The following is a 144,179-nucleotide window of genomic DNA, read 5'->3' as shown; positions in this document are numbered from 1 at the left end:
GTTAGTAGAACCTGCAAATGATCTTTCTCTCTTTCTCTCTCTCTTTTCCTTCCCTTTGTAACTCTGCCTTTCAAACAAATAAATCTTTTTTTAAAAAAAGAATTCCTCACAGGGCTTATAGTAGAGTCTTTCTTTAGCAAGATAAATCCATTAGAAATGAAGTTTTATTGTTAGAGGATTCCAAAAATTTATGTGTTTATTCAGGTTCTATCTAATTCTCAAAATGCATGTGGGTTTCAGAAATAAGATATACTTTAAGATTTGTGTTAATGGTGATGATGATACATGTTTATAATACTTGATTTGTAGTTAATCAAACTTAAAAGGGTTTAAAAACTCAAAAGTTTTAAAATAATTTATTCAGTGGCACAACTTGATTGAATCAATGTGAGATTATTTATAACATCCTTCATGTGAATATTCATATATTCTATTGCAGAAATACCAATATGTCAAATGTATGGGTTATTGAGGATATCATATAAAATATATGCAGATACATCCAACTTATTTCTGTTTTAAAATCTAGAAAATTTTGAATTCCAAATACATAGAATACCAGGGATTTCAAAGGATTTGAGAGCATATGATAAAATTACTATTTACTGAGTACTTAAAGTATTTCAGAAGGCATTCTAAGTACTTTGTATTTATTAAATTATTTTATGTAATTAGCATAATTATGGTATTATCAAAACTGGGGCAACTCCAAATGGATAGATTCCAAGAGTGCTTAAGTATTTAGTACAGTAAATGTTGGCCACTGGATGCTTTGATTCTCTCTCATGTTCCCTGACACAAGTAAGGTCTCAGGATGCAACTTCAGAAAAGATGTGCTTGGGATGGATCTGTCACATGTGGGAATGAGTTTAAAAATCTGTCATATTCCTTTGAGAAATGTTCTGTTCACATTGTAGAGCAGAAAGAAAAAAATTACCCGACATTGGGTCCTGCTGCTCCTGAATGCACCAGGTTATAAAAAATAATTATGAAATGAAATAAAGAAAGGATGAAAAATCCAACTTACATTTCCATTTATAGTGAAGGCAGTAGATAAATATATTCTGTAGTTCTGACTTGGTGTTTCTGGAACAACACACATCAACTAGGGTTATGAAAATCACTAAGGAAAATGAAAATTTTACCTCATGAGAATATATTATTTCACTATGTGCTGAATGAATATTTATTACTTTCTAGGGATGAATGATGAATACTATATTTATGCAATACTTTAATCTCTTTTTTATTTCTCCCTATGTTAATTACTTTTTAATTACCCCCTTTTTATGCATAGAACTAAATCAAGTCAATGGAAAATTTATTTTGATATGAAGCTTGAATAACAAAATAACACCACTTAACCTAACATACCACATTACTTACTGTGTTCCCATTATGTAGAAAAGGGAAGTAAAACAGGCCTCAATTAGTTGACATCATCCAATTACCTTGATTATAACCTTACATATACATACCACATCATCCCAATAATTTCAAGAGCTATGTTAGCAAAGGTAAATGAAAAGGCAACAAAAACCAATCTCTTCTCTTGCTCTATAACACAATTCAGAAGATAGAGCAATTTATTATTATTGAGGGAAGAGGTAGTACTGTCCTTCACCAAATGCTGTAGGACTAAGTTTGTGTTAGAATGCATCTCTGTCATCTGATATGTCACAGAGTTATACAAATGAAGCATATTTTTGCCTGGGGACTAATTTATTCACAAGGGTTATAATGAGAGATTTCTCCCTTAACATAAATCCAGATGCAGTCCAGATGCAATCACTAACTGCAGACTCTCTGACTTGCAAATGAATCACTAATTTAGCCTACTTATTATAAACTCATTTCCAATTTCATTAAGAGAACATAAAGAATCAATTATGACTCCTGCCTTACCTCCAAAAGCAAGGAGTGTTTATTCTAATGTGGAAGCTTTAACTGTTACTGAATTCCATTCTTGCAAAGCGGGAAGAATCTTTGGAAAGCAGTGATTGACCTGCAGCCGACACTGAGCTGAGCATTTGTGTGCCAAGAAGTGCTCCATAGGTAGGGGTAAGGAAGTGGGCAGCACAACAGAGAAGGGAGGCAGAAAGGCTGTGATTTCAGCCAGTTCCTTGGAAGGTAGCAGTAGCATGATTCCACAGGACACCTCTGGATTATAGGTTACAGCCTCAAAGCTATTCCCTAGGGCAAGGGAGCTTTACTTTCATCTCCTAGAGTACTCATTCATTAGCTTAGCCTCACATTTGAAGGTCATAAACCTCCAAGCTCTTCCAGTTCTCTTATGTGTCTGGTAGCCTGAGGATAGTCCTTTGAAGAAGAATTACAGGTCACAGGTTATTGGAAACAAAATCTCATTAAAGTTATGAGAGAAAGTACACTTGGGTGTAGCAGAAAAATAAGAAAATATGCACTGTAGAGGATAGAAGACAGTTTCACATTACCCCTGTTATTCCTCCCACAATCCTGGGCAACACTTGTAGCAATAGATACCTGCTGCTAGAGGGGAAGACAGTGAAGGGAACTCATGGCTTTCCTGTAGACTACGGCTGTTGACATACCACTGTGGTCCTGGGAATGACATAGTAACACAGTTCCCAACGTTTAGAGCAGGCCCCTATGATATAGCCTCTAGGTATGCCCAATGTCAGGTTGGCCACTGTGCACACAGGCTGAAGGCCAGCTCCCATGACCCCATCTGCTAGCATACCCATCCTTAAAACCCATTTCAGTACTGGACCAACCCATGTGATTCCAAACACCTGAGCAGCACATATACACTGGCTCTGTGTCAACTCCTATGGGAAAGAGCCTTATGCCCACACTCTGCCAAACTCACCACTACAGCCTCATCATCAGTTAGATATAGCATTCACGTTTTCCCTAGTGTAAGCAAGCTCCCCAATGCCCTACAACTGGTCTTCCTCTACAGAACCATCTTCTAGGACAGTCTCAGTGCCAGACAAGCACTTGTAGTTCAAGGCTTAAAATCAACACTAACCTCTATGCATATACCTCAGACAAAACTCCAGGCTGGATGAAACACATACATGCTCAGAGCCACTGTGAGTAGGACCAGGCATCAGACCAGTACCTGTGGAATCAGGCTCAAGACAGGACTCATGGATTCAGGTCTTAAGTCCTTCTCATAATCAGACTGATCCCAAACATTACGCCAGTCCCCATGACCAATGGCATAAGCAGACCAAAGACCTAGTCCACCCCCATATATTTTCTGGTGTAATGCAACTCACAGGAACCTAAATTTCAGGCTCTTGGAAGTTGATATGTGTTTCTATTGCATAAAACACTGTTCATGTTTAAATAAGCGTCTTTAGGCAGCTTCATGAAGGCTAGAATAATCAACTTATACAGGCATTATCATACTTAATTATCACAGCAATTTTATAGGAAAGCTCAAAGAACTTCTTGAAGATCTCTTTATTTGAGTGTCAGAGTTACAAAGAGAGAGAAAGAGACAAAGAGAGAAATCTTCTGTCTGCTGGTTCACTCCCAAAAAGGTCACAATAGCTGAGACTGGGGTTGAGAGAGGCTGAAGCCAGGAGTCTGGAGCTTCGTTTATATACCTCACATGAGTGGAGAGGCCCAAGCACTGGGGCCATCCTTCACTGCTTTACTTGACACATTACCAGGGAGCTGAATTGGAAGTAGAGAGCTGGGTTTTGAACCAGTGCCCTTATAGGATGCTGACATTGCAGGTAGTAGCTTTATCTTCTTTGCCACTATGCCAGTTCCAGATCTTTGTTTCAACATGGGAATTTACGCTCAGGGAACGAACTCTAACCTTTAGAAAATCCCATAGCAGCAATTGAACAGACTTTTCTTGTTTCTAAAGTCCTTTTTATTCTACTAAACTATTTGACCTGGAGCAAAATAGGTGGATTCCAAAAGAGCTGAAACAGAATTCCTTAGCCAGGAGTTTCCATGGAATTCCAAAATACAAATCACCAGAAGCTAAAAGGAAGGTCTGTTACTGTGTATTTAAGGAAGTCAAAAGGAACACCCACAGTTGTTTTGGTAGGTGAAAGGTAGTTAACTAGCTGGGTGATGCTGGCCAAAGTTCTTCACATTTCTGGTTCACAATTAAAACTTTAGTGAACTAATGCATATATTTGGCATAGTAACAGGAATGTTGGAAGTTTTACATGTGTCATAATTATTCTCATCATTTGTCGTTTCAAACTTCAATCAGTGTTCATTTATGTTTCAGAATGTGGGAGAGATCACACTGGACCCAAGTGTAGGATGTTAGGAAGAGTCATTATTTCCCAAGCTTGGTGACAGCAGCTCCCACTACACTCCAGGAGCAACTGCACCAAGCAGCGAAACTCAGGGGTTTTTAAGCTCTCATCCTCCAGATTGAGAGCCAGGCAGTATAAAGTTTCAGGCAGGAAGGGAGTCAAAACAGGCCAAAGTTTTCCTATAGTTAGCACAACAGGCAGCAGGAGAAGCCAGGTGCACAGAACCTCACCAGTGATTGTCCTACTGTCAGTTGTTGTGAATGGTGCTGAAAGCAGGAGGGGCAGGGTGTGCTTTTCATGCCTTCAGTGAACTTGAATGGTGCGAGAGGAGGTAGGAAGGATGGGGTGTGAAAACTTTGTTTCTGTGCCCTGTCCCCTGTCAGTTAACCTGACCAGCGATGTGTGCCATCAATGGCCGAGACCCATTATAGTTTACAGGTGTGCGTTTGCTATTGTATTCCTCTTCTTTGAGAAGGCTGATTCTCAGCTAAAAAAAAAAAGAAAAAACAAAAAGAGAAAGAAAGAAAATGAGTTGCCTGTAGGCAACATAAAACATAATATCAGAATAGTCTGCAACATAAATTATATTGGACAATCCCCACAGTCAACAGGTCTGCATTCTGTGGCCAGTGAGTAAGATTCAGGTCATTTTTTACAGAGTGCACTGGCGGCCAGTCTCCTGAGCCTCCAAGCAGTCCTACCTTATAGGGAGACTAGAAGCAAAACCAGTGAGTCATACAGGAAGGGGCCTCCCACTCTCTAGGAAAGCTGAAATCAGATCCTTCACTCAAATGTTACAAAGCATATTAATATGCCATGATTTTATTTTTGCATACTGTTTTCTCTACCTGAAACATTTTTCCTAAATTTTTAAGGCAAGTTTCCTAAAAGCAGCTAAGATATTTTTCCATTTCTGTGTCTAAACTGACAGCAATAACAACCTAACCATTCTTGGGATTCTGGGAATTGGTTCTCAAAACTTTAATACAGTTGTAGTTAATGGTTTATAGATTATTAGATAATCAGGTCAAAAATGTTCATTAACTCAAGCAATGAGAACCAACAGTAGGCAGAAGAACACAGCATGATTTTATCCATTAACCCTTGCATATTTTCCTCCAGATCTTCCTACTTTTTATTTTATTTCCTACTTTTTATTTATAGAAAAAGATGTTCCTTCTGTTGGGGATTGTGTATTCCCTGACTGGGTCAAAAGATTCAAATAAGTCTAGGCTAAACCACAAAAATGCTACCTATAAGAACTGACCATTTCCATTAGGCCCTAGGTTTCTATTCTAGACGTGGTCCCTAGCATATACTTCTGTGTACTCATAATCTATACACCTGCTCCCATTGTTGACTCAAGATGATATTGGCAAGTGATTATGGAAACACCTGGTAATAATATATTTTAACACAATTATTTGATATCTCTTAATTTCTAAATTCAAACCCATGATCAATAATTTTCAAAAATGTAAATCAAATCATAATATTCTCCTGTTTAAAATCCTTCAGATCATCTTACTTCGATTCCTCCTTCCTACCTTTCTTCCTTCTCTTCCTTGTACTATATAATACTCATTCTATAAAATGAGCTGCCTTTTTCGTTTCAAGAAAGATTCCCTGATTTCCATTTGTCCTGAGAGGTGGGTCATTTTCCTTTTTTAGCATCTACTACACTGAAATATTCACATACTTTTTCTCAATTTTCTCCCGCACTGACTCAGATAAATATTTGGATGATAAATCCATCTGGGTACAAAGTCTGCAACCATAGCAATTAGCACAGCATCTGGACAACTCAGTTGACAATAAATGCTTACAGAATTGAAATCAGTAAAGTGATGGTTTTCATTGGCCAGACAAGATCAACTAGGAAAAGTGTGCATGCCAAGAGGGAAGTTCTCTAAACTTAATGAATTAATTTCCTCAGCTGGGATAAAAGGATAACATATTGACTCATGGGAAACAATTTTTTTTTTTTACAAAAGTACCTGATTTAAGAAAAGAAAAAAAACCTGATTTATCAGACTAGCGAAGAAAAAAACTATGTGACTTGAGGCTATAAGAATGTCCTGTTTTCTCTAATACCAGGACACTATTAAATGTCTGTTTCCCTTCTGACTACAAAAAATGAAGAGGATTGTAAGATTCTACTTAGGACTTAAGGAGATAGTTTGAGAATGATAGAAAAACAAAGATGTAGAATAAAATAAAACTATCTTTTGAAAGCTTAATGTTTTTGTAAACTTAGGTGAAAATTAGATAATGGGATGACAAATGCATGCTTACAATCAAACTCTTTGAGATTTGTCTTCCCAGGAGCTTCCCATACCGAAGTAAATAAGTCTTCCCATCCTTATGATCTGTCCAAACTCCCACTTATCTAAAGAGTGATAGCCATTGAGAGGCATGAGGAAGAAATAAATTAGAGACCTCAGGCTTTGATATTTCATGGAGGTACTATAGGGGTCTTTAAATGAAGCAAACAGGGGAGTATCAAGAAGGAGAAGCTTTCTGGATGTCCGTTGGCATCCTTAGCCCATTTCATCACACAAACACCTCAGCCACATTAAGCACTGGGACTACATGAGGGCACTCAAATTATTACACCAAACAATCTGAAAATAGAAAAAGCAAGAAACTTCTGGGAAGATATCCAAAAAGAATATTTCACAAGATGATCCATTCACTCAAATCATAACCTTAGATATTTCATAAAAGGAAAATTAATGTAGGATGCATCCCTTTCAAACTACTTGAAAAGATTTTAGCCACACTATTATGGGTAATGTGGAAGGTTTGTCCCAATAGATGGTGGGAGAATGTTGATAATAACAGTGTCATTGTGAGGGAAATGTAGTCCAATACTAATGATAAAATAGTGGAATTGTTTTCCTTTCCTCTACATTCTCATTGACCTTAAATCTGTGCAGTTGTCACTGTACTAAGATACCTTCTGTTGACATTTTTGCCTTAATTCAGGGAGAGATAGAGAGCGAGCTAGAGAAAAGAAAAAAACCGAACCCGTCCTTACTTCTGTATTTGCTAATGCCTCTAAAGCCACTTTCACATTTATAGACTGAATAAATTGAGGATCATACAAACAAAAAAAACATTGAAAAGTAGGTATTAATATTTCCATTTAACTAATTAGAAAATTGACTTGTTATAATTTAAGCAATTCCTCAAGGTCATACAGCAAATCATAAAGCCAGGAATAGAAGGCAAATCTAATTTCCAAGCTGTGTTTTATAAGAGCATATGTCTTCCTTGATTCATTACTTAATTTTTCATTTTTTTGAAACCTGTTGTTTTGCACACCTACTCTATTCCAGGTGTTCTGATAGGGTCTCACAGTCTCATGAGGAAGAAGACATGTGTCACTGATAATTACCCACACCTATCATTGCAGGAGCAAAATGCCCTGCAAAGACATTTCCCCAGGAGGAGTGGGTGTAAACTTCAACAACTCCCATGGTTAAGTCTAATGAGGTCCTACCAATTTGAGAAATGCTAGTAATCATCTATAATGAAAAAAGATGCTATTCGATCTTCATTGATTCCACTTGCACAGCTACATTTTATAAATTTGAATTAGTTGTTGGCTAATTTCACCAGAAAATGTAAGTTTCAATATTTCTATGAAAGGTAACACTATTACATTCCCATATGATGGGCTGAAACTCAGTAGGAGTAGCGCAGTGTCAAATTATGTGGTCTCCTGTTTCCCAAGTGACTCACTTCTATTTCTTGCTTCCTTAACTTAACCTACTCTGTTTATTTATCCTGCCTGGCCATCAATCAAAATGTCCTCTACTCAAGCTCTGACCTTTGCAAATGAGTGCAACTGCATTAAGCCCTAAATATTTTTTAAAAGTCTGTGGAGTTCCAGGGCCCGGCAGCGTGGCCTAGCGGCTAAAGTCCTCGCCTTGAAAGCCCCGGGATCCCATATGGGATCCGGTTCTAATCCCGCCAGATCCACTTCCCATCCAGCTCCCTGCTTGTGGCCTGGGAAAGCAGCCGAGGACGGCCCAAAGGTTTGGGACCCTGCACCCGTGTGGGAGACCCGGAAGAGGTTGCTGGTTCCCGGCTTCAGATCGGCGCGCACCGGCCCGTTGCGGCTCACTTGGGGAGTGAAACTTCGGATGGAAGATCTTCCTCTCTGTCTCTCCTCCTCTCTGTATATCCGGCTTTCCAATAATAATAAATCTTTAAAAAAATAAAATCTGTGGAGTTCCATCAGAGAATTCTGCAGGATGATCCGACGCCAGGAACCAGGAATCTCTTCTGGGTCTCCCACGCGGCCGTACTCAACTGCTTTCCCAGGCCACAAGCAGGGAGCTGGATGGGAAGTGGAGCTGCTGGGATTAGAACCGGTGCCCATATGGGATCCTGGCGCGTTCAAGGTGAGGACTTTAGCCGCTAGGCCACACCGCTGGGCCCTACGGGTTTGTTCTTTATAGGGAAACTAGTGTCTGTGTGTAGGTATAGATGTGTGTTTTTTCCAGGGATTCATTCATTCTTTCTTTTTCTCTCCCTCTGTGTGTGTGTGTGTGTCTTGTTTCCTGGGAGTTCAGAGTCTACATGTGTTTTATACACAAGAAGAAAAAGAACCTATGTGGGAGCTTCCTTGCAATGTCAGGGTCTATGAAAATGTTGGGTCTTGGGAAGTCACTGTATGCGTGTTTTGTTTTCAGATGTCAGGGCTTTAGAGTGTTGTTTCGGGCCCGGCGGCGTGGTCTAGCGGCTAAAGTCCTCGCCTTGAAAGCCCCGGGATCCCATATGGGCGCCGGTTCTGGTCCCGGCAGCTCCACTTCCCATCCAGCTCCCTGCTTGTGGCCTGGGAAAGCAGTTGAGGACGGCCCAATGCATTGGGACACTGCACCCACGTGGGAGACCCGGAAGAGGTTCCAGGTTCCCGGCTTCGGACTGGCGCGCATCGGCCGGTTGTGGCTCACTTGGGGAGTGAATCATCGGACGGAAGATCTTCCTCTCTGTCTCTCCTCCTCTGTGTATATCTGGCTGTAATAAAATGAATAAATCTTTAAAAAAAAAAAATAGAGTGTTGTTTCTTGGGATGCCAGGATCTGCACATGTCTGGTCTCCTGGGAGTTCATGATCTGTGAGTGTTTTGATTACAAGGAGGCCTATGTCTGAGCATGTGTTGTTTCCTTGGCAGTCATCATCAGCATATTTGTTGTTGTTGTTGTTGTTTGCTTTTAGTGAGAATAAAGTCTGTGTATTTTGTTTCCTGGGCAGCTGGGGTGGGTTCTTTGGCTCAGTGTTACCTTCAAAGTGAAGTGTATGTGATTTTTATCCCTGGGAAGTCTGAACCAATGTATGTTGTTTCCTGGTATGCCATAGTGTGTGCATGTGTTGCTCCTTCCAGGGTCTTCCTCAGTTTTATTTCTTGGTAGGTTAGTGTCTTTGGTGTTGTCTCTTCACATGCTAGTGTCTGTGCACATGTTGTTTTCTGAGACTAGGTAATGTCCTACATACGGCCTATAAGTAACAATACTGAGTGCAAAATAATATTGCATGCAATATCAGGTATTAGGAGATTTTACGTGCTCTTACCATGAAAGGAAAAGTAACTGATGATGGGCATGTTAATTTGCTTGCCCATAGTGAGTATTTCGTAATACTTGTAAACATATCAAAACAATATGCTGTATGTCCTAAGTAAATACTATTTTTTAAAGGAGTCATAATGTCTAACATGTAGGGACTTTTTAATGTGAATAAATATAGATGGGGTGATGACTGTGACCTGGAACAGAAGTAGAAGCAAGTGCTATTTTTCTCAAATACTGAAATGATAACTGACTGTTACAGTCATTGCTTTCTTGTTAGGACAACATGCAGAAAGCATGGTCAGAAGCAAACTGGGCAATAATTAGGGTTCTTGTTACACCACAGCTATGGTTTACATGTATTCAGCAAAGTTGACATGTTAGGAACTTAGTTCCTAGTGCAACAGTGTGACAACAGCTGGGAGCATCAAGAGGTGATTAAGTCATGATACCCCTCTATTGCTGTCTCCTGCTCATGTGATACCCTTCAACATGTTGGGATGCAGCAAAAAATTACCTTCACCAGATGTGGTCCCTTGTTCTTGGACTTTCCAGCCTCCAAAATTATGAGCCAATGAATTTCTGTCCTTTATAAATTTGCCAGTATCTTATAATTTGTTTTAACAGCACAACATGGACTAAGCCAGAATTTAGATATCTGTATGACATTAAGACACATTTAGTGTTATTATTTCCTTTTTTAAAAAGATTTATTCATTTTTTTATTACAGCCAGATATACACAGAGGAGGAGAGACAGAGAGGAAGATCTTCCGTCTGATGATTCACTCCCCAAGTGACTGCAACGGGCCGATGCGCGTCGATCCGAAGCCGGGAACCAGGAACCTCTTCCGGGTCTCCCACGCAAGTGCAGTGTCCCAATGCATTGGGCCGTCCTTGACTGCTTTCCCAGGCCACAAGCAGGGAGCTGGATGGGAAGTGGATCTGGCGGGATTAGAACCGGCGCCCATATGGGATCCCGGGGCTTTCAAGGCGAGGACTTTAGCCGCTAGGCCACGCTGCCGGGCCCTAGTGTTATTATTTCCTAATTTGAAAACTGGATGAATTGATATCATTTTTAGGAATTGTTAGAGGTGATAAATGTGATTTTTAAAAAAAAAACCTAACCATAAGAATCTCAGATTATATATTCCAGTGCTTAGACAAGCTATTTTATTTCCAAAAATTGTGGTTTTTTTTCTTTAAGAAGCACTGTGATGCCAGTGGAGTGTTCATCAGTATTAGGTTCTATCTCCTTAGATATTTCTGAAAAGCCACCTGTTAAAGAACAAATGTCAGAAACGCCAATGACTGTTCAGGTATCCTCCTCAAATCTCTTCTCTACTGAATGTAACCGTGATAAACTTCTGGTATCACAGTTACCAGTGGAAAACTGCAGCAGTGAACAGTCTGCATTTCATGCCAAAATAAATACCAAACCAGTTAAAAATAGCTGCATGATTTCGTAAATGCTAAAACACAAATGTACAAAACTCAAAGTTCTTGGATAGATGATGATAAACATGATAAAAATAGCCCAGATCTTAAAATCAGTTATGAGCTTTCTCCAAATTCCCTCTGAGGCTGAGAGAGTAGAAAATGCTCCACCATATAAGGCCATTTAAGGTGCTTTTATTCACTTGGATGGGCCCTGCCAAGGCAACCTTATGGGACACAAAATTCAGTAAGTCTATAGCAGATAATATTTAATTTGATAATTTTGTATGGCCTGTAAATAGTATTATAAATATCCAAATGGCCTTTGGCAGAAAAATTTCCCTTCCCCTCTTCGGAGATGCAGTGTAGTCACTTATAATTGGGACAATAATTTCCACTCTGTCTACTGCATTGTTCTTGAAGTGAGCCAAACCTGAAAGTAGCAGGAATCTATACAGTAAATAGACATTTTTATCAGTGTTCACTCTGCTCCTATGGTTTGAAGCTAGGTCTAAAAAAAAAAAAGCTTGTAAGCAGGAATAAATTGAAATTGAAATAATGTTTTAATCTAAGGCTGCAACTAATTTAAAAATGTTGGTGGATTTTATCAGAAACAAGGCAAAAATAATTCAATACTAGTCTCTGAGCAACATAGTCTGTCTGCTAGAAATCCATGGTATGTGTTCAAAAATTAAGAGGTATTGCTGTGTCTGATGAAAAGTTCAAGCAACGATATCTGTATTTATTTATTCAAATAAAATACTGATTCCCTCAAAATAATCAAATGTCTTCAAGTTAGATACATTTATTTCAACTACCATGTCTTTCTTTCCCCTCCTCCAGTTCAAAATGCTTTCAGATTTGCTTCGCATTTTGTTTGTAAACCAAAAAGGTGTTATCCAGCATTGAAACCTAAATATTTTAGGTTTTTGACAATATACAAATCCATCTTGGAAGACATATTTTGCTAGGCTAGGGTATCATCCAAAGGAAAGGGCAATAAATCCTTAATCATGGGCAATCACGAAAGAGTTTTAAAATTATTTTATCAGTGGCAGCTTACATGGGATACTGTGCCTGTAAGAGGCTCTCTAAGCAATCCATCTTGATTCTGTGGTGAATAAGCCATCTGATGTTGACTCCTTAGGTATATGTGTGTCTCCATCTTTCTCCTTTGTGTGTGTGTAAATCAGGCCATGACATTTTTAATATGTTAAGATTGCTACTGCATTACCTGGGGTGGTAATAAAATCTGACCCTTGCTGACCAGAAAAAAAGTGATAAATGAGATACACCAGAAATATTTTAGGAAGAGTATGTACTCATTATGTGGTGAGTTTTAATCTCCTTGCCCTGTTTATATTCTCATCATGATACTAATTACTTATATTATAACCTGCTTTTTATGTGTGCTGTTTGGGTGCTGCGGCCACTTCTGGTACAGCTCACCTCACCTTGGCATTCCGTGATATGTACTGGTTTGTGTCGTGACCGAACCTGGCCTGACCCACCCACACTCTGTTCTGGTGCTCGAATTCGCCAGCAGGTGATGTGAACTGGTTCAGCCTGGTCTGCCCCCGACCTATGCCAAATATATGCTGGTGGGTATGTTTCCCTGGCCTGGTTTAGGTTGCTTCCTATTGTGGTTCTTGCACCCACCTACAGGGACTGTTTCCTGACAGAGGAGTTTCCCAAGCTTCTCCATCAGAACCTCTCCCTAAGTCAGATCTTGTGCATAGTGGTGGGTCCTTGGGCCAGCCCTACTTAGTCCACCTCCTGTCCTGGTAGGAACAGTGGCTTTCCTTGCTGGCCTTCAATCCATTCCGGTTCTTACTGTTGGATGTTTCAGCCCAGCCAAGGCTTGTCCATACCCAGACACTGTTTACACATGGCTCAGTAGGGGCAGAGACGTAGCCTAGTTTGTCCGGCTAAGTGTACCCAGGCCCAGTTCACACTTGTGCCAAAGGAGATTGCAGCCATATCCAGACCAGAACACAACCCCCACTCTGGCCCCTGTACGCTCCTGTGGGACCCCCAACCAAGCAAGCATATAGCTCATAGCTCCCCAGCAGAGCCTATTCCCACCCCTAGATTATGTGTGTGCTAGTGGTTGCTCTGACCCAGTTGGCTTAGCCCCTCACCTTCTCAGCCTTTGCCTTTGTCTTCGATGCTGTGGCCTAGTATCCCTGGCTAGACAAGTCGGTGTAAGAGCCTAGTTCGGCATGTGCTCCAACCTGATTTCTGTTCTTTCTTGTGCATTAGGAGGAGGCACGAGGGCTGATTTCCAGAAGAAACTGTTACGCCTCATCAAAAGAATGGGAAACAGGTATTAAATTACCAATCTGCTACCATCCAATATCATGCCCCATATAGGTCTCTTTGTTCTGTTATTCCTAGAGAAAAGAGAGCAACCAAAATCCTAATAAAGCAATTTCTTCATTAACAGGACCCTTGAAAAGTTGTCATGGTGGATTCAACTGATCACTTACACAAATCTTGATATTCTCTTTTCCCTTTCCTCTCATTGTCAATATCTGAATCCTGTTCTATAGCTACCTAGTGGCTCTCTGTAGACACCATGATCTAGTCTCATTGCGCACATATCTGCTATCATCCCCTCATTTATTGTGCTTCAGTTCTGCTATTCTGGGTCCACCTTTGTCTCACCTGTAGTAATTCCCTCCCAAGTTTGGGTATTCTAGGCTGTTTTTCAAGCCTACCCTTCACAAATTTCTCCAACCTATTTAATATAGTACAGAAGTTCCCCTTAAAAAGTGGAGGTAAAAGGGACTAGTGGCTAAGTATTACAGTGTTTTAATTTAGGTAAGTGATAAATATAATGTCTCCCATCAGTAACTATCTATAGGATGTAATTTCAAAAGGTGCTAAGAAATCTGGCGTGGAAGTCAAGTTATAGGGTCAGTTATAGATATTTGGATTAACTTGTAAAGGATAAATAGGAATTAATAAAGCATGCAATTGTTAGGTGAGTATGTATTTGGTCAAGAATGGGCACCAATAGACACGACCCTGATCCCGGAGGAAGAACTCAGAAGAAACCAGTGGGTTCAGAGCAAGGTTAGCATAGCATAGGTGAAATTGCAACACATGACTTTGACTGCTGGCCAAAGAGCAGACATCAACGGCCTAAACAGGAAAGTATATTCTGAAAGTCTTCCAGAGTTTCTTTTGAGTCTCAAGAGTAAAAAGGAAAATATTTTTAATACCGTTCATAAGCCTTAGCCTTGTGAGAAAGGACATAATTTGTGCAGAAATCACTTTTGAACACTATGGGCCTGGGTTATTACACTATTGCAATCTGAGTTATGTAAGTACTCTGTGAAAAAAAAGAAATGAAAAGTGCCTTCAGCACAATGTCTCTTGGCTGAACCTGTTAGACGTTTTTCTCTGATATGCTTTAATCAGAATGGAAATCACTGCCAAGACCGTTTTGCTTCTCCAATCATGATTAGATCAGATTTCTAATCTTTCACTGTACCAACTTTCTAAGAGAAATTTTATGCAGATAGGTGATCAAAGTTAATTTGTTTATTTACCTAGAGTATAGGTTAGGCATGTTTTGGCAAGGCAGGGTTTAAATCTACCATCTTGCTGTTTTTAATTTGATCCATCTGCTTTTTGTTCTTTTTCATACTTTTTGCCTTCTTTTGGACCATTTTTATGACTTGTTTTTACTTCCTTGAATAGCTTATTATTTGCTTTGTTTTTTTTTTTCTTTTGAGTGGCTACTATGGGTTTCTAGGCTATATCCTTAACCTATTATAATCTACCTAAAAATAATATTCCATTTCACATATGGTATAGAAATCTGGCAACATGGCCCGGCACGGTGGCCTAGTGGCTAAAGTCCTCACTTTGGGCTCGCCGGGATCCCATATGGGCGCCGGTTCTGATTCCAGCAGCTCCACTTCCCATCCAGCTCCCTGCTTGTGGCCTGGGAAAGCAGTCAAGGACAGCCCAAAGCCTTGGGACCCTGCACTTGAGTGGGAGGCCTGGAGGAAGTTCCTGGCTCCTGGCTTCGGGTCAGCACAGCACCAGCCATTGCAGTCACTTAGAGAGTGAATCATTGGCTGGAAAATCTTCCTCTCCGTCTCTGCTCCTCTCTGTGTATCTGACTCTGCAATAACATTAAAGAAACTCTCCCCAGGAACCTAGGAGTTCTAGGGATGGTTTCCTCTGTGGCGTTTGACCTCAGCTGGCTCCCTCATATTCATGCCCGGGGAAGTACTCCACTGACAACTTGAGGATACTCTGCAGGTATCTGGGTTTCTTTTCTCTGTAGCTTTTTCTTGTCTGGACCACTGCACTGAAAATTCTGGACTCCTTAATCTCCCTGAACTCCCAGTTCACCTTAAAGAGTTGTTGAGGCAGTACTTTCCCTGACTTCAACCTGGAAATTCTCCCCAGGCTGTAAGATTCATAGAGAACCCTTTATTGGCTGAGTATTTCGCAGGGATGACTTTCCTGTGTTTTTCAGGTCCAGTCTCTGCAAACCATATCTGCATCCATTTTGTCCAGTTTCTTAGTGTTATGTATGAGAGTAAACCTGGTCCCTGTTATCCATTCTGACCAGAAAGCAGAAACTTACCTTGCAGCCTCCATGAAAACCACAAAAAGTGATTCACCAACTGCTTGATGAGAGAGAAAACTTAGGATGAAATACTGTATGTGTCACTGCTGTCTGAAATAAGCTCAAGGGAAAGCTGGAAGCTTGGCCGGGTATTTCTGCAACGTCACAGGTGGTGAAGGCACTCATGAAGTATACAGCTTGTTTCTGGAGTCTAATGTGTTGTGATGTAAATAAGATTGTGTGGCCTTAGTAAATATTTCCAGCTGAGATAATTACCTCTCAAAGCAAAATATCTGAGAAATAAATTTACTTAAAATATGCAGAAAGTAATGGGGAAAGAAAGTGTTTGTGAACCTAAACTCCAGGTCTTACACTTCATGCTCTCCTTAGCAATTTTCTCACATAATTAACAAAATCTACTCAGAATCTACTGTGTCCCAAGGTGTATAATAATTATGATGTTTTTAAACATAAAGAACCCTGTGTTCTCCTTTCTCAGGTTGGCGTTTTCTCTTTAGTTATACCTGCCTAGGTGAACTGCTTGAGAACTGCTTGTGAACAGTTGTAGCCCAGCTGAATCATCTTCCACAGTTGTGTTTCTTCAGTGTCCTTCACTAAAATGCCCACTGCCTAAGGGCATGGACTTGGGTGAATTGAAGCAACATGTTTATGTACTTCTGGAAAGAGTGGCCAGAGAGTATCATCTCAGTGTCACACCTTTCAGTGTGTTTGCTTCTGCCTTGCATCTACCTGCCTTGCAGGTTGAAGAAGAACTAAGCTCCCATCGCTTCTCGGCCTTTTGGCTAAGATCAAGTGTAGAAGAACTAAGCTTATGCCTGGACCCACTACTTGTGTTAGCCTTCATTACTGTCCACTGTGGTGCCAGGCCCCCTCTGCCAGGGAAGGCTTACATTTGATTTGCAAATGTTTGATCCCTAGGAGCTAATGGGCTTTGAAGTCTTTAAGCAAAGGTCATTTTTGCTCTCTGGTATGGCAAATGATTCAGTCAGTCATAGAGTGTGAAGTTTGGATTAGACTGTATTTGAATCCTAGTTGGACCATTTCTCACTATGTGGATTTTAAAAAGGTATTCCATTTCCAAGCATTTCACTTTTCTCATCTGTAATATAGAAAGAAAAATGATAACCTTACAAGGCTGCGGTATGGTTCAGAAAATTATTCCTATATTGTTTGACCTGCCAGGAACATTCAACAAGTAATTGCTGTTTGACTGAAACATGTTATTGGGTTGCAGAAAAGCCAATGGTATATGTCCGTTCTTCCTAATTTATGATTCTATGGTCACCCAATGACCTAATTTATGATTCTATGATACAGAATCATAATGACCTGGAACAGTGGGTGTAGATAACTTTACAAGTTCACATAGACATATATTTTAACTCATACCTGGCCATTAACAGTAGAGTTTGAAGCACTTCAAATCTTATAATTAAAATGAACATAGGGAAAAATAAAAAAATCTTCTAATACATGACATTTATATTTAATAACTTGGAATGGGAATGAGTATATCTTTTTGGAACAATGTACATTAATAATATTTAAAGTAAAATCTAAACCAGTTCTCCCTGTAAATGTAAATATAGAATTTATACAAGTTATTTTTGAAAAATTTAATGTTTTTTCTATAACTCAGTGAATTTTTGACAAGGCAAGAGATGCAGAAGCATGAATGATTTTAATATTTTTAACAATGAAATTTCACTTTGCAAATGATTTTTAATTCCTGATGTAAGATTACACAAAAATGCTGAAGACTTATTACATGAATAATTAAGTGCTTATCAATTATAGCATAATGCAGTGTTTCTAAAATCCAGTTTATCCACCCTTGGTATATTTACCAAACAAGTAGTGTCTCACACACACACACACACACACAAAACTTTTATGGTATTTTCTGTGTAATTTTGCTCAATGATTTTTATATATATATGGAAATCTTGTTAACTGTATTTAAAATACAATGTACACCTAAATTGTAAGATTTAAATGCTAAGTTGTAGTGATTTTCTTTAGTCTTTTCCTAAATTGGGGACAACTACCAAAATCTTTTCAGAAATTCTATTTTAAATTCTAAGAATGTTTCTTGAAATTTGGTGGATGTGTGTACATTTATTTATAAGATCTTTAGCAAAATTCATATAAAGTTAGAAAATAAATATGCCCAGACTTCATTTTCCTAGACAAGTCTAGAGCAGGACTCACTAACCCTAAGTGAGTTGATAAAATATATTTTATTATGTCTTGTTGTAACATCCTCGGTTTCTCAAGTTATAATCATTTAGGGTGAAAAATAAGTTTCCTAGTGGTCATGGCTTGGAAAATTTATTTGCATTTTGTATCACAACAGAATTCAAAGACAACAGTTAGCAGTTGTGTGAAATTTCAGTAGTGTGGCCCTTTTTGGAAGACTGTTCTGTGCCTGTACATGTTATCTAGTAACAGTAAGAGGGAAGGTAGTGTTCGGTCTGGAAAACGGCAATTGGCTTGGCAAGTGGGAACTGCCTAATGGCCCCAGTAAGAGCTTGAGGTCGCTCAGGAATCCGTCAGCTTGCCAGGTCATTTCATGGCTTGAGAGTGTTGTAGAACGCCCCAGCTCACTCATGTGATTTTGCACTTTTGTTCGTTTTTCCACTTCTGTATGGCTGTTGACCAGGGGCCTCGGTTCCTCGCCATTTGTGCCCTCCATCTGCTGCTTGAGTGTGACTTGTGGCTAGCTTTCTCTATGAGAGAGACATCCACAGACAGAAAGTGAGGGACAGATGAGAAATGGGGAAGACTGAGGAGGGAGTCTCAATATCTTTTTATACTTAGTTTTAGAATCAGAAGTGTTCTTGTGTTCCCTAGAAAGAACTCACTGTACCCTGTCCATACTCAAGGGGAAGAATATAAATGGAATTTTACCTGTTGAAAGGATTACTTCCGTGAATTTGTGCATGTAATTTATTTTTTAATTTTTTCAAATTTAGTTTTCATTTTTATTTGCAGAAGAGAGAGAGGCAGAGGGAGACACACACACACACACACACACACACACACACACACACATCTTCCATTTAGTGGTTCACTTCACTCCACAAATGCCCCAAAATAGATGTGGCATGGTCAGGCTGATCCAGGAAATCAATCTGGGACTCTCACAATGGTGGCAGGCATTCAAATATTTCAGCCATCATCTGCTGTCTCCCAGGGAATGGTTTTGTAGGAAGTTGGAATCAAAACAGAGCCAGGACTCAAACACAGGCGCTACAATATGAATGAGAGTATCCAAGTAACATCTTACTTGCTTTACCAAATACCTACCCTGGACATCGCTTTAAATCCCACAATTTGCAAGAATTTTTAACTGCAAGTAACAGCAAATCCATCTCAGAATAGAAGTCCAATGGAAACTCATTCACTCCCATAATGAAAAGAATTTGCAGGCAGGTAAATGTGCTGAATCATGTATGTAGTTCAGGGTTCTCTGTACCCCACTATGTGTGGTATCAGCCACACACTGGCTTCCTACCAGTAAAAAAGAACCACGACTCTTGGCCTCATATGCATGCAGCACCTTCCAGAGAAAGAGCTGAGATTCATGCTAATTGAATGGACCAAGCATGGGCTCAAGCACCTTGACTGCTCTGGCTCCTCGTTCTGACTGAGAGCTATGGAATCACATTCCTGAACCACACAAAAACTGAAAATAAAACCAGTCCTCTGAAAAATAGATAACTGTCTGCTAGAAAAACAACCACAAATGCCTTTCGCAATATTTAGGGAAGCTTATGTCAGCTTTTTATTTAGTTGACAGGCAAAACAGAAATCTTCTATTTGCTGGGCATGCCCCAAATGTCCATAACATCCAGGCATGGACCGGGTCAAAGCCAGGAGTCAGGAACTCAATCCAGGTCTTGCATGTGAGTGTCAGGAACAATCCCTTGTTGGCTCACAGGGTGCACATTAGCAGGAAGGCAAATGTGAAGTAGAACTGGAGTCAAACTCATACACTCCATTGGCATGTAGAGGCATGCCAAGTGCCTTCTTAACCACTTCACCAAGCAGCCGATCTCATTTTTTAAAAATATGGAAAAGGCAGCATTTTTATCATCCAGAAGGAAAAGAAGCACTAAATATAAAAAAATTGAAAAGCAAGTAAGCATGACTCAGGGATGCCAAAGAAGCAAACCAAAACCCCAGGCTGAGTGATCACGTTGGTAATGAGTGGGAGAGATCAAGCACAGCAAGTATAAATGGGAGTGAAAATAGAACTATTTCAAAGCAACATGGAGGAAGACAGAGGAAGTGTTGGCTGGTAGCTGTGAGTGTGAGCAAATGAGAAGGCAGAGTAACCAATGGAAAGTAAGGTAGGAAAGTGAAATACAGAGCACTTTGGAGTTAAACAAAGAAGGATGGGTTAGGCTGTTATGGAAGTTAAAGTATGCATAGTGATTTTCATGGTAATGTAACTGGTAAAACACCCCATTAAAAAACCAAAAGCATAGCTAAAAAGTGAACTAGAATGTGTTAATGAGAAAAAGTAAAAGTGACATTGTAATAAAAGTAGTAGTAATGAAAATACTACCTACTAGTAAAAGAAGTCAGGGAATAATCCAGTTATCAGGAAGCAACTGATATTGATGCAAAATGCAACTATGATACATATCCTTGAATTTGTTGCATTTTGCATCAATATCAATTGAGTGTACCTTTCAGGATGTTAAGCACCAGAGTACATAACTTATTCCTTAGTCTATTAGAATTGCATCAGGAAGTATTAGAGTATGAGTAATTTTTAATTCCTACCACCACTGATACATGTTCATTAAGAAATAAGGCAGAAAAGCACCTAATTTTGGGGTTCTTGCCCAGATTAGTAGAGTAAGGCTTTACTTTCTCCCATTTAATACATACTAAAAAATTCCTCCCCAACATAGCCTCGCTGGCTTCCTGGAAGAATCCTTGCCCTAAAAGAAAATAAAGAGGTTTTATGTTTATATTCAACTCATCTAGTTCAGAGTTTTGTTAGAAACAAACAACAAAAAAAGAGGGGCATGAAACAAAAACATTTGAAAAATCTGAGCCTAGAACACTGGGTTATGGAAAAAGGCTGCTGTGGTCCAACATGTTGACTCTTAGCACGTTGACCCTTAGCATAGCTCAAAGTCCCCTTACAGAGGACTTTGATTCAGAATTGGTTGATGGGTTCCACAGAATGAAGGAGCTGCATGAAGGATAATGCACATTTCCAGTGAAATAGCTAATGGACACATTTAACCTTCGGTTTTGCTTATTACAGTGTTGAAGGTGTCAAACAGACAAGGACCATGTGAAATTAACAAGGGATTATTTATTCTTCATGAGGGAAAATTTCTCCCACTTTTCTTTTTCCAGCCTCACAAATGATTTTCGACTGAAAGCGCTTATGTTGGAAAACATTTAAGAACCTTTTGCTACCAAACCCTTTGAAACATAGCATAAAATAAATACTTACCAAAGTGCAATTTCTAATTCTTTTCAAAAAGCAGAAAAGTATATCAAGATATCCTTGCCGAATATAACCGTCATCCTGTGATTAAAGTATTTACCACGTGCCAGGTGCTGTGTTTGGCATTCCACCTACATCATCTGATTTAATCTCTCTCGCGCTCTCTTTTTTATAAACAGATGGAAGAGATCAAGTACTTAGCCCAAGCTCATTAAGCTAGTTAGCTGCCAGAGCCATATTTAAAACCATATCTGATTAAAAAGCTGTGCTTTAAAAAAAGATTAATTTATTTTCAATAAGAGTTACAGAGAGGAACACACCCCTTACACCTGCTGGTTTACTCTACAGTTGGTCATAATACCAGTGCTCCACCAGGCTGAAGCCAAGAATCAGTAACTTCATCTGGATCCCTCATGTGGGAGGCAGGGGCCAGAGAACCTGGGCCATGCTCCCATGTTTTTGCAGATCATTGGTAGAGAGCTAGATCAGAAGTGGAGCAGTCTAAAGAGGCACCAGAGCCCATATGGGATGCTGGCTTTGTAGCCAGTGGCTTTACCCACTACTCCACAATGCCAGACCCAAAGCCACACTGTTTACACCACTGTTGTAAAACACATAAAAATAATTCATCAGTGACTCCGTAACTGGGACTTGGTGCAATGGCTCAGTGGCTAAATCCTCGCCTTGCACATGCCAGGATCCCATTTGGGTGCCAGTTTGTGTCCCAGCTGCTCCTCTTCCCATCCACAACCTGGGAAAGCAGCAGAAGATGGCCCAGACCCTTAAGACCTTGCACCTCCATGGGAGACCCGGAAGAAGCTCCTGGCTTCAGATCAGCTTAACTCCAGCCATTGGAGCCACTCGGGGAGTGAACTAGTGAATGGAAGATCTTTTTTCTGTCTCTCCTCTCTGTAAATCTGCCTTTCCAAAAAAAAAAAAAAAAATCTTTTAAAAAGTGAATCTATAACTAAAAGACTCAACAGTTGAAAGAAATATTTATACAAAAGGAAAATATTTCTAAATGTTGACAGCATGGATATAGATGACTCATGTTGTGATATACAAATACTTAGAGGAACAAACAACACAAATACTTTTTTAGGCCAGACACAAGCCCGACTTTAAATGACAGGGTACAGCTGTGAAATGGAGGGACAGCAACAGGTCAGGTCGGGGAGCCCTTCTACAGACTATCCGGAGAGAAAGGGCAATTTGCTGACAACCAGTGCTGGAGTGAAGCTCAACGATACAGTTTCACTCAACAGTAATACCACTCAGACCTAAGGCAGGAAAAACTAAGCACTGTTAAGAAGCGCCAAATAGAATTCTCAAGCTGTCACCAGGAGCCGAGTCCCATATTACCTGATTCCATGAAAATGTGGATTGGCCATATTTAGAAATGCTCACAGCAGGCAGGAATACGTTCAGATTCCTGCCACAGTATCAGGAGATGTCAATCACCACTTGTGTTTTTGTATGGTATTTGGTGGCCAAAGAACAAGGGTGCTATTATAATGAGTTTGTCCTGGCTTGGCCCCAGCACATGAATAAAACAATATTAAAAATCAGTTCTGCACTTTCTCAGGCAGATACATACCAGAGCAGTGGTTCTCAACCACTGTGCCCTGCCTCCCTCTACGAGGACAACTGGCAGTGTCTGCAGACAAGCTGCGTTGCCACAACATGGGGGCAGGATTACTACTGGCATCTGGGGGGTGTAGGTGATCTCCGAGGTCTGAGTCAACCCACCTCAGCCCAAGACATCCACAGTGTGCAGGTGAGACACTCAGAATGGGGAGTGCTGTTGCATTTGTGGCATGAGGGTGTGTTTGTCACTGCCTCTGTGAAGCCCCTCACGACCCAAGTATCAATTCTCAGAGATGACACCTGCTTGCAGAGGTCAGCAGGCGTAGGATGTGCACTGGAAAGAGATGGCATGGTTTGCTTTCTTTTCATTTAAAACGGCCAAGCACCCTGTAGATCCCTCTGGTTGTCACTGCCACCTCTGGGAATTATCTGTCGTTAAGAAAGCCAAACCCAGGGTACCTGGGCGCTGGGGCTTCTGCCTAGTTTGGCTTTCTTCTCCCTCCGCAACATGCACTGCGCCCCGTCGTGGACGGAGCAAGGCATTTGCGAAGCGGCGTTTTCCTGATGCCGCTCGTTTCGTGTGGATTAGAACGTTTGTTCTGGAAGAAAGTTGCAGATTTCCCAAGACTGGAAATAGGACCAGAGAGGGCAACTGGGCTTTTCTTTAAAAAGACTAGTCAAAGGGAGGGAGGGAGGGAGGGAGGGCGGCGGTAACCGCCACGTGGTCAGTTTTGCACAGACGAGTCGCCGGGCGAAGAAGGGAGAGCGGCGCCCGCAAACCGGAGGAGCGGCGGCAGGGCGCCGGGGCTTTCCTCAGGATGGCGCCGCAGCGGGGCCTCGCCGCAGGCGCACACGCCCCCCTCTCCATCCACAATGGCTTCTGGGAGCCTCGAGCGGTCGTTCGCAGGAGTCCCGCGACGTGGGAAGATGCCGGCCGGCGGGGACCGGCAGGAAAGGCCGGATTCCTGCCTTTTGTCTCCGGGCCGTCTGACCGTCAGCAGGGCGGCGAGCAGCCCAGGCCGCGGAGCTCCGTCACGGGCCCAGGATCCGCCGCGGGGCCGCCAGGCCACGCCCACTGGCACGTCTTTAAAAGACGTCGGCGCGCCTGGCCTGGGAGTCCCGAGTCCTTGCGCCGATTTTGTGCTGGAAGGTCGCCTTCTCCGTCCGTGGAGAGACCTCACGTCTCGGACTCAAGTGAGTAGGGGCTGTGGGGGCGACTTCGTCGTGCGTAGACCTCCCCTCTCGCGGCGCCCCGTACCCCCTTACAAGGAAGGGGTCCTCACCGGCTCCCCAACCTCAGGCTGCGCACCCGGCTCCGCCGGTCTTCTTGCTACGTCTCCACTCGTGTGCCCCGCGGCGCCCCCGTGTCCACCCTGGAGGCGCCCCAAACACCTGCTGCTCTGCGGAGCTGAGGCCGGTGGGGCCGGGGAAGGAATCCAGGGTGACCGTTAGCTTCTCCCTGCCGGCTTCCTCTGGGCCCAGGCGGAGTCAGGAGTTTCCGTCGCTGCTCCCCGCCTTGGAGGAATGCCGAGCCCCTTCCCCAGCCGCTGGCGCACGTGGGCTGGGTGCGCGTCTCGGGTTCTCCACGGCCCGAATGTGGCGTATACTGAGGGCCACCTCCCCCGGGCGGGTTTGATTCCCTGAGGGGTGAGTTGGGGGCTGCTGTTGCTCGCGGAGCCCCGAATGCTTTCTCTGCTGCGGCGCAAAAGACTCTGGCAACTCCATTGTGTGTTCTTTGCCCACCTGGAACCACGCGGGTGAAGCTGTCGGTTGCTACTGGATTTTCCAGAACTTTCTATCGCTCAGGGGTGTGTGTGTGTGTGTGTGTGTGTGTGTGTACACACAAAAATGATGGTTTTAAGAGGCTGCAACAGGTCCTGAAAATGGGAAATCGTCCAGGTTGCAAAGCTGGGTTCAGGCCCTCCCTGGTAGGCACCAGTCCCATCCCCTCCAACCCTAGGGCAGGGGAGGGCTTTCCAGGCAGGCCATCTCCTCCCTCTCCTAAGCCAGGGCCTTTGTTGGATACTGGTTTAAGGGGTTACTCAACGCGTTTAACCTGTTTGCTTGCAGTCTGCAAACCAGGCACGTTTTCTCTTTAGAATTGTTTTCGATGCAGAAAATTTCTTCAAGTGGTGGGTTTTTTAAGCTCTGCAAATGGGGATAGTCTGAAGTTCCTGTCTTTGGTAACTAATCGGTATCAAAGCGTCTTTCAAAACGTCAAGACTTTAATAGGACAGCCACAACTTTGATCATCTTTAACTTTTTGTTTTTGTTTATTTGGGAGAATGGCAGAAAGCAAAAATCTTACGTGCACTAGTTTAACCCCCAGATGGCTGGCAAGTCAGGAGCCCAGAACCCATCCGACATGGGTGGTACAGACCCAAATACTTGGGCTGCCCTCTTCTGCCTTCCCTAGAGCATTTCCAGGGAGCAGGGTAGCCCAGACTTAACCCAGTGATTGCACCACAACCCCTCTCCCACCATTCATGCTTATCAAGTAAGAGCTCAGGATGATGGATTTGAAAAGGGGGAATGTCAGAAGAACAAAGCTGTGCACAGAACCCTAAGTACTCCCTGGTGTTTGCACAGCCAGCTGGGCACAGCTCTCATGCTCACAGCCTCTAGCACCTTGGCAGTTTCTGTCAAGGTTCTTTGCGTTTTGTTGGCTCTGTCAGCCTTGCTGCCTTAGAGGCAGGATCAGAATGTCTTTAAAGGTGATTGCATCACATCCAAATATGGGTTAATAGGAGGACTGAGGGAGGGTGAAGGTTGCAGGTGTGGGTAACAGGTAATTTGACCCAGCAGTAAATATGTTAGCAGGTTTTGTTTGAAGTTTATCAGAAATGTTTAAGGGATCCTTCCAGATGTATCAATAAATATTAGTTAATGCTAGTCTGTGCTAAGTACTGTGATGAAAGCAATGCTGATTGGAGGCCTTTCCTGATTAAATTGTAAAAACAGTTGCAATTGAGGAAATTTTTTTTTATCCTAAAGCACTGTGTTACAGAGCAGAGCTCAGAGATAAGTGGGCAGCGTTTGGAGCCTAGATCCCCACACAAATCTGCCAGAAGAGCATTAGAAATCTGTATGTCTGATTTTTCTTAAGCCAAAAAACAGGTAACTCTAATGAAAAAGAGGAAACCCCAAGGGAACGTTGAGATGGCCTGGCAGGAAGGGGAGGCCAAAGCTGAGCAGGCCCACAGTGTCTCCTGGCCCTGGCCCTGGCCCATTGTTTTGATGATCACAGGCAATTTACCTTGATTCTCCCACCTCATTTACTTCATCCCTTAAAAGGGGTCCAAGCATGTTTCTTGCAGGGTTGTCATGAAACACCTTAGGAGAAAGTCCTGCTGAGCTTCTGAGAGGCTCCTTGTAATTAGCAATGTTCTGGGTAGTGTTGACTATGTGGAGGAGTGGGCATTGGCAAAGTCTGGTGTAGTAGAGAAATGACAGACTTCAACAGTGTCTGCCAGACCCTTCCTTCTACAGTTCTGCCTTTTGTAGACTATCACAGCCTTGCTAAGGCACTCTGGCATTTCCTGGGCTGGTATTTTCAGATGGTCTGTGAGCCTCTGAGAATGGAGATCCCAGATATCCTTGGGACTTGAAGGAATGTCTTTTTGTGTCAGTACTTCTGGCATTCCATAAGACTAAAAGACCCATTCTCATAGTATTTTTAAGTGCATAAAATAAGGCACATGGTGGTGAATGCAACAGTTTCGCAAATTTAAAGGAATCCATTGACCCTGAGTAAAGAACTCTGCTTTAGCATTGTTATAATTGGATTATAAAAGTGTCTGAGAGTTTCTTATTGTTAGAAATTTTATTGTGAGTCATAGAGAAACAACCAGTAAAAGCATTATCATGAATCGTTTGGACAGGTTGTCAGGTTCCTTGGTGTTTCATTTTCAGCTTCAGTGTGCCATTACTACAGCTACTAGTTTTATCATTAGTCTGACAAATAAGAAAAGGTCAGAATCAATGTAATACATTAGGGTTGTGTGAGGAATTAAAGGGACAGTAAGCAGTTAGGGTTTCTGGTGAAGTTACCTTTAAATGGTAGTTGTGCTTCTATCTTTTAAAATGTGAAAAACAGGGTTTTGCCCTATTTCCATGCTCTTCCTGGAGCAGGTTTTCCCTCTCGAGAGGGACCAGAGGGACAGAATCAACATACAATCCCCATTTATTTTTTTTTTAAAGATTCATTATTTATTTTTATTACAAAATCAGATACACAGAGAGGAGGAGAGACAGAGAGGAAGATCTTCCATCCGATGATTCACTCCCCAGATTAGCGCTACGGCCGGTGCTGCGCCATTCTGAAGCCGGGAACCAGGAACCTCTTCCAGGTCTCCCACGTGGGTGCAGGGTCCCAATGCATTGGGCCATCCTCGACTGCTTTCCCAGGCCACAAGCAGGAGCTGGATGGGAAGTGGAGCTGCCGGGAAAGCAGTCAAGGACAGCCCAAAGTCTTGGGATCCTGCACCCGCATGGGAGACCTGCAGGAATTTCCTGGCTCCTGGCTTTGGAGCGGCTCAGTTCCAGCAGTTGTGGCCGCTTGGGAAGTGAACCATCAGACAGAAGATATTCCTCTCTGTGTCTCCTCCTCTTTGTATATCTACCTTTCCTGTAAAAATAAATAAACTTAAAAAAAGAAAAAAAAAACTAGTACTCATTTCTGCTAATCTGGGCTAACTTCACTAGTGTTTACCTCAGCTTCGACATTCTCACTAATCCTATATCCTGATGTTACCACGTCACATTGAGCACAGCAAAATTCTCTACACAGATTTTAATCACTGCCTGCCAAAATCACGTATTGTAATTAAAATGCAACTATGTTATAAGCTGATGTGTCATGCAATACACTTTTTAGGATTTATTTATTTATTTTTATTGGAAAGTCAGCTATACAGAGAGAGGAGGAGAGACAGAGAGGAAGATCTTCTGTCTGATGATTCACTCCCCAAGTGACCACAACGGCCGGTGCTGTGCCGATCTGAAGCCAGGAGCCAGGAAATTCCTGCAGGTCTCCCATGCGGGTGCAGGATCCCAAGACTTTGGGCTGTCCTTGACTGCTTTCCCAGGCCACAAGCAGGGAGCTGGATGGGAAGCGGGGCTACTGGGATTAGAACCAGCACCCATATGGGATCCTGGTGCATTCAAGGTGAGAGTTTTAGCCGCTACACTATTATGCCGGGCCCCAAATGCCAGGTTTTTGTTGTAGTGGTTGGTGTGTGGGATTGGTATATGTAGGAAACTTACTAACAGTTTAATAGATGAGCCTTGGGTAGAAAGAAGGGATTCCTGTGCTGTGGTGTCAGTTTTTCACTCAAGGGTGAATCATTCTGTTTTGAATGACCTTATCCTATAGTGTTCTTTACAGAAAACTTACAGGAGTTCTGGGTTTACTTTTGAGATCAGTGACTTGAGTGGCCAGGCTAACTCCTGAACAGTCCCAGAGTGCTCCTGGAGGAAAAGAAGTTGAAATGTGTCATCTTGACATTTTGTCAGGTACTTTACACACCTAACAACCACCTATGAGAGAGTTCTCGTCCATTTTCATCTTCTGAGGAAAAAGTTGAGGCTCAGAGGCTGAGGAAGTTGCCCAGGTTCACAAAGCTGATAACTGATTTTCAAACTTAAGCTTTATGATTCTAATCTCCATGATCTGTTACACAAGAATGTTTTAAGAGATGGAGTTGTATGCTGCAGTTCCCATGGTATCAGAAAGTTGACAACAAGAAGCCATCTCTGTAAAAATAAACCAGACTTCCAAAAGCCTTTTCTATGTGCCTCCACATAATTGGTTATGGGGCATCACCTTTAGTTATTTATTCATTTTATCACTGAAGTAGAATTTCGAGAGAAATGGGCACCTTAAACCCTTTTACTCTCAGCTCCTAATTTAGTATTATATTAATGTTGTGACAGCTTCATAATCACTAAAGCACCACACAGTATTTACAAGTTATCTCTGTTCTGAAATAGTCACTTGAGATCAGAAATGAAGTCAGGAATTAGTTGGGTGAAGGAGGGAGGTAAGGGATGGGGGAGAAGTCAGGGGCACAGTGAAAGAGTACGTGACGGGTAGGGATAGAAGAGTGTGTATACTGATCAAACGATGGTTGTGAACACTATTAAACATTGAAGGCGAATACTGTAATTTGTGAAGTACCTACACCATGCAAGAACTTTTCTATCGGATTCTCTTAAAAACTCTTAGGAAGAAAATATGGTTATCTTTGGTTTATACATCAGAGAATTGAAAACTTAATTGACTGCAAGACCTAAATATCATGGCCTCACACGGAGTCATCTGAAAGGTCAGGTTGAGGAATTGACTTTGGGAAAAGCCACACAGAATGGGTGCCTGATCACTAAAACACCCCTGACTCAGCAATATGCACTGGGTCAAAAGGAAGTAGAGTAGGCAAGTAACTTGGGCAGCAGAGGACAAAAATGAAAAACAGGCATTGAATTAACTGTTATTTCCAGTTATCTTCAGCTCTGAAATCCTGCTCTTGCTGAAAATCTCTGTAATGGGGATGGATCTACTAAGTTCTGAGTAGTAGAACCCCTGCTCCTGCCCCTGGGTCTGGCTGGAGACTCATTGTTCATCACAGAAAATTCTTCCTTTTGGGAAACTGAGTAGTAGCCAGATTATAGTATGATAACAAAGACTTACATATAGTAAAACAATGGCAAGACTTCTGGAGGCATTTAGAAATCAGAGTTTATGGGAAGATTCACTCCAAGCCTGTAATGTTAGAGCAAACATCTGAAACATGCAGGCTTGAAATGCATGCATTCAGGCCATTCCAACAGCAAGGAAGTTGCTAAGTGTAGTACCAATGATACAACAATGACCTCTCTAGTTGTTTTTGCAGTTTCCAGTTTTTTCACTGGAAAATCAGGTAACGATACCACAAGGTGACTCAGATTGAGGCTGTACTTTTCCTCCATTGGCAGATTTTTGGATTGTGGGTAGTGACTTAACACTGAAGCATCAAGGAAAACATGAACATAGCTGCTCAGATTCACACCAAGCTTTGAATATATCGGTGTGTAAATATTACTGCTCAAATTCCTCCTAATGTTGAAAACCCACCAAACAAAATGGAGAAACAGAATAAACCTGTTTGATGCGTCTTACTGAGGTGTGTATAAGATGGGATTTCATTATGACCTTTGCCTTCTGTAAACACACAGGATTTGGGAAAGGCATGCAGCACCCGTTGCTCAGTGTCAATCCAATTTGCTATGGTGAGTGGCAGCTCTCAGGAAGTATTACAGCCAACTGCTCCTAGAAGAACTGAAGCCTTGTGTTTTTACACGCACAGCAATGCCCAGAATGACAGAAATGGAAGACGCTCAACTTCCTTCTGTCAATTTCAGGAACAGTTCATAGAGAGTCTACACAAAGGTATAAACCTGAACATTTTTGGACATCCACTACCATCAGTGGAACTGCTGTTTACTTGCAGTGTATCTTGGCATCCTAGGGAAAAAAGTTTGTGAGCGACTGATGAGCAGGTTTTTCTTTACAGTTTGTTGCTCTGTAGTTGTATTGTCTATGCATTCGTTGTTGGACTTGGCCCCTGGAGTACTGATGGCAGCGTAGGTAGTACAAAGTGCCCCCTCTATCTTCAACCTAACAGTTTCTAGATTCCTGCCAAGTAATTGTTCTCTTTGTTCTGTCTTCACAGTACCTCTGTGAGGTAGACAGAGCCACTTCTCTCCAGTTACAAGATGAGAAAACTAAACCCAAGACTGCATGATTGTTAAAATATTAGAGTTAATCTAGAGCTATCTAAACCAGTCAGCCTGCCCACCCTCCTTCTTCCATTATAAAATGTTTCAGGCACACAAATGACAAAGTACTAGTGAAACCCAAGTGTCCATAATCTAATTTAGAAATCCTAAATGGTGCTGTTGGTTTTTAAGCATCATTGTTTATATTATTTGCTTACATCACAGTAAAGGTGATTAAGAAACCCTCAGGAGATACCAGGCGTAGGCTCTGACGCAGGCATTCCACATCAGCGCACCAATTAGAGTCCCAGGAGCTCTGCTTTCAATCCAGTGCCAAGCTAATAAGCCTGGGAAGGCAGTGACTAATGGGGCCCAAATAGGTGGGCCCCTGTTAACCCACATGGGAGACCTGGATGGAGATACAGGCTCCTGTCTTTGGGCGTAAACCGGTACATGGAAGATCTCTTTCTGTTTGTATTTCCTACCTTGTAACTCTTTCAAATAAGTGAATCTTCTAAAAGCAATCCTTGGAAAGCCTGGCATTGGCATTTTGACACAGCTCTGCCCCTGATTCAGCTGCCTGCTGAATCATCTGGGAAGGCAGCAGTGGGCGGCCAAGTTCTGGGACCCCTGCCACCCATCTGTGAAACCTGGGTGGAGGGGTTTCTGGCTCTGGCCTGGCTCAGACCCTGTTGTTGGGGCTATTTGGACAGTGAACGGGAGGATTCTTTCTTTTTCTCTCTCCTCCCAACTCCGACACTTTGTCTTTCAAAAAATAAAATCAACAAACCTTTAACTAGGTGAAACGCTAAAAACTTTAACGTAGCTAACTATTCTTGTAGAGGTTGTAAAGATTGCAGATGCACCCCCCTTCCTCAAATAGCAGAAGCTTATAACAGGAAGTTGAGGGGCCAGCATGGTAACTAAATTTGCCTATCCTCCCTCTGCAACCGCCTGCATCCCCTATGTGTGCCAGTTCAAGTCCTGGCTGCTTCACTTCCAGTCCTGCTTCCTGCTTACAGCCTGGGAAAGCAGCAGAGGGTGGCCCAAAGCCTTACGACCTTGTTCCTGTGTGGGAGACCCAGAAGAGGCTCCTGGCTGCTGCCCCTGGATTGGCTTAGCTCCAGTCATTGTCGTTTGGGGAGTGAACCAGCAGATGGAAGATCTTTATGGCTCTTCTCTGTGAATCTGTATTTCCAATAAGATAAATAAATCTTAAAACAAGAAAAACAGGAAGTTGGATGTTGTGCAATTTAATTTTTCCTGCATTCTGACACATTAGGCTGGTGTCATACAACAGAGTTGACTTATACCGAGTGATTTTAATGTAACCCAGAATAACATAGAAGAGATATATCCTCCTTTAGAAAAGCAAACAAATCCATGTTGCTCTTCAGAGGCATGGAAGAGAATAATACAAAGCAACTATGTTTTTAAGAATGTATTTTTAGGGTCTGGTGCGGTAGCTTAGTGACTTAAGTGGTGGATGCATGCACCAGGATCCCCTATGGGCGCTGGTTCTAATCTTGGCAGCCCTGCTTTCCCATCATGCTCCCTGCTTGTGGCCTCAGAAAGCAGTCGAAGACAAAGCCTAAAGCCTTGGGATCCTCATGCACCTGCATGGGAAACCTGGAAGAAGATCCTGGCTCCTGGTTTCAGATTGGTGCAGTTCTGGGATCAGCGCAGCTCTGGCTGTTGTGGCTATATGGAGAGTGAAATCAGTGGATGAAGTTTTTTTTTTTTTTTTCTGTTTTTCCTCCCTATAAATCTGTCTTTTCAATAAAAATCTTTTTTAAAACCATGTATTTTTAGAGTTACTTGGAGACAGCCTCATCTGACCTCAGTCTTGATAGAATTCTAGCTCATTATTGATGATTGCTCCAAAATAACATGTGGGATGAAAGTAACCCGGTGGATATATTTTTCATGCATTGAAATGCTTTAGTAACAGAAATGCCTTGGCAAGTGGAGGCATTTGAGAGCCAGCTGGTGTTTGGGATCCAACATGAGTAATTGTAGTGCCAGGGTTGGACTTCTGTTTTTCCCAAAAATTGCCAGAGGTCTGTCATATCTCTGAGATTCCAGCACTCTGGCAACTTTGGAGTCAAGGGACAAAGTCTGTATCACTAATTACACTCCAAACAAGCTATTGCAGGCTGCTGGAGCCAAAGCTGTGTGTCTTGGGTTTTGGGTTTTATAGTCAAGCTCATGTTTCACCCTGGATTTAAACAATGGAACACCTGTCTCCAGGGGAGGGAGTAAACAATTTATGTAATTACAGAATAAAGCTTTTTGTCTGGCTGTTGCAAGGTAATGAACCTATGTCCGTGTCTTCATAGTCATGTATGAACTTTACTTGAATGACTTTGCTTGTATCTGTATAAAAGAAGGTTACTGTGTTACTGATAACTAGTCATACCTCTCAGATCTTTGTGTGTGGGGTGTTAATGGTTTTTGTTCAAGAAACAGGAGCTCAAATCCCTGATGCCTTTAAAAGGAATTTATTGGCTCATATAACTGTGTAGGATAAAATGAGGAACAGCTCATCTAAGCTCAATTTAACAGAATTTAAGCTTGAAAGACCTTAAACCTGTCTTTGTTTTTCTCTATGTTGGTTTCATTGTTAAGTTCTTAGAGTGTTCATGTTATTGTTCTTACACACCATTCTTACAGTGTTGATAGCTACTGGCTCCTCCACTTTGGTATGCACAAAGTTCTAAATCAGGCCTTGGAGTTCATTTTCACTGAACTGGATTAGGTTTATGCGCATTCCTTTTTGCCAACAGTTGCTGCAAGAAGAGGGATTGGGCAGTGCTCTTATTGCCCATGGCTAAGCCACGTATCCAGCCTGGGACTGCTATGGTTTGAGTGCTTTGTCTGCTCCGAGCTCCTGTTGAAAGTAGTTTTCAATACAGCCGTGCTTGGAGGTGGATCCAAACAGGGAGAGTTTAGTATAATGGATTAACAACACTACAAAAAGGGCATGCAGTATGATTTTTACTTTTGGGGTTGACTAAAGGGAAGGAGGGAGGTTTTACATTTTTTATAAATTTTATGGTACAATTATGAGGGGTCTGAGATTCCCCCCACCACTACCAAGCTCTCACTCCCGCCTTGACTGATTTTCTCCATATTGTTATAATAGTATACTTCATATCTGTTGTTGACCTTACTTCATGGCTTCTCACTTAAGGGATTGTATAGTGATGGAGTAATAGAGACTGCCATATCCAGATGTGAAGATACAATGCAATATGCATTCCTACTTTCAAATCAAAGATGGACTCCCAATGAAACTGTTGGACATGTCTAAACAATGGGATGCTGGATTGTCTGACATTGTCTGTACCAGCAGTGTCGGCACACTTAAATAACAGACTGATGGAATTATAACTTGTTATGAACTGGTGCTTTTTAAATTATGTTCGACTGTTGGTTTTGTTTTGGCTTCTAAGTACAGACTGATTCTTCAACAAAACAATTCCACTACTCAAGTCATTGGTTCTCATGCCACTCACATGGCTGACCTGGATTGAGTTCCTGCTGGCTTCAGCTCCAGACCATCCAGCTGTTGTGGCAGTTGACAGATTGAACTTAATATTAACACTCGCTCTCCATCATTCTCCATGTCAGACTCCACTGGAGTGCCTGGGCTCAAATCACAGCCCTGGCTCCCTATTCCAGCTTTGTACTGATGTGATTCCTTGAAGGCAGATGACAGCTCAGCTACTTGAGCTTCCACCCACACATGGAGCTACGGGTTAAACACTGCTGGCTATCACCCTGACCCATCTCTAGCAGATACAGACATCTGAGGAGTGAACTAGTAGGTGAAAGATACCTCTGCCCTTCCCCCATCTGTGTGTATGTGTCTTAAGAAAAAGTGTGAAAGAGGGGCAGTCGGTTGTTTCTGTGGAAGAAATGATGAGGAACCTGTTTCCAAAAGAGGCAGTGGTGAAATCTCTGGAGTCTTCTTTTGAAATGTCCTTTTGTTAATATGCAGGAAATTGTTGGGTGTTGGATTATCCATGAGTCAGTATGGGATTTCACCACCTACCCTTTGATTTTAAGGACTGGAGATTCTTGTACTTTGCTGCTTCGGCAGCACTCCTTTCTGTTTTTGTTAGAAAAGAATTCTCACTGTTTTTAATCCAGTGTCTCCTTAGAGAGGCAAGCAGCAGCCTAAGTCCATTTAGGAGCAAAGGGCTGCCAATTATCACTCCCAGAGGGAAGAAGACGGCAGGGCAAAAGGGGTCATTTTACTTTTGCTTGCTTGCTGGTATACTGCATGCTTTCTTGGTAGTAGCACAGGTTTCTGTATTGTCTGAGGCACTTGTGGGTGCTGACCATGAGAAGCAGGCATTTTAAACTCTGTCCAGGTAGATCAGCGTTCTGAGAAGGGAAGAAAACGTGGGCCCTATGTCAGTAAGATAGCCTAAGTAAACTCCAACTGAACCATCAGGCTACAAACAACTCCTGTGCCAAGAATGTCATAGTGCATTCTGCGTGGCCCAAAAGACCTGTGAAAGGAAAATCCTATTGTTGGACAAACTAGTTGACCTTAGGCTTAGTGAAGCAGAGAACTAAATCACAACCATATGTGTGGCTATTTATTGTGGTCCTGGCAGACTCATGCTTGCATTTATTCCAGTCTCAGACACAACTACTTATGCAGTAATTATACACTAGTTCAAAAGACAAATACAAAACTTCTTTCAGGGCAACATTCTTTCTTTCTGCTTAGAAAGTGTGTCATAGCCTGTGTTATGTTAAATGTCAAGAATTTAGTGCAGTGTTGTAACAACGAATTAAATGTTAAACCTTTGATGCAAGGTGAGGATCTTCTGCTTACTTTAAAAAATGTTCAGCTGGAGTATTAGGAAGACTCTGTTTGCCTTTTCACTCCCCGTACTTCTTAACCCCTGTTTCTAGTGTCTGTTTTCTGCCTGGTAACCTGTACTGTTGAAGTGCATGACAAGCCAGTTTCCTCACTACAGTGCTGTAATGTGAGAGAAGAGGTTCTATTGGAGGAACTCAGGCCTTTGAAAGATGTGGTTAAAGTGATTCATAAAGAAAATCTGCAGCTGTCACAGAATTTACACAGCCCCCTAGGGAGCTTGTCAGTAAAGAGTGGTCAGAGTAAACCATTCTAATGAGTCCTTGGTCCCTACAGCATGCCCGTCTGGGGAGGAGGAAACAAGTGTGGGGCCTGCGGCAGGATCGTGTACCATGCGGAAGAGGTGCAGTGTGATGGGAGGAGCTTCCACCGCTGCTGCTTCCTTTGCAGTAAGTATCATTCTGTGCTGCAACTTTCAGAATATGTGTCAAAAGCTTCAATTTTCTGATTTAAGAAGTGAAGTTTTTCTGGTGGAGATGGATAGTGGTTTTGAGATGCACAAGTGGTTTTACCTGTCAGTCCTCTAAGGTGGTAGTAAGTGTTGAGGCTAACAGTCAGGACAGGAGGATGCCCTTACTCTGTGTCCCTGTAGCTCTTGGCCTTCAGCTTACCATTTGGCATTCATTTAGTTATTGTATCTGTCCCCTTTGCTTTCTTGAGACTCACCAACAGTTTCTGGCACATTCTAAGGGTGTGGCTGTAGGCTTTTAGTAAATGACACTCTTGCTTTCTTCTCTAGTTGGTTCTTCTTTGAAGACTTGCTTGTTACTGTACTCATAAATTGAAAGTGAACTATCCTGAGGTCAGATTTTATCTTCTCTGGCAGTGATTGTCCATAGTTGTGGCTACTTATATTCTTAATTTGAGGGACACGAGTTAGATATGCCCCAGGAGCAAATTAGGAAGTACTGCAGTATATACATGGACAATCTGGCATAGACAGAACATGAAATTCTATCTGCCCATGTGGTGCAGACAGTAAATGCCTGACTATACTAGACACTGAGCAGGAGAGCTGCCAGCTCTCAGCACATTCTGACATTTTCACTTTCAAGACAGTAAAGAGGCAGCATACCAGGGTGCCTGTCATGTGAATCACAAGATGATTAACAATTTTCTTTGATGAGAGATTAGGCAGAGGAAGCCACCTGTAGTGCAAATACCTGCTCTACTCACATTGTAGTTAAAATGATGAACTGTTATAAATCCAGTGGCATTAAGAAAGAACCCTCAGGAAAACCTTGCAGTGTCCCCCTCTTCATTTTGAGCTGTCTGGACTCTTTAGTTTCATATATAACAAAACATTGCATGCTGAGAAAATAAATATACCACAAACAAATAGCTTCCATAATAGCTACTGTTCCTCAGATTTGGTTTAACCAATTTTTTGTTACTTAAAAATTTTTTCAGCAACTTTGTAATCAAGAAAGCAAACAGAAATACAGCTACTTTGAAAACAGTTGCTTAACCTAAAGTCAGTATTTACTAAATGCCAAGTTTTGTACTAGTCCTTAATATTTGTTTCTGCTAACTAAAGCCTTTAAAGGAGATAATTCAGAGTGGGCTGTGATTTCTACAGAGAATGGGAGGAACTGGGGGAAGATGGGTGCTTATGTAGTGTAAGTTTCACATACCCAAACATGACTTGGCTAACAACTTATTATAAAGTAATTTTATACTTAGATTTATTCTATCCACTAAGGGTATCTGTAGTTTGGCTATAGTATAGTTCTAGGCTACTTATATCTTTAAGCAAATTCAGCACTTTTGAGCCTTAATAAGTTAGTTCCAAAAACCAAGATTCCATTCCAATACAATACTTCCAGATTTCTTTTATGTCAGCCAGCTTGATTTCTGTTCCCATTTGCTTTCCTCCCTAGAGAAAATCTCTTTCCCTGCACTCATCTTTGATTTCCAGTTGCCCAACTATGCTACCAGCAGATTCGCTTATGTTGTACTATTTTTCTTAAGCTTAACTGAAGTTTTAGAAAGTGAAATAATGTCTGGATAAAACATGATGACATTTGGCAGTTTTGTGAAGTGGGATCCATGGAAATGTCTTGTGGTAAGAAATCCATCAAGAAAGAATGCATTATTCTCCTTTGGGAAGGGAAAACAAAAGTCAACTTTAAATCCCTTGATAAATTTCAGACATGCTTATCACTGTTGGAAAAATCTGTGGGAGATGAACAAACCTTACTTTCCCCACTGTAGATTAAGTTTTACATCTAGGATTCTAGTTTTTGTTCCTGAAGGGTGCTTTTTGGGTGGGATGGGCCACAGAAGCAAGACCTCCACGGCACTTAGATAAGCCTTCTGTGGTAGGTTATGGTTTAACAATGCCTGGTAGAGAGACTGAAAACACTGCTGTGGGTACGAGTGAGACACTGTTTTATTCTTTTTGTTCATGTAATTATAGCTGTCTAGAACTTCTCTCCCTTCTGGAAGGTTTGCTGGATGTTAATATTGAGATGTTTCTGAACCATTTATCATACTCTTAGAGGAAGATACACACTCTGCAAATGCAGCTATCAGCCCAGATGATGATGTGGCTGTGGGAAACCACAGGGTTAAACTAAGACTGTGCCTGTGCTCCCACTGCGTAAGAAAGAGTGTCACTGAAACATATGTGAAGCCTAACTTTTCCTTCCTTAGTGGTTTGCAGGAAAAATTTAGATAGCACAACAGTGGCAATTCACAATGAAGAGATCTACTGCAAATCCTGCTATGGAAAGAAGTATGGCCCCAAAGGCTACGGTTATGGCCAGGGTGCTGGCACGCTGAACATGGACCGGGGTGAGAGACTGGGCATCAAACCAGAGAGGTAAGATAGGAGAGCATCTATCACTATGAGAAATAAATTTTAACAGTGTGAGCTGGTGGCAGGAACCAAGGAGTTCAGATTTGTAGCTCACAAAATATGACTCAAATTTTCTAACATAAATCACCAACTATCCAGGTTCAAAATGTGATGATTTGAGGCCCAGCAAAGTTACTATTTGGTGTTTTCTGGTTATGGCTTTACAGTTTCCCAGGAGCTATCAAGGAGACCTTGTGGTCTCAAAAGCAATTTAAATTTACTTTCATTTCACACCATTTTGGAGACCAAATGTTACAAAATTTGGCCATGGAGAAACATATATGAATAGTTTTTTTCTCATGTGCAAGTAAGCAGTCTGTGAAAATTTCTCCCTGCTTTTTTGTAAGAATTATTTCTCCAGAAATGGCTTTCCTCAAATAGATTAAGAATTGGAATTGTTCACTGTGGGTTTTTTTTTTTTTGAGAGAAAACACTGTTAAACTTTAATTAAGGCTTTGGTACCAAAGTATCGAAACACAAAGTCTATTAAAATTTATCACATTTAGGTTAAATGATTTATTTAGAATTCTGTCTTAATTTTTTTAAGAGGCCCAAATTGATGTAATATGCCAATGAAATGGCCTTTCCTTGAACAATACCATAAATCATGTCAGATTTATCCTAGAAGTCCTACAAGATCAGGTTTCCTTTCGCACTTAAGAGCAGATTGCAACACAGAATAATCCACTTGCACAAAGTCACAGTATTGGTTCATCATAAAGCCTGGAATTTTAACCAGGTTAATTTGAAAGCTCATGATTTAAAACAAGGCATGTTACATACAGCTTGGCTGGAGTAATGATTTACCATGCGTGGAGTGACTCCTGTCTACTGAATATTTCACTCTGCAGGGTAGCTAGAGCGAGGATTTAAAGTGATGCCTATGGGCTCTTCTTACTGTGACACTGGCCACACTGAGACTTGTTTTCCAAGAATCCTTTCTTAAGGACCCTGCACACTGGCCTGGACCACCCTTTTGGCACCTGCTTTCATAACAGTTGTGAAGCCTAAACAAGTTGACAAGCATTTTCTGGACAGGCAGTATTAAGTGGGCAAGAACATTTTCACTGAAGTGGACCTACATTTTTCAGCTCAGGTTCACTAATTAAACACCTGAGCCCCCATGTCTTCATATGTAGTAAGAGGTAACAAACTTCAGTATTTTGAAGATAGATGGGTGATAATCAAGTTCTTGTTGATATGACTGATGGATTTGGGAATTCTACATGAGAATCTTGTAATGCTAAGAGTTAAGCTTTTAAAGATCACTTAAAGTTAAGTATCTATAGGCTGTAGAAAATTTGGGAAACTATGCTCACATTAGGACACCTGGAGAAATCTGAAGTACTACTTTGGACTGGTATTGGTAGTGAGAATAAATGGTTCAAAAAAACCAAGAGTATTACAATGTAGGGATGAACATGCTGAAAATGTATGAGAAAGCACTAGAGTCAACTGTTTTATGAAGAAATATTCTAAAATTACAATTTTGAAACACTTTTTCCACTAGGAAGAATGTTGTAGCAAAGCATCAACTGTCACAGTGTACCTTATGTGATTAATTAATAAGATTGTAAAAAGGCCTTTAAGTCTTAAAGTCCTCCCCTGTCTCCCCAGGGGGTTTGTTGCTTACATTGTAGGTACAAACTACTTCGGTGAATATGGAAAAATTCCTACTATGATGACAACTGCAGTTTACCCAGAGATATTTGAATAGTGATTAAAAATATTACTGTATCCAGAGGAAAGCTAAACAGATACACTAGGCAAGTGTCCTAACATATTTTCCCCTAAGCAAAATTTACTTACTTCTTGCTATTCAAAGCTTACTGAGAAAGTAAGCAATCTAAAGCAGATTTAGCTTCCCTAGTTATTGACTGCTTAAGACAGTTGACCTATTTGCAGAATTGGATAACTGTGAAAGGCTAGCTGTGATGCCAATGGTGTTAATATCAATCTGGGGTAAATGCACTGTAATAGATGTCTAAAAAATCCGTATTTAACACTTTGGGATTTAAATGAGTTGTTTAGACTCTGACAACTATGGCAATCTCTAAGATTTTCATCTGGCTTTCTTTAATAATGAGCCTACATGCAGATAGGTCATAGTATCTTGAGCTAGCACCTGAAATTATTTGCTACTTTTCCTTTTAACCTGCACTAGCCTCTGACTTTCAGACAGCATTGCAGTTCTGCCATTCCTTCCTTGTGGACTTCAAGGCATTTTGGAAAAAAAAATTTTTTTCCCTGTTTCCACAAGCATTCAACCTCACAGACCTACAACAAACCCAAATACTTCCAAGTTTGCCCAGAAATATGGAGGTGCTGAGAAGTGCTCCAGATGTGGGGATTCTGTGTATGCTGCTGAGAAGATAATTGGAGCTGGAAAGGTAAAATGTTATATTGAGTAACAGTAAATGACTTCTGACATTTAAAGGAAGTTTGTCATAAGCTAAATTGTTAGAAACCTGCATGGAATATGCGCGTTAGTATGTGGTGTAGGCTGTTCATCTGGCATGTGGTCTTTGAACAGTCACCCTGTATCCTATTGGAACTATAATGTTTGTCACCCAGGAAAGTAGTAGGCAGTCTTTAAGTGTCACACTGGCTTTGAGGCAAGATCTAGGGTTGTGTAACATTCCCCAGCCTATGGAATGAAGCTTATACCTTTTGTAAGTGACCTAGAATAGAAGACCCGAAAAAGAGGGTCTCAACTTCTAATTGTTTCCTGACCCCAGTAGTCAGGAACTTGCATTGGGTTGGCCCTCCCTGTCGCTTATCATAACTTCTAAGTTATACTACAGGGAGCTGGTCTTCTGATGCAAATAGCCAAGCTGCCACCAGCTACACCAGTATCCTATACTGGTTTGAGTCCCAGCTGTCCTGCTTCCCACCCAGCCCCCTACCTACGTGCAAAAGCAGTGAAAGAGGGCCACTTGTGTGGGAGACCAGAAGGAATTCCCACCTCCTGGCCTTGGACTGTTCCTGCCCCAGCTACTGGGGAGTGTGAGCCAGCCTATCAATGCTCTCTCCCCATAACTGCTTTTCAAATAAATTGTGAAATACTGCAGGAAACACGCCTCTAAGTGTGCTACATCTGTTGTTTCTAGCCCTGGCACAAAAACTGTTTCCGATGTGCAAAGTGTGGCAAGAGTCTGGAATCAACAACTCTGACCGAGAAGGAAGGTGAAATCTATTGTAAAGGTAAACTACACCGTTGATCACGTGAACACCTCTCACTGGCTACAGGTCTATCAGATTCCACAAGCATTAAGCAAAAGTACTACTCCAAAAATAAGGAAAAGAAACCATGTTATTGGCTATTAGAAAATAAAGGAACTAGGGGCAGATACTGTGGTGCAACACGTTAAGCCACTGCTTGAGATGTTCAAATCCCATTTGCGAGTTTTAGTCGCAGCCTAAGCTGCAGGCTCTGATCCGTGTCTTACACATCTGGGAAGCACCAAACAGTGACACAATTTCTTGATTCCCTGACAGGCACACTGGAGATGCAGATGGCATTTCTTAGCCTCCAGTTTTAGCCTGGGCTCAGCTCCGGCCATTGTGGGTCTTTTGGAGAAGTGAACCAACAGATAGAAAACCTATAAATCACTCAATCTTAAAAGCCAGAGATGTTTACAAATGATGGAAAATCTAAGGCAATGCCTATTACTGTCACTTAAAACTGTTCATAAATAAAAACATCAGATAACTTCATCATTGAAGTTAAGCATATGATTATAACCTACCCAGTCTTTTATGGTTGCTACACAAAGGGGCCATAAGCCTGAGCATTGTGGAAATAGTCCCTTGAACTTGTTTTCATAACTTGCAGATACTTAAAAGCTCATTTTATATCTTAGATGAATTGAACTTTTTGACCTAGTCAAGGGTAGTAAAGCTTAATAGACTTGCACTAATTCTCCTTTTTCTTTTCTAGGATGTTATGCAAAGAACTTCGGGCCCAAGGGATTTGGTTATGGTCAAGGAGCAGGAGCCCTTGTTCATGCTCAGTAATGGTGCAAGCACAGAACCAAGCAATACACACCAAGAAGCTCTTCATAGAAATCTACACACAAATAATCTTCTAACACTAAACCACTGTGAGAATCTGCCAGCATTAAGTACTGTGTATTGCTCTGTACTTAGGATGGCTGCTTGTAAGAAAGCAGTGTATCATTTTGCTTTATTGACCAGCATTTTCAAGAACTATTCCCTTATTTTCAATAAAATTTCACCTCGATATGGATGTGTGGTATTTTTAACTTTTTGGAGGAACTGCTGTGACTTACTAGGGGAAGATTATTTAGACTTCTGTCTCATTTGTTGCAAGAATCAACCCCATTACCCAGCTGACCTCCGACTGTGCTCGAGGTGGTGAAAGGCTGGTGCTCTACTCACCTTGCAGGTGTCTCAGGAGAGTTGCTAGGCAACAGCATTGCCCTGCTGGCTTCAAAGAGCTGCCCACTATTGTTGCAGTTTTTCTTCAGAGCAGTTTCCTGAGGTACAACTTACACTGTGTTAGAATTACCTTGAGTATTAACGTGCAGATAGGAAGGGCCCTCAGAAGCAGAATCTTAGGGGCAGGGCCATAGAAGACCTTTGAGTAATTTGCCTGAAGTCACACTAACCTAGCTTGGGCAGAAACTTGTAGAATGTGCATATAGCTCCTCTTTTAAATGGTTCTGATCTGCAAGAAGGTGGCTGCCAAAGTCCTAGAAGCTGATGCATTGTTCATGTATTTCAGTTCTATGTAAATATTCTGTTGTCTGGACTTACCAGGGAGGAACAGCAGACCAAAAGGAATGTTTTTCATTATCTCCACCGCAAGGTGAAGGGTATGAAACTGGTCTGCGAACACAAATTTTTTCCAAAGGCCATTTTCACACACTGCTATACTATCTGTTTTGAAAAGTGAATGGGGGTTATATATGACCTCAAACACTGAGGATTTAGTGAGGAGTTGACTGATGATATACTGGGTAAAAACTTTTACCTCATAGCTTTGCACAACTATAGGTGTTTAAAGCCTGCCAGTCCACTGTGAGGGAAGGGCTTTTTAGTTAATAAGCAGCCTGGAAAAGAGTTAACTGGCGGGCCCAGCGGCGTAGCCTTGAACGCCCTGGGATCATGGGCGCCGGTTCTAATCCCAGCAGCTCCACTTCCCATCCAGCTCCCTGCTTGTGGCCTGGGAAAGCAGTCAAGGACGGCCCAATGCCTTGGGACACTGCACCCGCATGGGAGACCTGGAAGAGGTTCCTGGTTCCTGGCTTCGGATGGGCGTAGCACCAACCGTTGCGCTCACTTGGGGAGTGAATCATCGGATGGAAAATCTTCCTCTCTCTCTCTCCTCCTCTCTGTTTATCTGACTTGAATTTTTATGACTTCAGAATTGGGAATTTTTAGAAGAGTAACACCACCTTTTCATTTTGTGAATTCTAATAGTTATGCCACTTGACTCCTGCAGACCAGGATACCAGTATACAGAATAACCTTTTCATATCTTGGTACCACTCTCACAGTTTCATCAATTTCTTGAAAAATTTAACAAAATTAAAACAAGCACACACTTAAGAGTCAATATTTATTTTGATTAATATTTTACAAAATTTTGACAAATTTAATTTATGTAAGGAGAACTAATTTATTAAACACTTTACAGGTTTTTCTTTCCACAAAGTAACACAACAAGTAGCAAAATAATACTTGGCACATTTATAAATAAAATACAAAATTAAAATCCCATTGTTTAAGTATAATGCTGCTTACATTTAATAATTATTTCAAAGAAATCTCTGGAAACAAAAATATGAATTAAAAAAAAACTCTGAAGGAATTTTTGGAGTGGAGAACTGAGTTCCTATTACAAGTATCCAATTAAGCTGATCAGAACTATTGCCAAAAAGTTCACCTTCACATACAACTTTAGAAGCAGATCAAGTTGGTTCCACACCCAGGACCTACAAAATTAGACCTTCAGGTACACTGCTGCCTCGCTGGCTCCTGACCACCTGGCCATTTCTGAGTTACAGGCGTCTCTGTTGGGCTAACATGGTTAGCATGTACATTGCTATGTAAAGCATCATTAGTTTTTGTTTGTTTCATCTAACTGAAAAGACATGTCTTTTGCACCACTGGCATGCATGGTAACAACATTCTTACCCAAATGCTGAAAAAAAAACAGTTTTCAACTGTTGATAAAAATGTATTAGATAAAAACTGCAACTGAGTTTTCATGTGAAGTGGCTTAAGGTACAAAAAAATTAAAACAAATCCTAGTATTTTATAAATAACTCTGAATTTAAAAATCCTCTAAAATTTCCCCCAATTAGTAGTCAAAACTAGCAGAGACATTTTTAAAGCTAACCAATTTTTTACATTCTATGACAAATGATACAACACCATTGCCACTCCACACCCAGTCTTTTCCCTTTTCAAAAATAAAGGACATATGACAATTTTCTAATATTAAAACACTCAAATACACTAAGAGTAATCTTTGATGTGTGAAATGGGCAACAAAACTACTATATAAAAATGGTAGTACTTGGAAATACTGAACATCAAATATATACATTTTCACTGCTCTTCTTACTAAGGCAAGGGGCGGGTATACCACTAGATTGCTTTAATGCCTGTAATCTGAATTATACAGGAAATACTAATTTTACCAAGTATCAGACATGCAGTGAACTTGCACGGTATAATGCCTATTAACAGCAATATTGAACACACTAGAAGCTCATTAGTTATCTCCCTTTTCCTTTTTGGTTGGATAAAATGAAATGAGCAGCTTTAAAAACACACGAACACGAAGAGGAAACTATTTGATAAATTATTTATATACAGATACACATTCTTTACATTGGTCTAGGATCTCTCATCGGTCTGACCACCCTTCTCCCACTTCCCGCCTTCCCCATCACTCCCTCTCACAGGTTTCCCACAGGTTGCTCGAACCACAGTTTGCTACAGCATTAAAGAGGACTAAACCAAGTCTCCTTCTGTAAACAATATGGAGGCAGTGACTAGTAGTTCACCATGAGTGAATGGAAATGCTGTAACAAAAATTAATCAGTGCATCACATTTAACAGTAAGAAAATCTTTGAAACTGCTTCAAATAGCATTAGTAAATTTTTAAAGATTTTTTAACATTTGGGAACACTGAAATCATTCTTGGAATTAAATTCTGCTTTCTCGAAGATCATTCTTTTATTCATATGTGCTATATACAGAGATCATGCTCCACCGTTAACTAAACTGTTATTTCGCAGTTCAGAATTTTAAAAGCTTATTTGTCTTGAAATTTTATAACACATTCTGCCTTTTCTTGAACCCACCACCTAAATTCTTAAAAACCAGACTGTTTGCACATCAAAATAAATTCTAATTTATGCTTCAATGGGTAGCATCAGCTAGTACACATTCTATGCTGTATATCATGCACTTAGTAGGGCTTTTAAATTTGAACAAAATAGTATGACTTACTATTACTCATGCAAGTGCTTTATTACTGGGTCATAAAACCCAGAGCAAGGTTACTACAAATTATTTCACTGAACTAGAAATATTTCAGCATTGCAACAGCTGAAACAAAATACTATTAGCACTTTTTGTGAACATTATTTTCTCGAGCCTTTTTAGAAACATTACATTAGATTCCTAATGAAATCACATGATTTTCATCACAGTATTTACATGTACATTCTGAAATGTACATAATACTACTCAAGACAATTCTGGAATTAGATGCAATATCTTTTATATACTGCATCACAGGATTTAGTCATATAACAAATTTAAATTTAGTTAGAACTGAACATTTCTGATCAGTATATCATATCTGTCAATGAAGTAAGTTTGTTTTTTTGGTGAAAAATGTTATGAAAACAAAACCAAGAAGTTGAGAATTCCCACATTAAGAACCACTAAAGTTCTTTTTATGATCTTTATTCTTCCCAGAAGTCGCAGTGTGTTCTGTCCATGTTAACTTTTGTTAATAAAAATGTTGAAAAAAAAAAAGCCTATAAAATTCACTGTTAGCCCTACACATAGCATGCTATTGTTTGTTCAAAGAATGTGGATTCGAGTGTGAGAGAGACACGGACAGACACAATTGTCAGGCACCACTCAGCAGGTTTGCTTCCCAGGATAAAGATGCTGCTACACAAGCTGGTACCCAGATCCTGATATCTGATCATACTCTATTGTATACTGCCTGGTCCAGTCCACGATAACAGGACGAAAGAGGCCACAGCATCGAAATTCAAAGAAGTCTATAATATTCCTTACACATCCATGGCTAAATGGTCCCCCAAAAGGAAAAAGAAAAAAGAGAATTAGTAAAAACCATTCAGTGTGACTTTAATATAATTTTAGTATACATGTTTTCCCCTAAACTTAAAATCTCAGGTTGCTAGCAAAAAAGTACCAATTTATAACTGTAAAACATACATGTACATTCATGTTTCTCCAGTCTGCATATAATGCTGTCTTACTAATTTAAGGGGGTTATGCAATTCACAGACTTTAAAATCTTTCTATATTTATAAGGCAGACTAACAGATGGAACTATCTTCTTTCCACCATTTCACTCCCTAAATGCCCACAGAATCTGCCTTAACTAGACCCAAGCCAGAAACCTGGAATTCATTCTGACTTCCATATGGTTGGCGGGGGCTCCAGTACTTGGGCCATATTCTGCTGTTTTCCCAGGCACATCAGCATGAAGCTGCTAGAAATAGAGCAACTAGGACTTGAACACGATGGCACACCAATGCTGGCATTTGCAGGCAGCAGCTTCACTCATATACAGGTATTCAAATTTGCATTTATTTCTTTCCAGTGCCAACTGCAATTTTTGAGAAATATTTCATGATTTGCGGTCCTTTGGCAAGGAAACAAGCTATCTCAAATTTTAACGAAAGAAATTACGAATAATTACAAATAGCATGGAATTTGGCAAAAGACCCAAAGGTAACATTTAAAAATGTGAACGACAGGGGTCACCATGGTGATTTAGCAAACTAGTCTTCTGCCTACCAATGCCAGCCAACTTCCGGCTGATGCCACCATTTGGGAAGTGAATCAACACATGCAAGAGCTCGCTCTCTCTCCTGCTTGCTCTTTTCCTTCCCTCCCTGCTCTCTCTGTAAGTCTGACTATCAAGTAAAATAAATCTTTACAAAAAAAATCATGGATGGAAGCTGATGCCAAGGCATGTCAGACTGCCTCCACTTGTAGTGAGGGATGTTGCCCTCATGATCAATGTTTCAAGTTTCAGCCGCTCTACTTCTGATCCAGCTCCCTTCAAGAACGACCTGGGAAAGCAGCAGAGGATGGCTCAAGTGTTGGGACCCTGCCCTCACATGGGAGACCCAGAAGCTTCTGGCTCCCAGCTTTGGACCTGCCCAGCTTTACAACTGCAGTCATTTGGAGACTGAACCAGCAGATGGAAGAACTCTTTCTGTCTCTCCTTCTCTCTAACTTAACTGTCCTTCAAATAAAAATTAAATAAATTATTTAAAAATGTCAAGGACAGGCTGGCATTGCAGCACAGCAAGTTAAGCTACTGTTGGTAACAAAGCATCTCATTATCATAGTGCTAATTCAACTCCCAGCTGCTCTGTGTCCAAACCAGCTTCTTGCTACTGAGGAAGGTGGTGGAAGATGGCCCAAGTGCCCAAGCTCATGCTCACCATGTGCAAGACAGACCAGAGAGTTTCTTGCTCCTGACACTGCTCTCTCTGTTGTACCCATTTGGGAGTAAAAGACAACTCATGTGATCTCTTTCTTTCTCGCTCCCTCCCTGAGCTTCTACCGTTTAAATTAAGAAGCAAATCTTCTCTTAAGGATAGTTTCAGGACAGTTTAAGCCTTCAATGACACCTTTGAATCAAACAGTGAATTTTAGACCTCATACACTATATCTATAAGAAAATTCTCAAAACTTCTCAAATGATTGAGTTTATGGAAGTGTGAATAATTAATGGCACCACAAAACTTCAAAGTCCTTTGGTCCAGGGAAGTCAGTCTCCTGTCTGGACACCAGCGCCCTGCTAGCACAGGCTACAGGAATCAGTGGTGATGGTTAACATGACCAGGTTCCGGCCATCCACATGGGGGTCAGGGCTGAGTTCCCAGCGCCTGGTTTGAACTGAACCGTGTTTAATCACTGCGGGCGGGAAGTACCTTTCTTCCTCACATGTCCCCACCTCTACCTTGAATTAAAAAAAAAAGACTTTTTAAGTGTTTTATCTAATTAGGACACTGTTGCTTCTGAGCAGTAAAAGAAATCATGAAAAAATGCATAACAAAAGCTCAAAGATTTCAGAATTTATTTTTATCAAATAAATATTTTAATTCCATTCTTCCACAAACTTTTTGAAACACTCTGGGATTGTATATGTTTAAAACAGGCTATCAAAAATTTATATACAGTTTGTGAGATGAATTCTATATTCTATATTATGATGAACTAACCAATGCTGCTGCTTCAGAAACCTTAAATGCAGTAGGATTAAAAAGCTACTTTAAATCAATGACTAGAATATTCCATATCCATATATTATCTCTGATAGATGCACTAATTATTGCTAAGTTTAGTAACAAAATCTATAACAAGAGAAAATACTGAATTTATAAATATGAACATACTTGAATGGGCTTTCAATAGATGTTGTTGTGACTTTAAAGTGCTTGTATCTTCTTGCATTCATTCTTTCATTTGTAGTTATACCTAAACATGATATCTATGTAGGAAGAGAAAGCAAGCCATCACTCATTCTGAACGAACTTTTAAAATAACCATAACTTTTTTAGAAGGGCTTTTGAATCAGGTATAAAAGAAATAAAAACTTCTGTTGAGAGAAGTACTGACAGTCTTACATGTGCAATAGGAGGAGGAGGAAGAGGGTGGTAGAAAGATAAAGTAAATTAAAAGGTTACATTCATTCTCGAGCAGCAGGAGTGGTTAGAAAGAGAATACATTATCACATCTTTAGCAAAGAAGAAAATTTTAAAAACATTCTCGACATAATATAGAGCAAAGCATGCAATTGCACATACCTGGTACATCTGACACATAAGTAACACAGCCACCCACAGAAAGTGAAAAACACTGTTCAGAAACATCCAAAACATCCAAGGTGAACATGTGGCAATTTGAGTAATGTATGTCCAGAATCCGTCCTTGGTGTAAGTGGTCTCACAGTGAAGCCCCCAGTCTGGAAAGCAGGACAAAAGGACCCGCCACGTGAGCTCACTCCTCATGCAAGGCCTGTATGCTGGCACTATGCACTAGACTTAACTGATGCTCTCCAACAGCAATTGGCTTTTATTTTCTTATACAACCCCCATTCTACACTGGTGAAAAAACAGAAATGGAAGAGCACCAGCCAATCTTGAAAAAAAAAATCCTGTTCTTTAACAGAAAACAGTTTTGATAGATACAATAAAGAACACTGTCTTTACAGCGAGGTAAGATGGTGAAGCTTTTCTGGGGGCCAGGGCATCTACCACAACTGGATCTACTTGGTGAGCAGGGTTCTTGCTCAGAGCTGCTGCCACGAAGAGTTACTGTTACTGGCAGAGAAGCATTCTCTCTCACCAATGCTGAGCCAGAAATTAGGTCAAGTTCTTTGACCAAATTCTTTTATTCTCAAATTAAGGAGGCACCTTTCTTTTGCTCATTCGAGTAGTAACCTTAAATATTTTTAACACCTGTAGGGAAAGCAGAACTAGGAAATCCTCATTTCAAGACTTCTTCTGAAACCACCATTGAATACTTCTTTATACTAAGCACCATTAAATGAGGCACCGTGTCTAAACTATATTTGAACTCTACACCAGGTTTTTAATGCAATAAAAGTCATCTCCTTTAATGTACTAAACTCACAGCACCAAATGAGTGACAAAGTATTCTAAAAAGGTTATTTCTGATACTTAACATTCCTTAGTAGGCAGTAAGTATCCCTTTTATATGCATTTCAAATGTTTTGTACATTTAAGCATATTTTCCCAACTGTTGGGTAAGAAAAAGGAACTAGTATAATCCCTAGTTGATAAAGTACCAGAGTAAAGCAAGCACATGATGTGAGAAATGCTGGTGTATTTTACCCAGAAGCTTTTCAAAGCCTATGAAACCAACACATTTTGCAGAGGACACAATTTAATATAAGGTGGTTGACTGATAATTGTTTCTTTGTACTAAATTGAACATATTTGGCAGATCTACACTTATTTTTTTACTTTATGCTTCATAAGGTACTCTGAACCATAATTTTCAGACTTTTTGTCATTATAATTTGTGAAATAGCAATTATGAGTATGCAAATATACTGTCTTAAGAAGGCAAAAAACCAATTGTACTCACAAGAAACACAACCATAAATCATCCAGCAGATCATAAAAAGCAAGAAGAATAGGTAGCCCATAAAGTATCTATGGTTGCCTGCACCTAAAGAACAACACAGAAGCGATTTTTTTCAGCTAAGAAAAAACAACTGGTAATACACCTTTGAGGGATATGCTATGAAAGTGACAACTTGAACAATAATCACATACATTATTCTGTAAAATGGTCTTAAAATAAGAATGCTTGTAACCATACACAGATGTGATGACTGCAATGGCATCCATTCTAAGGCGAGAGTCCCAAAGAAATCACAATTCTACCTTCAACAGCACCATGGTGTGTGCTTTAACCCTATGTGCCCCTGTACTATTATAAGCCTTCCACCTTTCAAAGGTTTCTCAAGCTGTGCTGTGTTTCTGTCACCCCTCTCCCCACGCCCCTCTATGACCATTCATCTCCTCACTGCTGAACACTAATGCATGTACCATACCACTATTCATCTCTGCTCCTGTATCGAAAATAATTTCAAATACTACTACTGCTTTATTTTCACTATTGGCATTTTTAAACTATTATTAACTTCCTTAACAACTTCAGTAACCCAATAGAGAAAATAGGAAAAAGTAGCTGAGAGAACTGATGGAGAAATGATACCAGTATTCTCTAGATATAGATTTTTCTAACTCAATTGAGAGGCTATTTTATCAATCAGAAGATAATGAGGGAGCAGTGCAGAAACAGAACTTTCTATTACCTATTTAATATTGTACTTAATAAGTTACCTAAAGTTACTTAAGTGAACAAACAACATATTTAGAAATTACTAATGTAACTTACCTACACAGTTACCCACCCAGGGGCAATGATGATCAAATTTTGCTATACATCGATTACACACACCACAATGTTTGGACCTCACTGGTTTCCGTATCTGTTAATAGGCATGTTAAAGCATTATGAAGAGCACTGTACCTAACAGAGATAAGCTAAACATTTATTTTTTCAAAATAAAATTAATAAAAAAACATATTTTGAATAAAATTACACCAAGGTTCCCAAATGAATAAAATCAAACAAAAGTTACCATTGTTTTATTTCAACTCCAACAATGAAGACTGAATGGATAAGGCTACTCTGAAATATAAGCTCTTTAACAACAGGAGACAACCAACAACTTGAAAGAAACCAGCAACTATTAATTAAAGATCAGTCTGATGCTGTGATCAACGGTGTGAACTAAAGGAAAGTTATTCTTTACTTCTGTAGGAAAGAATACCTTAGAGAAGGCAGTAGGGTATACCAAACAGCTTTCTAAAATTTTAAAATAAGAACATATCACATTCAAGGCTTCTCAGTAAATACTCATTGTGGTTAATGGTCATGGCACCAGATGCTCTTTATTTTTTGTTATCTGTACACATTTTTTGTATTTTTATTGTTGCTATTTTCCATGATAGTTTTGTAGGTATAGGGATTTTCCCCCTCCAACTCCCCCTCCTCCTTCCCCACTCCCCTGTCCCCCATGTTCTCCCATATATTACAACAGTATGATATGGGCTGTAGGAACAACAAGCAGAGACTTATCCCCTTTCACCATAAATCAACAATGAAACTGGTCTGTTTTGAGTGTGTAATTTGATTGTAATATGGCAAGAATACAGCATTGAATACTTGACTTTGTGGAACACTACTGTGCTTTTACAGAAGAGGGTATCAGAACAATCTAAATGTTAAGAAAAGTTGCCAGGCCCAGTGTGATGGCCCATTGGCTAAATCTTTGCCCTGCTAACACTAGGATCCCATATGGATGCCTGTTCATGTCCTGGCTACTCCACTTCCCATTCAGCTTCCTGCTTGTGGTCAGGGAAAGCAATACAAGATGGCCCAAAGTCTTGGGACCCTGCACCCGTGTGGGAGACCCGGAAGAGGTTCCTGGTTCCCGGCTTCGGATGGGCGCAGCACCGACCATTGCGCTCACTTGGGGAGTAAACCAGTGGATGGAAGATGTTTTGCTCTGTCTCTCCTCTGAAAATCTCCCTTTCCATTATAAATAAATATTAAAAAAAAAATTGTCAAGATAGCAAGCATGTTAATTACCCACCATAAAGCGTAAAACCACTTTTAAAAGAATCCAGTACTGACATTCTATCAAAAATAAAGCATCCCACATCTTGAATATTTAACATCCTAATTAATCAAACAGTATTTTAAGCAAAACAAAGACTTTGTAGAATTAAAGTTCTGCTTCAAAGCTCATTCTGGGCGGGAGTTTGGCCTGGGGTTAGGATGACACGTGCATGGCTCTCATCCCACCCTGGAATCTGCGTTTCAGGCCCAGGGCTGCTTCTCATCCAGCTACCAGGGAAGCAGATGATGGCTCACATACTTGAGCTTCTGACACTGTGAGGGAGTGCCAGGCTCCTGGCTGTGGCCTGCCCTACGCCCAGCTGGCACAAGGCATTTGGGGAAGAGATCAATAATGGAAGATCCGTGTCTCCCTGCCTTTTAAAGTAAATCAAACCTTTGTCTAACAACAAACAAGATCCATCCCATAACCCTAAATTATTTTATTGTTAGTAAAATGTTAAGGCATTAATTCACTTACAGTATACAAAAGTATAAAAAAAGCATTCAATTTCACTGATTACATTGATACGATTCCAATTTCCATTAAAAACAATGGCAGTAGCCTCTAAATTTTTTAGTTACTAGCATACAAATTAAACAATAATTTAAAAATGAAAATATTATTTTACAGAAAACTGATGTCTACAATTTTAAAACAGACATCATCACTATACTTGACTATAAAAATCTCTAGTTACTCATATGCATATATATATACTTACATGTGTGTATACATACATATGTTATATGTATATACACACACACATCCCTGTCACCTGGTTGAAAATAATCACTTTTAAAATCAATGCTAAAGTATTGTTCAGACTTTACATAAACGCTTTAATAAAGACACAACTATTCAAACTGAACTTCTTTGCAGGCTACACTGCCTGCAGTTACTAAATGGGTATTTCCCACTAGGACTGTACTGTCACATTTTCCCCCCTTTTTAAAGATTCATTTATGTATTTATTTGAAAAGCAGAGATAAACAGTGAGAAGGGGAGAGGGAGGGTGAGAGAGAAAGGAAGGCAGGGAGGGAGGGAGGAAGGGAAAAAGCTGGAGAAGGAGAGAAAGCGATCTTCCATAATGGTTCATTCCCATAATAGCCAGGGCTGGGCCCTGCTAAAAGCCAGGAGCCTGGTCAATCTACATCTCCCAACGAGGGTGTGAGGGATCCAAGTGTTTGGGTCATTCTGTCACTTTCCCACTTGCATTAGCAGTGAGCTGGGTTAGAAGTGGAGCAGCTGAGATTCAAACCAGCATCTATTTGGGACGCTGGAATGGCAGGTGGCAGCAGAAGTTTAACTCACTATGCCAAAATGCTGGCACCTAAAAATTTTCTTAAAATGTAGATACGAAAATCTGTTATGAAAGTAGAGCAAATCTGTGATTTTCAAATACTTAGTATTGCTAAGTTTTTAGTTATGGATTTACATTTTAAGCAAAGAAAGGATAGTACAAATAAATGGCACTTCTAAATACAAAGTATGATCAAAGTCCACTGTCACAGAGAATTAACACATTATACAACAGGCATCCTTTAATCTTCAAAATACTACTGTTTGAATGAGGCTTAGGGACAGGAAAGTGAAAATGTACTTGAGGAAAAAAACTTTTCCCCGTGTCCCCACACTCCATGTCCTTTATGCCATTCTACAGTCAGAAGGTGAAGGAAAGGAAGAACAATGAAGAAAATATTACCAAACAGGTGCTGCAGAATATGCTGAGGTCCAGACTCCCTGTTTCTGCAAGTTCAACTATTGTCTGTAAATTAAAACAAAAATATTTTCTTCAGCAATGTTTTCAGCTCAAAATATGAGGACTTTTTGTCCATTAACTGTTGATATTCCAATACAGTATGAATACTGTCACACACCAGGGCAGCACAGAACACAGGGGATAAGACCATGAGAAGCAGCCTACTGTAAGCAGACAGAATTCAACAAAATTTGCTGTTTTTTAAAGCCCAGAGACTGAAGAAAACAGCTCTTTTCAAAATAATCTAACAAATCTCTGGCCCAATTTCCCACTTTCATGAAATCTTTAGATTATAAATTCGTTTTTCCAAATATCTGGGCTACAGGAAATTGATATCCAGAATTGAATATGCAAATAGTTCTTTTATTCAAAGGTACACCTTAACTATCAACCAATTTATTGTCCATATGCTTTTTATAGCCGTATAACAAACATATACATATTCAGTATGTATTCATTATTTGCTCGAGATTTTCAGCGATGTTTAGGACACTGCATTCATCTCTTAGAGCACGAGCACCAAAGATGAAAATCCAATAAACCACATATAATCCTGAATCACAATGAAATTTGATATTCCAAAGGATAGCTCTTCCTCAGTACTAATATCTGCCATAAATATTGACAATTTTACAGTTGAACATGTCACCTAGATTGTATTTTTGCTACCTTTTTCTTCTGCTCCTCTGTGGCTTTAATAATTCCTGGATCTGATTTCCAAGATTTTCCAAAATTGTAGAAAAGTGCAACACTATTGGCCAGGAATGGAAGGTGGATAAATAAAAAGTTAAGATGTGTCTAACGTTAAGGACTAAGCAGTGATAAGTGAATTAATTTTATAAGTTTATAATCCACAAAATCTTACCACAAAAGAAAATGCCTACAAATCAAAAATATAAGGGTCTGTTCCTTGATTCATTTGTCCATTACATTCACAACTAAATATATTAAAAAGTGGTTTCTTTATAAACCTTAAGTCAGGTTTATCCAACACTTTACATGGCAAGAAATACGTTAAATTTCAGGGAATATTTTTAAAGGATCAAATTTCTTTGGATAAAGGGATTTCTCCTGTTTAAAGTCATTAATACACATTTCATCTACATGTATTAAAGTTACATAATCATTCAAAATATGGCTTTTAAATACAGGGAGATAAAAAAAGAATTAAAAATTTTCTCCTTTGAATTTTTTGATGATACTCAAGTTGGCTTCAGTTTTAGAAAAGGTATAGACTTGCTCGACAGTTTCACACATCTATCTAGTGAAAGTAAAAGCAATGAACTAAGTATTTATACATGTAAGTGAAGCATTAAAAGCTATTTTAAATGACACTATGAAAAATAAAGCAATGCTGCTAAAGCAGTAGACTTCTGAGTCACAAAACATCTGCAACCTCAAATACTACCTTCAAGATTTTTTCTAGGAAACAACTATCACACAACAGTTTATAAAAGGGTCTGGTGCAATGGCTCAACTGGATAATCATCCCCCTTGAAGCACTGGGATCCCATGTGGGGAAAGGTTATGTCCTGGCTGCTCCACTTCCAATCCAGCTCCCTGCTTGTGGGCAGAGAAAGCAGCAGATGATGGGCAAGTCCTTAGGTGCCTGCACCCACATGGGAGACCCAGAAGCTCCTGGTCCCTGGCCTCAAATCAGCTCAGATCTGGCCACTGCAGCCACTTGGGGAGTGAACCAGCAGATGAAAGAACTTCTCTTTCTAGCTCTCCTTTTTCTCTCTACAAAAATCTGCCTTTCAAATAACAAATGAGGTGGGGGAACAAAGAAAAAACTTAGCTACCAATTATTATCTACTAAAAAGTAACCCTTTTGTCCTTATCCAATTTATTATTTAGTTAAATCCTGTTTTAAAAAGCTTTAAAAATGTTCATGTAAATAAACCAGTCAGGATCCTACAGCCTGAATTAAATTTGCAAAGGTCCTGTAGTAGCTCAACACGTCTTTATATTTGAAAGAGATATTCAAGAACTAAATTTCAGATGTTTTCTTTTGCTCTTCAAAGGTAAAGGACTGGAAATCCCTTCAGACATCGGTATTCTAAAGTTAGTTTTAGTAAGAGTTCAGAGAAGCCAGTTTTAAATATTTAACTGAAGCAGGCACTCTACAAGAGGCATGGATATTTTTAGTGTTACTGTGGAGAAAACCAAAAAGCATGAAAAAGATAGGAAAAGCTGTAAATTACAATCCAGACAGCCCTTATTTTTGGCATATGCATCTTAATTATATCAGGATATTTTGTTATAGTTAACAAAATAAGTAATACTGATCACTGATAATGTGCCATTTAAGATATAGGAGATCCCTATAGTAACTGCTGCTGCTGTCTCCACTTTTCAAAGGATAAAACTGAAGGGGGAGCTATGTGGTCCAAGATTATGGGAACAGATCTCTGGGGAGGAAGATTTCTAAGACTTAATACCTATTTTTACACTGTCAGATTGTTTTCTAAAAACATGTCATTACTGTTTTCATTTCAGTGGTTATGGAGTCATGATTCACACTGACTCTGAAGTGTCTAGATGTTACTGTGATGTCTGCAGTGCTACTTAGTTTTTAAAGACGCATATCTAGGCACACTTTCAAGCTAGGAGGACCGAATATAATTTAAATACTAAATTTCTTCATAATAACCAACAAAATTAGCCAAGAAGAGTAAACCAAATAAAACATAAGTTGAGAAAAAGGACAAGTCAAGAAAAGGTCCAGAACATCAGAGGATCCTGGCGAGGTAAGCCACCTCCTCCTGCACAAAACTGTGGAAAACCATGGCTGAGGAAACAGACCCTGTGAGTGCTCACCAAGCCCAGGCGAGCCCTCTGCTCAGAGCTGTGTTCTCTCCCCACTGCCAAAATTCATATATTTAATTGATGGAATTATTTATGCAGAGGGATCTTTAGAAAGTGAGGCCATAAGGGTGAGGTCCTAATCCTTTTAAAAAGAGGCAAAAAGAGAGATTTCTTTCATTTTCTCTCCTTGTCATAGGAAAACATGGCAAGAAAGTTCTACGCAGGCAAGGAAGACAGCCATCACCAGAAAGCAAGGAGAAAGTCATTTTCAACTGGTGGTTACTGAAAACTCTGAGTATATAGCACACGGTTAAAGCAGTCTAACACATACTTGATCAGCTCCACTCAACTGAAAGAAAAAAAAAAAAAAAAGATGAAGCAGTGAGCTGATTAAGTTAAGAAAACCCTTTCGGAACAGAAGTCTGTGAATACCACTATGTGGCCTACACAGAGTGTCAAAATTACCAGACTTTGTCATTAAAACGGTATCTTATGTACAATGGGAGAGTGGTTGTGGAGGATACTACTAATTCCATTTCTAAAGTAGAGCAGAAAGAAATACAGGCTGAACCTCAAACACTATTTTATGAGCTAAATCCAGGGCCCTAAGCAAGAACTAGGGACTGAGCGCTCTTCTATCGTCAGGCTATGGGAAAGCGGACAGAATTTACCCAGACTGTAAAACTGAAGAGATGTCCCACTAATAAACAGAAGGAAAAGTTCAAGAATAAATTTATAACATATCAGAGGACATATGAAAGGTCTGAATGAATCTGACCAGGTTCTTAATGAAGAAGATCAAAGATCAAAAACAAAACAAAACAAACAAAAACCAGACTAACAACATACATAATATACCTGAAAAAAAAAAATCAAAGAAAACAGGTACACAATATTTGCAAAGAACCCAGCTTGGAAAGAAACAACACAAAGAAAAATGCAAATTAGCCAAAGATGCTTCATAGTTGAATTAAAACACCAATCTACAACATAAAAGCTTAAATATTAAGTTGATCAAACAGTTCCAACCAGATGAAAAGGGTGACTCTAGAAATCAAAGATCACACCAAAACCATTACATAGTGTAAGAGCTAAAAATTCATAAAGATGAACACAAGGAGCATCAAAAGACTCAGATAATTACAATATAGGTAGAGAAAAAAGACAAAGGAATAATCAGAGATCAATACACACAAATGACAGTCCAAAATAATTCAACGTGAGATGGGAAATGCTACAAATAGAATTCAGAGATTCTATTTTAGAAAAAAATAAAAATCACTAAAACTGAAGAAAACCCTCCATTTTTTAAAATATTGTATGTCTATCATATTATCTCTACAATGAAAAAACATTCTGAGGATTAGGAAAATCTGAATCTGAGGGGCAAGAATCAGCATCCTCTGAAACCTACTGGTTCCTCTTCTGTCCCAACAATAATCATGTCTTCTTAGGGAAATTAAAAAAAACAAGAAGAAGAAAAAGCTATAAACGCATTGCAGAACTTTTGGCAGAGTAAGAGCCCCTTGTGGGGCAGAGACAAAAAACAAGCATAAATCGCACAAATCTATAGCTGTACAGATTCAGAAGCCAGTGCGCACTCAGAAGCATTAGCAGCAGAGTTTTCTAGGGACATCAAGCAGAGAAGAACAGATATGCTTATTGTCATTAACTCATCTATTATAAGCCTATAAAAGGACTGACCTCTGAAATGACTTTCATACTCCAGACACACCTAACTTTTCACTTCCTAAGTTAGATACTAACATTTATTTGCTTTTAAAAAGTTCCAATTCATAACCCAAAATAATTCTAGTTGATGGTCTAATCTGTTATATGTAAGTAGAGAAAGTAGGAAACTTAGTTTTTATAATTAGTGGCAGAGACAACGATAAGGTATAATAAGAATTTTTTTCCGATTTATTTGGAGATTATATATATGTTCAAGTTTACAGAAGTTAGGATTTTGACAGTGAGTAGATTTTGAAGTGAAGGTTAGAAGAATCAGATTTATTTAACTTCTGCTTTAGGAATTCTGCATTTAAAACAGACTGGTATGTATTTTATCAATAAAAATTGTACAAAAATATTAAAATTTATACTTAGTTGTAAAGGACAGAGAATACTGTGGAATTCTTGAAAAGATAAGACAGACCTCTGAGGACACACCTCACATGTAACTATTTAATCTTAGTATGTATTTGCTGATGTTCAAAGTCTTCGTTTTTTTTTTTTTTTTCATTTTATTTTTTTAAAGATTTATTTATTTTCATTACAAAGTCAGATATACAGAGAGGAGGGGAGACAGAGAGAAGATCCTCTGTCCGATGGTTCACTCCCCAAGTGACCACAATGGCTGGTGCTGAGCCCATCCGAAGCCAGGAGCCAGGAACTTCCTCCAGGTCTCCCACTCGGGTGCAGAATCCCAAGGCTTTGGGCCGTCCTCGACTGTTTTCCCAGGCCACAAGCAGGGAGCTGGATGGGAAGTGGGGCTGCCAGGATTAGAACCGGTACCCATATGGGATCCCAGGGTGCTCAAGGCGAGGACTTCAACCACTAGGCCACACTACCGGGCCCAAAGTCTCAGTTTTTGAAGCATGTCAGATTTCAGGTCTTGAAATCAGGAATCCTCAACTGGTACTAAATTAGAGAAAGTGAATTAAATGAGGACTGAGTAACTATTTTTACAATTACTTATGCTGTAAAACAGGAAACTCAAAAAACTACTTCTGGTAATTCATGCTTATTTTTCTATGAATACTGTTTACCACATCAAACCAAGAGTAGTTCAGTCAGTCCTAATACAAATTAACAAAAATTTGTTTAAATAACAGTTTGTGTAGATATTATCTTTAAAAGGATATCATTCCAAAACCAGAAGAACCACGTCACATACATCCAGAATTTGGTTGCCAAATATATTCCAAGGGGCAATGCACTATGCATCGAATGATCAAAAAAGGATCTGCAAAACATAAATTTTGTGACATAAATTCTATATCACATTGCAAAAATAAGTGTTTATTAAAAATGACAGTTACATACATTCACAGAGTAAGAGCAGTTCAACCAGAATCCAGAAGTTTGAGAGCCTTAAATACTGAGTAAACAACTTCACACCTGAGTAAGTCCATCAAACTCTGAAGTTCCTTTTAATTCATCAAGAATTTAGATTCTATGTACTTTTCAACTTCAGAATTTCAGCACTTATTATTTTAAATCAGTAAGTCAGTTTACTATATATAGTATTTTTTCAGCATAGGTATTCAACAAAAACATGTAACTTTGACAAATGAGTTCAAAATAAACCACATTCCTCTGTTTTATCATTATTTCTCCTCACCTATACATTCCAGTTAAGGTGAGGGTGCATCTTTTCAAACACAATGAACTGGCTAATTTAGGGGAAATGAAGATTTGTATTTATAATACTTAAGGAAAAATATTAATAAATGTAACTAGATGTAGAAGGCTCCGCTATTTACACAAGTTACGCAGAAGACTTGGTGACTCCCTAGTTCTACTATCTCTTGTACTCCGAGATAAAACTGTTAACAAGAATTAAAGCCTTTCTTGAAAAACACATTAGCATACCACTAGTTACTCTCATCTGTGTGAATTTGTTTTCAGAACCCTTTTCCATAATTCACGTGAAAAGCAGAATGGAACTCGGCTTGGAAGCTCTAAATCTATACAGATACTATGTCAGTGGGCTGGGGCAACTTTAGGGGAAATAGAGCCATGGCTAAGAAGAAGAAAAGGAATGGTTATAATGCTTAACGAAAAAGAGAAAACAAAAAAAGAGCCTACTTCATAATTAGATTTTTCTCTGCTACTAAAAACCAAACCTCTTCCTTGCCTACTGACCATAACCAATGAAAATGCAATTTCAATGGAAAAGTGAGCTCAACTAGTGTAATTATCAGAAATAGATAATATATAATACAATCAGAATTTAACAAACTTCAGCTGACTTCTACTGAAATGTACCAAATAATTCTAAAACCATACTTAACCTTAAGATTATAGGTTACACTTGATCAGTTAATGCCTTTTAACTTTAGAATCACCTTAATTAGGATGCCTACAAACAAAAAAAAGTCAAACATTTCGACATAAGACCGAATTAAGACTACATAAAGCAGTGTAAGAATTCATTAAATTTTGTGTAGTGTGCAAATCATTTTGTCATACAGTTAAAAATATTTACAAATAACACACTTACTTTGAGAGAAACTGTACTGTAGCCCAAACGCCACCATACATTAGCCCTTTAATGAGCCAAGAATCAATATTAAGGTCTGCTATAAACCCAACCAGCCAAATAACTAGGAAAGGAGTTCCTAGCATGACTTTCTGCCGAAATTCCTGTAGAGAAACAAACAATAAGAAAGCTTTTGCGTGTTAAAACTTTTATCTGGGTCACTACTATCTGTAGGAAAGCATACAGAGGAGATGAGACTGATTCATTCAAAACGCCTACTCTGTGTAGTACTACCCAAGACACTGATCTCTATCTCCTAGCTGCACACTGAACGTGGCAAAACAACACGGCTTTTAAAACTCCCAATCTGCCAGAGCAGACGCTTTCAGTTTTATGAAATATGAACAAAACCAACATTAGGATTTTCATACAGGTTTAACTATAAACCTAAGTGTATTTTACTTAAATGTCTACATGACAGCTCTGTTTGTTTGTCTGTTTAAGATTTTTTTAATTTACTTATTTTATTGGAAAGGCAGAATCAGAGAGAAAGATCTCCATTTGCTGGTTCACCCCTCAAATGGCTGCAATGGCTGTAGCTGGGCTGATCCAAAGCCAGGAGCCAGGAGCCAGGAGCTTCTTCTAGGTGTCTCACGCAGATACAGGGTCTCAAGGCTTTAGGCCATTCTTCACCGTTCCCAGGCCACAAAGCAGGGAGCTGGATGGGAAGTGGAGTAACCGGGACATGAACCAGCACCCATATGGCATTCTGGCACCCAGGCCAAGGATTAGCCAACTACACCATGGCATCAGTCCCAACTTTTTCTTTCTAAATTGCCATTTAAGAGACACACAGAAATTTTAAAAAGATGTAATAACTGTGACACACCGCCATACAGATATGAGAATTCTGTTCTCCTATGCTATGGAAAATTTCAACTATATAGTAAATACTGAAGAGTTTTATAGGGAAAACCTACATATCCAACATTAACATCTTACCATTCAGTAACATTTGCCTTAATGAAACTTTATTTATATGAATAATTACAGACTCACATTGTTTTAATACAAATCCTGAATACCCTATATCCATGTTCTCCCAAGAGTAACATCTTACAGAACAGCAATTTGATATTATACCCAAGATATGAAACCTGAAACAGCCAAGACACCGATAACCTCCCCTTTACAGGGATTCCTCATAATACCCTATATAACCAATTTCCCTCCTAGTTCTAACCTCTTCTAAATACCTGGCTATGAGTCATCTGTTCTTCATTTCTATAATTCCAAAAATTCTGTTTCAATGAAATCATTATGTAAACCACAGTCATGGCTTTTTCATACAACATAATTCCCTGAAGATTCACCCAGATTAACGTGTGTAACACTAGTTAATTCCTTTGATTGCTGGGCAGATTCCACAGTACAGATGCATCATACTTCTCGTCACCGTTTACCCAATGAAAGACATCAGGGCTATTTACAATTTGGGGCTATCATGAATAATGATGTCATAAATGTTAGCACACAGGAATTTGTGTGAACTTAAGCTCTCATTTATCTTGGATAAAAGTGTGTCATTTTTGGTTTGCGTGATAACTCCAAGTTTAGCTGCTTGAATAGACTAATAGACTAGCAAATGTCTAAGTAATCATGTCTGCCTGCATTCTCACCAGAATTTGGTGTGAGAACATGGTTTCATTTTGTCATTTTGATATGCAAATTTCAAAATTTTTTGAATTTTAATTAATTAATTTATTTTTTAAATGATCTTACTTAATTGATTGGGGTAAAAAAGGTCAAGAGCTACAGGAAAGTGGGTAAGACCATTATTTCCACACTAATTTTTTTTTCCCTGTATCTGGGGTCAGGGGAGAAAAAAACGGAAAAGCCCCATCCAGCCTCCCACCCATACCATCCCAGGTCCCAGATGTGAGGCATGCTCCGAGGGTCCTGCTCAAGCAGTTTTAACAGCTCAACAGGTCTGAATTGCTGCCAGTCTTGCCGTTCCAAGCACGATGAAATCTATTCAGAATCCACTGGCTGACATAGTCCCTTCATGGTTGGGGTTCTGAGATCAGCAGTTCAGTTGCAGGGATCTCCAAAGAAACCTCATCTGAGATGATCCCAAACCTGATTCTTGTGTGAATTTGCCAGTACAGGGTCTGGCACAGTCCATCACCCCAATCACCTGAAGCACACGCTGGTCGTTGCAATTGCTGGATCAGTTCTGTTTCCAGCCCTGTCATCCACTCGAACCAAAGGTGTTGCAGTCCAGCCCGATCCTACCCACTTCATACTTGGCCCTCACACAAACCAGTGGGAGCTGCAACCTAGCTGGGGTGACTCCCCATAACCCCCACCAGGCCTGCCCCTACCATGGTTCCATGCATGCCAGTATGTACCAGGCTTGTTCAGTCTGTCCCATAACCCATTTAGCTCTCGTACTTGTCAGTGGGCATTGAAGCCTAGTTCAACCCAACCAACCTACTATCCAGCCCACACACATACTGGCAGGTACCTTCCTGTCTAGCCAACCCTGCTCCTGTCCTGGTTTTTGTGCTCTCCAGTGGGAGTGGTAACCCAATATGGAGGTGAGATGCCCACTATTTCTCTACTAGGCCATTCCCACTCCAGGATTATGCACTCTCCAGGTGGTTCTGGCATTTAACTTAACAGAATTGGCCCCCAGTGCCAGCCTCTGCCATCTGATGATGTGGCAAAGCCCAACCAACCCTCACCCACTCTAATTTTTGCTTGCGCCAGTTGGGACAGTCAGCCCAACCTGGCCCTTCCCCAGTCTAGCTCACATGAAGCCCACAGGTGTTGCAGCCCTGCCTAGTCTGGTCTGCCCCCATCCCAACTCATGCTCTCCAATGAGAGCGGTTGTCCAGTAGGGGAAATTTTCAAAATTTTAATTTTTACTTCCCTGTTCACTAATCAAGTTAAGCATCTTTTCATGTGCTCATTTATTTGCTTCATGTGTGTACACTTTTATCAAAATAAAATATTTGCGTTTTTACTTTTGAGAGTTCTTCATATGTGAGTAATTCAAAAAGTCTGGAAAATGGATTTAAAAAGCAAGTTTGTTTTGATATAAAACTTTTCAAATCCATACATAATTGTTTTCATAATGCACATTTTCCACAAACTTTTATTCTGCATGTCAGTCTTTCATCTTGAAAATATCATGTACCAATGCGTAGCTTGCCTTTTCAAGAAGTACATAACAACATGTTCGCTTCAGTAGACTGTCAAGTTTAGTAACTTCTTGCCTTGCCCTGATTCATCAGTTGAAAAAGTTCTTTCTCTTCTGAATTACTTGAGTCAATGGACATATCAAAGTGGCGTTATTTGGATATTCCATTCTATTCCAGTGATTGGAATCTCTCCCTTAAGACCACATATTTGTTATTACAGTTACTTTTTGACATTTTAAAAATAGTTTTAGCTATTCTATGTTCAGTACTTCACCAAATTTTGCATGTATGTGTTTAACGTATACATGGTTCCAAACGGACTTAGATATAAGTGACTATTTGTAAATAAAATGAACCTAACACCTTGTCAAAGTTTACATGAGTTAGGAAAATCTTCAGCAAACAAGATCGATTTGACATTGTTGGTTTAATAAACTTAAAGTCACAGTACACTAAATCCTACAAAATATATACGCTTTTAACTTTTAAGTCATTATTCTGTCTACCATCTACACGCAGTGAAAAATGTTAACAAAGAAGTAACTTGAGATGATGCCTGGGTAGCCAACTAGCTTTTCCAACACTTCCATTTTAAGTTACAATTTAAAATATCAATTACTAAATAGAAGGCTAAAGTTGATATGCCTTAGCATTTTTGTATGATATACAAAAGGCACACATACAAGTCTATTAGTATGTCCCAGTTTCACATTTAAAAATTAAGAAAATGTTTTATTTCTAAAAGTTGTAAAATTGTGTTAGTCTTCAGAATGGTGGTTCACAGCTGTTCATAACTGGTAATCAAAAGCAAACACTAAAAAGGAAAAAGTCCTGTAAGTGACCAATGTTTTACAAAGTGAAGAAATATGAGAACAAAAGCCTACTTAGCCAGAGAACCAGAAAATGAAAAGTGTTACTTTAAGAATATGAACGATACTGTACTGCAGCCAAACAGTATAACAGCAGTGACAAAAAATGTGGCCCCATCTGACTCACAAGCCTGGAGGTTATCTTCCCAGGCTGGGATAACATATCCTCGCCTGTCCCGTTAGCTCCAAGAAGACTGAGAATTCTGCACTACTACCTACCGAGTCTTAATGAGGAAGTACCACACTCCGCTCTGCTCACCCAACTGTACCAGAGGCCCCTGTTCAGATTTTATTTTTATTTTGTTGTTAAAAATAGGTAATCTGTGATTTACTATAATAGGGTCACTGATTCTTTTCTGTCTTCCTTATCCCCCTGGTGAGTCTACCTATTGAGGTTTTATTGTTTAGTCCTATAATTTTAAGTTGTCCATTTGATTCCTTTTTATAATTTGCTTATTTGCTAATATTGTATTTTTAGTTTGTTTCAAATTATCTAAAAGATAATTCTTCTGATAGTTTGTTAGCTTTTTTCCATAAACCCAAGATGCCAGACACAGCAAGTTTCAGCGAGGCTGGTAACATGGGATAGGGAGCCAGTGGGAGCAGAGCCGGGCAGAGCAGAGAGCAGAGACAAATAGAGCAGAGTACCAAAGGATGATGAGCAGAGCAGAGCGACAGAGAACAGGAGGGAGAGAGAGAGAACAAAAGGAGGAGGCAGCTTTGTGGCCTTGAGATGGGTGTGGGGAGTGCCAGGTCAGGGACCGGCAGGTGCAGCTCTAAGTGGACACCAGGGGCAAGTGCCTCAGGGGACTGGTGGAGCACACAGTTTAAGCCCGAAGGTCACTAAGTTTAACTAGGCAAGTGGGCCTTAAGGGGGTTGAGATCTTGGAGGTTTACAGTAGAGAGGGGTTACTAGGTATTCAAGGGGACGGTGACCTATGGCATGTGTCAGCAGGCATTCAAGGTGGCACTGAGTCCAGGATGGTGGGGTCAGTCTTGGGAGTCAATCCAAGTTTGATTAACAGAGGGGGAAAGGTACGTCATCAATAAAGCTAGGCAAGGTACAAATCCAGAATTCTCAGGTAGCCTTCGCTGATGTCACAGGAAATGACTCCTCCTTACTGCCAGGCAAGAAGAGTGAGATATCCATATGATTCTTTTTGTTTGTTTGTTTAAGATTTATTTATTTTATTACAAAGTCAGATATACAGAGAGGAAGATCTTCCGTCCAATGATTCACTCCCTAAACAGCTGCAACGGCTGAGGCTAAGCCAATCCGAAGCCAGGAGCCAGAGCTTCTTCCAGGTCTCCCACGCGGGTGCAGGGTGCCAAGGCTTTGGGCTGTCCTTGACTGCTTTCCCAGGCCACAGGCAGGGAGCTGGATGGGAAGTGGGACTGCTAGGATTAGAACCGATGCCCATATGGGATCCTGGTGCATTCAAAGCAAGGACTTCAGCAGTTATGCCATCACATCGGGCCCTTTACTATGCTTCTAATGCGAATTCCCTGGCTATCTCATTTCTGTTCCCTATTTGATACCCACTGAAACAAGGGCTGGCAGAGAGGTGGTTGGGGAGGAATCCTCATGAACAACTAATATAAATGAAAGTCTCACCTTTCTACTTAACCTTCTCCCAGCAGAGAAGCTAGGACATCTTACCACAACCTGGGAAAATAGCTTCTAGGCTCACCCTTCAGCCACATATTTTGTTCCTGCCATTAAACTGTTTGGCTGTAGTGGGATATAGTTCATTTTCTTAAAGTTACATTATCCCTTTTGTGGTCTTCCAAGTAGGCTTCTTTTCAGGCATTTTCTTTGCATCCACCTATAATTCTGAGTAACTGGCTGTGTCAGCTCCTATGCTGGAATGTATTAGATATGTGAGTCAAAAACAAAAAAAGCCCTAGAAATTCATCAGGTTGTTCTTTACAACCTGAGCTCCCTCCCTATTCACTGTACTCCTGTCTGTCTTACAGAGTTCAGGACCTGGGATTTACAGGTAATATTCAGAGTTTCTAGTTGTACTCAATGAAAGAAGTAATAATAATTTTAAAAAAAAGTACTGCAATTTCCATGATTTAAAGACATGATTTTTCCAACATTAAATGGAATTTTATATTTTAAATCACTGAAACAAGCAGTTAACACTTACCCATTGATCTGTATATTTAAAAACCCTTAAGAATATAATAGCTTTCAAAATAGTTTCCTGAAATCAAGATTCTCTCCATATCTATGTACTAGCAAAATACAAGAGTATCTTGGCTCTCTCCTTTACAGAATACTTTTTAAAAAGTTAAGGAGTGTTTTAGTTTTAAATGCACACTCCTAAAGGGTAGCAAACTAAATCATACTCATAATTTTACTAATATGTCCTATATTATTATATTATATTATATTATTATTATTATTCAATCTCACAGAGCTATAACCATGTTACATAGTAACATAAATTTTTCAATATTTAAAGTTACTAATGGAAAGAAAAAGAAGAAAAAGCTTCTGAATCTAGCACACAAATGTCAAAACTGCACTAAATTTTTATGAGTCAATAAAAATTATATGCAAATACAAAAACCTGAGATATAGTTCACTACTATAGTCTTAAGTACTTTTACCTATTAATACAGCATCTAGAATTTAGAAGTCATTCTCATCTGACACTACACATGTAGCAAACAGTATGCCATCATGATGAAAACAAGATTGAGATTTTCAAAATAATAAAGTATTTTTAAACTATCTTAATTATGAGACATCAGCATTTTTCACTCCACTGAATGAAATTACTCACTCTACAACCTATAGGACAGAATACAAAAATAAACAAATTATTGTATGTATCACACCCAGCAGTTAAATAAAAAAGACATGCTAAAAACACGTTCATTATTGTCATTTATGGGTTTGGAAACAGACAGGTCTATAAAACCTCACATCTAATTCTTCTGATGTCTAAACAAAAGACAGTTCATTAAAAGAGTCCAAACACTGATAAATACATCTGTTATTGTTTACTTTTGGCTACCAATTCTGAGCAACTGTGAACCATCATCATAGTAGACAACTGCCATTTTATGATTTTTGGAAATAAAAATTCATTTTTATCTATTACTCAACAAAATCCAGCTGAATCAATGAATTCATATTAATAACCTCTGAAGCTGTAAGGACCTTCCTAACAGCCATTCTTCCTGGTTATCAGATAGGCCGCCAACCAAGCAGGTGCTGAGAACCATCACTACTTATCTTCATCTTATTCTGGGTGGACTGTGTTTGAAAAATTGCAACGGAAAATATCAAATTTAAAGGCTGTACATATTCAATGATAAGTAGGTATGCCTTTAAATCATACTGAAAATCTGCGGTAATGCACTTACCTTATCAGCTTTTAACTTTCTAAGGAAAGAAGGATTGTCATATCCTTTTGCTTGCCTTGCCTCTTGCAAATGGTTGATCATCCATACATTTTTTCTCTGTTTTGCCAAATCAAGAGCTGATTCACCCTGAAAGTAGAAACAAAAGAAATTAACATTAAACATAAAAAAGTGTTTTAGTTACTCCCATACAAAGAAACTGCACTACTGATTGTAACATTGCTTTGGTATTAGGCATAATCAATTACCAAAGAACCTAAATCATATTTCTTACCCTTTCCTACTCAAAATACATCAAATTTTCTCATCTCATTCTGAAGATTCTATTTTTGTTTACATGTTGGCATATATACAGCAAATCAAAAAGTAGGTATTTTAGCACCTGCTGGATCAAAGGCTGTCGGTAAGTTTATCAGTTACTTCATATTTCTAAAGAATTTAGTAGTAATAGTATTGGTATAAAACATACTATTTAAATACCAAATTATCAGAAAACACAGTTTTATCTCAGTTTTATTTCTAAGACAAGAGTCTTAAAAAGAAGAAAAAAAAATTCAACTTCTAATTCTACTACTACCATACTGGCACTCTTTACCTATGGTCACTCACTCCTACAAAAATGTGAAGAGGACAGGAGAAACGATTAAAAAAAAGAGGGGGGGGCGGTACAGAGAAGTTGTTCAAGTTATAAACCTGTGGCTCCCTTAGTCCCAAGAAAAAGCCAGCCAAGGAATATGAGTAAACAAGACTAAAATGTATTAGAAAGAAGAAGAGTAAGCATTACCAAATCTATGTTTCTTTATGCATTTTCTAATAAAAACCTTTTTTCTCCTTTCATAAATTAAGTCACATAACTACATCTCCATTCAATATCCTTCACTATTTATCTACTTCTTTAAATAGAAAACTGAAATTCAAAGTGTTTGCCAAAGTTTCAAAGTTTGCACAGAAATATCCAAAATCACTTTGAAAAAATTTAAAAATGAGACCTTATTCCAAAAGATGGGGTAAAAAAAAAATAAATAAATAAGGAAGCTTAACATGTCTTATGAATGATTACTTGTCAGGTTTAAAGTTTATTTACAAGTAAATAAATAAAGATAAAAATAAAACATACCACCACCACCAATAGCAATTATAAAACAGTAACAAAAAGGCTAATAATCTTATACTGTAACAATCAGTGGTATTCCATAAGGAATCTGAGTGTCTCACAAATAGGAATATTTAGTTTAAAATATCTCCTTGCCTATTCCAAAATTCCATCACCTAAATTGTCAGAACCAGCTATTTAATCCAAACTATAAAGATTACCTGAGTAAAAGCAATCCCTTGGATAACAACTCCCAGAGAATATCCTGCAGTTGCCTCGGTCCAGCTGAGCACCCCTTCCACTAGAGGGCCATGTGACACCTAAGGATTGCCTAGACAAAAAGATTGAGGGAGCTTTTAAAAAATCTTTCAACTACTCCTCTAAGCTTCTGACTATTTTGTTTTAATATATATGTAATTTTTTAAATCAGCTGGTAAAATACACAAGCAATTAGTTTAAAGAAATACACTAAAACGAGGATTTTCGGGTCAAGTCTATATTTAATAACTCCATGTCTCAGTCAAAATAATGAAAAGGCCTAACAGCAAGAATCTACATGGAGTATTAATAGACTGTATTAACAGCTAATAAAGGTTTCAAAGGTTTTGACTAGAGCAGAAGACTGCTTGAAGTATGTCTAGGTAGATTCAACTTCTTCATTTAAATGAAGCAAAATTCTCCCTTGGAGACCATCTAGGTCAGGTCTTCAAGCAATAAAAAATTACTTCCTGAAAGCTGTTTCCTGCTGCATTTCAAGAAATCATAAGAAACTGTCCAAATTTTCCTTCCCAATTCATCTCAATTTACCCATGTAACTAAAGATAAAAGCTAAGCGGGTAAATACTATTTTTTCAATATTCACAAATGAGATGTTAACCATAGATTTCTCCAACTATAATTTCATTTTGATTTTTATTTAGTATCATAAATCACTAATTCTCTTGTCACCCCATGTTACTTAACAGGGTTCAAATTTGGTATCTAAGGCTGTGTGTTTAAATTAAATTCTTGAGTTCTACCTGATTGAAAATATTGATTATCCTCTTTCCCCTAAAATGCTGATCCATGAAACTTTTTTCCTAATGATATTAGGAAGCCATTGACTCAACCAATGAAAAACAAAATCCAGTATTAGATTCCACAGTAAAAACCTCTCTTTTAGGGTAAGAGATAATTACTGTTAATTCTAAGGATCAAAGCAGCTATTTTTAAATTAGTATCAACTGTTCTCAAAATATATTCTTTTTGGGCCTGGCATGGTGGCTTAGCAGCTAAAGTCTTTGCGTTGCATATGCCAGGATCCCACCTAGGCACTAGCTCTAATCCCAGCAGTTCCACTTCCTATCCAGCTTCCTGCTTGTGGCCTAGGAAAGCAGTCGAGGACAGCCCAAAGCCTTGGCACCCTGCACCCGCATGGGAGACCCAGAAGAGGCTCTGGGCTCCTGGCTTCAAACTGGCATAACTCCGGCCATTGCAGCCACTTAGCAAGAATCACTGGATGGAAGATCTTCCTCTCTGTCTTCCTCTCTGTATATCTGACTTTCCAATAAAAATGAAAATAATTCTTAAAATAATATATTCTTTTAACAGTCATTTGTTTTCATATTAAAATAACTGAGTATCTTAAGGAAAGGCAAATTTCTAGTTCACATAAAGACAAATTTCTAAGAAATTTAAGCCTACTCTTATTTGAAAGTTATTTTTAGAAGTTGGATCAACTAATAGCTACATATTTTTATAATACAAAAAATAATTTTTCATATTCTTTGACTAATACTGAATAACACTATTGAAGCCATAACCAGATTTACAGGTCACATCGTAACACTTAAAATAAAAACTGAAAAAATTTGCAGATTGTCAAATTCCTAGATAAAGATTTTACATTTTTTTAAGTGGATTTTTCTTTTTCAAAATTTGCTGTAGTTTTTCTCAATTAGCTTACTATTCCACACAGCCAAAGATACCACTTCTAAAATTAGGTATGACCAAAAGAGAACCAATTACTATCACTTTTACTTCCCAAAAAAGCACTTTGCATTCACTCTTCAAAATCTCAACTGATATCACAAGACAGTTATTCAAAAGAAGTCATCTCTCATGTTTTCAGGCCACATGTAATCTACCTTTTCATTTCTACTGTAAAATATGATCCCCAAATCCATTCACTGCCCTCCACTTCTACTCTTCTGATCCCAGGCTAAACATCCTTTCTCTGACTTACTGCCACAACCTAAGTGACCTCTGTCCTTGTTTACATTCAATGCATTCTCAATACTCCAACCAAAACAATATTTCAATAATATTAAAACCAAAGCAGATCAGATAACCAGGCTACATAAATCCTTTCAGCTGCTTCCCATTACTCAAGCACAATTAAAAACCTGACACTTGCCTCTCTCAAGTAACTTCTCCTAGCTTCCTCATTCTGCCTTCAGTTTTGTACCTCAAACAGAGGACCTTACACCTGTGTGTTCTGTGTAACTGATACAACTTTCAAAGCAAGCATCGTCTCAGAAGCATTTCCAAGTCAATCTCACTTAACATGATACTCCCAGTCTGACCCATCACACATACTTTCTTTCAGAAATGTAGTTTTGTCCCTAAAAGAATCAAAGTTCTGGGCCCGGCGGCATGACCTAGCGGCTAAAGTCCTTGCCTTGAACGCCCCGGGATCCCATATGGGATCCGGTTCTAATCCCGGCAGCTCCACTTCCCATCCAGCTCCCTGCTTGTGGCCTGGGAAAGCAGTTGGGGACGGCCCAATGCATTGGGACACTGCACCCGCGTGGGAGACCTAGAAGAGGTTCCTGGTTCCCGGCTTCGGATCGGCGCGCACCGGCCCGTTGCGGCTCACTTGGGGAGTGAATCATCGAACGGAAGATCTTCCCCTCTGTCTCTCCTCCTCTCTGTATATCTGACTTTGTAATAAAAATAAATAAATCTTTAAAAAAAAAAAAGAATCAAAGTTCTGAAATAATAAACATTGTGTCTCTCCATTAGTGAACAAGTATTTGTTGCATGAGTGAATAAATTATTTCTACTAGAAAGTGATGACAGATTTAATTGGGGTTGCAAGACCCCAATAGAAACAGTCATCTAAAATTTTCATTTTAAAATAATTTTTTTACCAACATAAGTTAAAAGGTAATTTCCCCCATTAAAGTATAAATTTGCCATGAACAAATAAAACAAATTATATACACTTTCTCACTTTAGATAATGTCATTCCAGAAGCTACCACCAGATCACTTTGAAATTAGTTTTTGGTGGGCCTAGTATGGTAGCCTAGTGGCTAAATCCTCTCCTTTCAAGTGCCAGAATCCCATATGGGAACTGGTTTGTCTCCCGTCTGCTCCACTTCCCATCCAGCTCCCTGCCTGTGGCCTGGGAAAGCAGGAGGAGAGCCCAAAGCCTTGGGACCTTGCAACCGCGTGGGAGAGCTGGAGGAAGCTCCTGCCTCCTGGCTCCTGGCTCCAGACTGGACTGGCTCAGTACCAGCTGTTGCAGCCACTTGAGGAGTGAACCAGCAGACGGAAAACCTTTCTTTATGTCCTTGTAAATTTGCCTCTCCAATAAAAATAAGTAAATCTTAAAAAAAAAAAAAAAGTAAGTCTTTGGTCAATAATCAACCATGATAATATGTGACAATTATTAATAAAAGAGAAAATTATTAGAGAAATTCAAATAAAAGTCTAAAAGGTACAATTAGCTTAATTATTACATATCATGGACTCCTGAAGTCACATGAACTTCAATAAAGAAGCCACAATGCATTTTTCCAAACTTGCTTAAAAACAAGCTACAAAACATGAAAACACAAGGTTCAAAAATAAACAACCTCAAATTTCTCCACTCTTTCAATTCTCTTTCTACAAAATTTATCATATTTTACTCTTTAAATCAAATTTTATGCAATGGTTAATAAGTAAAAGTCTTCATGAGCTGTAGATATACTAAATTTACAAAATAGACTTTACATATGTAACAAAAATGACAGAAGTGAATAAACCTCCAGAATTGTATATTCATTTTATTGTCACAACACTTTGATAGTATTACAATGTCAATATACCAATTTGCTTATTGGTAAAAGGTATATGACGACTATTTGCCATGCCAGCACTAGCTCTAATTTTCAACATCAAAATCCATTTCTGTTTAATGTTTTAAAAAGGGCTGATAACAAAAAGAAAAAAAATAATGCTCGAGAGCAATTCAGACAATTAAATTTAAGAAAATCTCATTAACATTTTCTTATGAGGATATAATATTTTCTTATGGGAGTTGGTCAAATCCTTCCTTCCTTAACTTAACCTATAGGTCTAAGATCAGCTTAATGTGCAAACCCCAGTGCTCTAAACTTTTCAGGGCACTGTATTTTAAACCATTTGGAAAGGTAAAACTTCTGTGTATAAATTCTGAAGCGGCAGAGAGATCTACCAGCACTTACAAAATCTAGCTTAGGTACATCTACACAAATCTTTACTACATTAATAATCCACTAATTATCAGGTACGTATGTGGTCTGCCAATTTTCTTCTTGCCCTGCTTGCTAGCAAATATTGGACCATTCTGAAATCTTTCTGTAAGGTCAAGACAACTTAAAATAATTAAAAAAAAAAATGGTTGTTATCAGTTTCTTAAGTCTCCTCTATTAAACATCTGCTTTTAGCTAGAACTAGTAAAAATCTGCTATAATCAAAAGGAAACAGGCACCACAGAACTGATTTAAGCTGTTTATTTTAGCAGTTTAACTTTCTCTGCCTAGAATAATCATATTAAAGGAAAACTACTCATTGGAATATAAAGAAATGTCCTGATCCAGCAGGAGATAATCTACTTTTTGATTTGCCATTTCAGGTTAATTCATGTATCCTCTTTGTATTAGTTAGCACATATCCCTTCAGAATTTAAGAAACATGACTTATGAAACATTATGAATTATGGACCAAATTCAAGAACAATTATTAAAAATCAACAATTATTTCTGAATTCACATTACAAAAATGTTTTGAAATAATTTCACAGAAGTCTGTTGAAAGATGTGATAGATCTTAAAGCCTTAAACATGAGAACAGTTAAACAAAATTTGTGTCTATAATATTCTTGCATGCATTAATAAAATGTCTACAAATTTCTGCTCAAAGTGTGAATGTTAACTGTTTTGGCTCTTTAGAGAGTTTCATGTATTTTTCCTAAATTAGATTACTCTTTGGAGATTTCTCTATAAACAACATAAAGGAGTTTAAGAAATTCAAAATGTTTCATTTTTAAAAATAAGACAATAAAATAACCAAGTAAAAGAATGACTAAGATTGATTGTGAATACTATGGACTAACTACATGCTCATACTTTGTTGTAATGATTTCAAAGAAACCAAGAAGTTATTCCCCATCATTTACAAAAATACACATCATAAACTTTCCAAACACCTGCAAGAATTCTCTAAGGAAAAGGTCCCTAAAATGTAAAATGAACTTCAATACTACAAAATGAAAAGTTACCAGTCCCATTTTTCAAAACAGGTTATTGCATAGAAACAAAGGGCTGAGCTAACTAAGTTTTTTGAACTTTGGGTTTAGAAAAAAACTTTACTGAGGAATTTATAAGAATAGCCACATTACATACATCATCATCAATATAGTATTACCTTGACATTCTGGGCATCAACATTGGCTCCAGCTTCCAGAAGAAGGCTAATGACTGTGGTATTCCCTGCTAGGACTGCCCAATGCAGAGCAGTGTTTTTGTGATACTTGTCACCAAGGTTAACTGAAACATTGAATGTTAAAAGCAATCTAGTTGGATCCACACTGAAAAGGAAGAAAAAAACAACAACAACAACAACCCTAATTTCAATGATAGGAATCATTACAGATACTAAGCTGTTTGTGGTTGAATTCATATTCCATCTTGGCACACTTCTATTCTAATCTACTCAACAACCTTCTAGTTAATGAGCGAATATTCTAAAACGAAGACATGTACAATATCACAGAAAGCATACAATCAACAAGTGATAGCACACTTAGTTCTGACAGTTGTTGATTTTGTTCTAGTAACTGAATTTAAAAATGTTTCACTTTAAATCTAGATTGTTTCAAGCTTTTTAAATAACTCACTGATTAACACAAACTTGGCAATACTTTCAAAGAAAATAACCTCTTCTTCCATTTTGTGGAAGTTGTTAAAACAGATGAAGCTAAAATTACTGAGGAAGAGGTAAACACAGAATCAGCAAAACAATCAAAAAGGGAATTTATGTTATATAACGTTAGTAAGCATAGCTTTAGTTGATTTTTCCACATGATTTGATTCACACTATATTAGACTAAAAATGAGTTGAATATGTGCAATATTACATACCTATGCGTTCTATAAGCTGCCCACATTAAAGGTGTCATTCCATTCTGATCCATCATATCTACATCCTTGACAGGGTAAAAAGAAAAGTCAGAGAATGAATTGGAGTAAGTTCCTGGTCAAATTTACTTGGAAAAATCTTACATGTATATCATATTAGGAGCCAACAATATATTACCTAATCAAAAGTTTTCTTAACTTTAACATCGTTTTCCTTTACTTTAAAATAAACTTAATGTCTACTATTTTCATTAAGTATTTTAATTACAACATATTAATCTTTTATAGTTTTCCTTTTTAGATGTTTTAATTAGACTTGCAAAGTTCTGCAGTTGAAAACTATAGACCTTCCAATCATTAAGACTTAACAAGTCATTTAAGCCTCTTAAAAACTTACAACGCCTGATAAACCCTGTGTATTCCTAAATGTTTAAGAAAAAAATGAAGACCTTTTCTAAAACTTTTCTAAAGTTTATTATTTTGTTATCATACATTTTAAATAATTCTGCAGTGCTTCCAAGAAAAAAGCAATGTCAAAAAGCAACATTCTCTTTTACTTTCATCACCTTTTTAAAGCTATTATTCTGGTATTTATCTTTCTATCTTTACATAAGATGCTTGGATCTTGCTGCCACCTATTCCCCCCCCCCCCCCCGCCTTCACTGTCAGGTATTTTTTTAAAAGATTTATTTATTTTTATTAGAAAGGCAGATATATAGGGGAGGAGAGACAGAGAGGAAGATCTCCCATCCATTAATTCACTCCCCAAGTGACTGCAACGGCCAGTGCTGCACCGATCCGAAGCCAAGAGCCAGGAACTTCTGAGTCTCCCACGCAGGTGCAGGGTCCCCAGGCTTTGGGCCATCCTCAACTACTTTCCCAGGCCACAAGCAGGTAGCTAGATGGGAAGTGGGGCTGCCGGGATTAGAACCAGTGCCATATGGGATCCCAGCACATGCAAGGTGAGGACTTTAGCAGCTAGACCACTGCGCAGGGCCCAGTATCTTATCTCTTGTAACTTCACTCTGGATTTCCTTTAACAATATTGTTGGGTATATCTTCTGTAATCTTATTTGAGGACATTTCCAATGTCCAAAATTATTTGAAGAAAATCATGTGATTTAAATGACCTGTTATACCTTATTGCTATGGTTTCATGAAAGCACAATCAAATTTATTATCTACAGCAAGACATGTGACTTCTTTTTTTTTTTTTAAGATTTATTTTATTTTTAATTACAAAGTCAGATATACTGAGAGGAGGAGAGATAGAGAGGAAGTGGAGCCGCCGGGATTAGAACCAGCGGCCATATGGGATCAAGGAGAGGACCTTAGCCACTAGGCCACGCTGCCAAGCCCGACATGTGACTTCTTATGTTTAACTTTCTTCTCAGTTGTTTCTTTTTTAAATAAAAAATAGTAGTAAAAATACAAAAAAAAAATGTTAGTTTATGTCCTATCTCTAGAGTACTAAAAGAAAATGAAATTCAACCATTTCTCTCTTGGGGTTGAGAATTAAAATTAGGTATTTTTCCAAGTTCAGCCTGGACATTTGGTTGTTTTTTATTAGGAAGAATTAACAAGCACAGAACAAAAAGTTTATGGAAATTCCATAATCAACAAGGCTCGAAAACTTTGCAATTTCCCCTGAAAATCATCCATAAGTGTTTGTAGTGACCACTGAATATATTCAAATGTCACTAAAATAAAACAATTGCAAAGACTAGCTTGACAAAACTCACCGGAAATATATATGTCCTAATAAGGTAAAACATAAAATGTTAATGAAAAAATAAAGGAAAAAATGGAAAAAGTTGAAAAAACGGTATGTTAGAGCCTCATGAAATTTCAACTACAGAAATACAGTTTTATCTGTCACAGAAACATTAACACCAAGAAAAAAAAAACAGCAATACTGACTAAAGCCACGTTTGGGAAAGGGAAGAAGTTAACTAAAATATATATACTTATAACATCATTGCTGATAAGTGGGATGGAACTAATAACATTTGAGCAATCATCCACTAAAAACAAAGCAAAATGGAGAAGTCACTGGAGAAATAAAATGCCAGCAGATGCTGTCAAGAACCCTAAGGCAACAGCAGACCAGAGTTGCTGCAGAATACCAAGATGGCTGGTACTGTTACAGCAAGAGGAGCCCAGAGCTACAGCACCAGCACTCTGAAGACAGGGGTCCAACTACGGCAGGGCATGCACTAAAAGCATTTTTATATTATATCAGTGTATACTTGCAGGCAATGCCTGAAAATATATATATCAAACTATACAAGAAGAGACCTCACAGGAGATGGACAAGGAGAGAAGTAGGGTTTCATTTTCTACCTCGCAACTCTCTTCTATGCTTGAGTAATAAGCATGTTTTTTTGTATGTGGAGAAAAACGCCAAGAGAAACATTTATGACACATTTATCTTCATCATCATAATGCATTTTTGATATAGCAGAAATCCTATTCTGTGAGAATTTCACAGCCTACACATTTATATTATACCAAAGTTAAAGCAACTAATAAAATCATCCAAACTCTACAATCAACAAGTAATAAAACACAGCAATTGCAACCACCAGCTGATCCGGCCGATGGACTGTGCAGGGCCCTGTTCTTGCTAATACACACCAGAATCTGGTCTGGGAACACCTCAGACAAGTTTCTTTGGGGATCCCCCCAGTCGAACTGCTGGACTCAGAACCCTAACCATGAAAAGGCAGGAGACAGAACAAGTCAATCAACCTACTCAGCTATATGCTGGCAGTGAAAAACTGGGCAAACGGAGACTCTATGATGGACTATGTCAATCAGTGGATTCTTCAACGACCTTATCGTGCTTGGAGTGGCGAGACGCAGCAATTCATAACTGTTGAACTATCAAACCACTTGAACAAGGATCTCGGAGCATGCCCCACATCTGGGACCTGGGGTGGGTGGGAGTCTGGGTGGGGCTTCTCCCTCAATATCCCCCTTTACCTCAGATACTTGAAAGAAACAATATGGAAATAATAGTCTTACCCACCTTCCTGTAGCCCTTGAACCTTTTTACCCTATTTAGCTATGTAAAGATTGTCAAAAATTTAAAATAAATAAATAAATGGTAAAAAAAAAAATAAGTAATAAACTATGATTCAAAAATGGGCCCTTTTCTTTCTCCGTTAAAATCTGCAATTCACTATGCCTTGTAAATTATATGTACATTAGAAAAAGGTCCTGAAGACACTGTAACATGCACTACTCCAACATTTGGTCCAGAACAAACTACGGCAGAAAAGGACAATCTCTGTGGTAGCCGGCCTTCAGAGCCGCATAAACTTCACTCCTCACACTCACGTATGTGCACATACGCTGGTCCAGTTACTCACTGTGACTGACAGCATGCAGCAGAAATGTTCCTGTGCAGGGTCAAGACCTAAGACTTAAAACTTCTGCTTTTCCTCTGGGAACACCAAGCGGTTGTGTAAGGAGTTCACCTCCCCTGTTGCAGACCACATAGTACTGCATTGTGAAGTTCTGGCACTGCACTGAGAAAGAGAAGCCCAGCTATGCTAGTATCCCAGCTACACAGAATTATTTGGCCATTCCTATTACTGCACCAGATACGTAAGGAGTCATCCATCCCCCAGTACAGTCAAGTTCTGAGACGTCACTAAGCCCAGCCATTATTACAGGAACCACCCAGCCAAATCCAATAAATTGACAGAATTGTTACTTAAAAGATAAAGCTGTTGCTGTTCTCAACTCACTTAGGAAAGTTTGTTACCAAATGGTATCACCACCAACCATCAGCAGTTAACTTATTAGTCAGTTAACTTAATTGTTACACACAGGGTCCCACGGCGTGGCCTAGCAGCTAAAGTCCTCGCCTTGAACGCGCCTGGGATCCCATATGGGCGCCGGTTCTAATCCCAGCTGCTCCACTTCCCATCCAGCTCCCTGCTTGTGGCCTGGGAAAGCAGTCGAGGACAGCCCAATGCTTTGGGATCCTGCACCGGTGTGGGAGACCTGGAGGAAGTTCCTGAATCCAGGCTTTGGAATGACATAGCACCGCCCTTGCAGTCACTTGGGGAGTGAATCATCGGCCGGAAGATCTTCCTCTGTCTCTCTCTCCTCTCTGTATATCTGACTTCTCAATAAAAATAAATAAATCTTAAACAAACAAAAAAAAGAGTTACACACAATATACACTTCCACTGCTTAATATTCCAACCACAAACACTGGAAAGGATTCATTAAAAGGAATGCTGTTCAAATCCCGAATCAAACTTTTCAATTAAAATAACAGTTAAATATACACTGATAGCAATGCATAAACTCATTTATCTTTCTCTTATGCTGGGATCCTTAGTTATAACATTAATCTTTAAATAACGCCAAGAAAAAAAAAATACATGGAAGAAAAACTGGGTGTTGTTACCTTTAACAAAAACATTTATTACAAACAATATGATAATATAAACGAGAAATATTTAACAACATTATAACAACTGCACATTCAACTAATAAAACTAAATTAATAAAAACTAAATAATAAAAACTAGTAACTATCACCCTAGGTTTCCTAATAAGAGAGTAGCACTACTTTATACATCAAAAATTGGGAAACTGATTTCAAGCACTGTAACCCCCCTCAAGATGCATTTAATATAGAATATGACAAGATGCATTTAATATAGAATATGACAAATAAGTTAGCTTGAAAAGTACAATGAATTAGATAATATATTCAAAAAACACATGAAGAGAACAAATGTCTAAATTCTTCCTTGATTTCCACCATACTCCAAAATAAAAATCTACCTTAACAGTTTAATACCTGATTCATGATGATTTTATTTTTATATTAAGTACACAAACAGGTCAATATGTATTGTCTTTATATCTATTTTCTTTATCCATGTATCTATTATCTTCATTTAAATATCACACAGGTAGCATCAGGGATATCAGGCATTTGAACCATGAAGCATATCTGATTCAGAGTCACACTACAGTGACGGTTTTACCTGTCCTTTTGCTATGAGATAAGCAACAATTGAGGTATGTCCAAACTGAGCAGCCAGATGAATACAGCTGCAACCTTCCCCGTCAATTAACGAAGGATCTGCACCATACTTCATTAGCTGCACCACCATAGACAGATGGCCTTGTCTGGGACATAAAAGAGTAAACATTTAAATTAATAAGCTATTTCAATGAGGATTTCCTGAAAAAAAACTTTAGAAAAAATAATGGTAATTTTTGGAAAATCATGATATACGTCAAGACATTTGTAGGATTTTATAGTTCTTCAGATGTGTTAACTGGACTACACCTGATTAACCAATGGAGATAGAACTTACTTAAATATACAATAATTACTGAAATTTATTATTTTGAATTCCAATACAAACTTGGTTCTTAATTCCACTTCAATCTTAGTTCCAATACAATCAATTAATGTTAATTGCAAATACAACTTAGTCTACAAAAGTATTACATTTACAAATCCAAAGTCTAACTCAATCTTGACCGGATAAGTATCAGTATAGTCAATTTCCTAAGGATACTTCAGCAGACAAATTCTGCTTTTAGTATAGGTTAAAAAAAGATAGTATAACCACTGGCACAGCAAGTCTCATTACTTAATTGTAGCTAGGAATTTTTTAAGTTGCTTAGTTCTAATAGAAGGGAACCAACAGAAAAAACAAAAACAAAGAAACAAAGTTAAACCTTGTGGCCCAATGTAGCGGAGTTGAATTCAGGTCTCCTCCAAGCTGATCCACAATAGCACCTTTCGAAATATAGTATCTGTAAGAAATTTTTTTAACAATTTAGACAATTTTTATTTTGAATTCTAAGAAATTACATGAAAAATAAGGTTTTCCATTTTAATCTCATGCTGCTTTGTACTTTTGAATAAAAAAATTTTCTGATGGCTTATCAAATTTTATTTTGGGGCCCGGTGTGGTGGCCTAGTGGCTAAAGTTCTCACCTTGAACGTACCAGTTCTAATCCCAGCAGCTCCACTTCCCATCCAGCTCCCTGCTCGTGTCCTGGGAAAGCAGTCGAGGACAGTCCAAAGCCTGGGGACCCTTGTACCCGTGTGGGAGACCTGGAGAAGGTTCCTAGATCCTGGCTTTGGACTGGCATAGCACCGGCCGTTGCAGTCACTTGGGGAGTGAATCACTGGATAGAAGATCTTCCTCTCTGTCTCTCCTCCTTTCTATATATCTGACTTTGTAATAAAAATATGTAAATCTTTCCAAAAAAAAAAGCAAAAAATTTTTATTTTGTTCTAAAAATAAAAATAATTTTTAAAGCAACAAAAAGAACAGATATGCCAAATAACCATGTAAAAAAAGGTGATCAGGAACCATAAAGGTTTAAAATAGTGATACACAGTCTTGGGATCAGAACAGTTGTAAAATAGGCAAGACATGGTCTATTTTGGGTAGGCCAGCTTTTAAAACTTTTCTATGGGTTGAATAAAACAACGCAAACAAAACATTTTATAAACAGTAAATAATAACATACAGGTTCTTTATTAAGCCTTGTTAATAATATTTAAAACCACGATGCTTTAAAAAGTCACAGCAATTGGGGCTAGTACAGTGGTGTAGCATACTAATTCTCAGCCTGTGGTGCCAGCATTCCATATGGGTGTTGATTCTAGCTCCAGCTGCTCCACTTTCAATACAGCTCCCAGCTATGCCCTGAGAAAACAGTGGAGGATGGCCCAAAGACTTGAGCCTCTGCACCCACATGGGGAGATCCAGAGGAAGCTTCTGGGTCCCAGCTTCAGATAGGTCCAGCTCTGGCCTTTGTAGTCATTTGAGGAGTGAACCAGCAGATGGAATATTTTTTTCTGTAACTCTTTCAAGCAAAATATTTAAACCTATTTTAACAAGTCACAAGCATAATGCTTAATAATGTCAAACATTTTAATATGCTCTGAAATGGAAGAGATTTAGCTGTTAATTACCACACTTTCTTTGGACTAATCAATGCATCAGATCTGACGTAACTTATCTTAAGATATCTGACGAACAGACTGGTGTGGCTCCGTGAGTTAAGCTGCAGCTAGCAACACTGGCATATCATATCCAACAGCCTGTTTGAATCCTAGCCTTGCTTCTGATCGAGTTTCCTACTAATAGGAAGCCCATCCAGCATGTAGACACCTGTTACTCCTGTGGGAAACCAGGATGGAGCTCCTAGTTCCTGGTTTCGGCCTGCTCCAGATCTGGTTATTACAGTTATTTGGAAAGTGAATCAGTGGATGAATAATTTTCTCTGTCACTCTAGATTTCAAATAAGTAAATAAATCTTGTTTTTAAAAGGCATTTGAATCAAATCCTTGTCAAGTATTGATCACGTAAGCTCTCAAGCAGTTCTACTGGTAACTAACTGAGAGTACCATCTCATATGTACATCATTTTAAACATTTAGTATACTTAAATGCTTAATTAATTCAGAAATTTTATGCATTATACAAATATTTGTTAAAGTGGTATTTTTAAAGAATACAATGAAAGGTTCAACTCTACTCATGATGCAAAATAGCTTTGACTCACAATAAAGTATTTCCAGAACATCAAATTATAAAGAACTCAACCATTCAGTTACTTAAATTGGTTTCTATGGTACCTAAAAGACATTATATAATGCCACAAATAGTTTCAAAATGGTTTTACTAGAAAACAGATATAGCTCAGTCAAAAACCATTTTCACATAAAATACATTTTCTTTAAAATTCCAACTCAGGGCCTGACGCCGTGGCCTAGCAGCTAAAGTCCTCGCCTTGAATACGCCGGGATCCCATGTGGGCACCGGTTCTAATCCTGGCAGCTCCACTTCCTATCCAGCTCCCTGCTTATGGCCTGGGAAGGCAGTCGAGGACGGCCCAATGCTTTGGGATCCTGCACCCATGTGAGAGACCTGGAAAGAAGTTCCTGGCTCCTGGCTCCGGATCAGCACAGCACCGACCATTGCGCTCACTTGGGGAGTGAATCATCGGAAGGAAGATCTTCCTCTCTGTCTCTCCTCCTCTCTGTATATCTGACTTTCAAAAAAAAATAAATAAATCTTAAAAAAAAAAATTCCAACTCAAATTAACCTCTTTGCATTTCTATTTCCTTATCAGTAGGATGTGACCACTGTTGTATTTCACAAAGGGATACCTCAAAAATTAAGACTAAAGGAAATACAAACAGAAAAGTATTTATTACAGTGCTTGGATTAGATAAGTAATCAGCACATATTAAAAACAACTTTTACCAGGAAAAAGAAGATACACAGAATCTATTACCGTAAAAGCCATGAATTTAGAAACAGCAACTGTTAAATAAAGATGCAGAAAACACATACTTGACTAAATCTATTCTGTTATTGATGGCAGCCCAGTGCAGGAGTGTGACATTTTCTTTGTCTGGCTGTCGTACATCATAGCCTGCCTCCACCAATTCTCGGCAGCGCTCATATATTCCATACCTTGAAAGAAAGAAAATAAAACACTATTATTATCACTTAATAATAACTTTAAATGTGAAAACAATATTTGCTGGAGAAATTAATGCTCCATTTGCTACTCTCAAAATGTTTCATTTACAAAGCTGTAAAATCTCATTAGGTGAAGAAGAGTATCACTATTAATATTCACAAAGAATTGCTTATTTTTCTTTGTTATTACTTGTGCAAAACACCTTGAAGAGATTATAGCAATATACAAGTAGGCAAAAAATATTAAATACATAGAAATCAGCAATAGGGAGCATGCAATGATTTAGAAGAACATTAAGAACAAAGGATTTTTTTTAACAAGTCCCAGGATTTATTATTGTAATTTAACATTCTTCAAGAAAGCAAACTGGGAGGGGTGAGGCAAGGTGCATAGTGGTGCGGGAGAAGAGTCCCAACTCAGCCTAAGCCAAGGAGACCTGAGAGAACGAATGTTCTCAACTGACAACAGAAGGTGTAGGCAGAGCACCTCATCTGTCTGTCCCGCTGCCCATCATTACGGGGTGGCATGCATTTTTTAAAACTTATAAATTACAGAAACGTTCAAAAATAAACCAAAGAGAAACAGTAAGCAAAATGTTGAGTCTCTGGAAATATATAATACAAAAACAAATCTAAATAAATCTGGAAATATTTATAATTTTTCATTCTTTTTCAGAACGGTCCACAAAACAGATGGCACATTACACTAAAAGCAAACATAAGAAATCCTTCTTAGTTCATGTCTTAAATATTAGAGAAATTCCTTTTACTAACATTTAATATTCACATTAATATTTAACTTGCATCTATTACTTTACATTTATTTGAAAGGTAAAGAGGCAGAGAGAGATCTTCCACCTGCTGATTCATTCCCCAAATGTCTGCAGTAGCCTAGGTGGTGCCAGGCTGAAGCTAGGAGCACAGAAGTCCATCAGCTCTCCCACATGAGTGGCAAGGACCCGAGGACTTGGGCCATCACCTGCTGCCTCTCAGAGTAGCAATGGCAGGGTGCTGGATCAGAAGCACAGCACCCAGGACTCAAGCCAAGCACTCAGATATGGGATAAGGACACCCCAATCAACAACTTAAGCCACTCCATAACCAACAACTTAAGCCACTCCATAACCAATCTTAATACTCTTAAAGGCAAAATAGCAAATCTCTGGAAACATCAGCAATTTCCAAAAGTTAATAGAACCACTTACTTAACCAATGAAAAATATAACCCAATCTACTTGATTAAGACAGATTTTTCCCCAAAGGAATGTTTTAAGATCAATATTTCACTTAAAATAGGGATATTAAAGAATAAAACAATTATAATAAAAACCTTACTGTGTAGCCTTGACTATGTCCCATGTACTGTAATCATCAATATGAGTTTTCCTTCCCAGAGGTTCACCAAATCCATGGTTATAATGGCTTTGGGGTTTGATTTCCTGTTAAGAGACAAAATCACACACAGGTAAGAATTTTCAACAAAGGATATGTAAAATATTCCAGTATTTTACACCAGTGCTTTTGTGATGCTTGAAGAATGTTCATTATTGAAATGAGTAGCTTTATCTTACTCTGAAATCTCGACCCTTCAGATAAAAAGTATTTCCAGGTAGACAGACACCTTCCACCTCAGTTTTCACTCTTCAAAAAGCAGTAAGACTAGAACTAGTAAGACTAGAACTACTACCAATTAGTACTGGAATTCCTCTTTAGTGTCACAGAGCACTCCAACTCTTCATCAGATCAACTCTCGTTCATTCAAATTTTCTTATTTTTCTACAAAATACCCAGCTCTAACACTACACTTTAAAATTTTCATCACACTTGACAGCGTATTTACCAAATAAATTCTAAAGACCTTAAAGAAACCCATGAGCATTATTATTCTATTATCCTCAGAGTTTAGCTTCTCTTAAATGTCATCAGTGAGAGCTTATTAGCACCTATACTAAGAAATAAAGGAGATGCTCTGATCAAATGTAAACTGTAAATGTAAATGGCAATTAGCACGAAAATAACAATTTTTATATGGACTATAAAGAACAGTACCACAGAGTATTGCATCTGCTCAAAGCCAATACTGTGTGTGACTTTTCTACGTTAAATTAGGGCAGGCAGATGTGCTGCAGTTAAGACACCACCTGGGAGCCAGGAGTTTCTTCCCAGTCTCCCATGAGTGTGCAGGGGCCCCAGCACTTGAGCCATCTTCCACTGCTTTCCCAGCCTATGAGTAGGGAGCTGGATTGGAGTAGAGCAGTGGGACCAAGACCAGTACCTATATGCAATGCCAGCACCACAGGTGAAGGATTAGCCCACTATGCCATATGCTGGCCCCAGTCAACATAACTTTTAAGAATACAGCAATTTCACTGTAAAACAGCTAGGTCTGATAGAAAGTCTGTGAATGAGAGGCTGCAGAACTCAAAGTCTCTTTTATCTAGCAAGTTGAGTTCAGGCCTCCCATTTGTTCCAGAGGTAGAATACAAGAACAGGATTTTTCTGAGGTCCCTCAAAGACTGGCAGCCAGCAAGAGAGAAAGAGTTCAGAGTTCAAAGTTTCATTCATTCCCTTCCTTATTAAAGTACTTCACTATTTATGTTTTCCAATACTGTTAAAACTTTACACTAACTATTTAGCATAGTTTATTTGAACAAAGAACAAGTTAGTTATCCAGCAGTACTCACAGCCAGAAAGGATTCCGAGCACTCAACTTTACAGAGGAACAGGGGGCTTTTCTCGGCAGACTCAAAGGCAAAAGCAAAGCAATCACCTCATTCATTACACATCAATGGTCACTTTATTTGGGTACATCCAGTGTGACGTTTCTAACTAGAGATTAGCTCACACTTGCTTAAGTTAAGACTTTAGCTGACAACTTTTGATTGGTAAAATTTTATTTTGCTGTTTTCATTACTGTAGGTCTGATTATATATGGTTTCTAGGCACCAGAACCTTCTTAGCCCACCGGCCTCACCACTAAACTGTATTTATTTGTTTGTTTACTTTTGGCAGGGGCTTCATTAAAACTTCTTCAACTTAAAGAAGTTGGCTGTTTTTCAAAAACAGTTCAGATTTCTGACAAAATGGTAAGTTCTCCAAGGCCTTTGAACGGCTAACCTAGGATTATTCTACAAACTCAAACTGGAGAACACAGCTCAGAGCAGTAAGGCAGATTCTGAAGGCTCCAAAGACTTCGGCAGCCCAGACACTGGTAGCTGAAGATAACTGGAAGGAGACAAGTTTTCTGCAACATCTGCTATACAATAGTAGAAATAAGAGCTAAGAAGAGCTCAGCTGCCAAATGCACTTTCACTAACAGAAATCAAAATAACATGCCTCAAATTTCAGACTGCCGATACTGGACAGACTTGCATAGCAAAATGATATATGCCATAATACATGCTTATTCACTGCCTTGTCACTCCTTATCCGCGGGAAATACATTCCAAGACCTTTATCAATGCCTAAAACCTGTAGCTAGTGCTGAATGAATCATGCATTTGAAAACTGAGCAAAGGATATGAAGAGGTGGTAAAATAAAATGGCAGGCCTGGTGCGGCGGCCTAGTGGTTAAAGTCCTCACCTCACACATGCCAAGATCCCATATGGGTGCTGGTTCTAATCCAGCAGCCCTGCTTCCCATCCAGCTCCCTGCTTGTGGCCTGGTAAAGCAGTCGAGGACGGCCCAGACCCTGCACCCGCATGGGAGACTCGGAAGAAGCTCCTGGCTCCTGCCTTTGAATTGGCTCAACTCCAGCCACCTCTGGTCTTAATGTGTTGGTCGATGGTGCAGCCCAGTCGGGCATGGCCTGCCTCATGTTGGCATTCACCATTGGGTGCTGCAACCTGACTCAGCCCAGTCTGCACCCAGTTCCAGCCCATGATGGTGGGTGCTGCAGCCTCAGCCAGCTCAACCAGCTCAACCAGCCCCAGTCCCAGCCCTAATGTGAACTGGCTGGTGTTGCAGCCCAATCTGGCCCATTCTTGCAATCCGTCTTGGTTCTCACATCTACCAGCAGGTGCTATAAACCAGCCCAGCCCCATGTGCTCCCAGATCTGACCCACATGTATGCCGGCAGGTACTGTTACCTGGCTTGGTCTAGGTTGCTCCCAGCCGTGGTTCTTGTAGCCACCTACAGGGCCTGTGTCTTTACAAATGAGTTTCCCAAGCTCCTCTATCAGGTCACCTCCCAGTCACAGATCTCAAGGACACCAGTGGGTTCTCGGCTCAGCCTGACTTGGCTAACCTCCTGTCCTGGCAGGTACAGCAGCATTGCCTAATCAGCCCACACCCATTCTGGCTCTTACCAATGGGTGCTACAGGTTAGCCCCACGCAACCCACCCCTAGACCCAGCTTTCATGTGGCTCAGTGGGCGCCAGAACCTAGCCCAGCCCATCCTACACCCACTCTGGTTCTTGTGAGCACCATCAGGTGCTGCAGCCTAACCCAGTCTGGCACACCCTAGACACAGTCCACATCCATGCAGAGAGCTACTGCAGTCATGTCAAGCCCAAATTGTTGCCCCTATCTGGTTCTTGTGCTCAACTAGTGGGAACCGTAGCCCAGTAGGGGCATCCACTTAGCTCCCCAACCAGGCCTGCTCCCAACCATAGATCTTGAGGTACCAGTGGTTGCTCCAGCCCAGCCCGACACAACCCATCCCCCAGCTTGGCCTTTGCCTTCAGATGCTGCAGCCTGGCCTGGCCAGGCCAGGCCAGGCCAGGCCCACCCCGGCCCACCCCGGCCTACCCCCAGTCCCAACTCTCACTGGTGTGTGCCATAGCTCAGCCCTGCTCGGCCTGGCCCCATCTGTGGCTAGTAGATGTGACAGCCTAGCCCAGCATAGCCCACACTCCACCCTGCTCCTGAGCATGCCAGTGTGCTATGGTTTAGCCCTCCCCTCCCCTTCCTTACCCTCCAGAGTCAACCCACACACCCGCCTACAAGTTACGCAATCCTTCCTGGCCTGACCAAAACTCAGCCCAGACTCAAGTGCTCACCAATGGGAGTTAGAGCCCACCAAGGAAGTTCTCCAAGTTCTCCCACCAAGCACACTCACAGGCCCAATTTTCATGCATGCCAGTAGGTGCTAGGCCCTTACCCAAAACAGTCTGCTTCTCCCCCCATCTACGCCCCTCACCACCACTCACCTACCCTGACCCTGTTTTCAGCTTTTGTGCGTGCTGGTGGATGTTGCAGCCTGGTCTGCCCCACACTCAATTCTTCGTTGTGTCTGCGGGTGCTGCACCCTGGACCAGCCCGACCTGGTCCCAACACCAGTACCCATGAGTGTTGGTGAGTTCCATGGTCACACTTAACTTGGCTTGTCACCACCTTCATCCCTCAAGCAAACCATGACAGTCCCACAAGGATGAACCCACAAATCCCCCCCAGAATCTACTAGACCTGATTCTCTCATGTGCTGGTTAGTGTCATGGCTCTCCTTAACATGGTCCACACCCTGCCCAGACACTCACTGGCAGGTATTGTGGTTGAGCCCTGCCAGGCAGGCCCCTCAGCCCTAGCTATTATGTATGCCAGCAGGCAGTGGTCGATATCAATAAGTCAGCTCAGTTCTGCAACTTGTGCAGGTGTGCTGATTGGCCCTGAAAGTCCTCTTCCAAACCACCTAGTCTCAGCCCGCTCGTTTGCCTGCAAGTGCAGTGGTCTGATTGGTGAAGCTCCCCAGAAGTCACTCCTCACCTGTAACATTCCCCCTCAGCAGTCCTCCCTCCCATCCATCACCATACCCTGTTCTTGAGCAGTCCATAGTTCCCATGCTAGTGAGCACACAGGTCCCAGAGCCTTCCTCTGGTGGTGTGTCACACAAGCCTGAGGCCCTGCCCACCTGCTCAGGACCCATGTACATTCGTGTGGGAATCCTCAGAACCTGTCTACAAGAACACCAGTGTCTACTCCCAACACTTCTTTACAATAATAATAATAGTAATAATAACAGAATAGGCAACTATGCTGGCACATTGGTATAGTTAACACAAATCTGGCATTAACAAGGCCCAAATGCCCACCAGCTATTGGTTTTTCTCCCTGCAGTATAACTTGCTAATACTGAAACAAATGTGAGATCTAAACACAAAATGAAACAAAAAGCACAAGCATAATGCCTAAAAAATAAATCTTTCACTCCAAATTGCACTTGTAAAATAAAGAAATATTGTCACAGCAACAGAAATAACATAAAAAGGCAAGGAATAAAAACTTGAAGTAGCACAAAACTAAATCCTAAGGATATCAGTTGGGTATTTTAAGAGGAAGGTTGATTATGTAATACAAAAAGAAAGGACAAAGAATAAAGCATATTCATTTACCAAATGAACAACAAATGGCTACAAGAAATAGTTGCCACTTCAGAACTTCTAGTTTCTTTTAAAATGTAACTAGTTAACAATTCCAGCAGATGGCACTACAGTCAAGAGAGAATGCTTCAATAACCTACTTGTCAAAGTCCAAACAGTTTAATCTGGTTAATTCAGAATACACATAGATACTCTGAATTTTAAAAAAAAATGTTCATAGGAGGAAAAATCTCATCACCCTCTACCTTCTTTCAAAACGGTTTTCATTTCCTCTAGCATTAATTTCCATGTGCACATGTGTTTGTAACTAAGAATATGTAACTTTATATAAGTTCAGCTTATTTTATGAGAAAAATGAAGATAACATCAAGATAAAAATATGTTCTGCACACACACACTGAAGCTCCTAGCTTCAGACTGGCTCAGCTCCAGACATTGCAGCCTCTTGGGGAGTGAACCAGAGCATGGAAGATCCTTCTCTCTGTAATTCTCACTTTCCAATTTAAAAAAAATATATATATATATAAATCTTTGAAAAAAACACATCCTGTCCTCCCTCCACCCCCACTGTAGGCAACTGCCTAGGTTGCCCTGTACTCAGGCAAGTGTTATACTGCAAGGACAAAAGCAGCCAATACCTGGCAGGTACTCTGGACCTGGTTAATGCCAAATTTGTGCTAACTATACCAGTGCACTACTGGGCCCCAACACAACACCCAAGCCCCCAAACTGGGTGTGGGAGGAAGGCTACCCAGGAAAAGTGTCCTGAGGACAAATTAGAATGGCAGTGGCTGCGGGCATGTTTGACAGGGAAGGAGTGGGCCAAGTGGGGGAACCTGGGAAACTCCCCTATGGGCTCAGAGCTCCCACTGGTGAACATGTGGTCCAAACCTAGGGGTTGTGCAAACCGGGTAAGATAACCCCATCCGTTGTCAAGTGTGTGGGTTGGTTTTGGAAGGGGGCAGACTAGGCAGGGCCAAGCAAACCTTAGCCCACTGGTGACTGCAGAAACCAGGATGGAGTGAAGGTCATGCTGAGCTAGGGTATCACTCATACTGGTTTACATGAGCCAGGGATGGGAGCAGACTGAGCAGGACCAGGTTGCAACACCCGCTAGCGAGAGCTGGGACTGGGGGTTCAATAGGCCAGGCCAAGCTGCAGCATCTGAAGGTAAAGGTTAAGACAAAAGAGAAGCTATGCCAGGCCAGGGCAGAACAACCACTGGAACGCGTGAGACCTGTGGATGGGAACAGGCCTGGTTGGGGAGCAAAGGGGGCTGCAGGGTCCCCCTACTGGGGCACTACTCCCACTGGTGAGCATGAGAGCTGGAATAAGGACAGACCAGGCCAGGCAAGGCCACAACATGTGATGGCTTACACGTGAGCTGGGTCAGGGAAAAGCCAGGCTGGGCTGACTGTACCTTCTGGCACATGCATAAGCCAGAGTGGGTATGGGTGGTGCGGGTGGTGTTGGACCTTGCCGCAGCATCAACTGATAGATGCTGGCACAGGAGGGCAAATTCTGTCAAGCTGGACAGATGGTGGCACCACTGGTACCCATGTGGACTGGATAGTGGGGCTGGCTGGGATGAACTGGGCTTCAATGCCCACTGACATGTACAAGAGCTGAATGGGATATGGGACAGATGGGACTAGTCAGCTGTTCATATTGGCAAGCACAGGAACCAGGATAGGGGGTTGGACTGGTGGGGGTTATTGCTTGACGCTCCGACTTGGCTGCAGCTCCCACTGATTTGTGTAGAGGCCGAGTATGTGGTGGGCAGGATCAGGTTGGACTCCCAACACCCACTGATTTGTGTAAAACACAGGGCTGGAGACAGAACTGATCCAACAATTGCAACTACCAGTGTGTATATAGGCTAATTTGGGGTGATAGACTGTGCTGAACCCTATATTGGCACACACACACACAAGAATCAGGTCTGGGATGGCCTCAGATGAGGGGTTTTTTTGTTTGGCGATTCCCTACAAACAGAACCGCTGGACTCAGAACCCCAACCATCGAGAAAACGGCAGGTTCCATGGTCTGACCGTGGAGTGCATGTGTCAGAACTGGACCTCCTCAGTAGCTCAGACTGAGCAGTGGACAGCATATCCAAATGCTCATGGAGTATATGGCAGTACACTGGAGCCTCCAGCAGTCACCTGGTACCATGATAGAGGATGGAGGACAGAACAAATTGATCAACTACTACAAACAAGCGTTGGCAGTTAATATCAGGGCAGACAGAGACTCTAAGGTGGACTATAGCAGCCAGTGGATTCTGGAGAGGTTTCATCATGATTGGAGTGGAGGGATCAACAGCAATTCAGGACTGTTGAACTATCAAAACCTCTTAAGAACTTCATAACATTGTAAATTTCTATTTTTATTCCTTTTGCTGATTTTGTGTTGTGGCTTTTCACTTAAGGAGATGTATGGTGACTGTGTAACGGAGACTATCATGTCAGATGTGAGGATATAATGCAGTGGGCACCTCTACTTCCAGATCAAAGATGGACTACCAATGAAACAGTTAACTGTACCTTGACAATAGGATGCTGGACTCTATGCCATTGTCCAAGCCTGCAATGATGGACATACGACTCATGGGCAGTAGCTTTACCCATTATGCCAAAAGGTTGGCTCCGAAATTAAATTTTTAAAATCCTCTCTCACATATAGCTAAAAGCCTAAATAGTTTTAGTAGAGAGTTTTACTAAACATTTAAAGAAGAACAGCACACTGTGTTCTTTCAGAAAACAGAACAATTAAATGCTTTCCAGCTCATTTTAACACATTAACAGACACCTAATTTCAAAATGTACTCAGAGGCTGAAACTGTGGTGTAGCTGGTAAGTTGATTCAAGTCTCAGCTGCTCCACTTCCAATCTTTAAGGAAGCCAAGGGATTACTCAAAAAGTAGCATTGTGGCAAACACCAAAATTCAATCTTCCTGGAAATCCTATACTAGTAAGAACTGACAGTGACAGGGAGTTTCTTATTCTTCCACAATAACAAATTAAAAAACATAATAAATTGTTTCAATCTATTCATTTATATGGGAGAGTATATATATGTTTCAGAATCAGAGATTTTAGGTTCTAATCAAACAGCTGCCATCGATGTAAACTATAATAAATTATTTCACCTATTTATTTCTAAGTAATTCAATAATACTGTGAAAAATAAATGAACAAAACTTGAAAGTAACCAAGATATCTTTACTTGGTGAATGGATAAACTTTGCTACACGCATAACAATACTATGTGAGTATATGGGTTTCAATAAATTTTGTACCCATTAACCAATCTTTTAATTTCATTTTTCCACAAATTTCTGAAGTACTTTCAGCAATTCACTGCCAAAAATAAACGAGTTATGAATCCATGAAGGAAACTTAAAGGAAAATTACATCAAAGAAGCCAATCTGAAAAGCTACCTATTGTATGATTCCACCTCTATCACATTCAGGAAAAGGCAAAACAGTAAAATGATCAATCAAGGGTTGCCAGTGTAGGGGAAAGGGATGAGTGAGTCTGCAGAAAGGCAGAGAGGAGGTTTTTTTTAAAAAAAAAAAAAAAAAACACAACAGTAAATTACTCTGTAAGACAACACAGTTGTCCCTTAATCATGAAGGGGTCATATCTGCATGAATTCATGGCGAACAGAAAACACCCTAAGCTGAGACACTCTAATACACCTGCTGCCAAGTCTAGAGCATTCTCCTTCAGGACCATACAGGTGACTGGGAACTTTGGCTTCCTACCCCTCCCTGTCCAGCAGCACAAGAGGATCTTACCAAATGTTGCTGTCCCAGGAAAAGGTTAAATTTGTGATTCCAATTTCAGTTTCTGTTGAATGCCTATCACTTTTACACACACAATCTTAAAGTCAAAAACATTAAGTCAAACCACAGTAAAGTGGAAACGTGTGATGGCAGAAGTCTGTTAAAATGCACTGAACACATTATACTGAGTCCTAATGTGAAGCATGGAGTTTAGGGGACCACAGAGCTTCACCGTAAGTTGAACAAAGTGTAACAAAGCCACCACTCTGGTGTGGGATGTTGATGAGGAAGTTATGCATGTGTAGGGACAGGAAATAAAAGAATCTATACTTTCTATTCAATTCTGCTATGAAGTTACACCTACTATAAAAGAAAATTGTTTATTAAAAATTAAAAACAAAACATAAGTGAGGAAATCAGCCAACCACAAAGAACTAGTGACTATAGCAAGTAGTATTAAATCAACTGTTCTCTGCATATTTTCTAGATCAGAGCTTAGCAAACTCTTGCCCACAGGTCCTAATTAGCCATTCTAGATCTTGCAAGGTTTTATGAAAACAGAGCTTATCCATTCATGTCCACATGGTTTATGGCTACTTTCTTTTACCACTATGTAAGAGTCACTGCTACAAAGATCATGTGACTCACAAAGTTCTATCTGACCCTCTACAAACTCCTGATTTAATTACTCAAAAACTGATATTCAGTAGCTTAACTACAACATGAGAAATAACTGAGTCTCACATAATTAGAACATTTCTTACAATATGAAGAAAAAAACAGCTAGAAGCAAAGCAAATGACAGTTCCTCATATAAAACGTAAAGGATAAGGGACCAGCGTAATGGCATAGCAAGTTAATCTGTCACCTGCAAAGCCAGCATCCCATATGAGTGACAGTGTGAGGTCCCAGATCTTCTACTTCTGATTTAACTTCCTGCTAACACAAATGGAGAAACAGTGGAAAATGACAAAGCACTTGGACTCCTGCCACCCACACACAAAAACCACAGATGGAGTTCTAGGCTCTTGGCTTCAGCCTGGACCAGCACTAATCACTGTGGTCACCTGGAGAATGAACCATTGGATGGAAGATCTCTGAGGCCTCACTTCTGTTATGTTTCTCTCTCTGTACCACCTGTACTTCTCTCAAGGTAACTATTCCTTTCCTAACTCCATATACACAATCTCGGCCAACACAGTACTGCCCATACAGTAAAGGGGGTATACGCTCAATCGGAAAAGCCCACACCACATCTAGTGTGGAATAATGGAAGATGTAGTCTTTTGCTAATGGTTAGCTGAGATTGGAAATGTGTGCCCAAAAGGTTGAAAAAAATGTTGACATCCATGACTTCACTTCATGGAAGAAAGCAATTGGTCTTCTATTAAGAGAAAAACTGCATTTTGAAAGGCAACAGAGGACTGTTAAAAGACACAGACTCAGTGGTATTCTTGTCCAAATTTAACGCCACCTTCTTGAGTACGGGTTATCTGAGAGTAAATTCCCTTTTTTCCCGTTTCAACAAGGTTGCTGACATAGGTAATCAGAAGATTCTAACACAATAGCTGCTTCTTTTAAAATTTTTTTTAATTTTTATTAGAAAAGCAGAGTTACAAAGAGGAGAGCCAAAAAGAATGGTCTTGCATCTGCTGGTTCACTCCACAAATGGTAGCAACAGCTGGATCTGGGTCAGTCCAAAGTCAGGAGCTTCTTCTGGCTCCCACATGGGCATAGAGGCCCAACAATTTGGGCCAGCCTCTGTTGCTTTTCCAAGCCATAAGCAGCGAGCTGGATGGGAAATGTAACAGCAGGAACGCAAATCAGTACGCATATGGGTGGCCACCACGGGAGGTGGAAGCCTAGCCTACTACCCCACTTGTCAGCACCTGCAAGTTACTTTTGCCTTTACCTCAGCGATCATTCTGATATCTCATGAGGGCCTTCCTAAATTAACAAGTACTCATATTCGGAAACTTCTTAAAAACAAAATGCTGACTCAGGGCCTGGCACAGCAGCCTAGTGGCTAAGGTCCTCACTTTGCACGTGCCAAGATCCCATATGGGCACCAGTTCTAATCCCATCGACCCCACTTCCCATCCAGCTCCCTGCTTGTGGCCTGGGAAAGCAGTTGAGGACGGCCCAAAGATTTGTGACCCTGCACCCACGTGGGAGATCCGGAAAAAACTCCAGGCTACCGGCTTCCAATAGCTACTGACTTCTGATATGCTAAGCTCCAGCCTTTGTGGCTACTTAGGGAGTGATTAGCAAATGGAAGGTCTTCTTCTCTGTCTCTCCTCCTCTCTGTATATCTGACTTTGCAATAAAAATAAAGCAAATCTTACAAAAAAGAAAAAGAAAAGCTTCAGTTTTTAAACTCATACAAAGATGTGTACATATCCATCAAAAGTTGTTATTTTTTTTGATTCTTAAATTATCAATAAAAACACATGCCTTTCAGGCCCATTTAGCCTTATCATCTCCATATCCTCAATATAATATCACTTGCAATTACTAATATAATAATATTATAATATCCTAATTCATTAAAGGGTTATATTATATTTAACACGCATTAGCCCCAGAAAGTTAGTTAATTTTCAACAAGGATTAAAAACAGAAAAAGTACTCTGTAACTATCTGTAACTTGGGATATTTAAGTTCTTCAAATTACCTCCTCTGCAGAAAGCTGAATTTACACTGCAATTGGAAGTCAGGTACTTAAAATTTTATTTTCAAAAAAGATATTATTGTGCCTGACGGCATGGCCTAGCGGCTAAAGTCCTCACCTTGAATGCCCCGGGATCCCAAATGGGTGCCGGTTCTAATCCCGGCTGCTCCACTTCCCATCCAGCTCCCTGCTTGTGGCCTGGGAAAGCAGTCAAGGACGGCCCAATGCTTTGGGACCCTGCACCCATGTGGGAGACCCGGAAGAGGTTCCTGGTTCCTGACTTCAGATCAGCGCAGCATTGGCCCTGTTGCGGCTCACTTGGGGAGTGAATCATCGGAAGGAAGATCTTCCTCTCTGTCTCTCCTCCTCTCTGTATATCTGACTTTGTAATTAAATAAATAAATAAATAAATAAATATAAATTAAAAAAGAAAAGAAAAAAAGAAAAAAGATATTATCTTAGAATTGGATGACAAATCTATGAATTAAACAAACCAACTTTTTAAAGAAAGTGCCCAGCTTCTGCTTACACTAACACGAAACACTCATTAGGTATTTCAAGGAGGACTTACAATGAATCATTTGTTACTTCACTAGGTGCTGTTTTGTAAATCTCATTATTTTGTGATCCAAACAAAGGTTAATATGATACTTGTATGCTCAAAAAACACTCTCCAACTCTCTATACCAAAGAACAGGCCTTTAAAATCGCATAATGCAATAGAAATTTCAAATTAAAAAAAAAAAACTCCCCTGCCTTCCTCTTTACAATTCCGATAATCAATACAAATTATTTTAGACCGTATATACTTACATATATAGTAGCATACACAATCTATACTAAAAAGCTAAGCTATATATGCCATGTATATAATTAGCATCCACTGCATTTACAGCTAACATTCATCGCATTTACAGAAATGGCACTTAGCATTTGTTATTTCATTCAATACTTACAAATTCATATAGTAAGTGCTGTTATACCCCAAGTCACTTGGTACATTAAGAACACACAGAGTTCAATCACTTGCTCACGGTTGCATGGCTACTAATGGCAAAAACCGAGATCTGAATCCAACCAAGCACCCTAAAACCACTGATCACACTGTTAACCTTTATGCCAAGATACCCACTCACTCCACAGGCCAGTTTTAACGCCTTTGAGATAATTCTCCAAAATCAAATAAAAATAATGACTAAAACAAATAAGCCAAAGCAGGAAAATGGAATTTTTCAATACCAAATATGATTTTTTGGTTCCATACATCAGTAATTGTAAACTTTGGCTTTCTACCAGTCCATAAAATCACTAATTATCCTCTATTTTAATTACACATGTAACATATAAACAATTTCCATTCAGTGGATACTATGTGAGACCCAGTGCTTTAAAATCTAATTACAATTATACAGCCAATAGCATTCTGCTATTTTTTTTTAAAGACATCAGATCCTAAAGACTGCAGAAAGAAAAGTTGTGAAGGGAGTTGCCAGTAGACTCTCAGAAACGAGTTAATTTATGTCTATGATATCTCTACACACGTAATAGAGCAAAAAAAAAAGTAAAGGATAAAGGCAAAATTGTTTTCACTATAGCAAAGCTTTAAAAAGTACATTTTATTAAATCAGACAAATACAGTAATATTTTAATATTCAAACAAATCATGAAACATAAATATGGATAAAATGAACATGAACTTTTAACAGTTACTATCAAAAGAGAGAGGGCAGCAGAAGAGGCAACAGAAGTTAAGCAACTGAGAAAAAGGGAAAGAGCAGAGATCAAAGGCCAAGATAATCTAGGCAATCCAGCACAAAGCCCTGAGTCATATCTTTCTGAAACACAATGTCCCTACAACGTCTCAGCAGAGGGTACTACACTGATTCTATGAGACAGCACAGACAACACTCAGAGGATATATGAGCAGGTGAAACATAAGAAAACTGTACCACACCTACAGACCAACAGCTAGTCTCTGTCCCTCTACTGAAGTCTTTCTTCTCACCGTTCTAAAATGACAGGAACCTGACACTACTTACAAGCCACACTATTCAACTCTGCACTTAGCCTCTGCCAAGCATCCTATATCCATGTTGTCTCCCCAACTTAAATCATTACCATCTAAAAAGCAAGCAATCCTTTTGTATTTTAACCCAGTTTATCTAGTAAACAGATGTTCAAGTTTATTATAGTGAAAAATAACAGATATACAGAGAGGAGGAGAGACAGAAAGATCTTCCTTCCGATGATTCATTCCCCAAGTGACTGCAACAGCCAGAGCTGAGCCAATCCCAAGCCAGGAGCTTCTTCCAGGTCTCCCATGTGGGTGCAGGGTCCCAAAGCTTTGGGCTGTCCTAGACTGTTTTCTCAGGCCACAAACAGGGAGCTGGGTGGGAAGTGGGGTTGCTGGGATTAGAACCCATGCACATATGGGATCCCAGCACGTGCAAGGCAAAGACTTTAGCCATTAGGCCACTGCACCAGGCCCAAAAAAAGAACTCTGACTTTTAATCAGTATCATATAGTGTCTCTCTGAACTGACCACAAAAATCCTTAAGTCTACACACAGTCCAGCACAAAACCTGACCCAAACACAACAAATGATTAAAAGACTCATTAAATTAATGGATATTTAATTCATTAAAAAGTAAAGTTTTCTTACCCAAATACCAGGAAGGTTCCTTACTCAGCTAATTACAGACTCTTCTAAGAAAAACTTTGACAATGATAGGTTTGAAGCAATAGCTAAACTTTTTGTCCTGCAAATAATTCATCTGTTCAGTAAACAATGAGAAACCACATCAACTGAGTACTTACAATGTCCTAGTTCTTGAACTTAGATTCACTTAATCTCTAATACAGCTAAGTAAACTGGGCAACATCCACGTTATTCTGATGAACAATCTGTGGCTTAAGGAAATTAAATACTTGTCACAGGACACTTAGCCAGTTACTGAAGATACGTAATTGGAACCTAAATGTGTCTCATTCTAGGTCTGTTTTCTCCAAAAAGGAATTCAACGTACCAGCACTTCATTGCTCTCCAAGACGGGAAATGGGTTTCTTTAAAAGGGAGATCAATGCTCAATCTCATTTAACTCTCATAATAATCTTTTAATTGTGATTTGTACTGTATTTGCATTATTATAAGTGATTACACTAGAATCCAGATAAGTAGCACACTCAAGAACACCCTGTTTGAAAGCAAAAGAAGGAGACTAGGTCTATCGCAGGTCCAGGCAGAGGAAAACAAAGCAGAAGAATTCTGCCTGCCTAATCAAGAGCTTACTATACAAAACATTTACTGATCAGACCTCGTGCTTCAAACCTCAAAAGAAATGGAATTACCATTACTCCAATTCCCACTTTCAATAATGAGAATGTTGATTTTACAGTAATACTAGTAACTGGTAACCTGAAGTATCTAAACTTCAAACCTACTGGCCATTCTATTAGGCCAAGCAACCTCTGCACTTTTTCTTAGTTAAGATGATTCTTACAGCAGCAAGCAACCTATTATTTCACAAAGCAAAGTCTTTTGAAGAACAGTGTATTTAAAAAAATACATTGAAGAATATCATGTATTAAATACTTTCACAGGAACAATTATTCCGTAACATTTGCAAGATTTCACTTGCAAACTATATTCTGTCTTTTTATATATTTTGGGGCCAAAAAATAAACCCAAAGAGCTGTCTGTTCTGAAAAATACCAGACCACATTGGTCCATAAAGTTTGGTCATCCTGTACTGTTTATCAGAAATGCAGTGACCTTGCCCATTGAAACTGGCCCAGGCATACAGTCAACAGGAACTGTCCCATTTGTTTTCGATAAACCTAAGTGATGCATGAGGGGGTAGTTGCATAGTTCTCCACATTTTACTTAAAATAATAATACTAACATACGAGTATGTTCCAAATCAAAATTGAACACCAGAGCAATGCAGAGTAGCCAGGTGGAGGCTTCCATGATTGTCCACCCTGCAACACACACACAGATTTCAACCCTCAACCTCATCACTCAAAACACCTAAGCTCTTCAGAAAGCTCTGCGCCGGCCCATCAATAACACAACGGTGGATCATTAGAAGCCAGGAAGCAGCGAGAATCGCTTCCAGGCTCTCCCCAGCACCAGCTCAGCCACAAACCTAGGAGTAAACAAGCACAGAATGGGACTGAGCTGGAGCGGGCCCAGTGTTCACCTACGTGAGGATGTGAAATGTGCTGCATCGCCTTCCCCAGGCTCAGAAAAAAAGCAATGATACGTTGTCCAGCTAATGAGAGAGGTTTATTTGCAAAAGTTTTTGCCCTCTCCTTTTAGTCGCTTAAGGATAACTGTTTCAGTAAGGGCACCGGATGCAAGGTGCCCACTGCCTATAGCATAACCTGCAAAACTGTCCAAGAAAGCTGTAACACCTCCCCAACCCCGCGCAACAGCCCCTTCAGTGAGATAAAGGGCGAGACACTGTCCTGCGTCCTGCCAAAGAAAAAGGAGGAAATCACAAACAGACGCGCCTCCTCCTTGCCCCCTCCCCCGCAGAGGGTCGGAGGAAGAGCGGGGGCTCCCGGCGGCGCTTCCTCCACAGCATCAGGCCCTGCCGCCACCTCCGCACCCGCAAACTGCGCGGCCACAGGGCAGAACCGACATCCTCTCCGCTTCTCTCCTCCAGGCACAACCAGGGACTGCGTCCCAGAGCCCGCCCCGGCCGGGCCCGCCCCGCTATCTCCTCCCCCGCTATCTGCTCGCAGCGGCGGTTCGGGCCTGGATTCGCCTCCCCGCCCTCCCCAACTTGGGCGCGTCCCACTACCCCACACACGTAGGCCACCGCCCTCGGAGAAACTGGGGGAGAAAAGGTGGGGAGCCGCCAGGCGAGGGGTGCGCTCGGCGAGTCCTCTCACCTCTGGATGGAGAAGGGGCACGCAGCCCGCTTCGGTATCGTACTCATCCGGGCCGTCCGCCATCTTGGTGTTAAATCCCTCCTCCCGCTGCATGCCGGGAGAAAGCGTTTCACCCTCGCGGGGCTCGGGCGAGGCGGAGGGCGAGCGCGAGGGCGAACGCGAGCCCCGCCGGCGGCGACGCGGCCGCCTCCTCCGCTGGCTCCTGCCCCGGGACGCCCCTCTGCGCCCGCCCCCCTCGGAGGGCGCGCAAGCGCGGGCCGGCCTGGACGCGGGCGCTCTGCGGCACTGCGCCGGGGCAGGCGCGCGGCTCTGGGCGTGGGCGCCGCGGGGAGAGGGTGGGTCCCGGGCCGAGGCTGCTGTGCGCCGCTGGCCGCCCGGGGAACGGGCTACGCCACTGATAGGTTCGCTTGGGAAACCTGGTGGTGGCGCGGGACGCAGTACGGAACTCCAGACCCCCGCAAACGAAGTGGGGAAGCCCTGCTTCCGGACGCCTAGACTCGGGGTCCCTCCTCAGAGACCTGGGGAAGGGTTTGGGCGCGCATCATGTCTGACCACGAAAGAACCCATTTTCCTCCATGCTCTAAAAGGTCACCCCGCAACCCATTCCCCCCTCTCTGTGGGAGGGAAAGAAAAAAAACATTAAACTTGGAGCTTTCGCCTAGAAAAGCCTTTTAAAAATCGCGACTTGATCATTGAGCTTGAATTAACATTAGGTGAAAAAAATGTATGCGCTCTAAGCCCAGACACCTTTCTCTGGTTCATTTTGATACAACCCAGTAATACAGATCTGAAGTCAATTAAACTGAATTCACGGAATTGCAAACTAAAGCTGTTTTTCAAAGGATATTAGGCCTGTAGGAACGGAGGGCAGAGTGGGTAATTCTTGGTAATGGGCTGGTGGAACAATTTCAGGAAACATTTATCTTTGTTCATACCTCGTAAAGTGTGTACATCTAAACAGCCCAGAGGACGTTATACCAGTGGTCATGACCCAAGAGAGTGGCTGATACTAACCTGTCCCGTGTTACAGCTCCAGCAGCCAAAGATCTCCTGGAAAAAGGCTGCAGGCTTGTCAATCAGGAGGAAAGGAGCTCCCGGGAAGCCGGCCAGCACAGGCAGCAGGAGGAGGCTTCCTCAGAAATGCTTCGGTTCCGCCCAAGGGATCAGGAGCCTGCAGAAGCTGGGATCTGTTCTGGGTTGAAGGCTGTTTCCAAGACGGGATAAAGGGGAAAAAAAATGGAATTAAGACGGGATTGGATGCGACCATGAGTCTGGGGCAAGTCAGGAATTTGGGTACTCTATTAATGAATTAAATTAGCACAGGTTCAATTAATCCTCCACGTACATGGGCCAGCATCCCATATGGACGTGTGTTCCTATCCCAGCTGCTCCACTTCCCATCCAGCTCCCTGCTTGTGGCCTGGAAAACCAGTGGCCCAAACCCTTGGGACCTTGCACCCACGGGAAGGGGGGAAGACCTGAAGGAGGATCCAGGCTTCTGGCCTCAGATCAGCTAGGCTTCAGCTATTACAGCCATTTGAGGGAGGGGGGAGTGAATCAGCTCATGGAAGATCTTTCTGTTTCTCCTCTCTGTATACCTGCCGTTCCAATTTAAAAAAAGAAGTCTTTATATTAAAAAATACATAGCACAGTGGATATGAGAAAGATGAGGGTATGACTTGTTTTAGTTGCTGGGTGGTGATGAGAAAAAAGTTGTAAGGTTTGAAACTTGAACCTTTTTGGTTAATCAGAGTCCATCTTAGCCATGGGATGGGTCTTATTTACAGCCCAACTTGCAGAGTGTACATTAATGGATTGAAAGGACAGCTAAGAAAATGCATTGATTGGATAGATGAGCAAAAAATGCCATAGAATGATATGGGAATGTGGAAGAATGGCCTTGTCAGGGAAGAATGGTGCAATACACCTAGAAGCAGATTGGAAGGAATAGGAGATTGTAAAAACATACACTTGTAACTTCTGAGTCTACTGGAACAAAAGCATTAAAGATCAACCCAGGCTTCAGGGAAAACTCAAACCCTGCAGTGCACGTGTCGGGATTGGGCCTCCTCAGCTGCTGATGACCATCCGATGGAGAGCATACCCAGAGGCACAGAGAGGACATAATGATCAGCTCACCTAGGCCAGGAGTAGATGTCAACTGCCTCCTCAGAGGGTGGGTTGGACAACTCTCCTGGCCTAGCTTTGCAACAAATGACTGAGTGGACCTGGTTAGCCAACAGACCTTGGAAAGATTTTCTCAATTCTGGTGCAACAAAACCAACAATGTCTCAGAACTAGTAACACCCTCAGAATATTCTACCCCAATCAGGCTATCTAAGGCATCATCAAATGACCATCTCCCATCCCTGGGTGCTGATATAGTTTGACAGCAAGCAGCAGCTCCCTTACCGCACTCCTGTGGACACTGGAGAAAAAAAAAAAAAAGAACTAAAGCATTCATCTATCCACCTTCCTCTATCTCCACCTTCCCCACCCTAATCAGAGCTCCACATAGGTATGCATCCCTCTTAACAATATAATCAACATTAAAAGCTTTAAATAAAAAAAAGTTAACCCAATTCTAGCCTACCACCATAATTCCACAAATGAGGAACAACTGATATTTGGAGAATGTGAGAAATCCTCTAAAACTCACAAAACTGAGTAGTAGCAAAATCATGTTCCGAAGCCTCCTGAATTTTCTCAGTTGATTACTCTTGTCTTTTCCCCATAGTCCCTTTACTGTAATTAACCTCAGTGAATTATTATATAAACCATCTGATTTTTATTGTGGTAAGAACATTTAAGATGATTATATCCTTAAATTTTGTAATATGCAATACAGTTTTGTCATAAACACAGTAAGGGCCAGCACTACAGTGTAGTAGCTTTAGCCTCTACCCAATTCTCCTGGCTGTAAATCCAAAAATGAGATTGATGGATCATATTGCAGTTCTAGAATTAACTTTTTTAAGATTTATTTATTTTTATTGGAAAGTCAGATTTACACATAGGAGGAAAGAGAGAGGAAGATCTTCCATCCACTGCTTAACTCCCCAAGCGGCCACAACGGCCAGAGCTGAGCTGTCCCGAAGCCAGGAGCCTGGAGCTTCTTCCAGGTTTCCCACACCGGTGCAAGGTCCCAAGGCCTAAGGCTGTCCACTACTGCTTTCCGAGGCCACAAGCAGGGAGCTGGATGGGAAGTGGAGCTGCCGGACTACAAACAGGTGCCCGTATGGGATCCCAGCATGTGTAAGGCGAGGAAAAGCGAAGAAACAGACACATATACTGTCTGCTGGTTCCCTACCCAATTACTGAAACAGCTAGGATTGGATCAAACCAAAGTCAGGAGCCCCCATGAGTCAAAGGGATACAACTACTTGAACCATCAGTCTTTAATCCATTTTGAATTGGATTTGTGCAAGGTGCCAAACAAGGGCCTAACTTCAAATTTATTTATTTATTTATTTATTTTGCTTTAGGTACCCACTTTCCTGGCACCTTTTGTTGAAGAAACAGTCTTTTTGATTGTATACGTATCCCTTGACTCTATGTCAAAGATTAGTTGATCGGGCCTGGCACGGTGGCCTAGCCACTAAGATCCTCACCTTCAATGCACTAGGATCCCATGTGGGCACCAGTTCTAATCCTGGCAGCTCCACTTCCCATCCAGCTCCATGCTTATGGCCTGGGAAAGCAGCCAAGGACGACCCAAAGCCTTGGGACCCTGCACCACATGGGAGGCCTGGAGGAAATTCCTGGCTCTTGGCTGTTGCAGTCCCTTGGGGAGTGAACTATCGGACAGAAGACCTTTCTCTCTGTCTCTCCTCCTCTCTGTATATCTGACTTTGCAGTAAAAATAAATAAATCTTTAAAAAAAATTCAGATCATGTATATTTCTATTCTGTGTTCCATTACTATTGTTTTAATACCTATTTTTGTACACACATGCATAACTTAATGGCAGGGCTATATTCTCAGAAATGCATTATTCAGAAATTTCATCATTATACAGTATCTGTAAGTGGAGTTATGCAAACTAAGGTGGCTACAAAATCACCAGACTATCTGGTTTATGGAACCACGATTGTGCCTGTGGCCCATCACTGACTAAACATTATTACATAGATAATACATCATTACTCTAATATAGTCATATTTTAAATCAGGAAGTGTGATGTATCCAGCATTCTTACTTCTTGACTGTTTTATCTATTCCAGAATCTTTTGTGATCCTATATGAATTTTTATTGTTTTTCTATTCCAGCAAATTATCTCATGTTTTTACTGGAGACTGAATTGACTGTAGATCATTTTTGGAAGAATGGGCATTTTAACAGTGTTAATTTTTCCAATCAATGGACACAGGATGTCTTTCCATTTGTTTCTGTCTTCTTTAATTTCTTTTATTCATGACTTGTAATTTTTTGAACATTTTTATTTTTTTTCATAATCTTCTTAGTTGATTAAGGGTACAAAGGGTCAAGAGCTACAGGAAAGTGGATAAGACCATTGTTTCCACATTAATATCATCATTTTTCCCCCTGCATCTGGGGTCAGGGGAGAAACAAAGGGAGAAGCCCACTCTGCCTCCCACCCATACTATCCCAGGTCCCAGATGTGAGGCACGCTCCGAGGGTCCTGCTCAGGCAGTTTTGACAGTTCGACAGTTCTGAATTGCTGCCAATCTCACCGTTACAAGCACGATGAAATCTATTCAGAATCCACTGGCTGACATAGTCCCTTCATGGTTGGGGTTCTGAGATCAGCAGTTCAGTTGCAGGGATCTCCAAAGAAACCTCATCTGAGATGATCCCAAACCTGATTCTTGTGTGAATTTGCCAGTACAGGGTCTGGCACAGTCCATCGCCCCAATCACCTAATGCACATGCTGGTGGTTGCAATTGCTGGATCAGTTCTGTTTCCAGCCCTGTCATCCACTTGAACCAATGGGTGTTGCAGTCCAGCCCTATCCTACCCACTTCATACTTGGCCCTCACACAAACCAGCGGGAGCTGCAACCTAGTTGGGGCAACTCCCCATAACCCCCACCAGGCCTTCTCCCTACCATGGTTCCATGCATGCCAGTATGTACCACAGACTTGTTCAATCTGTCCCACATCCCGTCTAGCTCTTGTACATGTCAATGGGCATTGAAGCCTAGTTCAACCCAACCAACCTACAATATCCAGCCCACACACATACTGGCAGGTGCCTTCCTGTCTAGCCACCCCTGCCCCTGTCCTGATTTTTGTGCTCTCCAGTGGGAGTGGTAACCCAATATGGAGGTGAGATGCCCACTATTTCTCTACTAGGCCACTCCCACTCCTGGATTATGCACTCTCCAGGTGGTTCTGGCGTTTAACTTGACAGATTCAGCCCCCAATGCCTGCCTCTGCCATCTGATGCTGCGGCGCAGCCCAACCAACCCTCACCCACTGTAATTTCATGACTTGTAATTTTTCATGTACAAGGTTTTTACTTCCTTGGCTAAATTTTATTGTTTTTTTGATGATATTATAAATGGAATTGCTTTCTCAAATTCCTTTTTTAGATAATTCATTGTTAGTATATGAAAACATAATTGGTTTAATATTCTACAACTCTGCTATTTTCATTCTAACATTCAACAATTAATTATTAAACATTAGTTTTGTGTAAATGTTGGAATTAGCAACTACAACATAGTCAGACACATTTTACAAGATACCATTCACATTATTTGACCCAACTAAATACAGTTCAATAACTAGTTCTTTAAATTCTAACCAAGGTGCTGTTGTAAATCATCTCACAAACTTCTATGTCTTTTTGGAATTGTGGATTCCAGGATTAAATACTATTTAGACCTGGAATGAGGCAAGGGGTTAGTAAGATCACTCAAAAAGAAAAGGAAGGTAGGAAAAAAGGTAAAAAGGAAGGAAAGAAGAAATACAGCTAACATTACAATTTCATGTGAAGTGAGCTCAATTTTTCTTGTGCTCATATTCCATATAAATAATTTATGTAGATAAAACCAAACTTGAGAATTAATTGAAGCATATGGAAATTGTGTGTGGATGCCAACTTCCAAAAGGGAACTATTGATTATCATCTTCTGGTTTTCACACATTTATGCTTTTGTACACCAACCAGGAATAACTTTTATAACCAATAAAATTGTAGGAAAATGATGTGTGACCTGTGAGGTCAGGTCATGAAAGGTGTCATAGCTTCTGCCTTGTTCTCTCTTGGATCCTTAGCTCCAGAAGAGGCTGGCAGCTATGTCATTAGGACACTGATACAGCCCTTATACAGAGGTCCACGTGGCGAGGAACCTACAACTGACACATGGCTTAGCAAGCATATGAGAGCAACTTTCAGTGCATCATTTAGATGGCTGAAGCTTCAATTAACCTTGCAACTGCAAGCTTGTGAGAGATCCCAAGCCAGAACCACCCACCTAAACTGTACCTGAATTTTCAAACTAAAATGGTAAATGTTTATTTTCTAAGCTTCTAAATTTGGGGACAATTCATAAAGTCCCAATTCATTTATAAAATTGCATGTTCACAAAAATTCTACTGTATCAGAATAGTCACCTGATTAGAATTGGTGATTTTTTTCCCCTAAGTTTTGCTCCCTTACGAGGAATGTGTAATGTATCATTCTGTTATTTTTGCTGGGAGAAAGAGAGATGGTATATAAATGTCTCCTTTCCTGTGAATCTCTGAAAACTGAGCTGTTTACATCCCTAAAGAGATTGAAGTTAGTGCTAATAACTTGAGATCCACCCTCAGGGCCAAAATATCTCTTGAAAGAGAAGAGAGTGGAATTTTGTGTTGAGAAATAGTGAAATAATTAAAGGATAGGGAGAAAAGTAAGTCTAAATAACAGAAGTATGGAATATTGGATATAAACTTGACTTAGAGTGTAGCCTGCTTCCGGAAAATGTATGGCAAACACGCTCAGAAAGAAGAGCAGATTCCCCTACAACAGCAAGATTCCTTAGGGGCCACATGGATCAGAGCCATCTTCACACCCAAGCCCTTAACGGTTCCATAAAAGCATATATTTGTGTGGGAGGAGTGTAAATTTCCATTGTCATACACCAACACTCTATTATTTTACCATTGTTTACAAATAATTCCAGACGTGGACATGACCACTAGGTTTTACTCCTTTTAACCCCTACCCTCTGCAATATTCCATGGCACCTGCAAGCTCAAAGGACTAAGTACTTACAAACGGGAGAAGAAAGCACTGAGAAACTGAGACAGTGGTCAGTGGAAGTCCTTCTAGGGCATACACGTACATCTCTTTCTAGGGAGAAAGTCTGGAGCTTTTTTCAGAGTTTCAAATGAATATGTGATCAAAAAGGGCTGTTCAAGTCTAGAAACATTTCCAGTGACAAATCCACATTTTTGGAAGTACTGCTTCCTATTATAAGAGTGAAATTTTTATATAGGAGATTTATATCATGGTATTATTTGAATGATAATTGTATTGGTTGATATAAATGTTTTGCAATGGATAATCTTCATGAAGACAAGAATACCAATCCTAGGTATAATAGTTAGTACTTTGTTTTCTCAAAGTAGTTAATCCATTTTGTTAAATGAATAAATCATGAAGGAAGGTGATAAAAAATAAAGAAGACAAATATTAACTAAGAATGTCAAAATTTCACATAATTTGCTTCTCCCAGAGGAAAAGAGATAAGCATTACATCCACTTTGTTACGAAAGAGACACTATGTTTTTGGTTTAAAATTAAAAATGAATCAAGACCTGCTGGTCCTCTAAACACCCTCACTACATTTGTCCCAATTTCATTCTTTTCTCTCTTTCTCTCTTGATCCTACCCACATCACTATAAGTAGTACTTTCACTTACGCTTTTATGAAACCATGTAGCAGGAATTCTGTTTTCTACATGGCCTCTGACACAGATTTTTGTTTGTGTGTCAGCCAAATGGTTCATTTTCCTTATTCTCCTTAATTCCCATATGAAGCTATAAGGCAGGTACTAATATGTGTACTAATATTACTTTTTTATATACAGAGGAATTAGCATCTTACAGTTATCTAACATGATAACAACACAGGACCACAGAGCCTTAGACCCCTGCATATTAAGTGGTTTGCACACCACTTAATTAACAATTCCTGAGATCAATTATATAGAGAATAATTAATCAGCCATGAGATTGATATATGTTGACTGGTTACTAAAATGACTAAATAAAAAGACGTTATTTTGCTACTTTCAGCTTGTCTTTCTGAGGCCAGTGTACTGGCACAGCATGCTAATCCTCCACCTGTGGCAACAGCATCCCATATAGAATTTGGTTCTAGTCCTTATTGTTCCACTTCCCATCCAACTCCTTGTTAATGGCCTGGAAAAGCAGCAGTGGATAGCTCAAGTCCTTGGGCCCCTGAACACACGTGGGAAACCTGGAAGAAGCTCCTTGCTCTCAGCTTCAAACTAGCTCAGCTCTGGCCATTGCAGCCATCTGGGGAGTGAACTAGCAGATGGAAGATCTTTTTCTCTGTAACTCTTTCAAGTAAAAATAAATCCATCTTTAAATTTTTTTTTTAAAAGATTGCCTTTCTGGGACAGCATTTTGTCTAGCAGTTAGACACTGGCTAAGAAGTCCAAGCCCAATATCATAGAATCTGAATTTGACTCCTGGCTCTGCCTCCTAACTAGCTGCTCAGCAATGCAGACCCTGGAAGGCAGCAGGTGATGGTTCATGTCACTGGTTTCCTTCCACCCATGTGGCAGACAAGCCCAGTTCCAACTTTCAGACGTTCAACCTTACCTTTAACAGGCATTCAGGAAGAGGACCAGCAGACAGAATTTCACTTGCATTCTCTTTCTCGCTCCCTCAATCTCCCCCTCTCTCCCTCTCAAGTTAAATATTTTATTTAAAAAGAGTATTAACTAACTTCTCTATGATAATTCAACAATCCCAGAAACTATTTATATTACTGATAATCAGTAATAAATTAGTACTTACAATTAATGCATTGCTTTAAAAGGAAAAAAATTAACATTAAAAATTAACCTTTTAGATTGTTGTCTTTATGCAATAAAAATAGCTGAAAGAAGCCCTTACCATAGGCCTTTACACAAATTACGGGGAAATGAGGAAATGTCAAAACACATTTTCCCAATGACCTCTCACGTCCTTTGCACATGTCTACTACCCCAACCTTCCCCATCTTTGATGCCATTTAGTTAAAGTCACTGTAAAAATGATATTGGATCATAGGAATTAACTTCAACTTAACTTCACTAATCCAAACTCACATTGCAAATAACTCAAGCATTCTTTGCACTTTGTCTTACAAAACAAAAGCCTATTGACATGGCTGTTGTGAAACAAGGAAGAAGTGGATCCAAACACCTCTGTTCACACTCCTCTTACTTAAGAAGAAGACTACTAATGAGGTTTGCAACATGGGAGAAGTGGCCCCAACTCCCTCACTCTTATTCCACCCCTGATTCCAGAGCAGGGCTCTCTTATCTTGGAACAGTAAGGGTGACAGCTGTGGCTTCCTGGGTGCCTTGACTTGGCTCTGTTGGACCCTGACAAGGCTTCTTGATAGGAGCACATTAAAGATAAACTTACATTGGGGCTTCATTAGGACCATATGGATGTATTGTGGGACTCAACTGTTATCAGGCTACTTTCCGAATGTCTACAGCCCTGTCATGGTTGAACTCTGGTCTATTGTTGGAAGAACATAATCTAACTGCTTTATGTTCCATAAGAATCAAACTGAGAACTGAAAATCTAGCTATGAGAACATGGTTTGGGCAGTTTATCCAGATTTCTCAACTATGTGGGTTTGAATCCCTATTCTATCATTTAAATTCTCTTGATCTGAGGACAGTTACATAAGGCCCTGGCTATAACATGCTTGCACAATCACCAAGTCATTTCTTTTCCTGTTGTTTAGCTTTGGGTAGCTCTGAATACAGTCCCTTTTTGACAAGAGGTGGGTTAGTTTCTGTTTGAGATAAAGTATTTACTCATCTGTTTACTTTTCTTTGCCTAAAGAAATGGTGGGGCAGAGATTAACTTGGTTGAGCCAAGTAAAATATTGGCTACATAAAAAAATCTGGGTCCTGCTTTCTCTGCTGAGCTTGCGTCATTTCTCCTTGGTGAGAATCATATTTCATTCCCAGAGTGAAATGTCCTCAGACATCAGATGGCTTCTGCCATTTTAATGGGGGGGGGAGGTGTCAGTCCATAAAGCCTTTACATTCATCAGAAAGACTCAGGCACGTAGTTCATTCTCCCTATTTCATCAGTCTTTCTGGCAGTCATTTCTAGAATGTGTCGTTAATATGTAAAGAGACAGAGAAATGAACTTGATTTTCTTCTTGACAAATTTGGGGCTTGTGTGAATCTCACACTTCTATATCTGTATCAGTATCAGTGCAGCTTAAAGCAGGTGGGGAAGTGTGTGATACTAGGAAATCAGCCCATTCATTACTTTCTTCTATTTTTCAGAATTTGATGCATCTTTGTGCCTGCTATTTTTCTTTTTCTCCTCCTCCTCACTCAGAGAGTTTCATTAATTCCTCTATCTATGGTGGTTGAAGTGTGTTCACTCTATAACTGCTTACCTCATTCACTGTATGATGTTACTGAACTTTAATATGTGAGAATGATCTCAAACCCAGCTTTTGAGACACTTGCTGATACACTGGGTCATCACAAGAAGCCATTGGGACACACAGATTTCCAAACACATAAATGCACCATTTCATTAACATTAGAGTTCATAGACTCCCCAAGCAAGGCCAACAGACTCCAAGTGAAAACACAGTTACTGGCTATGATAAATCATACCGTTATTTCTTGCCTAGTGTATTAAATCTATATACGCTATTAGGAAGTCATCTAGTTTATCCTACTGTCTTCCAACAAAATTTTTAGCAAATATAGTAGACAACTGATTACTAAAAGACACTAAATTCTAGCTTTCTAGGTAATCACCTCTGTGATTCTGGTTTTCTAGCTAATCACCTGTGTAATTTTGTCAGTTTAATTTCTCAGCCTCAATTTTATCACCTGTAAAATGTAAAGCTTGACACCGATGCTCTCCAAAACCTCTTTGATCTTTGATTTTAATAATAATAATGTCCTCCTAGATAGATAATTCCCTTTCGAATTGTCATAATGGAAGTCTACATACTCTGCAGTTAGCCTCTACTTTGTTCTGCTATGACATTATTTCCTACAGAAAAATTTCCTTGGCCAGGTATTGTGGCATATCAGGTTAAGCCACTGTCAACAACAGTAGCATAACACATGGGCTCTGGTTCAAATCCTGGCTGCTCCACTTCTAATCTGGCTTCCTGCTTAAGAAAGCAACAGAGGATGGCCCAGGTATTTGCCCCCTGCTGCCTAAATGGGAAGCCTGGATGGAGTTCCAGGCTCCTGCCTTTGGCCTGGCCCAGCTCAGCTATTTCATGCCACTTCAGGAGTGAACCAATGGAGAGATCTTTCTCTTTGTCTCAATCTATCTCTGTGTAACTGCCTTTCAAACAAATGAATATACTTTAAAAAAAATCCTGATGTTTTTATATCTCAGTTCTTTCATACCATAGAACTTTCTTATTTTATCTATTCTCAGTCTTCTGAACCTTTTTAACCAAAATCACTACCAGGAAAGTTATATCTTCGTAGTAAAATCCAATGAAGGACTTCCATTAGTAGACAACCCTTGTCTCACACCTAAATCATTAATGCGCACAGTACTAACACCTAGCAGCAGCCTATTAGATAGCCTGTCTCTGAGATAAGAAGAGCTAAACTGTTGTGGTGCTGTACCTGGTGTCCCAGGTTATTCTAGTCCAGATGATGCCTTCTGACTCCACTCACACAATGATATGGCTAAAGGTAGCACATTATGAGAATAATATAAAAAATGAAATCACTTGTCTGAACTGAAGGTCTTACTGCATTTCAAGTCTCAACATTGAGTTGAAACACAGATTCCCACAGAATCCTATTCGAAGCTACTATTCATCTAGAATATCAACATTTTATTTCTTTGTTTTTCAACTCTCCGAGAATAACTGTATATAATTTAAAATTTTTAAAAATAATAAACTAAGTCACAAAATTAAGTATCAGAGCCAGCATGCTGGTATAGTAGGTTAATCCTTGGCCCACGGTGCCAGCATCCCATATGGACACAGGTTCAAATCCTAGCTGTTCTACTTCTGATTCAGCTCCCTGATAATGGCCTGAGAAAGCAATGGAGGAGGGCCTGAGGCCTTGGGTGCCTGTATACATGTGGGAGACCTGGAAGATGCTCCTGGTTCCCAGCTTCGGACCAGTCCAGCTCTGGTCATGGAAGTCGTTTGGACAGTGAATCAGTAGATGGAAAATTCTCCATCTCTCTCCCTCTCTGGCTCTGTAACTTTGACTCTCAAGAAAAATAAACAAATTTTTACAAAAAGTGTATATTTTATATTTTAAAAATTAAACCTGAGCCCGGTATGGTAGCCTAACAGCTAAAGTTCTCGCCTTGAATACACCAGGATCCCATTTGGGCACCAGTTCTAATCCTGGTGGCCTCCCTTCCCATCCAGCTCCCTGTTTGTGGCCTGGGAAAGCAGTTGAGGATTCCCCAAAGCCTTAGGACACTGCACCCATGTGGGAGACCCGGAAGAGCTCCTGGCTCCTGACTTCAGATAGGTGCAGCACCAGCTATTGCGGCTCACTTGGAGAGTGAATCATTGGACGGAAGATCTTCCTCTCTGTCTCTCCTCCTCTCTGCATATCTGACTTTGTAATAAAAATAAATAAATCTTCTTCCTCTCTGTCTCTCCTCCTCTCTCTGCATATCTGACTTTGTAATAAAAATAAATAAATCTTTTTTAAAAAAAAGAAAATAAATAAATCTTAAGACAAAAATTTTAAAATTAAACCTTTTCCCTCTCAACACTTTTCAAAGTCAGTTTTTGGTTAATCATCATCTTTCTTTTTTTGATTTAAAATTTTAAAGCTTATTAAAAAGGTGAGGGGATTGCAGCTCTGTGTGGTCACAGATTGGGATAGTGGGTTGAGGGTTACGGGTAGGAGGTGCATGGAAGTAATGTTTTTAGCTTCCCTTCTGTGTCTGGGAATGGGGGAGGAGAGTGGTGGGAGGAGGATGCACTACTCCTAGTTGTCTGATTACAACAGAATCTTAGTATGTACGTGTGTGTGTTGGGCGAGGGGGATATTTTTAACATGAAAACAGCAAAATGATCCGTATCTTTCTTAAAGTTTATCTTATTTCCTTTTTTTAGTAAAATCTATTCATTTTTCTTGGAAAGACAAGACTTATAGAGAGGAGGAATGTTAGGTTTTAAACACACTTAAAGTTCTTAAAGTTCTTATGCTGTTACATGCAGCTAATTCCCGCAGCCAAGTCCTCTTTTCACAATTAGTTTACTGCAAGCCAAAATTCCAGATGCAGCAAGGTGCTTAATAGTTCCTTTATTCCAGCAGGGTAGGAGTGGGAGCAGGGGTGAAGGGGGAGAAAACTGGAAGGGACACATCTCCCGCCAAGGTGGCAGGATGGGGGCTTCCAGGGCAGCAGGGACAAGATGGAGGAGGATGAAGGTGAGCCACGTACGAAAGAAAAGGCAGAGAGAGGGGGAAGGAGAAGGGCCGTGTGGGCCGTGTGTGCTGTGTGCTGTGCGTGCTGTGTGGGCTGTGTGGGCTGTGTGGGCTGTGGGCTGTGTGGGCTGTGTGGGCTGTGTGGGCTGTGGGCTGTGTGGGCTGTGTGGGCTGTGTGGGCTGTGTGGGCTGTGTGCTGGCTCCAGGGCCTGTTGGCAGAAATTACTGAGCCACAGGTAGGTGGGTGAAGATTAGGGGAGGGGCTGGATAGACTGGGGAGTGAGATTCTCAGGTAAGGCGCCAGGTTACATGTACTTGGTGGATAACTGGAATGGTGTGAATTTTGGGAGCTGTGGGGAAGGGGAAGCAGGAAACGGTGTAGGGTCCAAGATGGGATGTTTGAATCACTTCTCACAAGGAGAGACGAGACAGCAAAAGCTTCTATCTGTTAGTTTACACTCCAAATGGAGCAACAGTCAGAGCTGAGCTGATCCAAAGCCAGGAACCAGGAAGTTCTTCCAGGTCTCCCATGCAGGTGCAGGGGTCCAAGGCTTTGGGCCATCCTCCATTGTTTTCCCAGGCCACAAGTAGGGAGCTGGATGGGAAGTGGAACAACTAGTGACACAAACCGGCACCCATAAAGGATGTCAGCACTTGCAGGCAGAGGAGTTGCTCCAGTACTATTCCAAGTGTAGTCAACAAAGTAAAGCTAGACAAATGGGATGATATCAAACTGGGAAGTTTCCACAAAGCACATGAAACAATAGAATGAAGAAACACTGAAAAAATGGTAGAAAATATTTGCAAGTTACTTATCCGATGTCAGGGCTGATGGAACAGAAAACAACAAGCTGCTTAACTGAGAAATTATTAAACTACACTGTGCCCATCATCCTTGTTTTCAGGATGATGTGCCTTGTCTAAGAACACACAGACTTTTATATCCCAAAACGAAAGGGTGTAAAAGCTCTTATTACAAAGGCCAGGATAGGCAAGCTTTTGTTTATCACTTTCTTGGGTAGAACTAAGAGTCTTTAGGGTTGGTTTTCCTATGTTAATTATTGAAGAAAGCCAAAAAGGAAGGACAACATAGCCAACCTAAACAAGGGAGACAGGAGGAGACAGCCTTGGGGCTGGGGGTCTTCTGTCATTTACAACTCATTTATAACTGGAAGGAGACATGAGCATTGGGACTTGGTTGCTCCAAAATTCCACATGTTCTTGGCTTGTGATAAGCCTTTAGTCAACAATCTCAGCTCCTTCATCTCCCCTGTGTTTTGTATTTTGTAGCATTACTTTGACTACATGTCACTGATGAGTTATGATTTAGATTCGCACAATTCACCTCCAGGCTATAGAAAAGCTATATAAGCAAACAAGACTTAGGACAAAAGTAAATAGCCATCCTGAGCCCCCAAAGCTAACTGTATTAAAGGGACTTAAGGAAGGAACATCATTGGCAATGTTTTTTACTGAATGAGTGTTAGTCATTTTACAAATGTTTCAGAAATAGAAGTTTGGGACTGATAAGAATTTTAAACTAATTTGTGAGGATTGCATGGTTTAGGAATATGCCTGTAGTGACTGCTGATATATGCTGATATAGTGACTGATATATGCTGATATAGTGACTGATATATGCTGATGTAGTGACTCACCTCTTCCAAACGCTTTCCTGATAATTAATCTGGGCTAAGGCGTCATCTGTGCCCCTTTTCTCTCTTTGTCAATTGGCATTTTGATATGCTATTTTCTGTCTCTACCCACAGAGGTCTAGAAAGGCAACAACTTTACACTCACGGTTCCAATGCCTAGACCCATTACAAATGTCTGATACTAATGGACCACTTAAAGACAGAATCTGAGTCAGGTGTGCAGGTATAAGAATTAACCTCTTCAGTGTCAAGCTTGTGAGTGGCAGGCACTCACTCTATGGGCACTGTTGACTCTTTTGTCCTGAACCTGATAACATCTAGAAGCAGTCACTTCCTCACAGTTACAGAAACTCGAGATGAGGAACACCTGCAATGGACTTACATATCCTATGTCATTTGATGCTCTTGGGTACTTTAAAGTCTAGCTAAGGGTGAAGTTAAATCTCATGCATTTAAATTTCATTCTGTTTTAAAAGTTGTATCTGATTATCCAAATATTTTTATTTATTATTAAATTTAAACATTTATTTATTTTTATTGGAAAGTCAGATTTTTACAGAGAAGGAGAGGCAGAGAAAAAGTCTTCAATCCACTGGTTCACTCCTCAATTGGCCGCAACAGCTGGAGCTGAGCCAATCTGAAGCCAGGAGCCAGGAGCTTCTTCCGGGTCTCCCACGTGGTTCCCAAGGCTTTGGGTCATCCTCTACTGCTTTCCCAGGCCACAAACAAAGAGCTGAGAGGGAAGTGGAGTATCCAGGACATTAACTGGTCACCATATGGGATCCTGGTGCATGCAAGGCAAGGAGTTTAGCCACTAGGCTGCTGCACTAAGCCCAAATATTTTTATTATAGGAAATTTATACAGAAAGTTACAGAGAAGAAAAAATTCTCACTACCCAGATATAAGTGCCACTGACATTTTTCTGTATAATGTTTTTTTCAGAAACTTTGTAGATAATAAAATTAAAGCCCAGCCAGCCTCTGTCTCTAATCAATAGGCAAAGCAGCCAGAATACGGCCTGTGCCAGCTTCCACTTTGTTTTCATCTCTTACATGTATCAACTTCATGAAATTTGATACAAGCCTAAGTCACATCTGCAAAAGAACTCAGGAATGCAAATTTTAATTTTCCAATCCCTATGATATCAGAAACCCTGTTATAAAGCTGTAATAGATCTTAGGTGTCAGTCTCAGTATCCACCACATCAGCTATAGGCAGGATAAGGAAGAAGGTGGCAAATTGGAGACAATGTCGTACACTTTATCATCATCACTCTCAGTGCTGTGTAAAGAATACACTCTAATGGGCCTGATAGAAGCAGCAGAGGTCAAGGCAGGCATTTAGCGTAGCAGGTAAGATACTGTAAGATACTATAACAGAGTACATGGGTTCAAGTCCTGCCCCTGCATCTGACTCCAGCTTCCTAGCAACGTACCTCATAGGAGGTAGCAGGTGATGGCTCAAGTATTTGGGTCTCTTTCACATACATGGAGAGCTTTAGTTTAATTTTGTCTTCAACCTGACCCCATCCCGGTTTTTGTAGGCATTTAGGCAATGAACAAGCAGATGGGAAATATCTCTCTCTTTCTTTCCCTCCCACCCTCCCTCCCTTTCTTCCTCCTTCATGCACTTGCTCTGGCAAATAGGCAAATAATTTTTACAAAAGAAAATAACACCAAGATGCCCAAAGCTTTGAATTGTGACCCAAAGGTACAATCACCACTATTATGCTGAAGAAGCATTCATTATTTCTTTCTGGAACATTGAATTTAAACTCCAACAGAACTTGGCATTTAGACTAAATGAAGTTATTTCCTTTTGCCTGGTTTGGAAGACGCTTGGAAGGTGTTTCTTTATCATGGACCACCAGTAAAGGATGTACTTCTCTGGGCCCTATTTATGGCACTGCCCATATGGAGTTCCAAAAGAGGCAATTCCCAGGGACTCAGATATGGAATCCAAAAAGGGTAGATTCCAAAATAGAGAAAGACAAAAAAAAAAAAAAAAAAAAAAAAGGAGAACTTACGAGGGAAAAACACAAAAGTTCAAGGGCACTTTTATTTTTTCCCCAAGATCTCAGTAATTGCTAACCAAACTAGAAAATGCTCTATGGGAACATTTTCCCGAAATATTTTCATATATCACTATTTACATCTTTACCAAAGAAACTCTTGGTCTGGGTACTTATCTTCATATTATAATGATTGAGGAAACTGAAGAATTAAAAAAAAAAAACGAAGTAATGTGCCCACTCTTATTAAATTTAGAGCTAAGATTCAGTCCAAAATAAATGATTCAAGACTTCACAGTATTAAATGTTATCCTATCCAATTATGTGCTTGTGTTAGACCTAAACAGTTCTTGGGGATGGGTTATGCAGAAGGTATGGCTAAACATGGGCAGTAGCAGTGATTTTTGTGGGGGATCCTTGGGATTAACCTGGTCTGAAGTCTGCCACTTGTCCTGAAGGAAGACCTTCAGATCCCTGTTAGGTTAATTGGGGTTACACTGCACTGAACAAAAGTTCAAACATAGTATGTTTCTGATGATGGGAACTTGCTTCTAAGATGGACATAGCTCATCTTGTGGCATCTTCATGACATGACTTTTAAGGCTGCTGTGTTCATTTACATCCAATCAGAGGAATGCAAAGGGCGTAACAGGGCTAATGGGCCCATTCTGGAGGATGGACATCACTTTAGCTGACCCTGTTGACTAGCCCTTAGTCATCTAGCCAAACCTAATTTCAATGGAAGCTAGGAAATGTCTCACTAAATGCCCAGCTACTCTTCTTCTGCTATGACTGCTCTAATTCACAACATTTTCTCTCAAAGAGAACCAGACCTTTGAGCATAAATTATTTCATTTTCCACGTACAATTTGCATTGAAGCCATGTATACTGTATGACCTTTCTCACTCAATTTCAGCGAAATGCTACATTTACTTTTTGAAAGTTTTAATTAAATAACTCTGCTAAAGCTGTCCATAACTTTCTCATTATTTCTTTTTTCACCACTCTAGTTTGGCATTACACCTTGCAGAAAGTTGTAAAGCTTCATGTTTATAAAGGTTCACTGAAGCCTTCATTGATAAAGTATTTATAGCTTTGTTATATTTGCATAATTTTCTAATGTCTCCAGTTTTGTGCTGTAACATGTGCAGGTACATAATACCATTCTGACCTACCATAATTTACATATTCATGAAAAAGTTTAGATGCAACAACTCTATCTTCCTCAAATTCAAAATCCTTTCCTACTGTAACACAGATTTTAATTTTGTATTTTATCTATTTAACTACAAAAAATTTTTAAATGATTACACATAACACAAAGGAAAAATCAATGTTTATCTCCTGGTTTCAAGCCAAAGCAAAAAATAATGACATCTTCACCTTCTTTTCCCTTCATATTTACTTCGTATACAGTCTAGGTGGGTTTCTCTTGTGTATGTGTGGTCAAATACTATGCAGTCATTTTATTTATGAGCCTCATCTTCCTGACTTTACTCCTGTTACTGCTTCACCATGTATCAATATATTCAGTAGTGTTTCACAAGAAACAGAATAATTTCAACTTATAAAATTTTAGTTACAAATGTTTCTGCAAACATCAAACTATATGACAACATTTTCTCTTAGCATTGGCAAAGTATCCACTCATCCAACAATAAAACTGCCATAATTCAGAGGCATAATGCCATACATTACCCTTTACAATGCAAATACTGCTGCATATTTATGTATAAAGAATGAAGACAAGACTAGAGATAGTGACTAACCCAGAAAAGTCAGAGATGTCTGGATTTTTAAAAAACTGACACTTATGTCTTAATTTGAAAAATAGAAATAGAAAATAACATATGGAAAGGCAAAGAACTGCACCCTTGTCTGTGGGCATTCAGAAAAAAACAAAACTCAAAGTGGCAAGAGGCTTTACACACATCATCAATGCATCACCCAATAGATACGGTTGAGTAGCATTTTTCTGGGTAGAACCAAAATGCAATTAGAAAAACATTGAATTTTTCTAATAAACTAAAAATTTACTTGAATCTAAATGAGGATCTTTCATCCCACTAACCCTTCATGCTTCTAAATTTATTCAAGTATTTAACGTTGTGCATGAGTTCTCTGATGAAGCTATCCAGCCAGCAGCTAAAGGACTTCTGAAGACATCTAAAGCATGCCTGTCTATTTCCAGCATGAATTCTTTGCTGTCACTAATGTGTTTGGTGACTGGAATTGAAGGTTTTCTTATCCTTGATACATTCACAGTTTTTCACTCCTGTAGGAGTTCATAATTAATACCTTCTTTTGACTGAAATATTTTTCCATCCTCAATATGTAAATGTGTTTACTATCCACAGGAACTCTTTTATGTCTAATTTGAACCAGTAAAGAATGATTATGCAAAGAGTCAGTTGGTGAGAGGGGTTATATTTGCCAAAGCCTATCTATTGCATTTTAATGTGTTTATTAGTTTCTTTGGTTTCTAGGTTTTTTCACTGTGGCGTCCTTACTTTTCAACTAATTGATCCTACACTCCAGTCTGCAGGAATTTCACAAGTATGAGCTAAAGTCAAATACAGGGCTAGGGAAAGACTTTGGCAGAGTTTTTTTCAACTACTCCAATCCTTGTCAAAGCACAGCTAGATGAGCAGACCGCTGGTTCAATATTGGTCCCCACCTGGATCTGTCAGGCCCGATGGCCTTGTACAAGTCACATCCTGTATTCAACATTCCTTCAAAGTATATGAGGAAGAAGATCTTTGAACATCACTGACTTTCTCAGTAGGTTGCCAATCAAATTGTCACTGTACGTGCTCCAGGGGAAAAATGCTGCCAAACTCAATCTTACCTAAGTCAATCCAAAGACAGGGAACGGCTGATGTAATATAAACAGACACTGTCTGGAACTCTTGGATGGCAAGGACCCGAGTACTTGGGCTATCTTTTGATTTCTCGGGCTCATTAGCAGGGAGCTGGACTGGAAGCAGAATAAATGGTACTCAAATCAGCACCCTAATAATGGGATGCCAGAGTTTCAGTCAGTGGCTTAAATAGATGTGCCGCAACACTGTCCCTAACCAGCATCATTTGAGGTGTGCTAGGCTGTCATGACCCAAAACGTATAACTTGAGCTTCTGATCTTCATACAGTGAGTCAGTTTCCAGGAACTACTTCACTTTTCAGGGCACATACTGCTTGAATATTCATGGCGTAATACCCCAGCATGAAGACATTTAGGCAAACATCACTTGGGCAGTACCGGAGGCTTTTTCTCACTACTGTTAACTACTTGCATGTGTTCAAACTTGTAAGAAAATGTGTAATACTGATGCTCTCTTGGCATATCTCTGATTGCACAGTACCATCTCCAGAGGGCATTTTTTATTTTGGCCTTGAAAGAGCTTCTTGGTTCAATTTTCCATCATAATAAATCTCACAAACAACTGGATAGACCCTTGGGTTGCCCTCGATTAGAAGAATACTAAAAAAAAAAAATTACTTATCTTGCAAGCACTGGGATCCCAGAAGGACGCTAGCTGATTCATGTCCTGGCTGCTCCACTTCTCATTCAACTCCCTGCCTGTAGCCTGGAAAAGTAGTAAAGGATGGCTCAAAGCCTTGGGACCCGGCACCCACGCAGGAGACCCAGAGGAAGCTCCTGACTTCGAATCAGCTCAGCACCGACCATTGTGGCCACTTGGAGAGTGAACCAGCAAATGGAAGATCTCTTACAAAAATAAATGATCAGATAGAACCTCAGGTTGCCCTATACATAAACTACGAATTTCTGAATTATTATTCTCCCATATTATGAAATATGTTAGTTTGTTCTTTTGAACTACCACTTGTAGTTCATCTTTTCACAGAAACCAACAGAGAAAATTGTATCAGTTGCTACAGCATATTTCTTAGGCCCAGTAAAAATTGGATTCCTCCAAACTGATGCAGAAACATGCTCAAATAACTAATACAGCTAAATCCAGGCTTCACAATCATTCAGCTAACAGGGTGAATTTTATAAAATGGCTAATGATAAGCAAATGTTATTTTCAAACCAAAAATCTTTTTCCAGAAATCCAGATTATGGGGAAGGGCAGGAAATTGGTGATCTGTAACAGAATATTTTAAAACCTGTTTTTTTTTTTTTCATTTTATTTAAAAGGCAGAGATACAAATAGATGCAGAGACAGAGGGAGAGATCTGCCATCCACTGGTTCCCTCCCCCAAAATCCACAAAAGCCAAGGCTGAGCCAGGCTACAACCAGGAGCCAGGAGCGCAATCGAGAATTAGCACACTGGTGGCAGAGACCCAAGTCATCAAGCCATCATCTGCTCCCTTGCAGTGTATTATCAGAGAGCTGGGCCAAAAGCAGAGCAGCTGGAACTGGATCCAACTGCATACGGGTAGAATGTTGGCTGAGGAGTCCCAAGCTGGGTCCTAACTACTGCTCTGCTGTCCTGCCCTTCTCACTATTATTAATATTTTATAGCAAGTTGTTGCTACCTTGGGTCCCTCTAACCCTCTCTAAGGGAAATCACTTATCCCTAGACAAACTCCAACTCTGCAGCCCTAGAAAGGAGCTTATTTCACTTCTGTATTACAGACCTAAACAGACACACCCTGTCACAGAGGGATGTACAATTGCCTGCACAGCTTTTAAGGAGAGTCCAAAAGTCTTGGAGCAATAAGCCAAGTAGGATAGAACTCTTGGGATAGAAGCCAGGAACTTCTGGGTCATCCACAGAGGTGCAGGGTCTCAAGCACTTGGGCCATCCTCTACTACCTTCCTAGGCCGTTAGTGGGGACCTGCATGGGAAGTGGAGCAGCCAGGACAGGAACCTGTTCCCATACAGGATTCCAGTGCTGCACGTGGAGGAGCCAGCCCAGCTCTTTGCTTTTCAATAAAATGAAGATAGACATATAAGTATATTTTTTTCAAAGGTACAATTGCAATAGAAGATATATGTATCATCATTTGGGCTTTTTTCTGTTTTATACAAAGAGGATATATTTATTAGAAAATCCAGCACTAGACATACTTTCTGTAGAGACCTATTGTCCATGCAAAATCATTTGACAAATATAAAAGGGACAAAGTTTTTGGGTCAAAATGACCCCAATAAATCCCAAAACTCCTCTGCCAAAAGAAAAAAAACTGCAGTTTAATTCACCTGCCTATGACTAGAAATAAGGAATAAAGGGTAATGAGATCTAAACATGACCAAGCACACTGTTAAATATGAAGCAATTTAGAAAAGTCACATCCTGGAGTGACGGAACGTTTGTGGTAAACTCACTGTAATTTTCCATCTCATATACCTTGAAGGGTTGGCAGCAAGCATCTTCTGATGCGTTCTCTTCTCCTTTGCATAAATAAGGCTATTTCTACCCACCATGATAATCATGAATATTGTTTCTATTAAATGTGCCTTCCCCTGCCACATCCCCATCCTTCAGCCAGCCTCTCCAAGCAAGCAGGCGTCACACAGACCTTGTGTATGGAAACGGTTCATCTCCAATATCTCCTGCTGCCATACTGGACATGTAAAAAGGAGTATCATCCTTCTGAAGATGCTCTCCAATCTTTCCCCAAATCGCTATTTCGAGTCAAAATCATCAGAGAGGAGTGTTTGTTGTCATATGGTCACCTAAGCCTCTTCCTGTGGGGGCTGGCATCCCATATGAGAGTTCCAAGCTTTGGAATAGCCCAACTCCAGTCATTGTGGCCAAATGGAGAGTAAACCAGAGGACAGAAGATCCTTTCTCTGTGTCTCTCCTTTTCTCACTATAAATCTTTGAAATAAAAATAAGTAATTTTTTTTAAATCATCAAACAAAGGATGTACTTGTCAGCACTTTGAGATTTACTTTAATTAATATATTTCCTGAGGGTATCTGTGTCTAACTTTCTTGTTCACTGCAGGGGGAAAATGCTTTTGTCTCGAAAGACTGAGGAAAAACATTACAATTTGAAAAACACCCAATGCATTTGCTGTCTCAACTCCAAAGTATATATTGGAGCACGGCTGCTGCAGGTCTTCCGACATAAAATCTTGCATATAGGAGAGAACTTTTAAAAGCTCATGAAAATGGGAATTAAAAGTTTATTTTGAAACATGCATAGTTTTTCATAACACACATTTTCCATGAGCTTTTTGAAGACTCCTTGCATGGATGAATTTCGATTTTTTTCATAAAATTAAACGTGTATTTTATTTTTAACAAAATGTCCTTGTGTAGCTCCAGCTCAGCCCCACTCTCCCTGTGATTAACAATGTAATAAGCTGATTTGTCCCCTTTTTCCTGCATATTTGGTGGGAGACATTTCTACAGAGAGTGTCACTGGGATCTCAGCATTTGGGAACTGTAATTCATCAAAACTAACAGTCACTAACATTTTCCCCCAAATGTTTCATGCCATCCGCAGGCATAACTTGCTTATCACCAAAATCTCTCCAGAGAACAGAGACAAGTGCACCTTGGTACAGTCTTTCTGAACCTAACCTCTTTGGTCTGAGATGGGCATAAGAGAGTGAGCTAGACCATATCTAGATATGCAGGCTACCTTACACAATTGTTAGAGCTTCTTCAAGAAAAAGAATATCCAAGGGTGCACATTCAGGAACCTTCTGTGATGCCTCATGTCACATAAGATGTCTGGGTTCAGGTCCCAACTCTACTACCAATCCCTGCTTCCTGCTCTTGTTGCCCTGGGAGGTATAGTCTTTAGTATTTAGTCCTTGCTGCGTCTGTGGGAAATCTGGCTTGAGTACCTGGCCCCTGACTGTGTGATTGCCCAGATCCTGCTCTTGTGGGTTAGCAAGTGCAACTGTGCATTCTCTCTCTCTTTTCCATCTCGCCCACTTTCTTGTCTTTCAAATAAAGAAGTTCTGTTTCTCTGCATTTCAAATAAACTAAATAAATAAAAATTAGAGAAATACACAATTATAAGCAAGCTGGTATACAGATGAGTGTCTTTGCAATAATAGAAGAAATCATGTAATATTACAAAATTGACAAAGTTGACAAAAACCACAAACAATAAAGAATCTAAATAATCAAATATTATTAATAAATGGCCTGACATTCTTTATTCTTTCCTACCTTTTTTGTCTACATACTATTTAAGAATCTCTTCATATGACAATTTCATATTTTCTGATTAGAAAGGACTGAAAGGTGATACCATATTTGTATCAGCATGGTTGAACAAAGCTACTTTTTAAAAAAAAATGTAGTGTTTAGGACCTGACACGCTGGCTCAATTGGTTAATCCTCCTCTTGCAGGTGTTTGGGTCCCATAGGCAGCCAGTGCATGTGTTGGTTCCTCTACTTCCCAACCAGCTCACTGTTTGTGGTCCGCGAAAGCACTAGAGGATGGCTCAAAGCCTTGGGAACCACACCCACATGGGAGACCTGGAGAACATTCCTGGCTCCTGGCTTCTGGCTCCTGGCTTCGGATCGGATCCACATGGGTCATTGCAGCCATTTGGACAGTGAAGCAGCAGATGGAGGATCTTTCTATCTCTTCTTCCCTCTGTAAATCTGCCTTTCCAATGAAAATAAATAAATCTTAAATTAAAAAGTCATGTGTTTATTTTACAGACAGACAAGCAGACTTTCCTTCTACACACACACACACACACACACACACACACTGAAAGAGAGAGGGCACAAAAGGGTGGGAGGGAGGAAGTGAGGGAGAGATTCTGACCCACTCTCCAAACATCCACAAATGGACAGGGCTGAGTAAAGGCCCAAGCTGGGAGTTGAGAATCCAATCTATGTTTCCCCTGGGTGTAGCAGAAGGCAGCCACCTGAGCTATCACCATTCCTTCCAGGATCTACACTGGCCAGAAGCTGAAGTTAGGGACTGGAGTTGGGAATTAAGCCCAAATATTCCAAGGAAGCGTGTGAATGTTGTAACCAGTGGAATAAACACCTGCTCCTGTTATTTCTTAATATACTTAAGAAAAATTTCTTTTAATTTCATGGCTATTAATGGTAAGGTAAAACTGCTGTAAGGGCACTTAAATTTTCTCAAACAATGACTAAATATAAATGCTCTCTGAGTTGGTAATGAATATTAATGTTTTTCAGCAATTTTATCACAATTGTGTGTAACTCCTTTTGTGTTATTTTCATAGATAATATTTCACATTTTAGCAGTCTGAGTTCAATCAGGTGAGAAAATCTTAGCAATCTGGCAATATCAGTTTAAGGAGAGCAGTACAGAGAACAAAACAAGCAAAGTAACAGATAATAGGAGCAACTACCATCCCACCAGGCAACAACAGAGCAATGAAAGACTTGCTCCACCCACCCACCCACCTATGATCAGGACCAACACACAGACACTGTTGGGGGATACAGCTGTGAGTGGCTGAATGGCAGAGGATGCTGTGGGGCTGACTGGTGGGATTCGCCAGAAATCTGCCTTGCAAGGCGCTTGTGACAGCAGTTCAGAGAGAAGGATCTCAACCCAGGTGTTCATCGCCAGCTCCTGTGCACTGCAGAAGGCCCAGGAGCCACAAGCCCCAGGTCCTGGGCAAGCTAGCACTGGGCAGGAGGCTGGTGCTGACAAAGCAGAACGCTGGAGTCCGTGAGCTGTAGGAACTTGCCAAGCACAGCAGACCCAGGAAGCAAAGTCTTCCCTCCCGCAGTGACTCGCCAGCACCCTCTGTTCTAAAGCCACAGTACCAGCTGGCAAAACAAAAAAGATTTAAAGGGCCTGATTCCCTTGTCAAAAAAGCAGTCAAAAGGCAGCATATAATCACACATTTGTCAAAATGTAAGAAAGCTAAATGCTTTTCATGTGATCAGCTCCTCTTCACAGGACAAGAGTATCAAACAACCCAAGAACCTTGTTTCTTCTTTTTGAATTAGTATTTTTGTCACCCTTTGCAAAAACTATGCTACTGTTTGACTCTCAATGTCAAGATAATTTTCACTATTTGATTATTCTTCTTTGTCCCTTTTGTTTCATATTCCATTCATTTTTTTATCAGTTTTCTTTTGGCTACTTGGTAGATACATTTAAAGCTGAAAAAGAAAGTGACTTTTGTACATTTCAAATTTGCAGTCTATACTTTCTGGATACTTTTACTGAAACATTGCTAAATGGCTTTGCAAACTGCAAAAGTGGTATATTCACAAATTCATCTCTCCTGAGCTGGCTTCTAAAAATGTCCACAGCCATTCCGAAATCAGCTGATATCAGAGCAGTCTAACAGATGGAAAGTGGAAATCCGAAATGGAAACAACAAACAGTGGCTAACATTTCTTACTTTGTATATTTTAGAAAAACATAATCATGTAAACATGTGATTATGCAAAAGTATACAGCTATTTAGCAACACTAACTGACCATAAGTTCATGCTTTTTCCCAGAATGTTAAACATTCTGGTCAGCTCTGTACACTTTTAAGACATAAATTCTGTATGCCATTAGATTTGCAGTAGAAGCTATCAGTGATGTCAGATGGTGCATTAGCTTGTTTTTCATTGCCTTAATGAAATGCCAGAAGTTATATAACTTAGCGGAAAGCAGCAATGACTCACAACTTTGGAGGTAGAGAGTCCAAGAGCAGACCTCACAACACCCAGAAGGAGGATGAGATTACAAGACAGAAGAAGGATGCTAAACATGAAAGTCTTACACTCTGCTAAGAGAACACCCCCAGTTAACCCAAGGACCTGCCACCAGACTACACTTCTTAAATATTCCACCACCTCCCACATCAGCTACTGAAGACCAGCCTTAAAACATGTGAAACTCTCAGGGACAAGCTCAAGTCAAAGCCAGACTATTTGGCAGCTGGTGCAAGCATCAAGGCCTGACCCCTCCACCTTCTCCCCAACAACCCAGCACTACTCGAATCGCTGATTCCTGAAGGCCTGGCCTCGAATCCTGTCACACACCTTATTTTTCCCTGTCCTAGCCAGGGATTAAGAATTGTTCAGAATTTGCAAAGGAAAGAAGCTATTCTGTTATACAGAAGAAAGGAGGTGCCTCATTCAAAGGACACCTGTTGTCAGAAATAGTTATCTAATAAAGTGATCTGGATTTTTCAATGCATTTCATGTGAGAATATGCATTTTGTATGATATTCCTGAAACATAAAAAATGCACCGTGGGTCAAAATATTCTTGTAAACTAAATCACAATTAAAGGAAAGTCCACCCAACAAAAGCGACCGTTCTCCACCCTGCCAATCTTCAGTTGCACCATCTTAATGCGGCAGCACTGGTCACTCTGACATTTATCTTTTTACTATCTTATCCCTCTACCCTCAAAGTCCCATAAATAAGAATCACATGTAAATTGTTTGTGTTATACCCCTGATACCTAGAACAGCATCTAACTTATAATATGCTTAATACACTTGTTGGGTGAATGAATGGCTATAAATCAATGGTTGTGAATTTGTCTCTCTTTTTGAAGTACTAGAAACTGTCAGCCCTTCACCAGCCCCTCCCCCAGTGATTCTTCTTTCCACGCAGGCTCAAGGCAGATAACTGTCTTCATGTTTACCTTAAAAAATTATAAAGTTTTAAATTAAGGCATTTTAAATTAACAATGTTTGAATCTATATTTCAATTGAGTTCACATTCATTAAACATTGTAATGAGATTTCAATTACGAATTTCAATGTATTGATCAGGATTTAAATCCAGATAAATTTCTTCAGGCAAAAATATAAAAGATAATTGATAAAAACTATAACAAACATAAAATCCAGAGTTGTTGTATGCCCATTAAATATTTTGTTCTACTCCTGTGTTTCTTAGTACAAGGAATGAAATTTTCAGAAGCAACATTTGTGACATGTGACATGTCTTCTAATTTGCTCTCTCATATGCACATATTGATTGTAAGGCCACATAATACAGACTCTGGGTTGAATCTTCTTAGAAAAAAACTGAGTAGGCTGAAGAGATAATTACACCTTCCTTTTGCATATGTAGGAACATGGAAAATATTGCCAATGGTGGGAAGTTATCTAAAGAGTTTTAAGGCCAAAGATTTAGCCATTAGGCTATTGCACCGGGCCTGTCACATTCTCTTTGCCCCTCTGTATTCATTCCAATTACACTGACTACATTAGTAATCTATATCTGGGTAGCAAATTACTCCAAAATTTGAAGGCTAAAACTAGAAATATTTTCTATCTTAGTTACGTCAGGAATCCACACACAGTTTGGGGTGCCTCTGGCCCCAGGTTGACCTCCAGGCTGCTGTCACGGTGTTGGCTGTGGCCTCAGTGCAGAGTTGTTTGCTAGTCATTCATGAGGACCTTTGTTCCTCACGTGCTGTTGGACTGATGGTCTCAGTCCCTCCTCCCTGTCTGTCAGTCAGCAGTGTCCCTCAGTTCCTTGCCACATGGACACAGTGCAGCTCATGGCAACCTAATTACCAGAACAAGTGTGTTCAGCACAATCCTTTTATGGGTTGTGCAGTGCTTGTCTCCATAAAACTCAGGCAGCTGTTCAAGTTCTGTTGCTTCCATGGTTGAGGCATTTGGGCCTCTACCAGCCTCTACCAGACACCGAACTATCGGGCTGAACCAACTTGAACTCAGACATCCAAGCTGCAAGCTGAAATAAATCTTTTCTTTCCCAAGAAAGTCCTCTTGAGTCTTTTTGGTTAAAGTAGCAAAAATATGGACTAGGGAAGTCCCAGGACTGAAAGCCCACCTTCAGGGATGAACTAAAGGAACTTGGGAGATGTGTTACACAGACAAACAAAACAGCACATGCAGAGAGTGCAATCATCTACTGACAGGCTCCCTGGGCTCTGATCTTCATGAGGGATCACACTCTTCTCCCAGCAACAAAAACACAGCATTGCGATGGGATGCTTCTGCCCAGGGAAGCTCATTAAAAGCACTGAAGGGTTTCCCTGGGGATCAGTCACACGGGCAGCCCTGCCTTGCACACATGAACATTCCAGACTTATAGGAAGAAAGCAAGTACTCAACATGTCATGTTATTTGCACGGTTTAGGCAGAGTAAGCCTCCTTAATCTGTTAAGGAAAGTTTGATATTAGTGTAAGAAGCTGCTTGGCAACCAAGGAGCGGCCTAACCAGTTGGCCTTTCTAAAGATAGCAGTCTCAGTTCTGCTGTGTGAAGTGTACTCTGAGCAGCAAGAAAACAAGAAGGAGCAAAGCCACATCTCTGCAACATGGCATTAACAGTGACAGTCCATCACCTCTACCGGATCCTACTCCTTGGAAGCTGATTACACCATAGCCTTCCCCACTTCCTTTGGTTTTCAGTTTACCTGCCAGTTCATGAAGGACACTTTCCATTAACTTCCAACTTCCCAAACATTTCTTCCCTTCATCCTGCTTTATTTTTCCCAATAGTTATTATTCATTATTAAATACTTATGTGTTGGCATAACTGAAAATTATATGAGAGCAGCAATCTTATCTATTTTTCATTGTTTATGAAAAGATATAACAGTAGCCAATACACAGTAAATATCTCACACTTAGTAAACAAGAAGCATCACAGACCATCCAAAAGTTACATGAGGGAGCTTCAAAAGTTCATGTAAAACTGAATTGGAATGTTTATTGGGAAGCCAGGAATTTTTAAATGCACACCAATTTTTCAAAATTCAAATTTTCCAAGACTTTTTTTTTTCAGTTTTTATTTGAAAGGCAGAGAAACACAAAGATCTTCGATCTGGTAGTTCATGCCCCAAATGCCCACAAGTGATGAGGCTAGGCCGGGTAAGGAGGCTGAACATCAAGCCAGGTCTTCCATGTGACTAGCAGGGTCTGTCATTGCTAACTCTCAGGGTGCGCATTAGCACACAGCTGGAATCAGAAGTGGAGCTGGAGCTTGAACCCAAGCATTGTGACATGGGACGCTGGTGTCACCACTGCAACTACTAGCCCTGCCAGACTGCTGCCAGACAAATAGGTATTCACTGCAATTGTTATGATGACAACATGATCATGATTTGTGGTCATTAAACACCACCTAGTTTAACTGATTTACATGTACCTGAGCCCATAGCTTGCCATTACCCTTTAAATCATTGCCCTCTTCTGCTGCTGACCCATCAAAGAGCAGAATTCTCAGTAGATTTGTATTCACTCTGGCATTTTTGAATGCACATTTTATTGGCTTGTGTATCAGGCACTGAGTTGCATTAGGGATTCAGAAATGAATAGGGTGTAGCATTTCAGTCAAGGAAGGAGATGTTGGTCAGCCTATCAGATGTCAAATAGCCTTCTCTAGCTGCACTCAGGTCTCTTCCCTATCTTGCCCAATCTAATTGCTTATACCACATGCCTCCATTTTTCAAAAAAAAAAAAAAAAAAAAAGCAGCCACTCAGATGAACTTAAAACTTAAATAATATTTCGTTGGCACTCTCTAAGAGCTTCCAATTGCATTGTGAACAACATTTAAACTAACCCTGGTCCCTGCCTACTTCTACAAACTCAACAAATAATCTCATCATTTATTTGGTCCAAATGGTAACTTTCTGATCATTGAGAATATAGCATGGAGTGCTGTCCTTGCCATCTTCAGTGTCTAAAATATTCCGTCCCTGTGACTTGCCTCCCTTCTGTCATAAGCTGCCTCTTTGACCAGGCTCATGAGTAGACCACCAATACCTCTGTCTCGCAACAACCTTTTCATTTTCTTTATAGCATTTTCTTTTTCTTTAAGAACTTACCATATGCATTAATTTGCTTACTTATTCATTCGGGTTTAGTTACCTAGATGATAAGATCTGTGATAGCAGGATCTTAATTTTGTCTTTATTATAGGTATTTTCTCAGTCCCTAAAATGGTGATCAATTGATTGTTGGCACTTAAAATACATTTTTGGAATGGTTGAAGCAACAACAGTAGTAATTTCTTACCATCCTTTCCTGCCTTCTGTCTTGCTTGTGCTGATTCACGCCCCATGTTCCACCAAGAGTTAACCTAAGAGACAGAATAGAGCATAGTGTTTCCTCTATAAATGATTCACAGTAAAGTACACAAGTACTTATTACTGAAAATGGCAGGAAGTCTTTGGATATAGATATTATTTGCTCATGTGTGAACTTGGGAATATGTTCAATCGTACAAGTTAAGCATTCCTTACACAAAACATTTGGAACCAAAAACATTTCTGACATTTTTCCCCCAAATTTTGGAATATCTGCATGCATTTTTTTAAAGATTTATTTGTTTTTATTGCAAAGTCTGATATACACAGAGGAGGAGAGACAGAAAGGAAGAGCTTCCGTCCGATGATTCACTCCCCAAGTGCTGTGCCAATGCTGTGCCAATCTGAAGCCAGGAGCCAAAAACCTCCTCCAGGTCTCCCACTCAAGTGCAGGGTCCCAAGGCTTTGGGTGGTCCTCGACTGCCTTCTCAGGCCACAAGCAGAGAGCAGGATGGGAAGTGGAACAGCTGGAATTAGAACCGGCGCCCATATGGGATCCCGGTGCATTCAAAGCGAGGACTTTAGCGGCTAGGCCACGGCGCCGGGCCCTATCCGTATGCATTTAAGGTTGAATATTCCAAATTTTAAAATCTGAAATGTGCTGAAGTTCTCATATTTCCCCAAACATTATCACTTTATGTAATTATAGTATTATGAACAAAACTAGGAAATTAACATTGACAGAATTAAGTCTGTTAATTTACAGACTTAATTCAAATTTTCCTATTGTTCAACTAATGCCTTTTCTGGTCCAGGATCGCAGTTTGCATGGCTGGGTAGATTACTCTGGGATGCTGTAATGGAATATCACTGACTAAGAGGTTTAAACAACAAAAATTTGTTTTCTCTTAGCTATGGCAGTTGGAATTCTTTTTTAAAAAAAATTGTTTTTATTTGAAAGACTTATTTGAAAGTTAGAGAGAAAGACAGAGAGAGGGAGGACATCCATTTGCTGGTTCACTCCCCAAATGGCCACAATGGTCAAAGCTCAGCTAACCTGAAATTGAGAGCCAGGAGCTTTTTCAAGTCTCCCACATAGGTGCTGGGGCCTAAGCACTTAAACCATCCTCCACTGCCTTCCAAGGCCATTAGCAGGAAGCTGGATGGAAAGTGGAGCAACCAGGACATGAATCAGCACCCATATGGGATGCTGGCATTATCAGGCAGAGGATTAACTTGTTGAGTCATAACACCAGCCCCAAGAGCTGAAGTTTTAAGATGAAAGTTGCAGGGTCCAACACTGTAGTACAATGGATTAAGTCACCACTTATAATGTCGATGTCCCATATCAGAGTGCTGCTTAGCTTCCAAAATAGCTTCCTGCTAGAACATCTGGGAAAGAAACAGAAGATGGCTCAAGTGGCAGACTCAAATAGAATTCTTGAATCTTGGCTTGAACCCAGACTAGCCCTAGCTTTTGCATCCTTCTGGGGAGAAAACCAGTGGATGGAAGATCCCTCTCTCTCTTTTGCATTGCCTTTCAAAGAAGTCAGTAAACCAATAGGATCAATGTTCTGGCAGGACTGGTTTCTGATGAGACCTCTCTTTCTTGCTTGTCCACAGTTTCCTTCTTGTTTATAAAGCAGTTTATTTAGCTAATTACTATTAATTTATTCATTTGAAAAACTCAGAGACATATAGTTCCCTTCTGCTGGCTCATTCTCCAAATGCCTACAACAGCTAGGTCAGGACAAGGATCAAAGCTGGGAGCAGGAACTCAACCCAGGTTGAGTTGGGTGGCATACCAGGAGCCAGGGATGGATCCTGCATACTGTAACATGGCATCTGAGCATCCCAACAATCTTGTTAACTGCTAACCAAACATCCCCAGTTGCCTTCTTGTTGTATCTTCACATAACATTTCTATGCTGTTCATGTGGAAATAGAAATTTCAGATATCTTATTCTTTACAAGGATGCTGGTCCTATCAGATTAAGTCTCCACCTATATGGCTACATTTAATTTAGATTATTTTATTAAAGATCCTATTGCCAAACAAGTCATTCTGGAGACTAGGGCTTCCACATATGAACTGGGAAAGAGGTACAATTTGGTCCATATCAGTGGGCTTGTCACTACTTCAACCAATACTTCAAAAGTAATGCAACATAATAAGAAGAGACAACCCTTTCTCTCAAGGGAAGTGCCAAAGAGTTTGTAGCTTTAATCTACCCTTAAAGAACAAGGGCTCAATAATAGCTAAGTCATTCATGGGAAACACAACAATAAGACAGAGAAATCTGATTTCCAGATGCCAATATTATTATAAAACCATAGAAGACAGGTAATGTGATAATGGTTTAGGTATAGACAAACAGTGGAAAAAAATAAAACACCTAGATATAGAATTACATATGTATTTGGTTTTGACATATTACAGAGGTGATAGTGGAAAAAAGGATGGGATGTTCAACAAGTAGTGATCACACAATTAATGAAAAATATGTTACTGAATCACAAAAGGCTAATCACAAGTTAAAAACTATAAGAGTGAAATGCAACACTGTAGAGCATTTAAAGCTTCTAGAAGAAAGCAGAAAGCTGGCAACTCAGTTCATCTCTCTTCATCAAAGGTCTGTCTTCATCTTTCTTCTCTTTAGATTTCTCATGGGTCATCCTTATATTCTTCTAATAACCTTAACTGTTAACTTTTTCATGGCTTCTGCCAGTTACACAAGGGGTTGTGTAACTGACAGAAACAAGAGGTCAAACATTATACAGCACTTAGCTTTTGTCCTCATGATCAAAGCGCCTTTTGCATATTAACTTCTTTAATTTCACAAATAAGCTAATGAGATAGTCACAGGATACCCTCATCTTAGAGCTAGACAAACAGGCACATAAAGATTAAGGAATTTACCCAGGTTTGATGCAGAGCCAAAATTTTAATCTGAATAGTTTGGCTCTACATCCTAACAAAGGCGATGGAATTTGAACTTGGGTTGTCTGGCTCCAAAGACCACATTCATAACCTTCATGTTGTGTCATAAAGACCAGAATATCAAGGCAACTCCTTATTTTATTGTTTTATTTGTTATCAGGCTAATTCCAGTTCCCCACCGTGAAGCCTTCTTCTAACACAGACTTGGCAAAAGCCAGTCCTCAAAACAGATCGTTGTACCAGGAAACCAACAGGCATTTCCAGTTCTGGCACCAGATCTTACTTCTGCTTTTTGTATGCACTTTCAGTATGAAAAATAAGAAATCATTTTACCCTGCCTGCTTCCTCTACCTCAACCAGCTGCAACAGAATATACCACAAAGGACCAGGGTTTAGAAGGTTGGGCAAAATTTCCTTCCTGACTGATTCAGTCTCTCCCAATGTCAGAGGGAAAGATGGCTCAAGTATCTGGAAATCACAATTAAGTGCTTTTACATGCATTTGACTCAAGGAAATCAATATTTGTTGAGTTCCCAGCACTCCGCTAGGTGTGGCACACTTGGGCTTTGCCACTATCTAGATTTTGCAGAGTGTACAAAAACATGGTTTTCTTTCCATCAATCACCTTCAGAATCCTGTTTTTTGAGGGGTTAATATCCAGGCTTAACTGATTATCTTGTACTCTGCAGTAGGTGTGAGTGTGAGATCTCTCTCATACATGGGAAGCCATGCCTGAGAGAACTGCCTGAAGTCCAGTCCAGAAATGATTTGACATAGCCCCAAGCAAACTACTGAAATTAAAGGCTTTTTCTATGTATGGTGCGATAGCTGATTTTGGAGAACACAGCTTGGGCTCCATTGAATGTATGTTGAAGTCACAGCATCACATTTTGAAGCAATGCACAGCCATACTGACGTGAAATGCAATGAAGTACGCCCTGCTGGAAGAGGGCTACTCAGGTCACCCGGGAGGGGTGCCAGTGATGCAGCAGCAAAAGGCAATGGAAGTTGCAGCTGCCCACAGTTCAAGGGAATAGGATACAGGAAGACAGGGAGGCACCAGAAGAGCAAAGCACAGAGGGAACAAATTAAAAGCAAACAACAAAACAAAACAAAAACACAGAAAAAACATGAGGAAAAGGCCATTTAGCTTTGCAATGTCAATAAAGAGCTGGGTTGGCATACAAGACTAGATTTTAAAGTATTTGGACAAATTTTTCCCTATCTAAAACTTTATTTTTATAAGGTAAACAAATTTTGTGTATTTCATGATACAGAGTTAGTAGCATAGTGACACTTCCCATGTCATGTCATTGTGAAAACAAGACAAAACAAAAAAGTTAAGGGTAGGAAAGCAGGCAGGATGGAGGATAGGGTGTGAAATATGGAGGATTTTTTAATGCCACAGTGAGCATAATAAGGGCTCCATAAGAGAGAAAAACAAAAACAAAAACAAACACCCAGTTCGTTTATATGAGAAACACAAGTAAGGAGAGGCAGGCAATAGGCTTTATGCTCAGGACCCCAAAAAATGGACACGACAGGCACTGAAAGGAATTTGAGAAACCTTTTATCAGTTGAACATGAATTCAATTGTCTTATGAATTCAGTTACAATTTTATCCACAGCATACCCATTAAGTATTCATCTCTTCATGAATAACTATTCTCACTTCCCTCTAACAGCTCAAAATGTGTATCTCTAAGAGATAAATATTTTATTGAAAAAAAAACAAAGTCTGAATTTGAGTGTCTTACCATCTATCTAGTCTCTATACCACTGTTTAAGAACAAAACAGAGTTCAATTTGTTTAGCCATTAATATGCCGCTTGTGATGTCTGTATTTGGAAGGCCTGGTTAGAGTCTCCGCTACTTTTTTCTGATCCAGATTGCCGCTAATGTCTAATCTGGGAGGTAGCAGATTATGGCTTGAGTACTTGGGCAATGCCCACAGCATATAAACGCAGATTCTGGGTACCTGATTTCAGCCTGGTCAAACACCAGCTATTGTGGGCATGTAGGAAGTGAATGAGTAGATGGTGGCTGTGGGTCTGTCTGTTTCTTTGCCTTTCAAATAAGATGAGAAAGACAGAAAGAAAGAAAATAACAGGCTTTAGGGGGCCCAGTACAATGGCTCAATTGGCTAATCCTCCCTTTACAAGCACAAGGATCCCAAATGGGTGCTGGTTCATGTCCTGGATGCTCCACTTTTCATTCACCTCCCTGCTTGGGGCATGGGAAAGCAACAGAGGATCGCCCAAGTCCTTGGGACTCTGCACCCATATGAGATACCTGGAAGCAGCTGACCCAGGTGTGGATCAGCTCAGCTGTGGCCATGGTACCCATTTGGGAAATGAACCAATGGATGTAAGTCCTCGCTCTGTCTCTCCTCTCTCTGTTAAATCTTTCAAACAAAAATAAATAAATCTTAAAAAAAAAAAAGAAAGAATAAAGGTCCACAGTTGGGTTTGTTTTCCTGGGGTTTGAGGACAGTAAAGGGAAGAAGGCATTAGAATGTTTCACTACAGGGGATATTAAATGCTGATTACCCTGAGCGGCCCGTCATATAGGAAACATCACAGTGAACTTTGTCCATTTGTACACGTATTATATGTCAATTAAACATATAATAAAACTATGAAAAAAATGAAGGATTGTAGCACTACATTTATTTCCTATTGGAAATATTTCAGTAAGACAATTTTTAAAGCATTGCTATGATTGTGTATTTATGCATACATGTATAAAAAATACTGAATGTGTGTCTCCTGAACATGTTGTACGAAAGTGACATCTTTTCAGGTGTTTTTTTTTTCAGAGAGTGATAAGTATCAACATCAGAAAAACAGGAGTACAAGGGGGGTGACCCCTTATGGTACTCACCTTCCATGCCCACTCTGCAAGCATTGTTAACACCTTTTTTGGCTTCTGAGATCCTTGTGAAGTCAGCTCCTAATTTAAAAAAAGGGGGGATGTTCCCTGAAGAACCCACATCTCTGCTGAAGAAACAGCACAATTGATACGAAAAATAGTACTAAGATAGGGGACATCATCGTAGTGAAGAGAGTGAAGCCACTGCTTGTAACACTAACATTCCATATCCAAGTGACCACTGATGTTCCAGAAAATGACCAAGGATTTGAGTCACTGCTACCCACGTGGGAGACCTGAATGGAGATCCTGGCTCCTGACTGGAGTCTCACCCACACCTGCCCACTGAGGTCATCTGAAGAGTGACCCAGCAGATGGAAGATCTCTCTTTCTCTCTCTGTCACTGTGCCTCTGGAACAGTTAAATCATTTTAAACAAAGACACAGTTATTACTGAGCACATAAAAATATTGAACAGGGGCTGGTGTTGCTGTGTAACAGGTTATACCACAGCTTGCAATGCCTGCATCCCATACAGGAGTGTTAGTTTGAGTCCTGGCTGTTCTACTTTTAATGCAGCTTCTTTCTAATTTGCTTGGGCAAGCAGTAAATAATAGTCCAAATGCATGGACCATGTCACTTCTCTGGCAGATTCAGATGATACTCTAGGCTCCTCCTGGTTTTTGGCTGGCCTAGCCCTGGCTATCTGAGTATTTAGGGAGTGGGTCAGCGGATGGAAGACTGGAAGGTATTTTCCCTTTTGCCACCAACCCCCACCTCACCCGCCTGTCTCTCCCTCTCTGCCTTTCAGATAAAAATAAAATCTAAAACAATTGAAGTTCAAAGACATTATTGAATTGCATTAGTGAAAGTAGAGAAACCAAACCTGAGTAGAAGGACCTTTTACAAAGAAAATGTCCTTGGTATCACTGAATTCAATATCCAGGTAATAAAATTTCCATTCAGTAAACATTTTTCTACAGAGGAAGCAGTTCTCCTTCTATTTGGGGAATACAGATTGCTGGTAAAATTCAGAGACTATTATCTACTCATTTATTTTTTTTTAAGATTTATTTATTTTTATTGGAAAGGTGGATATACAGAGAGGAGAGACAGAGAGGAAGATCTTCAGTCCTTTGATTCACACCCCAAGTGACCACAACGGCCAGTGCTGCAATTATCTGAAGCCAGGAGCCAGGAGCCTCTTCCGGGTCTCCCACGTGGGTGCAGGGTCCCAGGAGCCTCTTCCGGGTCTCCCACGTGGGTGCAGGGTCCCAAAGCTTTGGGCTGTCTTTGACTGCTTTCCCAGGCCACAAGTAGGGAGCTGGATGGGAAGTGGGGCTGCCAGGATTAAAACTGGTGCCCATAGGGGATCCCGGCGCATGCAAGACGACAGTCAGGAATTCACTCTTCCTTTCTCTCTGTTTCCCTCTCCCTGTAAGTCTCCCGCACCCCACGTGGTGCATTTCCAAGGCTGAGCATCTCATGCATACACATATGTTGACACAGGTTGGATTTGTTATTACAGTTACTACATACAGCACACATTGAAAGGACAGTATCATTGACTTCTCTGTTGGTTCTACTGATGATCTTTTTTAAAGATTTACTTTATTTTTATTGGAAAGTCAGATATACAGAGAGGAGGAGAGACACAAAGGAAGATCTTCCATCTGCTGATTCACTCCCCAAGTGGCCGCAATGGCCAGAACTGTGACCACAACGGCCAGTGCTGCACTGATCTGAAGCCAGGAATCAGGAGCCTCTTCTGGCCACAAGCAGGGAGCTGGAGGGGAAGAAGGGCCACCAGAACTAGAGCCTGTGCCCATATGAGATCATGGGCAGGCACGAGGCTACTGCACTGGACCCCTAATGATGATCTTATACAAAACATTATTGTATTGTTTTGTTTGAAAATGTTTCAAACAGATCTGGTTCATTCCCCAAAAAGCCCACAACAAAGAGATGGGGCAAGGCTGAAGTCAGAAGTTAGACACTCAATTTGGGTATTCCTGGTAGAAGGCGGGGACCCAAGTACTTGAGGCAGTACTGCAGGGAGTGTACTAGTACGAAACTGGAATCAGAAAGAGAGCCAGGACTCACCCTGAGGCATTCCACCATGGCATACAGGAGTCCCCACTGCTCTCTACCACAAACACAAAAAAATGCTCACCCCGTTTTGTTTTTTAAAGCTATGTGAAATGGGATTCAAGACTGTACTACTTCTAGATCCACTCATTATCATCAGGTTTGGATATCAATTTCTGCTTGAGCTACAACGCCCTGAATTAGTTCAGTCTAGACCAATTATTCTAACCTCCCAAGTTTGACTTTTAACTCCACCAGATGCTATTTGACAGTAGATTCCCAATACTGAAAATCTTGCCAGGCATACATTATGTTGTTGTATAATTACAGCTTTCTAGTACTCAGTATGATATTATTAGCTCAAGCTGTAGCTCATTTAGTGTTCATAATTACAGCACACTCTGCACAGTGTTGACCTACAAAGGAAGTTTGCTGCTGCTTTTTTTCCCTTTTTTTATCCGCAGGGTTCTTCAAAAAGCCTGGGAGAAAGGAAATTAAAAGATGCTTATTTTGGTGCAATTTTTTTAAATGCACACATAGTTTTTCATGGTATGCATTCTTTATGAACTTTTAAAAGATGCCCTGTATGCGGGGATTTCAAAATGATTTTACACCCAAAGAAGCTTATCTTTCCATTCCATTTTCAATGGTCTTTTGAGGAGCTCTTGTACTTCAACTGACTATATAATCAGATTGGGGGAAATATAATCAGATTTGGGGAAAGTTTGTTATTTACCTTGCAGTTTCAAATACTGTTGGAATATCTAACTTCACATTGATATTTATAACTAGTACCAATAATGATTGATAATAATATAATTTGAACAACACGTTAGAGTTTTTTTTCTGTCTAGTAGGTAACTGGAAGGGAAGTAGATAAGGGACAAAGTACAATGGTACAAAAGTGTGCAAGTCATAAAGACTAGTTTTACTGGGAAATTATAGCTCATTAAATTTTAATAATACCTAAGGCTTACAAGGCTTATTGCACTTAGTAAATGATACTTTTTATCATTGCATTCATGACTTTTACAACTTCAAACACCTCCTTTAAACAGGCACAAATAAGCAACCGGTAATCCAAAATGTGTTTGCAGGGATTGGGACTTTTCTGGATCCTAGGGGGTAAGTCCTGGAGAATCCTGAGGTCTGAGATGAGGAAAGTGTTGCTTGCCTAAGCTTTTCCTGTTTGGCTAGTTTCCCTTCTTGCTGTTTTGCAGTCACTATTACCTAACTCAGCAGAGCTACTTCTTAGCCTGTATCTTGTTGGATTTCATTGCATCCCAGTATTTAACCCAAACATACAGTACTTAATGGAAACTTTAAAACGTTTTTATTTGAGAGAGAGAGAGAGAGGGAACTCTTCACCTAATGATTCACTCCCCAAATGAGTGCAATGGATGAGCCTTGGGTAGACCAAAGCCAGGATCCAGAAACTCCATCTGGATCTCCTACATGGGTGGCAGGGAACCAAGTACCTGAACCACCTTTCCATACTTTCCGGGTGCTTTAGCAGGCAGCTGGATCCAAAACAGCATTGGGAATTCAAACCAACACTCTGATATGTGATAGTGGCATTGCTGTGGAAGCTTAACCCACTGCATTACAATGCCATCCCCCATACCTGAAACTCTTACCATTAATAACTGAAGAACTTGACATTAAAAAAGGAAATGTCAATTTAGCATTGTGGTGCAGCGAGTTAGGCAGCTTGTCATATGAGTGTCACTTCAAGTCCCGCCTGTTCAGTTTGCAACCCAGCTCCCTGCTAATGCAATTTGGAAAGCAACAGAAGATGTTGCTAGTACTTGAGCATCCGGCCATCCGTGTGGGAAACCCAGGTGCACTTCCTGGCTTTGGTCTACTCCTGCCCTGACTTCTGCAGTCCTTTGGGAAGTAAACCTGCAGACTGCTCGCTCTCTCTCTCTCTCTCTTTCTCTCTCTCTCTTTTTCTCTCTCTCTCTCTCTTTGTAACTCTATTGTTCAAATAAACAAAAATAAATATTTTTTTAAAAAGAAATGTCTTACAAATAATTTTTAATCTTCACTTGGACAACTGTCATAAATAATCAAAGCTAATGCTTTGATACATTATTTTATGCTCGTAAAGCTCTCTGAATCTCAAAAAGAAATCTCTACTATGTGATCCAGTCATTCCACTGCTGGGAATTTAAACAACAGAAATCAAACCAGGGCCGGGCACGGTAACTCAGCGCCTCAAGTTCTTGCCTTGCACGTGCCAGGATCCCATATGGGTGCTGGTTCTGATCCAGCTCCCTGCTTGTGGC

At 40.1% G+C, this 144,179-nt stretch overlaps 2 protein-coding genes across 4 annotated transcripts; one reads left to right on the top strand and one right to left on the bottom strand.

Moving 5' to 3' along the window:
- Window positions 1-22,906: 22,906 nt before the first annotated feature.
- Window positions 22,907-42,713, top strand: CSRP2 (cysteine and glycine rich protein 2). Of its 2 annotated transcripts, none has more exons than XM_058673566.1 (6): window positions 22,907-23,151; window positions 35,890-36,002; window positions 38,269-38,437; window positions 40,734-40,863; window positions 41,584-41,677; window positions 42,414-42,713. In XM_058673566.1, exons 2-6 carry the CDS (start codon window positions 35,891-35,893, stop codon window positions 42,488-42,490), a joined length of 582 nt encoding a protein of 193 aa, XP_058529549.1. In that variant the 5' UTR covers window positions 22,907-23,151; window position 35,890; the 3' UTR covers window positions 42,491-42,713. The 2 variants fall into 2 exon arrangements, with proteins under 2 accessions (XP_058529549.1, XP_058529548.1); XM_058673565.1 differs by lacking the exon at window positions 22,907-23,151 and adding an exon at window positions 24,004-24,155.
- Window positions 42,714-45,683: 2,970 nt separating this feature from the next.
- Window positions 45,684-103,149, bottom strand: ZDHHC17 (zinc finger DHHC-type palmitoyltransferase 17). 2 transcript variants are annotated; one of them, XM_058673028.1, is made up of 17 exons: window positions 102,812-103,149; window positions 86,467-86,570; window positions 85,000-85,122; window positions 82,362-82,439; window positions 81,656-81,800; window positions 76,644-76,708; window positions 75,928-76,090; window positions 69,184-69,309; window positions 61,749-61,891; window positions 60,388-60,488; window positions 55,385-55,509; window positions 54,659-54,721; window positions 51,666-51,759; window positions 50,847-50,930; window positions 49,541-49,698; window positions 49,130-49,224; window positions 45,684-46,776 (listed from the first exon to the last, which is right to left on the bottom strand). In XM_058673028.1, exons 1-17 carry the CDS (start codon window positions 102,902-102,904, stop codon window positions 46,638-46,640), a joined length of 1,899 nt encoding a protein of 632 aa, XP_058529011.1. In that variant the 5' UTR covers window positions 102,905-103,149; the 3' UTR covers window positions 45,684-46,637. The 2 variants fall into 2 exon arrangements, with proteins under 2 accessions (XP_058529011.1, XP_058529012.1); XM_058673029.1 differs by lacking the exons at window positions 75,928-76,090; window positions 76,644-76,708; window positions 81,656-81,800; ... (2 more) ...; window positions 86,467-86,570; window positions 102,812-103,149 and adding an exon at window positions 70,495-70,604.
- Between the last annotated feature and the right edge of the window lie 41,030 nt (window positions 103,150-144,179).

Source organism: Ochotona princeps, chromosome 15 (genome assembly GCF_030435755.1).
Source record: "Ochotona princeps isolate mOchPri1 chromosome 15, mOchPri1.hap1, whole genome shotgun sequence".
In the NCBI taxonomy this organism is placed as follows: Eukaryota; Metazoa; Chordata; class Mammalia; order Lagomorpha; family Ochotonidae; genus Ochotona; species Ochotona princeps.
Note: the sequence above shows the minus strand (reverse complement) of the source record. Positions and strands in the feature narration are given on the sequence as shown.

Coding starts and splice junctions, on each gene's coding strand:
- CSRP2 (XM_058673566.1), top strand. CDS start 35,891: ATGCCCGTCTGGGGAGGAGGAAACAAGTGTGGGGCCTGCGGCAGGATC. Junction 36,003..38,268: donor CCGCTGCTGCTTCCTTTGCA/GTAAGTATCATT, acceptor TTCCTTCCTTAG/TGGTTTGCAGGAAAAATTTA. Junction 41,678..42,413: donor AGGTGAAATCTATTGTAAAG/GTAAACTACACC, acceptor TTTCTTTTCTAG/GATGTTATGCAAAGAACTTC.
- ZDHHC17 (XM_058673028.1), bottom strand. CDS start 102,904: ATGCAGCGGGAGGAGGGATTTAACACCAAGATGGCGGACGGCCCGGAT. Junction 86,571..102,811: donor TGCCCCTTCTCCATCCAGAG/GTGAGAGGACTC, acceptor GTCTCTTAACAG/GAAATCAAACCCCAAAGCCA. Junction 50,931..51,665: donor CTGGGTGGGTAACTGTGTAG/GTAAGTTACATT, acceptor GTTGTTCTTTAG/GTGCAGGCAACCATAGATAC.